Source organism: Lepus europaeus, chromosome 3, assembly GCF_033115175.1.
Source record: "Lepus europaeus isolate LE1 chromosome 3, mLepTim1.pri, whole genome shotgun sequence".
Lineage (NCBI taxonomy): Eukaryota > Metazoa > Chordata > Mammalia > Lagomorpha > Leporidae > Lepus > Lepus europaeus.
The window spans coordinates 64,111,011-64,255,189 of NC_084829.1; the positions used below are offsets into that span (position 1 = coordinate 64,111,011).

Sequence of the window (144,179 nt, forward strand, 5' to 3'; positions counted from 1 at the left end):
CCTTGCTATGTTTTGATATTAGCATTTTGAGTATTTCAAATAGAACCTATAAATTCTGATAATTCTTTGATCTTCTCAATGAACTGATAGAATCGAAGTAAATCTTATGGAAGTTTATGTGTTGAAAATGAAGTATTCTGGCAGGGGTCACGGCTCACTTGGCTAATCCTCTGCCTACGGCGCCGGCACCCCGGGTTCTAGTCCCAGTTGGGGCACCGGATTCTGTCCCAGTTGCTCCTCTTCCAGGCCATCTCTCTGCTGTGGCCTGGGAGGGCAGTGGAGGATGGCCCATGTGCTTGGGCCCTGTACCCGCATGGGAGACCAGGAAGGAGCACCTGGCTCCTGGTTTCAGATCAGTGCAGCGCCAGCTGTGGGGGCCATTTGGGGGTGAACCAACGGGAAAAAAAGGAAGACCTTTCTCTCTGTCTCTCTCTCTCTCACTCTCTAAATCGGCCTTTCAAAAAAAAAAAAAAAAAAGAAAATGAAGTATCCAACTTACCTGCAATGCAACAGCTCATTTCTCTCATCAAACAAGGACAATTTTCTAAGATCACAAATGGGAAATAATTAGATACCCACCTTAAGTTCTGATTTGGTTCCCCTAGATTTTGTTTTGTTTCATAGTTTAAATAAAAAAGGTTATACATTTGTCTTCAGTTACCAATATAACAAAGACTTCATTCATTGACGTGACTAAGTTCTCATGACCCTCTGTTTTGGGGGATGTACTGAATGTCTGGCATTGTCACTTGCAAAAGCATGTTGGGTTTGATGGACTTTTGTTGAGCAATAAAGTTTGTGATTCATATTATTTTATCTTTTAATCCAATTTTCATGAATTTTTAAAAGTTCCCTTGTATACTACATTCTGTATTCTGAAATAATTGCTTCTATTTTCCTTCCATTGTTAAGTAAGTTGATTTTAATCTTACTACCAGTACAGTTATTAATTTGTATTTCATTTCCAAATCATCCTTCTGAAATCTTCCGGATTGCGTATTTAGCAGCACTCAGGATGCTTCTTCTTATATCAAAATGTTGAGAATCAAGTCCTGACTCTACTTCTGATTCCAGGTTTTGGCTAATGCACTCCCTGGGAGGCACCGGGTATTAGTCCAAGAACATGCATCATTGCTACCCACATAGAAGTCCATGATTGAGTTCCCACTCCCTGGCTTGGGTGTAGCTCAGGCCACTGTGTCGTGGGCATTTGAGAATGAACCAGAGGCCAATCGATCTCTCTCTCTCTTCTTCCTTTCCCTCACCAAATCCCTTTCCTTTTCCTCTTTCCTCTCTCTTTCCCACTCTTTCCCTTTTCATACTTCATAGAAATTTAAAAAACTAAAATCTACAAGGTACACATCTATTTTTCCAGTTCTCCTACAACAATCTCTGCCAATAGGAGGGCAATGAAGGAAAAATGACAAGTCTGCACAAAATACGGAAGATTTTCTGTTTTCTTGAGGTTGCTCCTACAAATATGAAAAATATCCTTTCTTTCTTTATCTCTCTATAAATGTCTTACATGAGATTATTTTATGTGTCATAAGATTATCCTAACCATACTCGTATATGGCATTTATATTTTCCTTTAACCATATAATAAGTTTGGCTATAACTTTATTCATTCTCTAATTTAATTACTACTTTCTTTTTATGTTTCATAAATAAGACACAATATATTTAACAAATTCCTTATTACTACAATTTCAAGTTTATTTGAGTACTTATTTTATAGGTTTTTTTTGTCCATAAGATGTTTATCTACTGTATAAGATTACTCTGTATCAGATAGCAAGCTGGGCTTTTTATAGATATCATATCTGATATCATGACACAAAACTCTTGATAAAAAATTATTATTTTTCCTTTTTGTTAATGAGAATCTTGAGACTGAGCTTAAATGGATTACTTAAGTTCACAAATTGTTTGGCTTTTTTTTAGTTACATCAAAATTAAAATATTTCGATAAAATTTACATCAAGCAATTCTTACCCTCTGCTTTTTTGTTGCCTGCTTTTTTATTGTTTTATTCTCCAACTTCTTTTTGTCATATTTCAGGGAAAGGCCCACAGTTTTATTTCAGTGTTGACACCTGTATCTCTTTAGGAATATATGGTTCACACAGGAGGATTTCATTTCTACAAATAGACCAGGAGTCTATAATATAATTTCAAACAAATTGGTGGATTTTCTTTGGTGATGGCTAACTCGAGGTTGAACACATAAGTCAGTCCCTACCAAACAGGCTTACCTAGAACTATTTTTGGATTTTCAAAAGAAACTTAAAAGTCAATTTGGGTTTGAACCAGAGAGGATATAAAGCTGGAGATGCTATCATCTTGGGACCATATGTAAACCAAGAATAAAATCAACACATGGAGCACTGCAGAGCTCAGCCCAGAAACAGAAGCAAAATGAACCTCATTCAGATGATGCAGCTAACATCCAGAAATTAATCATTTCCAAGGTCAGTTATGCCTACCGAAAACTCCTGTTTTGCAAAAAGTTATTAACCATCAACTTTTGATTGAGTTGATTCTCTGAGCCAATTAATAAGTTAAATATTTTACTTGATGCAGCAATTTTTTTTTTTTTTTTTTTGGACAGGCAGAGTGGACAATGAGAGAGAGAGAAAGGTCTTCCCTTTTCTGTTGGTTCACCCCCCAGTGGCCGCTGCGGCTGTTGCGCTGCGCTGATCCTAAGCCAGGAGCCAGGTGCCTCTCTTGGTCTCCCATGTGGGTGCAGGGCCCAAGGACTTGGGCCATCCTCCACTGCCCTCCTTGGCCACAGCAGAGAGCTGGACTGGAAGAGAAGCAACCAGGACAGAATCTGGCACCCCGACCGGGATTAGAACCTGGGGTGCCTGGGCCACAGGCAGAGGATTAGCCTATTGAGCCATGGCGCCAGCCCTGATGTAGCAATTTTAACACTTAAAAGAATTACATGAGATGGGTGTTATTGTTGTTTCCACTTACCAGATAAAGAAAATAAGTGCAGAGTTTTTTTTTTTTTTTAATAGAACTTGCAATACATCAGGATCCAGATAATTGGTGGAGTCAAGATTAGCATTCAGTCAATCAGAATGTAGACTCACATTTCTCTCTGCTACTTTATTTAATAATGTATTTTGTAGTTTTTCCCTTAAGTCAGAAATATTCTTACTAACACAGTGAGGAATTATCAGTACCTTTTTAATAATTTATTGCTTGTGATGTTCTATTTCAATGCATCCTTACTTTTATGAGTCCATAAACATAAAAAGAACCTTTGTATAGACTTTCTATTTGGGTCATCTCCATTTTTTTTTGTTACTTTATTCATGATAGACACTATACTGTTTATTGGGACCAAATGGAAGTTAACATAAGACTGAGTCATACTCCTCTTGGCCAGTTGGTTTTATGGATTAACATTCCTCAGTTATAATACAACTATAATGAATAAAGACTCTCCTGGAACCAAATGAGCAAATAAACCATAAGTGGATAATGCAGCCAGTTATGCTTAGGATGTGCTTGGTTCTAAAACATCATTGACTATGGTTCATAGCAATATACTATTCTTTTCTTTTTAAGATTTCATTCATTTATTTGAGAAGAAGAGTTACAGATAATGAGAGGGAGATACATAGAAAAGGTCTTCCAACAGCTGGCTCACTCCCCAAATGGCTGCAATGCCTGGTGCTAAGCTGATCTGAAGCCAGGAGCCAGGAGCCAGGAACTTCCCCCAGGTTTCCCATGTGCGTGCAGGGGCCCAAGTGCTTGGGCCATCTTCTACTGCATTCCCAGGCCTCAGCAGAGAGCTGAATTGGAAGAGGGGCAGCAGGGACTAGAACAGGCACCCTTATGGGATGGGCAAAGGATTAACCTGCTGCACCACAGTACTGAAACCAGTATACTATATATACAATATACTATTCTAAAAAGAGTCATTTCCTTTAACTTTATTCTAATTTCACATTATTTAATAAAGCTTTTTATTTTTTATAAAGTGGATACTATATATTGAGAAACTGCTATTTTTGGTGAAAAATATAATGCAATAGCATTCTTTCATGGTAAACTTCTTAATTATTTTCAAATATATTTATTGTAAAATTTGTAGCATGAACTCTTAAATTATGAAATAATAAAAAGATGTATCTGTATAGAATTCAAGAAAACATTTTCTCATGTGATAATAGTGTAATATAACTGCAATTTACTTTGCAAAAAAGGGATAACATTGTCCTGACACAGTAATAAGACTCCATGCTTTTTGATGAGAACTATAAAAAGTTACAATACTCTGTTCTAAATAGAACCATTTAGAAAACCTGCCACTGCAAAATAGCACAATTTTTCTGTAAAAATTTAAGCTTTGTATATCCCAGGATACTATTATTAGAAACAATAAAATATACTATTGTAAGATCAACTAGGGTTGAGATGACTATATTCTCATAAGTTAAAAAAGACAATCAGTATGATAATTAGAGCATGTTAATTACTCTCTACCAGTAACAAAAAAATGCAAATGATATACAGCAGGAAATTAACAGCAGTTACTGCTCAATATTGCATGACTTTTCCATTAAGAATAATATGAGAAGTTGTTAAATTATAGAAAATGAGAATAATGAGGTTAGAATATTAAAAAGCTTTAGATTTCCGGTCTGGCTGTGGAGGAAATCATTAAGAATGATTCTCAGCAAATGTTACATTCCGTGTAGGTTCAGCAAGCTTGTTGAGTACAATGGGGAAATCTCTGTGTGTGCTTTTGTTTTTACATGATAGAACAAGACTTTGTGTTCTGCCCTAACTAGAAGCAGTTCAGTAACCTTTCTTAAATAATACATTTGCCAAAATCTTCTAACACCATTTTTTTAAAAACTTTGGACTGATGGAACAATGAGCATAATTTGCAAAAGTCCCAGAGCAATCTGAAGATTTGAGGAAAAGTCATTGTAATTATAAATCATTTTTTTAAAAAGGAAAGTGATTCTATGACTAAAATTTAGATAAAATATAAGTATGCAAGACACTAAGGAATGTTAACTTCATCATTACTACAAAGAGACATATAAAATTATTTTTGAAGATTTTAATATGAAAATAAACTGTGTTATAATAGAACACCTAATTCACCATCAGCCCTACATAATTATTCATGTCAAATGTGGTACAAATGAAACAGGAGTAAACATTATAGAGTTTGATATTTAATATATATTTGAAATGCATAATGATTAGTGTTCTAAATTCTGTAAGGAACAATCTGCTCTCAAATAAATTATATTAATTTATTGACGCCACTGATGTATAATTTAGTACACTGGTACTAAATTTTCATGAACTGAAAACTAAAACAATTGTTACAGGAAGAGGGGATAGGATGGAAAAAACCCTGAACATTTTGTGATATTTTAAAAAGAGAGAGAGAGAAACAGAAAGAGAAAGAGAATGAGAGAAAGATACAGAGAGAGAGAGATCTTTTATTCAGTGATTTACTCCCACTAGATGCCTGCAACAGCCAGGCCTGGGGCCAGACCAAAGCCAGAAGTCCAGGACTCAATATGTGTATCCCAGTTTTGTGGAAAAAAAAAAAAGTCATAATCTGCTGCACCTTAGCAGGAAGTTTGAGTTGGAAGCACAGTCAGAATTTGAACCCTGTCCCTCTGAATCAGCATACATCTTTACTATGCCAAATACCCATCCCTAGGTTGCTTTCTTTGGTTTTAGTAATTTTTAACAAATGAGTAGATATGTACATTCATTTTGATTTGTTCTATAGCACATGTACAGGATGTAAAATGTTATGATTGTACTTTGTTTTGGTTGTACTCAGTTCAAGATCTTATTTTTTTTAAGGTTTTATTTATTTATTTATTTGACAAGTATAATTACAGACAGTGAGAGTGAAAGACAGAGAGAAAGGTTTTCCTTCTGTTAGTTCACTCTCCAAATGGCTGTAATGGCAAGAGCTGCATCAATCCAAAGCCAGGAGGCAGGTGCGTCTTCTTGGTTTCCCAGGCAGGTGCAGGGGCCCAAGCACTCTACTGCCTTCCCAGGCCACAGCAGAGAGCTGGACTGGAAGAGGAGCAACTGGGACTAGAACCGGCGCCCATATGGGATGCTGGCGCCACAGGTGGAGGATTAACCTAGTGTGCCACGGCACCAGCCCCAAGATCTTATATCTTAATGTTTTCTAAAATTCCAAAGTGAAATTAATAAGCAGTCACTATATTCCATATCTGTATCTGAGATCATAACTTAAGTAGAGTTTGAAGTTTACCTTTTCATATATCCGGAAACTCTAGTTCCTATATGAAAAGATTTTCCTTTGATCAAACACAGCATATTTTTCTATTAAAGTATCAAGTTATTGACATAATCCTTTCCTTTGTCTTATTTTACTATTTTTGAAAAGAGTTATTTATTTCTATAATTATTTGAAAGGCAGGGTGGCAGAAGGAGTGGGAGAGACAAAGAAAGAAAGAGAGCGCTTCCATCTGTTGTTTCACTCACTAAATGGCTGCAATCCTAGAACTGAGTCTGACTGCAGTTAGGAGCCCAGAACTCCATCTGGATCTCCCTCATAAGTGGCAGGGGCCCAAGGACTTGGGCCATAATCCACTGCTTTCCAAGGCACATTAACAGCAAGGTGACTCAGAAGCAGAGCTGTCGGAACTCAAACCAGCACTGCTGGTGTCATTGTAAGCAGAGGTGTCATTGTAAGCAGCGGCTCCACCTCAATGTCAACTCGTTTTCCTCTTAATTTCTATCGACTTTGACCTGCCCTCATGGTTTCACTTGTGAAAAGGCATTTTTAAAATCATGTACTTAAGTACAAGCATCACTAAAACTATTCCACATCAAGCTTATTGGCATAGATATGTATTGGGTAGCTAAATACAAGATGTTGCTAACTACGCATTAGCATGTGGAACCATCTTTTGCATAACATCATTGCACTCCAGGCAGGCAAATTCTTCCCTTTGAAAATATCTTCAAAACACAATGAAAATGATTATTTCCTGGTAAATATGTTTACTGCCTACAAAATTTTTCTTGTCGCTTCTACCATAGTAATTTTTAAAACATTTTCTCTAAGATTAATATCTTTAAATTTCTATCCCACACTAGCTTTTTCATTATAATATAAGCAAATAAGATCGTGAGGTATTCAAATCCTCAATTTTTTATGCCTTCCACCTTGCTTCATTAAGACCCTGTGATATCATTTCCCTGCACACACAGGAAGCAGGAAAACAACTTTCCTTGGCCAGGAATTGGATAAAAAAGTCATATGAACACTTTTTTATTTGAAAGGCAGAGTTACAAAGAGGCATAGGCAGAGAAAAAGGGTCTTCCATCCACTGGATCTCTCCTCAAATGGCCACAATGTGTGGAGACGGTCCAATCCACAGCCAGGAGCCAGGAGCTTCTTTTGAATCTCCCATAAGGGAACCAGGGCTCAAGTACTTGGCCCATCTTCTGCTGCTTTCCCAGGTGCATTAGCAGGAAGCTGGATACAAACTGGCACCCATATGGGATTCCAGCCCTGCAGATGGCGGCCTTACCTGCTATGTCACAGCCCTAGTTCTGAATACTTTATTAATTGCTGCAAATTCTCCCATATGAATCTCTCTTTCTATAGCCTGCATATACTGTGATAACATCCAAAAATGAGACATATAGAGATCACCAGGAGGTATTCATATTATATAGAAGCCGGCGCTGCGGCTCACTAGGCTAATCCTCTGTCTTGAGGTGCCGGCACACCGGGTTCTAGTCCCGGTTGGGGCGCCGGTTCTGTCCCAGCTGCCCCTCTTCCAGGCCAGCTCTCTGTTGTGGCCCGGGAGTGCAGTGGAGGATGGCCCAAGTGCTTGGACCCTGCACCCGCATGGGAGACCAGGATAAGCACCTGGCTCCTGGCTTTGGATCAGCATGGTGCGCCAGCCGCAGCGCGCTGGCCACGGTGGCCATTGGAGGGTGAACCAACGGCAAAGGAAGACCTTTCTCTCTGTCTCTCTCTCTCACTGTCCACTCAGCCTGTCAAAAAAAAATAAAATTAAAAAAAAAAACATATTATATTGAACATGGTGTTGTAATAATAGGGAGAGAGTCCATGATCTCATGTACACTCAAAAGGTGCACTTCAAATGAAAAATTGATGTAAAAGGAGCAAACATGCAACAAAAACAAGAAAAATCATATGCTTAAAACCCATTTTTCATAATCTATAATTAAGTCTAAGAAATGGTTCTATTATGTTGACAGGAAAATGTCAGATATTGAAGTTTGAATATATACATATGTACATTCAAATGATGCAAGTTTTAAGAGGATATAAAACATTCAAAAAAGTGAATGATAAAATGAATTTCATTAATGATAAGGGTTTTGTTCCTGTTTTATTAGTCCAAATCTGATCTTTCTGTCTCACGGTGCTATCACTCAAATTACTAACATAAAAAGTCATCTTTATATAACAGTTTGCTGAGCTTTTTCACATACATCTTAACTATTAATTTCTTTAAGATGCTACAAGGACCACAACTCTTTATGTATTACATGGGAGAAAATGATTGAACTTAAGAGACTGTTCTATTCTACTGGACTGTCTCTAAAAATATTATTATTCCAGTCCCTGGATTATTTCCACCACAATACAGAATTTGCATAAAGGCAATATCTGACTTTTTACTTAATCGGGAAATAAAAATCCATCTATGCTGTGCTAGTTATATGGGATACTGTGAAGGGCAAACACAATAAAAAAAATCAGGCTTTCATCCTGCTCATATTTTTTTATTTTATTGTTATCATTTTTTGCTTGGGAATACCAGGTAGCAACATTATAAAAGTGACCAAGAGTAACATAGATGTAGAGTATTGTGCATTAGTTTACTTTTCATAGGGTTACATTGATAAAGGCTCATTTGTCTTCACTCCCATCTTAAACACAACCCTAAGTTCATAGGCAATTTTTACTATTTCTTACATAGGGCACTTTTCATCTCTCCATTTGTCAGCAAGAAAATCTCAATATATTTACTTCTGTTCACATAGATGTTTCTCATTTGTCTTTAAAGGCATAATATATTGACCATATTATCTAAGAATTCACTGTTAGCTTTCCCAATCTAATTGCCCATTGTATTTCCTGATTTCCAAAATTTATGATTATTTTGGAAATGCTATGCTTTACATCTTATCTTCTTACTTGTTTACTTTATATTTTACCATGTAATATTGTAAAATGAAAAGCCATATTTGTTCACAGTATTGGCGCAGTGTCTGGCACTAGACAGGCACTTAGTAAATATTGATTATCCAGTTGAATGCTACTAGAATTCAAAGGTGTTATTTATTATAGTTAATGCCTCAATCAGGCAATTATGACTGTAACCTTTCTCCTTTTTTCAACAGAAAATTTCATACCAAGTGCAGGCTTTTTGAAACACAATCTCTTGTAAAGGAGATGAATTTATCATTGTAAAGGAACCCCAAAGCATTTTAATACTAAGTCATATTGTATAAATGGAGATCTTCATCACAAACTATTCAATAAGTTTGTATCTTGGAAGCCATTGACATAGCCCATGTTATTTGTAAATTATGAAAGAGAAGGGGAATAATATGCATCAAAACAATAAGAAAGCTTACCACCTTACTTGAAAATGGGAAAAATATGAAAATAAATTTGTTCCAAAATATAATAGAAGTAAATAATTGCGTGAAACCATGATCATACCTCATTAGAGGATTCTGATGTAAAATAAAATGAGATGCAACTACATAGCAATCAAAATATGAACCAATGAAAGTAACAAACAATTCTGAGGATGTGGAGCAAAGGAGCTCTCATTAATTCCTGGATTTCAAATTGGAAAAGTCACTTTGAATATCAATTTGATTCATTCTTACAAAACTATAAATATTATTATTATGTGATTCAACAGTCCTACACTTTGGTATTTATCCAAATAAGTTGCAAACTCAGAGGTTCGCTGAAAACTCATGTTGTAGTAGTTATCATGCATTTGCTATGACCTTGAGAATCTAATGTATTGGTAAATTTATTAAATAAAAATAAAAACAGGAAGTTCGAGCCAGTAAGAAAAGAGATTGACACACAGATGATCATAAGCTCTGTTATTTTTCCAAAACACAGAAGTAATCACCAGGTCCTTCTGTGAGTAGATAAACTAATCAAACATGAAGCAACCTGACAGCAGAATGTTACTCAGCACTCAATTAGCTAATAAGTCATGGAATAATGTGACAAAATCTTAAATGTATATTGCTGTATGCAATAGGCTGACATGAAAATGCCGCATACTATATAAATCTATCTACATGAAATTTAAAAAACATCACAATGATAGTGACAGTAAAAAAAATATATGTGATTTTTAGATGTTGGTGGGAGATGAAAAGATGGAGCACAAGGAATTTTTTAGGGCAGTGAAACTATTCGTTTTTTTTTTTTTTTTTTTTTTTTTTTTTTGGACAGGCAGAATGGACAGTGAGAGAGAGAGAGGCAGAGAGAAAGGTCTTCCTTTGCCGTTGGTTCACCCTCCAATGGCCGCCGCGACCAGTGCACTGTGGACAGCGCACTGCGCTGATCCGAAGCCAGGAGCCATGTGCTTCTCCTGGTCTCCCACGGGGTGCAGGGCCCAAGCACTTGGGCCATCCTCCACTGCACTCCCGGGCCACAGCAGAGAGCTGGACAGAAAGAGGAACAACCGGGACAGAATCCGGTGCCCCGAATGGGACTAGAACCCAGTATGCCAGCGCTGCAGGTGGAGGATTAGCCTATTGAGCCGCAGTGCCAGCCGTTATTCTGTATTTTTAATGGCAGACACATGTGAATAAACATTTGCTAAAATCTATCCAATGGACAACACCTAGAGTAAATGGAGGATTTGGGGAAATTATGGTACTCCAGTGTGGGTTTATCCATCCATTTTAAAAATATACCACTCTGATATGGGATATGGAAGACAGGGAAGCTCTACATGTGCTATGGGTGGAAGTATACGGGGATTATTTGTATTTTACTCTCAATTTTGTTGTAAATCTGAAATTTCTCTAAAAATATTATATTGAAATCTAAATAATCCTAAGAAGAACAAAAAAATATAAAATATAATAAAAGTCAAGTGATTTTTCAACTAAATGAAAAATGCACCACCATCAAACAAGTTTGGTGTATTCAAATTAGAGATTTTTAAAAAAGATCACCAAAAATTTTTTGAAACTTACATTTTTAAAAAAACAGTGGATTCACACATCATACAAAAATGAAAGCTTTAGTATTTCTCTTCTCATTTTGGTGCTTTCTGTTATGATTATCCACTATAAAATAACTTCAGTTTACCTAAATGTTGACAATAGAGAAAATACTTTTCTTTATATTCAGAATATGTAAAGTCAATCAAACCAAGAAAAAAGAATTCAGTGAAAGTAGGCAGAAGAATTTGAACAGACACTTTGCAAAAAGTATAAGCATTATTAAAAAGATGATCAATACCCATGATGGAAATATAAATTTAAGTCAAAGTGTTAACCTACTTCGCACTCTCAAAAATGAACAAAATTTTAAAAATCAAGATTTACTGAGGATTTTGAACAACTGCATATACACATTGCTTATGGGAATGAAAATGGCTATAACTTGTTTGGAAAACACTTTGGCCATTTTTCAGGAATTATACATTTACCTGTCAGTGGGAACTAGGCACTTTTCTAGCTTATGGATTATATTGAGGGAAAAAAATCAAAGCATATTTCTCTTATGCAATTTATAACTTATAATGGGAGTGAAGAGTTCATATACACAAAGAATGAATGAATGGAGTATGTAAAAAGAAAATGACATAGAAATTATTCTTGCATTTTTATCATAGTGTAAAAATATAAATCCATGTAAAAGAATGTTATTATCTTTGTTTTAATAATAGCAAAATTGGGCCAGCACTGTGGCATAGCGGGTAAAGCTGCTGCCTGCAGTGCCAGGATCCCATATAGGTGCTGGTTCAAAACCCAGCTGCTCCACTTCCAATCCAGCTCTCTGCTATGCCCTGGGAAGGCAGTGGAAAATGGCCCAAGTTCTTGGGCCCCTGCACCCGCGTGGGAGACCTGGAAGAAGCTCCAGGATCCTTGCTTCGGATCGGCCCTCTCCAGTCTTTGCGGCCAAATGGGGAGTGAACCAGTGGATGGAAGACCTCTCTCTTTATCTCTCTCTCCCTTTCTCTTTGCCGCTCCATCGCTCTCTGTGTAACTCTTTCAAATAAATAATAAATAAATAAATCTTTCAAAAATAATAGCCAAAATTAAAAATAATATAGATCAGGGGCTGTCACTATAGCGTAGCGAGTAACACCTTTGCCTGCAGTGCCAGCTACCCATGTGGGTGCCGGTTCGAGTTCTGGCTGCTCCTCTTTCCATCCAGCTCTCTGCTGTGGCCTGGGAAAGCAGTAGAAGATGGCCCAAGTTCTTGGGCTTCTACACCCATGTGGGAGATCTGGAAGAAGCTCTTGGCTCCTACCTGCAGATAGGAGCAGCTCCAGCTGGTGTAGCCATCTGTGGAGACAATTATCAGATGGAAGACCTCTCTCTCTCTATCTCTGCCTCTCTGTAACTCTGTCTTTCAAATAAATATATGGACCTTTAAAAAATAATATGGTCTGAGTGCTTAGGCCCCTGCAACCCATGTGGGAGACCTGCAGGAAGCTCTGGACTCCTGGCTTTGGCCTGGCCTATCCCTGGCCTTTGCAGCCATTAGGGGAATGAACTAGTGGATAGAAGATATCTTTCTCCCTCTCCCTTCTCTCTCTCCCTCTACTTCTGTAACTTTTTCAAATATATAAATAAATATTTTGTTAAAAAAGAACATTAATCAACAATTGACACTTAGAATATTAAAATGAATATGTATACACATATGTATATGTAAACATTCACATATATAGAAAACAAACATATACATACATATATAGCATATCAATATATAAAAAGAGTTCATTTTTAACATTTATAAAGTTCTAAGTAAACCTAAACTAAGACAGAGTGTTAGACATGACAGTGATGTTTGAGTACAATACTGACTTGGAGAAACAAAGAAATGTTGATGAATAAATTACATATATTGTTTAAAATAACTCTTTTTTTATTCTAAGTTCTTTTTTTTAACTTTTATTTAATGAATATAAATTTCCAAATTACAGCTTATGGATTACAATGGTTCCGCGCCCCCCCATAACTTCCCTCCCACCTGCAACCCTCGCCTTTCCCGCCCCTCTCCCCTTCCATTCACATCAAGATATTCTAACTTCTTATTCCTTAATTTGAAAAACATAGTAACATGTGTGAAAAGAGTGTCCATATGTGTGTGCTGAGTTGGCAAAAAAAAAGTATCTCCCTCTTTGTATCACATATGATTAGAAAATAAACTGAAAAAAAATAAATATAATAAAAAAGAAAAAAGAAAAAAAAAGAAAAGAAACTGGCACCTGCTAGATGTTGTTTATTTATTTGTTAAAAAGATGAAATGAGAAATAGCTACTATCTGTAAACATTTCAACATATTAGAAAGAATCCAGACCCATAATTACTCTCTTGCAAACAGAATACTGTTTCTAGACACACTCATTTAACCAGAGTGAAGTAAATTGAGCTGCCCCTAAAATTTCTTCTTGTCCTGCTTTCCATCACAATCTCCTAAAGTGTTGGATTCTTATTTCTAAAATCATGGATTAGCACTTCAAAAGATAGAATGATAGATAGATAGAATGATAGATAGATAGATAGATAGATAGATAGACAGATATAGATATAGATGTTCTTTAATTATCGCCTCAATCATATCATGCCTTTTATTTTGATGGCAGCTTATTAATATTGTTTCATGGAATATGACATCAACTTTAACTCCTAATACCATTCTAACTACTCTCATAATTTGAAGCTTCTGATTTCTCAAACCTGTTCTATCATCTTACAGATTCCATTATTGTACTTTGTTCTGTATATATGTGTAAGTATATTATATACACACACAAGGTGTACACTCTTACATATAGGTAGATTTTCATATGTGCATGTGACCATGTCATAAATCTACAAAAAATGCAGTGGAAACAAAAATTTATTTTGATGTAGAATTACTTGGGACTTCTGCATTGTTTTATCCATAATAGGCACCTTTTGAAGACTTTTTGAAGACACTATTAATGTGCATATATATTATATGCACATCATATATATGATATAATATATATGCACATTATATAATATTATATTATATGTGCCCATGTGTATAATAAAATATATATTATATATAATATATTATATATACATTTCATATTTATGTGCCATTAGGCTCATGCTGAAACTTTCCCTTTCATTTTTTACTGTCACAAACTTTTCTTCTCTATTGGCTAATTGAAATCTCACATATCTTTAAGTTTCACCTCCAATTGGAATATTTTTGGTGCTCCTGTCAATAAAAGCTCATCTCTTTTTCCTCTATGTCACATAGAGCCTTTAAAAGAATATCCATAGAGGCCGGCGCCATGGCTCACTAGCCTAATCCTCTGCCTTGCGGCGCCGGCACACCAGGTTCTAGTCCCGGTCGGGGCACCAGATTCTGTCCCAGTTGCCCCTCTTCTAGGCCAGCTCTCTGCTGTGGCCAGGGAGTGCAGTGGAGGATGGCCCAAGTGCTTGGGCCCTGCACCCCATGGGAGACCAGGAGAAGCACCTGGCTCCTGCCATCGGATCAGCGTGGTGCGCCGGCCGCAGCACACAGGCCCTGGCGGCCATTGGAGGGTGGACCAATGGCAAAGAAAGACCTGTCTCTGTCTCTCTCTCTCTCACTGTCCACTCTGCCTGTCAAAAAAAAAAAAAAAAAAAAAAAGAATATCCATAGAATGGCATCACAACCCTACTAGAATTATAGCTTTGATGTTGACTATACCCTGAGATCTATAAAGTTTGTGACCTTGTAAGTGTTCATGAATTTTGTTTATATATAGCTAAATCAATTACTTTTTTATATTTGTTCCATGACATATGCATTGGAATATTTTTCTATATTTTTTGAAACTATGGAAACCTCAGTGTTATCCCAGCCTATTACTGTCTCTGTAATAGCTGAGAAGCTGATGTAGACATCAGAATTGTAATCAATATTTCTGGTGATTATTTGACACACAACATATTTAAAATCCTAGACAAGGGGCTCAGGTTGTGGAGCAGCAGGTTAGTCTGCTGCCGGCAAACCTGGCATCCCATATGGGCACCAGTAAGTATCCTGGTGGCTCCAATTCCAATCCAGCTCCCTGCCAATGCACCTGAAAAGGCAGCAGAGCATGGCTCACCTGCTTTGGCCCCTGCATCTATATGGCAAACCCAGATGGAGCTGTAGATTTCTGGCTCAGGCATGGCCCAGCCCTTGCTGTTTTAGCCATTTGGGGAGTGAAACAGCAAATAGAAGACCTCTTTCTCCTCCACTGTCTGTAGCTTTGCCTTTCAAATAGACAAATGTTTTTTAAAAACCACTAGGCAAGCCAATATCACATTACCTAGCTGATAACCATGTTGTATCATCTCTTAAAAAATTAAAATTTATTTTATTTAATTGAAAAGGAGAGGGAGGGAGAGAAAGAGATAGAGATAGAGATAGAGATAGAGATAGAGATAGAGATAGAGATAGAGAGAGAGAGAGAGAGAGAGACTGAGACTGCTGGTTCAGTCTTCAAATGGCCATAACAATTAGCACTGGGCCAGGCTATAGTCTAGAGATGGGAATTGAACCTAGTTCTCCCACAAAGGTGCAAAGGCCCCATTAATTGTGCCATCACTTATTACCCCTCAGAATGCACATTACTTAGAATTTGGAATAGGGAACAAAGCCATATGTTGAAATCAAGCCCTCAGTTTTAGGATGTAGTTGTCCCAAACAGCATCTTAAAGGCTATGTCACATAGTACCACTACACAATCATTTTATTAACTTTTAAATCACACTTAATACAAACAGAAAAAAATATTGTTTGAATTGTATTTAAAATTTTAGTAAACAATACTTATAACATTTAGTATGTAACAGGTGCTTTTCTAATTAGTGTGTATGGAATCTCACCATAACAATGTAAAGTGATATAATGTTATTATTTTATAAGTGAAGAAAATAAGGCCGGCGCCACTGTTCACTTGGCTAATCCTCCGCCTGTGTCCCTGGCACCCCAGGTTCTATTCCCGGTTGCTCCTTTTCCAGTTCTGCTCTCTGCTGTGGCCTGGGAAGGCAGTGGAGGATGGCCCAAATGCTTGGGCCCTGCACCTGCATGGGAGACCAGGAGGAAGCACCTGGCTCCTAGCTTTGGATTGGTGCAGTGCCGGGCTTAGTGGCCATTTGGGGGGTAAACCAATGGAAAAATGAAGACCTTTCTCTCTGTCTCCCTCTCTCACTGTCTAGCTCTGCCTGTCCAAAAAAAAAAAAAAAAGAAAAAGAAAAAAGAAAAATGAAATCAGAAATCATAATAACTGAAATTTTTATCAAAGTTGCCAGGAAGCATACAAAACTCGAAGTATCAGTTGGTCACATAAAAGACACACACACACACAAACATACACACACACACCCTGTTTAGTCATTTCGTGAATTCACAAATGAAAAGCAATACTTCTTTGCAATAGAAAACACACCGATACATATGCAATCCAACCTGCTAGTTTGTAAATTAGATGTTTCATGTAATCAATTTTCATAAAAGACCAAACAGAGGAAAAATCTGAGAAAATTGATATTTGTTTGGATTTGGCTCAAAGTACGTGTCACCCTTAATAGCTTCTATATTCATAAGCTAGAAAAAATTCCAAAAAAAAGTGGCCTTAGTCATACAAAAAGCAATTAATTTAGAACACTAAGTTGTAAACTTCATGCAAGATAGATTTCAATGTTTGATTCTGGCTATGTAAAATACTAAATTTCTATAGAAAGCATGTACACAGCAATAACCATACTATTAAGGTGTTTGAATAAAGAATTTAATTCAAAGGCTGCTTTTTACTACTGCTTGGTAATTATTTGTTGATAACAATATAGTTAACTGGCTTGGAGATGTTTTTACCACATTCTAAAGGCGAGGCTCCTGTCACGAAAGCTTTGTAACTACTAGAACACAGATTTTATTTAGAGATGGAATATATCAAGACTTAGAAAGTTATTTGCCAAGCTGGCCACACAGTTTTCATATCCATATCCTGGAGGGTTAAAACATGTTCTTTTGGGGCCAGTGCTGTGGTGTAGTGGGTAAAGCCACCACCTGCAGTGCCGGCATCCCAAATGGGTGCTGGTTTTAGTCCAGTCTGCCCCACTTCAATCCAGCTCTCTGCTATGGCCTAGAAAAGCAATATAAGAAGACCCAAGTCCTTGGGCCCCTGCACTCATGTTGGAGACTTGGAAGAAGCTTCTGGCTCCTGGCTTCAGGTTGGCACAACTCCAGCCATTACAGCCACCTGGGGAGTTAACCAGCAGATGGAAGACCTCTCTCTCTTACTCTTTCTCTCTCTCTCTGTCTCTGCCTCTGTAACTCTGCTTTTCAAATAAATAAATAAATCTTAAAAAACAGACTAGCATCTTAACTTCAATTCAGATATGAAGACTAGCCTCATTCATTCGTTCATTAAATAGACTTTAATTAAAGAACTTCTCTATGCAGGCACCACTCTGGGTGCTGTTTGTAGTCTTGAATTACACTTTCAGAGTCTGTGCTCTTAAAGGCAGTTATTCCTGGGAGTAATCATTGAGATATAATAACATAATTAAAATCAAACCTTGCTGTCTGGCAGAGACATAACAAAGAACTCATTAGATACATAAAGCAAGCTAACAGGCAAGGTCTATCACATTGAAACTCCATGAAAGAAGACAATTTTCTGTCTCTGACCTTCCAATGTTAAGGCTGGCACACAGATTCAGAAGCAGAAGGAAGCCTGAATTCTCAGAGGACTGAAAAAAAAAAGGTCAGTTTTGTTTGAACTCTGTGGTCAAAGAAATACAGCCATCTCCCCCTGTGAAATATTTTATCATACTAGTTTTCTTAATACCAGGCAGGTTGGAGAAAAGGAAATGTCAGCACTAGAAAAGTTACTGCGGAATAAGGGATGAACAGTGTGAATTCACATTTTCTCTATAGCCAATGAACATTTCCTTTGTAATTGAAGGAAACAAATGAAGATGGATACAAGTTACACCTTTCAGAAGCCAATCTAATGTTAATTAAAGTCAACAAAATTTGTTGTCTGTTGATGATATCCATTATCCAGTAAAAGGAGATAAGTGTGTGAACAGTGAGTCATCAAAGTATAGTCAAAGAACAAACTTTGAAAAAGAAAACCCAAGTGAAAATGTTGATAACCTTTGACATATGTTTGGACATAGGCATTATTGGAACCAGCAAAAACTATGTACAATAGTTTATTAATTTGAATTTGATATAGACTTTTAGCCTCATAAAAGTATATCTTTACATCAGATAATTCACAGTACAAATATGAGGAGAAAGTATATAAACATAAAGAAGTTTACTTTAATTCTCTTAATTGAGGATGGAGACTTAAAATCAAGAATAGTTCTTCCAACCATGAACAACAAATATTTTCTAATTTTTGTGTCCTTGATGATTTCTTTCATCAGTATTTCACAAATTTCACTGTATCTATCTTTCACTAATTTGGTTAAGTTAATTTATAAATATTTAAAATGTTTATGTATTATAAATAGAGTGTCTTAATTTTTCTTTCATTAAGATTATTATTTATGTATAAAATGCAATTTTGATATTGATTTTGTATCCTGGAATTTCACTGAATTGTTTTATCAGTTCTAACAGTTTTTTGGTTAGGTTTAGCTTTTTCCATGTATAAAATTATGTCATCTTCACACATGGATATCTTTATTTTTTCCTACCTAATTTTAGATTCCATTTATTTTATTCTCTTCTCCAACTGCTCTTGCCAATACTTACAATAGTATATCAAATAGAGTGGTGAAAGTGGACAACTTGTCTTGTTCACAATCTGATGAGAAAGCTGAAAATATTTTTCCTTAATTGTGATACTGATTATTGCTTCTTAATATACAGCCTCAACAATTCCCATGCATGATATTTCTGTACTTGATTTAGTGAAAGTTTTTTTTTTTTTTATGAAGGGATATTGACTCTCATCAAATGTCTTTTCTGCCTCCTTAAAATGTCCATACTACTTAAACAATCTACTGGTTCAACATAGTGCCTATCAAAATGCCAACGATACTTTTGCAGAATTAGGAAAAGCAATAATAAGATGAATGTAAATCACAAGACAGAATAGTCAAAGCAACTCTGAGAAAAAAGATGACTAGGCTGTAGGCATCACATTACCTAATTTAAAAGCAATTAAAACAATGTGGTAATGACATAAAAACTGGCAAATAGATCAATGGGACAGAGTGAAGAGCCTGGATTTTTACCCACATACATGCAGCAAACTGATTTTTGACAAAGATGCCAAGAAAATACACAGGAGAAAGGATAGTCTTTTCAATAAATGGTATCAACAAAACTGGATATACATATACGAAAGAATGAATTTGGCTCCCTATTCTCACTTTATACAAAAATCAACTCATGAGTGAAAGACCTAAACTTAAGACCTAACTATGAAGCTCCTAGAAGACGACAGGAGAAACTCTTTTAAAAAATGGTGTAGGCTATGATTTTTAATAAGACTCCAAATGTGCAAGAAAAAAAAAAAAAGCCAAACTAGAATAATGGGATTGTGTCAAACTCAGGGACTCAGGAACTTCTTCACAGCAAAGGAAATAATCAACAGAGTAAAGCGACATCAGACATAATCATGGATAATATATTCAAGCTACATCTATGTCAAAGGTTAAACATCCAGTATATATCAGCAATTCAAATGAATCCATGAAAAAAAAAAGCCAGTTAAGAAATAGGTAAAGGACCTCAACAACAATTCTTAAATAAGAAATAAAAATGATCCATAAATATCTTTAAAAAGTTCTCTATATCACTAGCTATCAAGGAATTACAAATGAAAACCACAATGAGATATCACTTCATTCTTATCAGAATAGATATTGTAAAAGTACACAAAGTAACAAATGCTGGCAAAGTATACAGAAAAAGGAACATTTTTGTCGTTGGTCTAGATTACTACAGTTCTTATGGAGAATAACATGGAGATTTATTTGAAAGCTTGAAATGAAACAGCCATATGATCCAGTAATTCTACTGCCTGTATATATCCAAAAAACATGAAATCATTGCTTCACAGAGTTGCCTGCTCCACCATGTGTGCTGTGTACTGTTCACAAAAGCCAACATACCGAATCTACCAAAGTGTCCAGCATCAGATTAACAGAGAAATTGCGATGCCATTATCGACTCAGCCATAAAAAAATGAAAACCTGTCATTTGCAGCTAATGAGTGTGATTGAGGACATCATGTTAAGTGAAATAACACAGAAAGGCAAATACTGCACATTCTTCCTCATATGTGGGTGCTAACAAAAAAAATACCTCAATCTGAACATGGATTGATTATCATCAGTTGAAATGGATGGGGGACAGAGAGGGAGTTTAGATAAATAAGGAAACAAGGAGAGTTGGGTGTGTTTAATTAATTATGATTAATTTATCATAATACTATGAAGTGTTTGCAACCCAGAAGCGGTTTATTAATTTAGAAAATATAGTAAGGAAAGATGTTAATAGAGGAAGTTGAGTGTGGGGTATATAACTCTTTGTACCATTTCACATTCTTTTGTTGCAAATTTAAAACTATTCTGAAATCAAGGTTTATTTATGAAAGAAAAAAAGCAAAAAAGGATGAGAACTGCCAAGTATTTTTTCTGAGAAACAATGAAGATGTTTAGAATTCGGGAATGGGGAAAAATATGTATGGCTTGCAGAATAAAACAAGAAGTAGGTGTGAATTTGCTCAACTTCAAAATGTTATCCTAAACAAAGAAAGAAGACTTTTCTAGAAAAGATGGCACAAGATCTCTAGGACAAGAATTATTTCTAGCTACAAGAGACATGAACTACAGCTCTTCTGCTGACTTCAGGCAACAAATCCCATTTGGATAGTGCATTCAATATTGATGAATATGTTTTTCTTTCATTGAATAGCCTGCCTGCAATGTATATGTGGATCCTTAGTTAAGAAGAACCATTAAAAATTGAACTTGGAATCTAGGTCATAGTCAGATGAATCAATCATACACAGGGAAACAGAAACGTCTCTAGTTTACAAGGAAAAATATATAATTCTGTCTAATGAGTCATAAGATCTCTAGGTGATTTTACAAATTGGTCAAGTGGATAAGCATGAATATATATTTTTCTACTCCTTAAGTTTCAAGGCAATCACTATACAGCCTGAAGAAAAAAAGCTAAGTTGTTGTTTCATCCCTTTGCTGCAAATAACACACTCACAGATTCAGATATAAATAAGAAGGAACTAGAGAGAGATAGATGAAAGTAATTGGTATAGGAGCTGTCAGCGTGAGCTTCTGAGACTGCTTAACAAATCTGACTATTAAAGGAACTTGCATCAGAAAGCAGGTGACTTCTGAGATACAAGCTCTCAGTTTTTACAGGAGTGCAGCTTCTACTTGATGAAAATAAGATATAGATCTTGAGCAGGATTGGAGAGAGAATAATCTTTTATAGTTACCAATCTATTCCAAAGTTAATGTTGAAAACAAAAGGTAGAAAACAAAGTTCTTAACACAATTTTGAGTTAAAATGATAGAGGTGATGACAAGGGCAGAAACCTGAGCTAGGGAAAAGGAACAGCTATAAAGCTGCTGCCCAATGAACCACCACCATAAAATGATTTTGATTTAAGATTGAGGAAAGCTCACAGAACTAAAGACGATATGCTTTACAGGAGACGAAGTGAACAAAATAAAACTATGTAATTTTACAGTGCATTGTTATAATTTCTATGAGCATTGTTGAAAAACAATGTTGGTAAAAACATGATAGTGGGGCAGGTGCTATAGCTCAGAAGGTTAAACTGCCACCTGCAGCGCAGGCATCCCGCCCACGTGGGATGAAATGTCCAGGGCTAGGAAGGGCTGAATTCAAGAGCCAGCAACTGCATATGGGTCTTTCATCTTTGGCTACTCTCCTAGGCACATTAGCAGGAAGTTGGATAAGAACCAGAGTAACCAGGTCTTGAATTGACTCTGATATGGGATCTAGCATCACAAGCATTGGTTTAACATGCTGCACCAAAATGGCACCCCTTGTAACAATTTCAAAAGGGATAGCATATTTTTAGATTATTTAGATTATTATTTACATAAATTACTTTTGATTATAAAAATAAATTTAGGATCAGTAAAATTTCTTTAGATTAAAAATACAGATTAGGAGCCAGTGTTATAGCATAGCATGTAAAGCCACCACCTGAAGTGCCAGCATCCTGTATGGACACTGGTTCGAGTCCCGGCCACTCCATTTCCAATCCAGCTCTCTGCTATGGCCTGGGAAAGCAGTGGAAGACGGCTCAAGTCGCTGGGCCCCTGTACCTGTGTGGAAGACCCAGAAGGAGCTCCTGGCTCCTGGCTTCAGATTGGCAAAGCTCCAGCCATTGCGTCCAATTGCGGAGTGAACCAGCAGATGGAAGACTTTTCTCTCTCTCTCTGGCTCTCCTTCTCTCTCTCTGTAACTTTGACTTTCAAATAAATAAATAAATCTTTAAAAAAATACAGATTAAATACAGAATAACAGTTTTAAGAAATTTCAAAAATTTGATTCATGTGCATTATATTTTAGTTTATCCCCTATGTTTTAAAAATATTTACATATTGATCTGAAATACAAAGTTTTTTTTCCTTTTTTTTTATTTTTTTATTTTTTATTTTTTATTTAGTGAATATAAATTTCCAAAGTACAGCTTATGGATTACAAAGTCTCCCCCCCCACAACTCCTCCCCCCGCAACCCTCCCCTTTCCCACTCACTCTCCCCTTCCATTCCCATCAAGATTCATTTTCAATTCTCTTTATATATAGAAAATCAGTTTAGTATATATATATATAGATTTCAACAGTTTGCCCTCCCATAGCAACACAAAGTGAAAAAAATACTGTTGGAGTACTAGTTATAGCATTAAATAACAGTGTACATCACATTAATGACTGAAATTCTGCAAAATATTAAAAAAAAGATTGATTATTTTTCTATGTAATTTCCAACTTAAAAAACCAAGTTTTTTTTTTTTTTCATTTTCAATTATCTTTATATACAGGAGATCGCTTCAGTATATACTAAGTAAAGATTTCATCAGTTTGCACCCACACATAACCACAAAGTGTAAGAATATTGTTTCAGTACTAGCTATATCATTACTTCACCTTCAACAACCTATTAAGGACAGATCCCACATGGGACGTAAGTACACAGTGACTCCTGATGTTGTTTTGACAATTTAACACTCTTGTTTATGGCGTCAGTAATCTCCCTAGGCTCTAGCCATGAGTTGCCGAGGCTATGGAAGCCTTTAGGGTTTGCCGTCTTCGATCCCATTCCAACAAGACCATAGTCAAAGTGGAAGTTCTTTCCTCCCTTCAGAGAAAGGCACCTCCTACGTTGATGGCCCCGTTCTTTCCACTGGGATCACACTCGCTGAGATCCTTCATTTAGGTCTTCTTCTTCTTCTTCATATTTTTTTTTCCCCAGCGTGTCTTGGCTTTCCATGCCTAAAATACTCTCATAGGTTCTTCAGCCAGATCCAATTACCTTAAGGGCTGATTCTGAGGCCAGAGTAAAATTTAGGACATCTGTCATTCAAAACAAACAATCCACTTAAGAGATGGGCCAAAGACCTCAACAGACATCTTTCCAAAGAGGAAACCCAAATGGCCAACAGACACATGAAAAAATGTTCAAGATCACTAGCAATCAGGGAAATGCAAATCAAAACCACAATGAGGTTTCACCTCACCCCAGTGAGAATGGCCCACATTCAGAAATCAACCAACAATAGATGCTAGGGAGGATGTGGGGAAAAAGGGACACTAACCCACTGTTGGTGGGAATGTAAACTGGTTAAGCCACTATGGAAGTCAATCTGGAGATTCCTCAGAAACCTGAACATAACCCTACCAATTCAACCCAGCCATCCCACTCCTTGGAATTTACCCAAAAGAAATGAAATTGGCAAACAAAAAAGCCATCTGCACATTAAAGTTTATTGCAGCTCAATTCACAATAGCTAAGACCTGGAACCAACCCAAATGCACATTAACAGTAGACTGGATAAAGAAACTATGGGACATGTACTCTATGGAATACTATACAGCAGTCAAAAACAATGAAACCCAGTCATTTGCAATAAGATGGAGCAATCTGGAAAGCATCATGCTAAGTGAATTAAACCAGTCCCAAATATCATTTGTTTCCCGTGATCAGCGACAACTAACTGAGCACCAAAGGGTAACCTGTGGAAGTGTAATGGACACTATGAGAAATAGTGTCTTGATCAGCTATGGTGCTGACTGTCGATGTACAATGTAACACTTTATCCATTTTAATATTTTTCTTTGTAAACTCTGTAATTAACACACAATTATTCTGAGGTGTCTAAATCTTAACTGAAAAGCGATCCTGGTTAAATATAAGAATGAGAAAAGGAGAGGGAGGAGATGTATAATAGGGGACATGCTCAGTTGGATTTGCCCCAAATGATGGAGTTAGAAAAGTGCCAGGGGATTCCAATATAATCCCATCAAGGTGGCATGTACCAATGCCATCTCACCAGCCCAGGTGATCAATTTCAGTTCACAACTGATCACACTGATAGGCCTAAGAGTCAAAGGGATCACACAAGCAATATTAATGTCTGCTAATACTAACTAATTAAAAAAAAAAAAAGGAGAGAAGGATCCAACATGGGAAGGAGGAGACACAGCAGACGCATAGAATGGCAGATGAAATACAAAGTTACAGAGAGCAGAAGAGAGACATTGAGAGAGAGAGAGAGAGAGAGAGAGAGAGATCGTCCATTCACTGGTTCAGTCGACAAAAGGACTTAACTTCTTGTGGCTGGGCCAGGATGAAGCCAGGAGCCATCAGATTTATCCTGGGGGTCACACATGGATGGCAGGTACCCAAGGACTTGGGCTGTCTTCTGTTGCTTTCTCAGGAGTGTGAGTAGAGGAATGGATATGAAGTGAAGCAGCCGGGACTGGAAAGGGGGACCCCATATGGTATAACAGCATTGCAGGTGGCAGCCTAATCCTCTGCACCACAGCACCAACCTCCTTCCCGTAATTTTGGATCACATTTGTAATTTTTAAATATTATTTGAATTAATTTTGTATATTATTAAATATTTATAAATAACAATAATCAAAGGAATTTGCATAAGCATACTTAGCTTAATAGATTGAATATAATTATGATTGCAGTAAGTTGAAATATAGAATTTATCTCCTTCTTTGCTTTTCTACCTTTTCCAGGAGATGTATTCATATTTTTGAATTTTATGTGAGTTTTCTCATCATTCTAATTATAATATATAATTATATATTATCTAAATATAATATACATAATATATGATATAACCATAAATGACATATTGATTTGTTTTTCATTTTATGAATCTTATGTAAGAGGTTAGTAAGATTAGTACTGTGTATTTATTTTTCAACTTGTATTTATCCAAATATGTATTTGAGATTCATCTGTGTTTCTGTATATACTTAACAGTTCACTGTCACTTGGTAGTTATGGTTTGCATAAACCAGAATATATGAGTTCTAATGATGGACAGGTAGATTTCCAAATTCTGATACATAAACATTAGTCTAAGAAAATTAAGTCTAACTGTACCAAACATTAACAAATATTTGCCAGTTAATAATATTAACATTAATTTTATCATGACAAGTTTTTAAAACAGAAATGCCTTCTAGAGTACATACATAAGGTTTTCTAGGGTAGTTGTTTTGCAGAAATTTGCCATGTCATGTTCATCTTTATTAGGTAATGTTAAATTTGTTTTCAAACTAATTTTGCTAATTTACATCAGCATAGGGTTTTTTAACATTTTTATTTACTTGAGGAGCAAAGAATTGGGTGAAGAGTGAGAGAGAAAGGGAAAGACAAAGAGAGCTCACATTTGTTGTTTCACTCCTCAAATGCCCACAAAGGCTGGAAAGGTGAAAACTGGCTGGGGTGTAAATCAGGAACTATGAACACAATCCAGATCTTCCACTTTAGTGGCAAAAACCCAATTCCTTGAGCCATGACCCCGACCTCCAGGGCTCTACATTAATAGGAAGCTGGATTTAGGATCCAGAATCAGTAGTACTACAAAGTGGGTTGTGTTCATCTTAAGTATTGGGCTAAACATAACCCACTCTGGAAACATTACCAAAGACATATTTCATTTCACACTTTGATCTTCTAATTTGGTATGGATATAATTCTGCAATTATTTAAAATTATTCTATTATTTTTTTTTGACAGGCAGAGTGGACTGTGAGAGAGAGAGAGAGAAAGGTCTTCCTTTGCCATTGGTTCACCCTCCAATGGCTGCCGGGGCGTGCTCGCTGTGGCCGGCGCACCACGTTGATCCGAAGCTGGGAGCCAGGTGTTTGCTTCTGATCTCCCAAGGGGTGCAGGGCCCAAGTACTTGGGCCATCCTCCACTGCACTCCCTGGCCACAGCAGAGAGCTGGCCTGGAAGAGGGGCAACCGGGACAGAATCAGGCGCCCCAACCGGGACTAGAACCCGGTGTGCCAGTGCCACAAGGTGGAGGATTAGCCTATTGATCCGCGGCGCCAGCCAAAATTATTCTATTAATTTTAAGGTGAAAATATTTACGTATTTTGAGTCATTAATTTTTTCAGTCTTGTTTACCTCTCCCATTTTTCTATATTTAAAACTTTTTATTGTTTCAAGAATGTTTTCTACCAAATTCCAAATATTAAAGCTATCTTCTAGTTTATTTTTTTCCTTTAAACATTCTATCAGTATATTGATTCTATTTTTTTCTTTTTACTTACTGTGTATTTTTTCAATTTTCATGTATACTATTTTATGCATCTATTTTCTGTGCCTCTATTCTTTACCACATATGTTTTATTTTGTGCATTTTAGAAAATACTTCCCTTCCAAGAGTGTGGTCTTGCTTATTCAAATTCAGACACAGTGTTTGAAAGACACCTACAACATTTCTTATTTTTTGACTTTGCATTACTTCTGGGTTACTTCAGCAGAATGGCAGAGTAAGGACCACTGAGAATCCACTCTTCAACAGTGGAAAACAGCTCTGATAAACTTGTCAAAACAGCATTGTTCAGGACTCTGAAAATTAATCAAAGATGTACAAATCAAAGATTTGTAACAATATATTTTTTCAACAAGAAATGTGTGTCATTGTAAGAATAGTGAGTTTTATAGCAATTAAAATATCATTTTACTCAACCAAACCTATGGTGGTCTTTTAGATGAAACAGCCGACAAGGAAAACTAGAAACATACAAGCCATGAAAACCAAAAACCCAGCAATTATTGCAGGGAACAAATGGGGTTGGTCCTCCATAAATTACCTGTTTCCAGAGTCCGGCCATTAACTGACAGTTTCCTAGAAAACCTTTGCAGAATTTATTTTTACTTGACCTTTCTTAGAATGTACTCAGTATGGTCAGTTATTTCTCTTATTATTTTTGAAAACATGAAGTAGCAATTATTTAACCTTGTAACTGGGTGAAGTTCTGATAAATGTTAGAGAAAAGAATAAAAGAAACCAAACAACAACAGCAAAATGAATATCTAGGGAAAGTAAATGGCTACGGATGTCTTCATAAAAATACAAAAAATTTTCTGGTAATCTAGAAAATTGTATTAACTCCTTTGAGTATATGTAGTAGTGAACAGAGAAGTGCCACTCATTGATCTGGTGAACACATTCTTTTCTATTCCCATCAGAAAAGGGGATTAGGACCAGTTCACATTCACATTTCATAAAAATAAGATGTATTTACAGTTTTTAGTCAGTTCTATTTTAATTATCTACATTTTGACTTGTCATGGACAGATCTAGAGTGTCTGCACATTTCTTAGAATATCATACCAATCCATGATATTGCAGATGTTAGGTTTATTGGGTAGGATGACCAAGAGGTGGGTAGTTTGCTGGAGGCCTTTATAAGGCATGCTGCTCCAAAGGATGTAAAATAAACTCTATGAAGAAAGAGCCATGAACCTGGAACTCAATAAAATTGTGGGGTACAGTGTGTGCTGAGATGTCTTTTCCAGGGTATATGAAGAATTTATACCTCCTACCTCCCTCCCCAAAAATATCACAATGATTGTTTGTGCATTTTGATTTCTGTAGGCAATATAATACACATCAAGAATAATTCTCTGGATCACATGGTCGTGGTTACTGTCAAAGTGTGTCTACTTTGAATAGTGCCCAAGTCAGGGAAGGAAATGCTCTACTCTGAAGTAAAATTGGGCTATTATAAAAGCATCTCTTAAACTTGGTGTTGTATGTATTGTTAGTGAGGAACAATGAAGCACTGTGTAAGTGTGTGGCAAGTTTCAGTGAAAAAATTATAGTGTGGGTCCCCAATTTATGTAACATGATTTTGCCTCTCTAGGAGAAAATTGATAGACATTAAAGAAAAAAATCCTGGAAATGTTCTGAGATTCAGTATAGACAAAAATGCCTGATCATAGGACACCAAGTGATCATCCAAATGGTACTATAAATTATGAGATAAATAATGCCAAATCCATTGATTCATAGGATCAGGGAGGATAGTAGCAACCCATGCTAAGATAGAGAGGTACATCAAGGATCAAACACAAGTAAGACCAGAGGGCAAATGTAAATTGCACAACCAGAAAGTCCAGAGGCTTAGGTGATTCTACACTGTTGTTCCAGTATTCTCTCTGCTCATACATTCAGCCATATTAGAGATTCTGTATCACCATTGAGTCAAGAATAAAACATTTGAATTATGAATTAGTTGGCTCATGTTATGAATACTTTCAAGAGCCAGATGATTGCTGTATTAAAATCTCAATAAGGAGTGATGTGGAAAGACACTGACAAAGGGAAATCCTCCAGAACTTTAGGTGATGAATATCATCTATACTGTAATATATGGACTCGTGTACAAAGATAAATACGTAGATGTGTTGTCTAGACTCTGGACTGGGAATTAATGGAAAATACAGATCAACAAAGTCTAAAGTAAAAATGTGGAAAAATACATGCAGGTAGGCAAAAGTGACAGAGCAGTGAGCATGTATCACAGAATGGAAACTCGTCAACCTAGTTATCCAAGGATCAGGCCAGTTGACAACAGATTGTCTCTACTTTGTTTGTATTTGGACTTTTGAAGAAAGTGGTTATAATAGCAGACATGAGAGATAAGCATGGTTGAAAAAAATCACAATTTTTATTTTCAAAGTTATGATTTCTAATGCTTGAGACAGTGTTTGGTGCAGTAGTTTAAGCCACTGCTTGCAACACTGGAATTCTATTTCAGATCAAGTGACAGCTTCACTACTTTTCATCTTGCTTGCTGCTAATGCACCTGCAAAGGCAACAGAAAATGCCCAATGTATTTGTGCCCTGCCACATACATGAAAGACTGGGATGGAATTCCTAGCTCCAGGGTTCAACCTGGCCCAGAACCTGCAATTGCAACTATTTGGGGAGTGATCCAGTAAATGGAAGGTCCCTCCCTCTCTTTGTCTCTCTAGCTTTCCATCTCTCTGTGTAACTCTGCCTTCCTAAAAAATAAATTAATTGTTCTTAAAAAATATATCTACTACTGCTTTCAGATCTCTATCCTACAAGCAACAGACACCAACATTATTCCCATGATGTCCCTCAACATCTCGAGGAGATCAGTTCGCCCACAGGTTACAAGATCTCCAATCAGAGCAGTAGTTTGCTTTCAGAGAATTTGGAAATCTTCTTGGGGTTAAATCTGTCTTTTCTCACACAAGTTATCACCAAACTCCAAGGTTTCAAAAATAATTAAACCATCAAAATGGGATCCTACTTAACTTTGTTTTAGATTAGCAAATCAACTTTATAGCAATGGAGATGCAGTACAAATTTGAAATTTGTTAGAAATTTAGTTGTGTAATTTCTGCACAACCCAGTATTTACAAGCCAGACATGGCTTTGGAGAGTTCTACAGAAGGCGAAGCTGAAGCTCTAGCTCAGAAGCAAACATACTTCCAGTGCATGACACTAACCTAGAGGATGCAGTTTATTCAGTAAATCAGAAACTTCTGGATAGTGGTGTTTTTTAGGAGGAAGTATAAAACTGAAGACAAAGCTGTTCAGGGTTCTCTGGTAAAGTGCAATCAGTAAGAGATCTACCATTTATCTGGATGAATTCATTGTCCAGGTCAGCTCTTCCTGTCTTGTGACTGTCATTCCCAAATCACTCCATATTTATGTCTTCTGAGAATCTTGTGTTTTCAACTCTGCATTATTTCTACCAAAGGGTGTAATTGTGTTTCTCTCATTCTCTTAAGATCCTTAAAAACCCAAACTTTGTGCAGGAAATATAAATAGAGATTATTAGACCCAGAATGACCCAGAATTAGCAGAACAGGAATGGGTCCAAATATAAATATTATACATAATTTGAAAAGTAGTTAACAAGACAGTTGCTTGCTTGACATTTTATTTAGTCACTTGCTGAATATTGAAGAAATCTAGGTATCACAAAAGTCTAAATTTAATCATTAAAGTTGCTATATTTTGAACATCTACTACAATGTCACTATTATATTTAAAAATATACCAACTATGTCCAAAAATATGTACATATTAAATTTGAAATTAGTCTATTTTATTTGAAAGGCAGAGATAAAGAGAAAAAGAGAGAGAGAGAGAGAGAAACAGAGAAACACCACCAAATTGCCACCCACCAGTTCACTCCTCAAATACAGGGCTGGGCCAGGCCAAACCTGATAACTACATTGTCAATCCAGGTCTCCTGTATGGGAGGCACTGACTCAACTACTTGAGCTATCACCTGCTACTTCCCAGTTTGTGTATTAGTAGAAAGCTGGAATTGGAAGCTGAGTAGGGACTCAAACCTAGGAAACTCTGATATGGGATATAGGTAGCTCAAATGGCATCTTAACCACCAAGACAAATGCCTGCCTCTTCATACTAATTTTAAAATAATCTTCAAATAACGTCAATAGTAAATATTCTACTTACTAAGTAGCTCAGTGAAAAGCAACCTCATTAAAATTTAGGGTCTTATTTTTCTAGAACCTATCAAAGGCAATGCAATTTAAGTATAATAATTAAATGTCGCTATTTAACTTTGTAAATCGTATCTGAATTGGTTTTGGTTTTCCAGAGCTTTTATGTGGTCTGAAATGTAATATTTTCTTTTAGAGTCTATTAGTTTAATTGACAAAGGAAATATGTATATATCTATAGTTATATCATCTATATCTATATCTATATTTCTTTTTTGTTTCAATAGTTTACTGCACAGGTTCTTTTCATGTTCCAAAGATTATTCCATTTATATTGAATTGACTTGTTCAAAATAAATCATTCATAAGAACAACTTTATTTCTTTTTCAGGTAATAAAGTAGGAATTTTGCAAAGAAGGCAAAAACAATTTTTTTCCTGGTTCCTTAAATTCAGATGATAGACTCCTTGTCTGTCTCTATAACAGAATCTTTGATTTAAAAAGGAAATTTTATTTGGTGTAGTGCTAAACATTAGAATAAGATCTTACAGGGTTTCCATGGTAACATGCATGCATCACCTGTCTTGCTCACAGTTGAAAGCTGTTCCCTGATATCTTTCATATGTGTTTGTATTTTAAAGCTTATATAATTTGGGCTAAATTTTGGAAACATTATCAAATTCAGATTACACTAAATCTAATAATTAAATCAATTGATTGGCAAACATATTTGCACATCTAAGAATCTATCTATGAACTCATAGCAATAAGTGTGAAAAAACTTTGCAGTTGGTATCACTTCTGTTTAGCATTAGTAAAACTTTTCAGACTTTGTAGTGTTCTTCCATTTAATCCAGTCATTTTACTCTAAATTCTCCCACATACAGTTAGAAACAATGGGATCTGTAGGAAAAGCTCGCTTACAAGTGAATCAAAGTAATTTTGTTACTCTTGATACGGCTGATAATACTTCAATCAACAACCACTACTACTACTATAAATACATACTTAATGAATGCTTAATTGTGTGATTCACAATGTAAATCATTCAACATATTTATCATTAAAATAATCCTTTATGACAAAGAAAAAAATTAAGATTTCTGCTTCATGCTACACTGGGAATCTAGAATTCAAAACAAGATCAGTTTCAAAAAGGATATTTTCAAGTTTCTGTTACACTTCCTTTACAGAAAGATTCTTAGGTAAACTTTTGGGAAAACAAAACATAAGAATTGAGTTAGTCATTAGGAATTGAAGAGTCCTCAACAATGCTATTATAAAATTAAGGCAAAAAGAAAACACCATATGCAATTTAAGAAACCGCACCCTAGGTATTTCATTAGAACCTATCAATGATGAATATTGTGATAAAGCTGTATAAAAGTAGGAATGAGTGTTGCTCGTAAAGTTTAAGACCCCTCATCATATACTGAAGTGCCTGGGTTTGACTTCTGGCTCCAGCTGCCAATCACAATTTGTCACCAGCTGCAGGATCTGTGAGGCAGCAGTTGATGGCTCAAGTGATTGGGTCTCTGAAACACTCATGGGAGACCTGGATTGGGTTCCTGACTGTTACCTCTGGACCTGCCCAGCCTCAGCAATTGAGGGCATTTGAAGAGTGAATCAGAATTTGGGGGCGTCATAGAATTTGGGAATATCTCTTTCTCTCTCCCTCTCCCTCTCCCTCTCCCTCTCCCTCTCCCTATCTCTCTCTCTCTCTCTCTCTCTCTCTCTCTCTCTCTCTCTCTCTCTCTCCCCCATCTTTCCCTATCAAATACATAAAATATAAAATAGGGATCAAATAGTATACTGAGAACTTTTTCAGTGTTGCATTACATTATTCTAGTATCTCCTTGGGAAACAAACAAACAAACAAAAAACCCTAAAACTTATGTCTACCATTCAAAAAGTGCATGTGTCAGAAAGCCATTTTCATACCAAAACTTAACATTTCAAGTTACAAAAGACTTCTTTCCCTACTTCATTTCCCTTTGAAAGACTATCTTCTCTCATACAAATCTCGTGCAGCAGATGCTGCACTGTTCTGTCCAATCACTTTTTAAGGACAAACTCATCTCCTAGCTGGTAGGAAATTTGGCTGCTGAAGTGATTATAGCTCAGACTATCAGTTGGAATTGCATTTGTCAAAGGGATCTACATATCTTACAGTTAACATTCCTGCAAGTAGTCCACTAGCACCCACTAACACAGGAATTCAAAGGCCAGCAGCCTTTCCTCAACTTGGGAAAAACTAGCTCAAAAGCACCCTGTATAACTGACTAAGGCCTCCTGTGCAGTCACAGGATTAGTGACATTCTTCTTCCCAATGTGGTTGCCTTCCATTCCTGAAAATTAGATCTCACCGGAAGGCTTCTGTTTAACTTCTGTCTGCAATATTTTATCTCTAAGTTATTATAGTTATGAATCTGGAAATGTCTTAATTCTCTCCTGAAAGTATTAAAGTATTAAATGCTATTATATTAACTCATGTCCATTTCTTTAGTTACAGAGGAGACTCCCCCCAACCCTGTCTTTTTCACAGACTTTAATGTCCCTGGAACAAATCATGGTACTAAAAATGAGTTCAAATTATTTTTTCCTATTCATTTCATGTCTTTTATTTTAGAATTTTTCATCCTGAAATGTGTTCCTAGTTATTTTAACTCAGATATTAACTTTCTAAGAAGAATAAATATTTGCATTTCCTTCCAAATTACCATAGGATCACGTACCAAGAAAACAGGGATGACCTGAACATATAAATGAATATGCAGTATTAATGTTTCATCTAAAATTCTCTTACATCATGTATTTTCATGGAATCTATTGTCCTAATTTATCTTTTTTTCAGGTAGCTTTAGTATTAAGTTCTTATTATTCAAAACAATTTGGGTGAAAAAATTCAACTGCCCTAGAGTTGCATTTGTCATGTTATAAATAACCAACTAATGATACCAAGCAATGCATTCCAAATTGTGAACTTTTACACCACAGTCTTACTTGAAACAATTTGATAGGTACTATTTCAGAGGTTCATGCAGCATCTATATGATCTTATATAACTGATCCCACATATCCCAGTTTTCACAATGAATTTTTATCTTGTAGTTTTCTTTTTTTTTTTTTTTTTGACAGGCAGAGTGGATAGTAAGAGAGAGAGAGAGAGAGAGAGAGAGAGAGAGAGAGAGAGAAAGGTCTTCCTTTACTATTGGTTCACCCTCCAATGGCCGCCGCAGCTGGCGTGCTGTGGCCTGCGCACCGCGCTAATCTGAAGTAAGGAGCCAGGTGCTTCTCCTGGTCTCCCATGTAGCTGCAGGGCCCACGGACCTGGGCCATCCTCCACTGCACTCCTGGGCCACAGCAGAGAGCTGGCCTGGAAGAGGGGCAACTGGGACAAAATCCAGCGCCCTGACAGACTAGAACCCAGTGTGCTGGCGCCGCAGGCAGAGGATTAGCCTATTGAGCCATGGTACTGGCCTCATTGTAGTTTTCTACACATCTTTAATTGGTTTCCAAACATACTGGTGCTAAATCTACAGGACTCTATTCATGCACAGATTTAGTACAAGTAGTACAGGAATTTCTAACTCCAAACATTTTTTGAGAAGTCTAAAACATCACCTAGGCTAAATCATACCATGCCTGATTTCTTGTTCTGTGCAAATTGCATTGTGACTATGGAGAAGGTCCCTAGACTGATACACTTGTGAATGATTTTGTAGAGAGAACCCAGTATGCTTTAAAGTGTCAAAAAGTATTTTGACAGAATTTTTAATGGGGATTTTACTTTGAGTTGATACATGACTAAAAACTTACATTGCATAAACCTTTAACTCACCCCAAATATTTAAGATTAAATTAGTTGCTGCAGATTTGTTTGTTGATCATCATAATCCTAGTCTCGCAATCAGCATCTTCATTTGGGCAGTGTAAATAGACTACCAGAAGATTCTCTCTTGTCACATTCTACCATCATTTACTCACCACACTCCTGGCCTCTTCAGAAAAAGACATATTATCCCACTCTGTATACAGTTAGCAATCTAGAAATTCTTCACAAAATGTCATTGTCTCATCTCGCAATCACTTCATTTCCACTGGTTCATGGCAGCTGGAATGCAGCTTGTTTCTGCAGATTTTATTAAACTTCCATATGGCAGTGTTTTCCTCTACCAAGACATTTCTGGGTAAAAACTGTGCTTGTATATTATACTGCTGAGTGATCAAGCCCATGACTGTGCATTATCCCCCAACGACTTTATCTGCAAAGCTACCTCATGGTGTATTCAAAGGTCAGAGACACGGATAGTGATAATTCACTGATGTTCACTTAATAAGTTATTTTTGCATAAAACTATAAAGTTAAGTATATATATACATATATATGTATATATATATATATATATATATATAATGTTTTATTAAGGGAGGCGTAGACATGGGGACTTCTTCGCCTCTTCCTCACATTTGTCTTCTTCCCTCGATCAGATTCCCTCTCACTTCTTCCTGGCTCTTTCTCTCGCTCCTCTCCCCAAAACTCTATTTCCCCTCTTGCACCTTCCTTATTAGCTTTGTCCTAAACACCTTCAAATTCTTAGCTTCATTCTCTTTCCACCTTGTACGTGCATTACGAATTTCACAAAGGCTCATGTTGTTCATTATATCCTCTGACAGCAAACACTTGGCAACTGAGCTATCTTTTTCCAGATCCTTAGGAACCACAATTGCAAAGACAGTTTTGCTTATTTATCGAATCCCAATCTGATGCTTCTGTTTTGATTTCTGCTAGAAAATTTAAGATATTTTTGCTGCTTACTAAAAGGTCAGTGGGACTGAGGGAGTAGGTCAATTTATCAAAAAATATGACACAGATGTACAAGAATGTGGGCACTTCAGCATGGGCTGTCAGTAGACATAAATAAAAAACAAAATATTTATATATTGCTTATTTAATAATAAGATTGTTTTCTGGTGATGCCATTAAGTTTTTGAAAACAATAATAGAATATTTTAAAGTTCTATGCATTTATTGGTTCTTGATTCCTTGGGTAATTAATTGCTTATACCAATCCTACTGTTTTGCTATTTAAGAATTCATTTATTTCCAACTAACCATGACTGTACTTCTGGTTATTAGTATTATTTTAAGATACATAATTAACAAAGAATTTATGTATTTAAGGTGTATAGCATGAATTTATATGTGTATATATCATATAACAATTATTAAAATACAATTATATATCACCACCCATGCTCATCTCTTAACTGAAAATGTTACCTCTTGATCAACACTTCACTGTATCCCCTCATCACTACCATTCTGCACTTTGCTTTCATAAGTTGGCATTTGTTATATTCACATACAGATGGGCTAATCAGAATTTGCCTTTTCTGCATGTGGACTATTTCACATAGCCTAATGTTCTCCCAGTTCATTAACATAGTCAAAACAGCAGGATTTCCTTTATTCATGGCTGAATGACGTTGTTCTGTGTTTGTGTGTGTTTGTGTGTGTGTGAGCTACTATTCCTTCATCCAAGAACACTTAGATGCTTCCATATCTAATGATGTAATGAACATGGGCATGAGATTAGCTCTTAAACTTACTAATTTCATTGACTATGGGTATATATTTGAGGGTGTGATTGTTGGATCAAATAAGAGAAACATTTTCAATTTTTTGTTGGAACTACTACACTGGTTTTCATAGTAGCTATACCATATTAACAATCTCACCAATAGTGTACAAGGATTCTATTTCTCCACACCTGACCAATATTTATGTTTTATCTTATTAGTAGAAATTGTTCTGACAAGTGTGAGTTTATATCTCAATGTGTTTTTAATTTTCATATCTATGGTAATTAATGATGTTGAACATGTGGTCATTTATCTATTAGTCATTTGCATATCATATTTGGAAAGTGACTAACCATATCCCTTGCCTGTTATTTGCCTTTTTGAAAATTTATATAAGGTAAACAAATTTCATAAATTTCATTCATACAGATTTAGAAGCATAGTGATACTACTCTCCCTCCAGCCCCACTCCCACCTTCCCTCTTCCTTTTTTTTTTTCTTTCAATTTTTACAAGGACATACTTTCAGATTATTTTACAATCATAAGCTTAATACTCCACCAAGTAAAGAATTCAACAAATAGTAAAAAGAAAAAAATACTATTCCTCAACTCTAGAGATAAGGCTAAACATTGCACAAAATATTCATAATGTAAAACAATATATTACTCACTGTCAGTTAAAATAATTTTAATTTTGAATTATTCATATTTTTAATTTATTTGACAGGTAGAGTTGTTTACAGTGAGAGAGAAAGATTTTCCTTCCATTGCTTCACTCCCCAAATGGCTGCTACGGCTGGTGCTACGCTGATCCGAAGCCAGGAGCCAGGTGCTTCTCCTGGTCTCCCGTGCGGGTGCAGGGTCCAAGCACCTGGGCCATCCTCCACTGCCCTCCTGGGCCACAGCAGAGAGCTGGACTGGAAGAGGAGCAACCAGGACTAGAACCTAGTGCCCATATGGGATGCTGGTGCTACAGGAGGAGGATTAACCTAGTGAGCCATAGAGCCGGTCCAACTTATTCATATTTTAAAACAATGATTTTTCACTGTCAATTAAATTGTAATTAACAAAAAACAAATTAACTTATTTAAGAGGTACAAAGATGAAATTTTCTAAGGTATGTGGAGTGCCTCTCACATAATTAAATAATTAAATGTTAACTGTGATCAGTTAGTGTTCAGGTAGCAGTCATGTTAAACTGTGTAGTGATGTAGAAACAGCATCATGAGAAGTAAGATAAATTTGCTACTACTTTCTAATGCAGGCAAAAAAAGGGTTAAAATAAAGTTACTGTTTAAATACTTTACAATTTGGACAAATATATAAATAATATTCCAAAAGAAGCAGAGTTTGGCAAAATTTTATCCTAAATCTATATTGAAAATACTTCCAGATGCTCTAGAACTATTCTTATACGTAAAAAAAGAAAATTGGGGACTTTTGATGCTTGTATACAAATTCAAATATGCAACATCAACATTTTACATTTATTCATTAAAAACATGTTATAAACTATCATTTCTAACATATAATTTGATTATTCTTCAAGTCATAGCATTAGATTTTATTCAGTAATCCCAGAGATATCTCCTAAAACCTCATTCAGATGGTAACCCAATATTAGCATTTTAATATATTTAACATAATAGCTTGAGACTACACTATGCCATAGATAAATCAGACTTAATGATATATATTTTTTTAAACTTTTATTTAATGAATATAAATTTCCAAAGTACAGCTTATGGATTACAATGGCTTACCCCCCCATAACTTCCCTCCCACCCGCAACCCTCCCCTTTCCCGCTCCATTCACATCAAGATTCATTTTCAATTCTCTTTATATACAGAAGATCAGTCTAGTATATATTAAGTAAAGATTTCAACAGTTTGCCTTCACATAGCAACACCAAGTGAAAAATACTGTTGGAGTACTAGTTATAGCATTAAATCACAATGTACAGCACATTAAGTACAGAGATCCTACATGATATTTTTTTAAGAATTGATTAATTTTCTATGCAATTTCCAATTTAACACCAAGTTTTTTTTTTTTTCATTTTCAATTATCTTTATATACCGAAGATCGATTCAGTATATACTAAGTAAAGCTATATTTCATGTTCCTAGGTATACAGGGGGCAAGTGCTTAGGGGTAGCAAGTTAATCAAATACTGTCAAATTATATTCATTCCTGCATGAACTAAAATTATTCCAGTGACTTTTATTGATTATATTCTAACTATGTAAATTACCACTGTATCTGAAATATTTTTACTTACTTATTAACAGTTTTTAATAAATCAAAATGCTGAATCCAGCTTGAATATCAAACAAAAACTAAACTTTTGAATTTCTGAAAAGATGTTTCTTGGTTACTTTTACTTTATTTTATTCTTTCTACTTGAAAGTAAATAACACTATAATAACAAAAAAGGAATTAAATAAACATGAAAAGGTAAACATACCAAATAAAACCACCTGGAATATAGAAAATAAATCTCGACTGTTAATAAACAGGAAAAAACATTTTTTGCAAGCTATTATATTTAAAGGAATTCATCTCTCTGTATTCCTTCTAAGCTCATGAATAATTGGGAAGCAACATAGAAGCATTGTGTGATGCAAAGTCAGGAGGATAAGGATGCTCTGTGGGATAGAGTTCAATTACAGAGAAGCAGCAAGGAGCTTGGTGGAGAGGCGTAGGTGAAAGATAAAGATTCCAGACAGCTAAGCTCAGAGGTTGGTGTAAAGGGCATCAGAAGGAGTTAAAATGTCATTGCTCCAAGAAGTGGATTACCTAATGCCTAGGTAATAAAGAACATCCTTTAATTTAGACAGAAGTTACAGCAGTGGAAGGAACTGTGAGCAACTATCTATCCTACATTAAAATATATGTGTGTAATATATTTTATATTTAAAATATTTTAAAATATTTTAAAACATTTAAAAATATCTCTCATGTATTAAAATATATGTGAGTATATATGTGATAGAAGGTATATACGTTAATATAATGATATATCTATATAGATATAGTTATTGATAAATTTTTCTTTAAAATTTTTTTGACAGGCAGAGTTAGACAGTGAGAGAGAGAGACAGAGATTGGTTCACCCCCCAAATGGCCGCTACAGCCAGCACGCTGTGCCGATCCAGAGCCAGGAACCAGGTGCTTACTCCTGGTCTCCCATGTGGGTGCAGGGCCCAAGCACTCCAAATCCTCCACTGCCCTCCTGGGCCACAGCAGAGAGCTAGACTGGAAGAGGAGCAACCGGGACTAGAACCCAGGGTGCCAGGTTCCTCTTCAGGTGGAGGATTAGGCTAGTGTGCCGCTGTGCAAGCCAAAATTATTATTTTTTTAATTAAACTTTTATTTAATGAATATAAATTTCCAAAGTACAGCTTATGGGTTACAATGGCTTCCCCCTCCCAAAACTTCCCTCCCACCCACAACCCTCCCCTTTCCCGCTCCCTCTCCCCTTCCAATCACATCATGATTCATTTTCAATTCTCTTTATATACAAAAGATCAGTTTAGTATATATTAGGTAACGATTTCAACAGTTTGCCCCCATATAGCAACACAAAGTGAAAAAAAAAATACTGTTGGAGTACTAGTTATAGCATTAAATAAGAGTGTACAGCACATTAGAGACAGAGATCCTACATAATATTTTTTTTTAAAAATTAATTAATTTTCTATGCCATTTCCAATTTAACACCAGGTTTTTTTTTTTTTTCATTTCCAATTCTCTTTATATACAGAAGATCGATTCAGTATATAATTAGTAAAGATCTCATCAGTTTGTATCCACGCAGAAACACAAAGTGTCAAAATACTGTTTCAGTACTAGTTATAGCATCACTTCACATTGGACAACACATTAAGGACAGATCCCACATGAGAAGTAAGTACACAGTGACTCCTGTTGTTGACTTAATAATTTGACACTCTTGTTTATGGTGTCAGTAATCTCCCTAGGCTAGTCATGAGTTGCCAAGGCTATGGAAGCCTTTTGAGTTCGATGACTCTGATCTTATTTAGATAAGGCCATAGTCAAAGTGAAGTTCTCTCCTCCCTTCAGAGAAAGGTACCTCCTTCTTTGATGGCCCCATTCTTTCTGCTGGGATCTTACTCGCAGAGATCTTTCATTTAGGGTTTTTTTTTGTTTGTTTGTTTTTTGTTTTTTTTTGTTTTTGTTTTTTTTCCCAGAGTGTCTTGGCTTTCCATGCCTACAGTACTCTCATGGGCTCTTGAGCCAGATCCGAATGCCTTAAGGGCTGATTCTGAGGCCAGAGTGCTATTTAGGACATCTGCCATTCTATGAGTATGCTGTGTATCCCGCTTCCCATGTTGGATTGTTCTCTCCCTTTTTTATTCTATCAGTTAGTATTAGCAGATACTAGTCTTGTTTGTGTGATCCCTATGACTCTTTTTTTTTTCTTTTTTTATTTTTATTTATTTATTTATTTTGACAGGCAGAGTGGACAGTGAGAGATAGACAGAGAGAAAGGTCTTCCTTTTTGCCGTTGGTTCACCCTCCAATGGCTGCTGCGGCTGGCGCATCTCACTGATCTGAATCCAGGAGCCAGGTGCTTCTCCTGGTCTCCCATGGGGTGCAGGGCCCAAGCACTTGGGCCATCCTCCACTGCACTCCCTGGCCACAGCAGAGAGCTGGCCTGGAAGAGGGGCAACCGGGACAGGATCAGTGCCCCGACCGGGACTAGAACCCGGTGTGCCGGCGCTGCAAGGCGGAGGATTAGCCTAGTGAGCCGCGGCGCCAGCAATCCCTTTGACTCTTAGACCTATCAGTGTGATCAATTGTGAACTGAAATTGAATCATAGTATTTTCAAAAGCAGAATTAGTTAAGTCAGAAATTCCCTTATTCTCTTATGAAAATTTCTCATAGCTTCATTAACCCATTTGTTAATCAGATAACTGGGAGTTATCTTTGTGTGTGAGCCCAAAATGATGCTAGTTACAATTTCTGTGTTTTAGAAAATGTGTGAAAATTTGATGAATTGCAAAGAAGGTGTATGCATATTGCATTATCAATTCAAGGAAAATAAATAATTATAATTTGATTGTTATGACTGCTATTATTTTTTAAAGATTTATTTTATTTATTTGAAAGTGTTGCAGGGAGAGGTAGAGACAGGGAGAGAGGTCTTCCATCGCTGGCTCACTCCCCAGATGGCCACAACAGCCAGAACTGCACCAATCGGAAGCCAGGAGCTAGGAGTTTCTTCCCGTCTCCCACATGGATGCAGGGGCCCAAGGACTTGGGCCATCTTCTACTGCTTTCCCAGGCCATAGCAAAGAGCTGGATTGGAAGAGGAGCAGCCGGGACTTGAACCAGTGCCCATAAGGGATGCCAGCGCTTCAGGCCAGGGCTTTAACCTGCTGCGCCACTGCGACTGCTATTAGTTTTATTATATTTCTTCTATTAATTCTGTTGCTGCCATAGTCCTAATTTTGTTTTTAATTCTATTTTATTTTTTGGCAATGAGAATGTAATACGTACATGCCTTTTCTACTTTAAAAATAGTGTTAGGGATATATCATAGGAATTAATATGACAATTATTGGCAAAAAAATCAGAATGTGAGAAAGCACAAAATGAATTTAAAATGTATTAAAAATAAAGTCTTACTAGAAATAAAGGAAAAGTCAGAGGCAAACTCAAGTAATTTGTGGCTTATAAAAGAAATCTTGAAGGGAGATTCATCTATTAATAATTATGAAAAGAAGCTTAATAAAAAGGGAAACTAGTCACAGCCTAAAAGATAAGTGCTTTATCAAAGGGGTTTATATTTATTTATGAAAGCTCAACCAAATCATAGTTACTCCACAAATTCACCAATATTTTTTGGAAATTTTCTACATCTCAATAAAATCAATTTCTCAGCTTACACATATTTTCTTATGCTCTTATTCTAATTCTAAAATAAATCAGGGTTTTTTTTTTTTTAAATAACAATCACATCTTCAATTTCCCTGTCCAGTTGGCCAAAACTTTTACTAAGCTTTGAAGTTGAAATAAATTTTTAAAATGATACAGCAAACAGCAAAAATAAATCATTTAATGTCCTGTAAGAGATTATAAATATCTCTTTGCTATTTGACAAAAGTGCAATGAACATAGCAACACCAGCATACCATATGGATGGTAGTTTATATCTTGGCTGCTCCACTTCTGATCCAGCGACTTGCAAATGCACCTGGGAGAGCAGCAGGTGATGGACCAGATATCTAGGCCCTTGCCACTGAAGTGAGAGGCCCAGGTAAAGTTCCTGATTCCTGACTCCCATCTCACCCAGCTCTGCCTTTTACAGCTTTCAAGGGGGAGTGAAGGAGCAAATGGAAAACCTCTCTCTCTCTCTCTCTCCCACCCCGTTTCTTTCTGTAACTCTTCAAATAAATAATTCCTTTTAAAAAATAACGTTTTCACTGTAAAAGTACTGGATTATCCTACATGAATTATGTCAATAAAATATCTGTATTTAAGGAGCAATACGAAATATTGATACATCTAACTTTAGGATCAATAAGGTTTTTATATTATTTTATTTTTCAATGGTAATTTGATACCCACTTAACAACAATCAATTTTTTTTAGTATTCTCTACTTGTATAGTATATCTATATATTTCTTTTTTAAAGACTTATTTTATTTATTTAAATATATATACATATATATATATATATACATATAAATATATATATATATATGCACAGGGAGAGAGAGAGAGAGAGAGAGAGAGAGAGAGATCTTCCATCCACTGCTTCACTCCCCAAATGGCTGCAGTGACAGAGCTGAGCAGATTGGAAGCCAGGAGCCAGGAGCCAGGAGCTCCTTCCAGGTCTCCCATGTCAGTGCAGGGGCCCAAGGACTTGAACCATGCTCTGCTGCTTTCAGAGGCCATAACAGAGAGCTGGATTGGAAGTGGAGCAGTGGGACTAGAACTAGCACGTATATGGGATGCTGGAGTTGCAAGCTAGGGCTTTCACACACTGTACCACTTGATTTTGAACTTTAATTATCTTATTTTTATATCTTTCTTCTTTAAGTATTTATCTCCTATCATAATTTTAAATGCTCTGTATTATTGTTTTCATTTCCCATTATTAAATTTATCATTTTATCCCCATTCATAGATAATTATTTATTAATTATGGGTTTCAAATTTTACATTATGGTGCTAATATTTGCTTTATTTTATTTATTATTTAAACTTTTATTTAATGAATATAAATTTCCAAAGTACAGCTTATGGATTACAATGGCTTACCCCCCCATAACTTCCCTCCCACCCGCAACCCTCCCCTTTCCTGCTCCCTCTCCCCTTCCATTCACATCAAGATTCATTTTCAATTCTCTTTATATACAGAAGATCAGTCTAGTATATATTAAGTAAAGGTTTCAACAGTTTGCCTTCACATAGCCACACCAAGTGAAAAATACTATTGGAGTACTAGTTATAGCATTAAATCACAATGTACAGCACATTAAGGACAGAGATCCTACATGATATTTTTTTAAGAATTGATTAATTTTCTATGCAATTTCCAATTTAACACCAAGTTTGTTTTTTTTTTCATTTTCAATTATCTTTATATACCGAAGATCGATTCAGTATATACTAAGTAAAGATTTCATCAATTTGCACCCACACAGAAACACAAAGTGTAAAAATACTAATATTTGCTTTCTTTTAAAGAGATTTTATTGTATCAATTTCTGTTGTTTTTAAATTTTATTGTCCACAGTTAGATTTTATTTATTTTTAAATGTATTTCAAATCTTATGGTATTCTTTTGAACATTTTAATTTATTCTTATTTTATGGTTTATGTTAATTAATCCCTCTTTTTCCTTGAATGTTTAATTTTGTATGATTTGATCTTAGTTTTAAAAATTTGAAGAATATCTATTGTCTGGGAAATTATCAAAGACAGTCTGAAATTCAAATAACATCCATTAATATTCTAAGAAAAGCTTTATTTTTTCCTCTGAGAAATACTAGGATAATTCAAAAAGTCTATGGAAAATGGAATTAAATAAGTTTATTTGTAGTCAAAATACCAAAATCCATGTCTAGTTTTTAATTTTCCTTTTTTAAAAGATTTTTTTTATGAAAAGCTGGAGTTATAGAGAGATAGAAACAGGCAGAGAGAGAGATTTTCCATCCGCTTGGTCACTCCCCAAATGGCTACAACAGCCCAGGCTAGGTGTGGTCCAAACCAAGAACCAGGCACTGACTCAAGGTTTCCCGCATGGATTCATGGCCCAAGTACTTGGGCCATCTTCTGCTACTTTCCCAGACTCATTAGGAGGGAGCTGGATTGGAAGTAGAGCAGTGAGGGACTTGAATTGATGCCCAAATGGGATGCTGATGCTGCAGTTGCTCACTATGCTACAGTGCCAGCTCCCCAGTTTTTTTTTTTAATATTTTTTCACAAATTATTTCTAAAACCCCCCAAAAATGGTTTTCAAATAAGTTTTGTACCAACATATTCTTACCTTTTAATTTCATTTTTCTCTGAACATTTTCAAGTGCTTTTGTTTTATCCTAAAATATAATATATAAGGATAATGGGGCAAATGTGCAGAGAACAATTTTAGTAAGATAAAATATATGGGCTACCTTGGAATATCACGGTAACAAGCCTGGATTTTATCTTAGTTGTCATGTTTAACATTGGAAAGTTCTTTAAAACTGAATCACATATCTGCTTTCTATATATTTTTTTTCTTTCTGTAAACATATTTTCACTGTTGAAGACACTGAAGAAGAAAAAATTTAACAATAATGTATATGTTTAGGTGGTGCAATATGACATTTCAAAGTCTAGAGAAATTCTATAATCCTTATTTTTTTATTTGGGGTGGAGAGAGAGAGAGAGAGAGAGAGAGAGAGAGAATATCTTCCATTCCCTGATTTACTTTCCAAAATCCTGCAACAACCAGGATTTTGCCAGGTGGAAGCCAGGAACACCATTATCAGTCCAGGTCTTCTATGTTGGTGGTAGGTATTCAAATGTTTGAGCCATTGCCTATTGCATTGCAGGGGGGAACATGGATTGAAAGTGGAGAAGCTAGTACACAAGCTAAGTACTCTAGCATGGGATATGGTTGTTCAAGCAGTGCCCTAAACCCTGCACCAAGTGACTGCCCCAATATGACATTTTCATACATGTATACAACACATTCTAATCAAATCAGTGTAATTAACAATTCCCCTCTTTGTCATTACTTTATGATGAGCATCTTGGAATTTCTCTCTTCTATTTTACCTAAAAATATATATTAGGTTATTGTGTGTTGTAATCATCCCACTATGCTATGTAGCATGAGAGTGCTTTTCCTTCCATTGAACTCTGATGTGTTGCTAGTTCTCCAGCTCCCTCTATTTCCCCTAACACCCCCAACACCTCTATAGTCTTTGGTAATTATAATATATATATATATATATATACATACATATGTATATACATATATATATATATATATTCAGGATTACAAGGATGTTGGGACAACAAATGATTATTAGAACTAGGATAAAATTTTAGAGTAGAGCAAATCAAGTGTGTAATTGTAAATGGTGTTCATATTGAATATAGGGAGAGAAATGAATGTTCATGTCTTGATTAGAGCCTCAACAATTGAAAGAATAATGGTGAACTTCTCAGTTGAGTCAAATTTTGGAAGAAGCAAGTTTGAGACAGAAAGTGGTTTATTCCTGAATGGGCAACATTTGCAGTATTTATTAGACATCCAAATGGAGCCATTATAAAATGCTGGGTAAACATGGCTAGACTCGAAGACCAAGATGTTGCTATCAGAGTAATCAATATGATACTTAAAATCATAAAAGTTAGGAATGTAGTTCAAAAATAACACATGGGGCTGGTGCCATGGCTCACTTTGTTAACCCTCCTGCTGTGGAGCAGACATCCCATATGGGAGCCAGGTTCTAGTCCCGGTTGTTCCTCTTCCAGTCCAGCTCTCTGCTGTGGCCCGGGAGGGCAGTGGAGGATGGCCCAAGTGCTTGAGCCCTTGCATCCACATGGGAGACCAGGAAGAGGCTCCTGGCTCCTGACTTCGGATCAGCACAGTGCCAGCCGTAGCGGCCATTTGGGGAGTAAACCATCGGAAGGAAGACCTTTCTCTCTGTCTCTCTCACTGTCTAAAATTCTACCTGTCAAATAAATTTAAAAAAAGAAGAAGAACACATAAATTACTCCAATATTTAGAGAAAAGGGTAACAGCTTACTTACTTTTAAGAAACAATGAAATAGGATAATCTACAGAATAAAGCCTACATTACAATGGCCAAAAGGTCAACATAATAAAAAATTGCTTAAATATCAATTAAAATGAAGATAGGCTTGTCTATCAGTTTGCAAAATTAAGATCTTATGATATAATGGTATATTACAGAAGTGTAGAGTTTCAGGGTCTGGATAAAAAAACAAATCTCACATTAAAACATAGATACTAAATATAAATAATTGTGTGTACATGCACACACACATATGTATATATCTTTAAAAAAGAATACTTCTATATGGAAAACATGGTAAATGATGCCCTCCTCCTTCCCTCCCTCCATCTATTCCTTCCTTTGAAAGCCTCCCTATAATTGTCGCACATCAAAAGTCTACAAAAACTGTAAGTAATTATGGTTTTTTTGTTCCTTTACAAAGTAAATAACAACAGCTATTTCACAACGTTGTTCATTTCCTTGACTATTATTCCACTATTTTTATTAACAGTTATTTTTAGTTCCCTTTTTGCAAATGAAGTATTTACAAAACAGTTTCTTTGAATGAATTATACACATTTGGATTCACCATATTTTTCTTGTCTTGATAATGAGATAATTACATTAGATGGCCTTTTTCCTGCCTGAGAATTTAAAATACCTCTAAGAGGTTGCATATTTAGAGCTTTAAGGAAGTCATCAAGGCATCAGAAACTGTGCTCTGAGAAGGATTAATTCGAATCATATTTAATTAATGGAAGATTTTATAGTCATATTTTGCACAGATAAAATTGAATTACAATATGGCAGAACTTAGCAGATTTCTGCAAGTTCTGATTGAGAGTAACCTTGAAATTTTGACTCTACGATATGCATTCAATGTTAATTATTCAAGAAAAAATTCACTTAATTAAATTTGGAATTAATTTCATTATAAAGCAACCACTCTGCATAAAAAGGTTATACTTAATTCAAAATTTAAATTTATAGTTAACATATGGCAACCTAGGAAACATAATTGATCCGCAAATCAAATATTTTTGAAAGTATATACAATCATTTATAACACTAAGTAAGTGTTGATTAAGACTTTAGTCATATTGGAAGAATATATTGCTACATATATTTATGTATAGTTATCAAAGAAATGTTTATGCACAAAACTTAAAGATCCACATTCAATTCAACCTCCGACTTTTCTGTTACTAAGTTCAAGATTTCTCAATAATTCTGTGTGTGTTAAATATTGTTAAATATATTTAGAAGGTAAAATAAATTCCAAAAAGCATTTACCTTGAATTTCTTTTGAAATTTGTTGAATGTTTGGAAAATATCTCACAATAATCTGAAAAAAATAACATTATTATTATTGCAAAACAATGGATCATCCAGGAAATTTTATTCCCAAAAGGCACTACAAAACACACCAAACCCTGGAGTTAAAGGAAAATTATATTGTAGGGTGAAGGAAACCCAACAGGCTGGGGGGAGAGGGTGAGAGTTGGTGCAGGGAGAGGGTTTGAGAGAGAGAGGTCAAGAGAGCACGTATGCGGAAAGCAGGTCCTGTTAGTCTTGCAGAAGAAAGGAAAGTGAGAGCAGCAAATCCTGTTGGGTGAGGATGGAGCTATCACTTATGGTTGTGCCATTTTGTAACATGTCTTCTAGCAAGCTGGGCTTAGGACTGAAGCTTACTGTGCAAGACGGCAGTGGGGGCCAGCGCCTAAGATGGTGCCCAGGGCTTAACATGGCACCACTGATAAGACAGCACCATTTTACTAACACCAATAACTTCCAAGGTTCCTCCTTAACTATGTTACTTATGTTGACGTCATGCAGAATTTTATCATTTTTCTAAAACTTACTCTTTCTGCTTCCCTCATGTTCAATTCTATAATCATATCTATATACATACATACATACACACACACACACACATATATATATCTTTCTATCTGTGTATAATCTATCTGGATCAGTATCTCTGTCCATATAGTGTTTGTGAATGGTTCTAGGAATTCTTAGAAGTGTTATTACATTCAATCAGTTATTAAATGTAAGAATATATATATAGGCTGACATTGTGGCATAGCAATAAACCCACTGCCTGCAATGCCAGCATCCCCTATGAGGGCCAATTTGAGACCTGGCTGCTCCAGTTCCATTCCAGATCCCTGCTAGTGTGCCTAGGAAGGCAGTGGAAGCTAGCCCAGGACCCAGGGCTCCTGTATCCGTGTGGGAGACCTAGAAGTTCTTGGCTCTTGGTTTTGTTCCAGCCCATCCCTGGTTATTGCGGCCATTTGGGGAGAGAACCAGCAGATGGAAAATATCTCTCTTTCCTCCCTTTCCCCATAACAGTGCATTTCAATAAATAGAATACATCTTAAAATGAATAAATATATAAAATCAATTTCATAAAAATTCAATGGATTAAATTATTTCATGCTTAGACATAGAAAAATAAAGAGTAATACTGAATGGGTCTCTGAAAATAGTAACAAGTAGGAAATCCTTTTCAATTTTCATTTATATTTCAGTCCTTGCCACTAGAATAGATTAATGATGTGTTAATTCCTGTCTTTTATTAAATTTTGTCACAAGAAATGAAGCATTGGAATTTTTATGCCCTAAAGTTTTTAACAGTTAATGATCCTGATTCTCCCCATGCAAAATCAACTGCTAGAACAAATGTAAGATACATACAGCTCAAATGACTAAAATACTACAGTATTTGTAAGATCCATTGGCTCAATTCCCTAGTGTTCCCGTCTGCAGTCATGTTTTCTAGTGCAATCTTTTTTTACCTTGTCTGTGGTCAATGCATTTTTGCCTGCTTAAAGGTATTCACAATGATTCATTTAATCAGTCATGTTCAATGATTCTTTCAGCATTATAGAACTAATATAGTAGCCATATGATCAGTGTTACCATTCAAGGGAACTCCTGAAATTTTAAAATCTACCAATAATTTTTTGTTGAAACAGAGTTAAATCAATCACACCACTCTGTGGACTATTTTATCAAGTAATTAAGTATATATTTCTAGTTAGCATTGTTTACTCACAAAGAAAATCGGACAATTAACTGATACAGATATAAACCAAAGACCTACATGAATATAGCTACAGGCAATTTATTCAACACCAACTTATGTACTATACTATATTATTACATAACTTATTGTTAAAACATTTGGCCTCCCATTCACCTTCAAATAAACATTTCTGACAAAATTGCTATTGGTGCAAAAAAGATTAAATAACACTAAAATTTTTAAAAGCAGTTTACCATAATATTTATACTTACTTTGTCATTTGGTATATCAATGTTCTTTCAATATTATTTGTTCTGGAAATACAAGATCTAACATGCATAAGATGACATTCTAACTTATTTATGATTTTATGTTTGAGTCTACCCTTATTGTCTGAATAGATGAATATGTGTTAGTTGATTGTAATTATTAAATTAATTCAAGTGTACCAAGAATTTAAAATAAAGCCAGCATTATTGAAATTTTTCCACAATCAGGTCTATTGAAATAATCAACCAAGACTTTAATAACTTTTTATTTGCTCAATTTTTCAGGATTGCAGTGTGCACATATCAAAGTTTATCAAATAGTTGCTTTATCCTTCCCTACACTTTAGCTCTAACTTCACTCAGTAGAATTGTAGTAATCTCCAAGACTTAAATTTTCAATACATTGCTTAACATCCTAAACTCTTTTTATTTGCCAATTAATCTTTTCTAATTAGGGTACTATATATATAGTATATATATATAAATATAGTATATATATAGTACACATACTATATATCTATAAATATAGTATATCTATAAATATAGTATATATATAAATATATATAAATATAGTATATATACTATATACTATATATACTATATATACTATACTATATATGCTATATATATTTTTCATACTCTCATTTAAATAAATTTTCATATCACTTTTATTAATTTATATTTAAATTATATTTTATATTTTAATCAACCTATTTAGGAACCAAATAGACTGCCACATTCAAAATGAAGTCCAGTAATATCTCAGGCAATACTTCAGAGAACTTATACAATAAAATCATTCAAGATAATTCATAAATATTGCATACCAGTAATACTCATCAAAATATACTTTATAGAGAATAGGTCATGAACATTATAAAAAGTCTAGATTGGTTTCATTTTTAACTCTGCCACATGTATTATTTATCACGTTAGAAAGTTACTTATAAACAAGCAGTCCTGAAACGTCTTAAAAGTTGTCGACTCCCTTTTTTATGTGACAGAAATCAAGACAGCATCTCCTCCAGTAATGAAAATCATGCAGCAGATTTCATAACAAGTGAATGAGAAACACTTGCATTTTGTCCTTCTACCTCATGTGAAATTTCTTCTAACATCTTTGTTAGGGAAAAGTATTCTTTTTTTTTTCCAAAGAAAATGTGCTTCTATTAATAACTTATATGAAATTAAGATAAGGATGTCTGTTATACAAGGCCAGGTTAATGCCTATATTGATAACCAGACACCTTAATATTTGTACTGCCACTAATGTTTCTTCTTAGACATTTTTTTCTGCTTGATTTATTTTCTCTATAGGCATAATAGTTTTGTAATTTACCTTTTAAAGATATTTTAAACTAAATATTGCTTTAAAATATTAGATATGTAATTGTACAATAGTTAGTAACCCTGTTAAATATGGAAAGGATATGGATAGGTTAGAACTACTTTGATATCCCTGGTGATGGTGTTGCAAGGGTCTCTATTTCTTGTTGCTTTGATTTGTGTCTCATGATCATGAATAATTAGAAATATGGAGAAAGAAGAGTGTGTAAAGCAGAAATAGTTTATCAAAAGAAGCTGAGAAAGCTCCCAGCAGCCAGGAAGAATCCCTGAAGAAGGGACCCATTGAGGCTGGTTTTCCAAGGGGTTTTATAGACTCTAAAAGGGAAAGTCCTCATGATTACTACAGGAAAAGCCCTGAAAAGTGACTGTTTTGGTCAGTTAATTGAGTAAAAGAAGTCTCCAAACACACAAATCCTTTCCAGAAGTTGATTGTTTGACTTTTCTTAGTCCCTCGAAAACTCATCTCCAGAATGTCAAAGCCTTCTCTCCCCCCAACCCAGTTCCTAGAGACTTAGCTGGCACTCTATCAATTCCATCGCTGAAGAGCTAAACCTAACTGCTGTTAGGGAAAGCGGAGGAGGGCAAAGATCACTCCTCTGGCTACTTTGATTGAGTTGGACATGGGTTAAATTGGGAAAACATTGAGTATCACTCCTCCAGAGTCCTGTCCAGGGATCCTTTTGAGAAAACTTCCATCCATGGTTGAATCTACTGGACCATCTGGAGTTTGATAACATATGGAAAATAAGAGAAAATCCATATAAGGAAGTTTAATATACAGGGACCAAACATAAATAGTATCACAATAAATGCAAAGAAGATCTCAAAAGGGATAAATACATGTCCAATGTTAGCGAGTCCTAAATAAGACAAGAGGCACTATAGCCAACTGGGCCTGCCTGTTTTCTAAAGTTATCTATGATATTATATTTTAGAACCTGCAGATTTTCTTCCCCCGGATAGGAGGTATTTATCAAAAGGTAATGTTTCATTGTTTTATTTATTTACATGCATCTCATAAATACAACATTAAGAACATAGAAGAACATAGAAGAACCCAAGAGTGATACATTTTTTGCAATCACTTAGACTTAATTATTGCTTAGAAGACATAAGAATATCCTCCACTTAATATACTGAAACAAAATTATTCTTTGAGATCAAGTTTTACTATTAAGACTCGTATTACAACTCTTTGAAGACCAAGGTCCTGTAGGGGAAGTTAGTGCACAGTGACTCTTGCTGCTAATTTAACAATTATGTATGCTAACAGTGATCACCTGAGGCTATTGATGTGAGTTGCCTAGACCATGGCAGCCTTCTGAATCCACAAACTCCATCATTATTTAGACAAGGCCGTAAACAAAGTGGGAGTTCTCTGCTCCCTTCAGAGAAAAGTACATCCTTCTTTGATTGCTGCTTCTTTCCTCTGGGGTCTCCCCCACATAGAGGCCCTTCATATAGGACATTTTTTGTCACATTGCCTTGGTGTTCCATGCATGAAATGCTCTCATGGGCTTTTCAGCCATGACCAGAATGCCTTAAGGGCTGAATCTGATGTCAGAGTGATTGTCATTCTATGAGTCTGCTGTATGGACTGCTTCCCATGTTGGAGCATTCACTTCTTTTTTAGTCTATCTATTATGATAACCAAACATTTAATCCTATCTATATGATCACTTTAACACTTAAAATACCAATTTTTATCCCCCAAATTAAGGAAATTTGGAGTCACATGGAAAGTTTTAAAACTGTAACCCTAGCAGTAAGTCCATAGGAATGTATGCAGAACTGTACAGCTTTATATTTACAAGCTTCATACACTTCATAACTGTAACTTTAGGAACATGGTGATTCTTCCCACCATGCCAGAAAAATGAAGAGCTGTTTAAAAAAAAAAACATAAACAAAATTGATACATCATTGGCCCAACTAACCAAAAGAGAGAGAGAGAGAAAGAGAGAGAGAGAGAGAGAGAAGATCCAAATTAGAGATGAAGAAGGAAATATAACAATAGTCACCACAGAAATAAAAAAAATCATCAGAAATCACTACAAGGAGCTGTATGCTAACAAACTGGGAAACCAAGAAGAAATGGATAAGTCCTTGGACACATACAACATACCTAAACTGAGCCATGAAGACACAGAAAACTAAACAGATGCATAATCAAGATGGAAATTGTATCAGTAATAAAGACCCTATCAACAAAGAAAAGCCCTGGACTGGATAGCTTCACTACTGAATTTTACCAGAAATTTAAGGAAGAACTAACATGTGTCATTAATTATAATGTACTTGTTCTGCCTTGTTTGGCCATGAGGATGTCTAGTGACTTATGATTTTGTGAAGCTGTTGAAACCAATGATTTGACAAGGGTTGTTAAATTGCGATGGGTCTTATCGAGATATCACATCTCTGTTGAACCATAATAATAGGATTTAAGATAGATCTCTCTAAGTTGGGGATACTGACAAACCAAAAGAGTCCTCTATGAATGGGATATCCTATGATGGAGCTTTTAAAGAGGGATTTGGCATGGACATGTTCCCCCAAATAAAAAGGATTTGTGTAAGTCCTCACTGTGTTACATACAGCCATCAGGGTTAAAGTCATGGTATCACACTGTTCAGGGGGGTGAGCAGGTGAACAATGAGATGAAAAGAACTAGCATCCTGAGTAAAGAGGCTTTTCCCAAAATAAATTCCACTAGATGACAGAATTGAGGGATGAAAGCTGGGGAGGAGTATGTGTAACGTATATATCTACCTCTTTATTTTTTATTTTTTTCATAACTTATATATTTAGTTTTCTTTTCTTTTTTTTAACTTTTATTAAATGAATATAAATTTCCAAAGTACAGCTTATGGATTACAATGGCTCCACCCCCCCATAACTTCCCTCCTACCCACAACCCTCCCCTTTCCCGCTCCCTCTCCCCTTCCATTCACATCAAGATTCATTTTCAATTCTCTTTATATACAGAAGATCAGTTTAGTATATATTAAGTAAAGATTTCAACAGTTTGCACCCACATAGCAACACAAAGTGAAAAAATACTGTTGGAGTACTGGTTATAGCATTAAATCACAATGTACAGCACATTAAGGACAGAGATCCTACATGATATTTTTAAAAATTGATTAATTTTCTATGCAATTTCCAATTTAACACCAAGTTTTTTTTTTCCATTTTCAATTATCTTTATATACAGATTGATTCAGTATATACTAAGTAAAGATTTCATCAGTTTGCACCCACACAGAAACACAAAGTGTAAAAATACTGTTTTAGTACTAGTTATAGCATTACTTCATATTGGACAACACACCAAGGACGTTAAATATCTCTACGATGAAAATTACAAAACCTTAAAGAAGGAAATAGAAGAGGATATCAAAAAATGGAGAAATCTTCCATGCTCATGGATTGGAAGAATCAATATCATCAAAATGTCTATTGTCCCAAAAGCAATTTATACACTCAATGCAATACCAATCAAAATACCAAAGACATTCTTCTCAGATCTGGAAAAAATGATGCTGAAATTCATATGGAGACACAGGAGACCTCGAATAGCCAAAGCAATCTTGTACAACACAAACAAAGCGGGAGGCATCACAATACCAGATTTCAGGACATACTACAGGGCAGTAGTTATCAAAACAGCATGGTACTGGTACAGAAACAGATGGATAGACCAATGGAACAGAATAGAACCACCAGAAATCAATCCAAACATCTAAAGCCAACTTATATTTGATCAAAGATCCAAAACCAATCCCTGGAATAAGGATAGTCTATTCAATAAATGGTGCTGGAAAATTGGATTTCCACGTGCAGAAGCACGAAGCAAGACCCCTATCTTTCACCTTACACAAAAATTCCCTCAACATGGATTAAAGACTTAAACCTATGACCCGACACGATCAAATTATTAGAGAGCATTGGAGAAACCCTGCAAGATATAGGTACAGGAAAAGACATCTTGGAAAATACCCCAGAAGCACAGGCAGTCAAAACCAAAATTAACATTTGGGATTGCATCAAATTGAGAAGTTTCTGTACTTCAAAAGAAACAGGAAAGTGAAGAAGCAACCAACAGAATGGGAAAAATATTTGCAAACTATACTACAGATAAAGGGTTGATAACCAGAATCTACAAAGAAATCAAGAAACTCCACAGCAACAGAACAAACAACCCACTTAAGAGATGGGCCAAGGACCTCAATAGACATTTTCCCAAAGAGGAAATCCAAATGGCCAACAGACTCATGAAAAAATGTTCAAGATCACTAGCAATCAGAGAAATGCAAATCAAAACCACAATGAGGTCTCACCTCACCCCGGTGAGAATGGCTCACATTCAGAAATCTACCAACAATAGATGCTGGAGAGGATGTGGGGAAAAAGGGACACTAACCCACTGTTGGTGGGAATGCAAACTGGTTAAGCCACTATGGAAGTCAGTCTGGAGATTCCTCAGAAACCTGAACATAACCCTACCATACAACCCAGGCATCCCACTCCTTGGAATTTACCCAAAAGAAATTAAATTGGCAAACGAAAAATCCATCTGCACATTAATGTTTATTTTTATTTTTTTAAAAAGAGTTTGAGTTCTTTAGTGACTTGGCAGGAATATTCATGTTCCAAGGAAATGTTAAAATTATCCACCATGATCAAATCTGAAGCTGTTTTGAAAAACCTGTCTTTTATTAGGAAATGAGAGATTTCTGGAATATAATCAGGACACTTTCACTGCAATAGGCATATAAATAATCACGGGATAGTGTCCCTCCTAACTTCATCTAAGGAGAGTGGAGGTCAGTGCTGTGGGGTAGTGGATTAAGTCTCAAATTGTGGTACCAGAATTTCCTATCAATGTCATTTCATGTCCAGGTCACTCCTCTTCCAATACAGCTCTCTCCTTCTGGTTTGGAAAAGCAATGGGGGATGAACTAGGTGCTTGGGCCCCTGAACCCATGTGGGAAACCTGGAAGAAGCTCCTAGCTCCTGGCTTCAGATTGGCTCAGCCCCAGCCATTGCAGCCATCTAGGGAGTGGACCAGTAGATGGAAGACTTCTCCCTCCATCTCTCTCTCTCTCTCTCTCTCTCTCTGTGGTTCTGTCTCTCAAATGGATAAATAAACCTAAAAAAGCGGAAGAGTGATTTGGACAGGCCCTAATTTATGCTGAATCTACTGTGATATACTTAGGTCTTCACAATCCCTTGGGTTGTGTCTCTGGATTATCCTAAATAGTCTTTTGGAATCTGGCAAGTGCAGTTTTTTATTTCATCATGTATGCGGTCATATAGTCCATTAGGAGATCATTAAAAAGGCAAGGACTACAAAACAGCATTTCAAAAGTCTTCAAACCTAACTCTGAGGGGGTATTTCTAATACACACTAAGGCTACGAGGGCCAGCACTGTGGTGCAGTGGGTTAATGCCCTGTCCTGAAGCGCCAGCATCCCATATGGGCACCAGTTCTAGTCCGGCTGCTCCACTTCTGATCCAACTCTCTGCTATGGCCTGGGAAAGCAGTAGAAGATGGCCGAAGCCCTTGGGCCCCTGCACCCACGTGGGAGACCAGGAGAACCTCCTGGCTCCTGGCTTCGGATCAGCACAGCTCCAGCCGTTGCAGTCATCTGTGCAGTGAACCAGCAGATGGAAGACTTTTCCCTCTGTCTCTACCTCTCTCTGTAACTCTCTTTCTAATAAAATAAAATAAATCTTTTAAAAAATACACACTAAGGTTATGTCCAGGAGAGAGATCAAGGGAATGTGAGTTTCCTAAGATAGCCTCTTAATGTGTCTTGAGGATGTCACTAGTCTTTTCTACCTTCTATGATAATTGATGTCTCCAGGCACAATGAAGATGGTGTTTTATACCTAGGACCTGAGAGACTCCCTGACATATTGTCACTCTGAAGGAGGAGTCATTACGACTTTCTAAGCTGTTAAGCAGCACCTTTACTGATGGTGTGTGATAGGAGACCCATTTGCTGAGACGAAGTGCCTTTCTTCTCAAATACCCACATATGCCCGGGGAATTAGATAGGCATACTTGAAATCAATGTAAATAATTATCACTTTATCTTTGATCAGATTAAGAACTCTTCTCAGAGCCACCAGCTTTGCCAACTGAGCACTTATTCTAAGAGGAAGATGAGATTTCGTGATGGTCTCATTTAAGGTGATTGTGTCATATCCATCCTGACCATTTCCTTGCTCAACAAAAAAATTGCCATCTGTAAAGGAAAACCTATCCAGGTCCCCTAATTATGTAACTCTTTGGTCCCATCTATCTGCATAAATCTGTAGAACTACCAGTTCGCACCCATATTTTGAGCTCTCCATTTCCTCTGGAAGAAAATTAATGATGTTAAGAGAGAAGCAAGTCTAGAACTGGATGGAAAGTTCCTCCAACAGTATTGCCCAGTATTTCATAAGGTGATTATTAACCAGAGATTCCTTTTGAGGCTAGCAACCCTGTCACATTATGAAGGGTGTACAATATTGGATATTTTCTCAAGGTTCGTTTGGTAGCTTCAGGGATAAGGAGCATGATAGCTGCAATCATGCAGGGGCAGACTGGCCGCCCTTTTGACACTGGGTCAAATTCTTTGCTAAATACTGTACAGGCTGCTTGCTGATCTGGTCCATTAAGATGGATCAACACCCCTGAAATCAACTTTTTCTCTGTTATTTATAGATTGAAAACTCTCATTGGGAGTCTTAGAGCAGGGGCCTTGAGTAAGGCTCCTGGGGTCTCTGGGCCCCATATCATAATATAGGTCTGCTAGCCAGGTATCTTTTCTCGGTTAGTAAAGGATGGTCTATTTCCCTATATCCAGGGATTCAGTGTCACCTAGAAAGCCTGTAAGCTATCTAAGTGTTTTAGGAAGTTCAAGGTTAGCTTTGGTTTGATTCTGTCTTCTCCCAATGCAGGAGTTCCTTCAGAAAAGTTTAAGTCAATATACTTTATAGTAGTCTGTTAGAGTTGGGCTTTATACTCTAAGACTTTGTAGATTTTTGTCAAAAAATAAAGAAGAGCCTCACTGATCTCTTTGGAACCCTCTTCCATTCAAGTACTGATGAAGCTGCCATCTACAAACTATAGGACAGTACCCTGTTGGTAGTAAAACTCTGACAGTTTTTGGACAAGGCCTGTCCAAACAAAAGGGGACTATCTTAGAACCCCTGTGGGGTTAGTAGAGTGGGTCTTCAAAATCAAACAACATTGGAGTCAGGTTATACAGGTATACAAAAAATATCCTTTAAATATAAAACTGCAAATATTCAATCCCTTCTAGAATTTGGGACAGTAAAGTAGGAACCACCATGTCACCCAGGGAGGGGAATCATGGCCTCATTAATGGGCCTCCATTCTCCATTTAGTGATTGGACCCCTAGTATTGGAATGTTACAGGCACTCTTGCATGACTTTAAATTCCTTTTGACTTTAAGTTGTCTATTGCAGGCCATGAGCGCGGCCATGGTGCGGCCAGGTCAGGCCCGGGGGCTCCGCATGCGCAGCTGCCCCCGGGTGCCCCCGCCCGAGCTGCATGGAATGGCAGCATGGAGCCGAGTAAAATGGCGCCCAGAGAAAGTAAAATGGGCGGAATCCAAAGTTGTTTACCACTAAAACTAATTGGCTGCGCAACATCAGGGGAGGTAACAAAATTAGTAACAAGTGTATAGACATAGGCTAGTCCTACAAAAATCCCCCCGTAAGGTGATTTTTTAAATGATTGGTTGGTCCTTAGCCCTGCCCCAATGACTCTGCAGTTTTGTGCTATAAAAGGTACTGTTACACACAAAGTAAATGAGTCCTTGCTACTAGACTTGGCTCCCCGCTGTGTCCGGGATCGGGAGGCTGGGGAATGGGCAAACAGCGTACTCACCTTTCCTCGGATCCAGTCCATCCTGTACGGGTGGACTAAGACCCTGCAGTCTATTCTGGCTTTTAACCCTTGTCATGTCTCTGGTTTTAAGGTGTATTATTTTTGATGGAGAAAAGAAGAGGTTTCCTTGAGATTAATTCAAACTGGTTGGGCAGTTATCACACCACCAATCTTGTCCTGGGTTGCCCATACCTCTGGAATATCTGTCTCAATTAGAGGAAGGCATAAGGATTACCCTGGAGCCAGGAGGATGCCTGTCCTCAACTGGGCTAAGAGATCTCTTCCTAGAAGGGGTGCTGGACTATCTGGTTTGATCAGGAAGGCACATCTGAAAAACAAGCTGCCCCGGTTACAGCTTAGCGGGGTTGCTTGAGATATTTAAGGGCTTTCCTGAGTCACCTCTCAAGGTCATGTTAAAGGAAAAGCAGAAACCCAAACTTGAAAGGACAGAAAATGTGGCAGTAGTATCTAGGATGAGGTCAACGTCATTCCCTGGTGTCCCTGAGTGCTGATGGTCTGGGTGGCATAAACCTACAAGAATAGCTCTGGGCCCCTTCAGTTCTTTTTGGTCATCCAAAGAAGGAAGTCTAGCCACAGAGGTCTTAGTCTGTGGAAGTAATCAATCTTCCACTGGTACCCACTGAAATTAGGACATGGCTGGAGGAATGTGGACATTACTTCTCTTTTTTGTTTATTTGACAGATAGAGTTAGACAGCGAGAGAGACAGAAAGGTCTTTCTTCCATTGGTTCACTCCCCAAATGGCGGCTATGGCTGGAACTGCACTGATCCAAAGCCAGGAATCAGGTGCTTCTTCCCAGTCTCCCATGTGGGTGCAGGGCCCAATCACTTGAGCCATCCTCTACTGCCTTCCCGGGCCACAGAAGAGAGCTGGACTGGAAGAGGAGCAACCAGGACTAGAACCTAGTGCCCATGTGGGATGCTGGTGCTGCAGGCGGAGGATTAACCAAGTGAGCCATTGGCGCCAGCAAGACATTTCTTCTTGAAGTACCCCACATGAGCACATTCATAACACTTCAGAGACCCCTGGAGACCCATAAGTTGAAAAGGAATGCTTTCATTTCCATTCATCTCCAGAGTCATCCGGTGCCCTTTTAGGGTGCCTCTTCCTGAGGAATAGCCATTTCCTGTAGGATATATCTGGTCCTGGCCTCTGATCAAGGGAGGATTTGAATCACATAAAGTTCATCCTCAAAAGTTCCTAAAGCTTGGAGAACAGCCTGTTTTTCATCCTCATTAGAGTCTGGCTTAGGAGTAACATCATATCTTTCCAGGTGAGATCATAGATTTGGGACAAACTCTATGAGGCCTCAATACTTCTATCAGAGTCACGTGAAAATCGTTCCACGTAATCCTTATTTGCCTAAGAGTCTACAGAGAAAAGGGGACATGGACATGAGGAGGGTTGCTGAACTCTCCAGGTGTCCTGCTGGCTACCATGCAGTCCTGAGTCAGGGCAGAGGGGGAGATGAGGGAACAAAAGCACCATGTGGAAGGATCATTGCAGACTGTGTGCAGGCTCTGTGGCAGTTGTAGAGAGAGAGGCAACTGGGATCTTGAGGGTAACTGCTGTTAAACTTTTGGGTCCACTTTAAAGGGTGGGCAAAGTCTGACATATCACAGTGTAAGAAATGCTTAGAATACATGATCTCAGGCCATTTCTCTGCTCTGTAACAAAAAGGTATAATTGGAAGGTGGTGTTGTAGTTACTACTTCCTTCTAGGAGCCAAGTCTCTCTGTCTTTCACCTTGTTTTTGACATGCCATGGTGCAGGAAAAAAAAAAAAAACTGGTGTTTTCTTCAAGATTTGGAGATCTAAAGAATCACAGTACCTGATGATGCACTCCAAAGGGGTGGATACCGAAGATGGTTTACTGCCCACCTTAAATAACAGGACAAGAATCAAAGGCATCCCTAATTTTCTGCAACTACACATTTGAGATGTCCCTCAAGTTTCTGTGCTATGGGAACATAATGTCCTGAAGCCTACAGTAGGTATTTTTTGGAGAATCAGATTAGATGCTTTTACAGTTACCTCTACCTAAATAATTGGTTCCCTGGGATCATGACCTCATATTGTTGACCTCTGAGTTTCCCCCTGTCTGGTATGCCTGGATATGGGTCATAGTCTCCCTAGCCACAGGCTGTACTAGGCTTTTAAAAACTAAGGTCTATAAATATGGCACAGATGTTTATATCCATGGCTCCACAGGGAGAGTGTGGGGATAGGTCCACCCCGGAACCATGTCTCTGACTCTGGAAAACAAAACATCAAAATTTTATATAAGCTCAACATAAAACCGTCATCTGTTATTACCATACAATGTATTTTACAATCCACTTACCCTGAGCACTTCTAATAAAGTGGTGGGACAGATCTAATCTTAGTTATGCTAATCATTCAAACAATTAAAATAGGCTCAGTTCTCCCAAGCAATTGAGACTCAAAAAAGCACAAAAGAAAACACATGAAATTTCCTCCCAAGATGCATGAAATTCTCATTACCTAGGTCAGTTACAAGAACACAGAAACTGCTTGATTAAAAGGAATAGCACAAGACATCAACGTGCGATTCCATTCTTTAAGGAGTACAGAATCAAATAATCCTGATGAGAAGACTTGAAGAAAAAAGCCCTCAACCAAATGAAAACTGCAGAAAGGGGAGAAAACAAAATCTATTGGTTTGAAAAGGTTAATGAATTAAGACCTCTGACTTAGTGAGGGAAACCTATCTGGCAAGTTATAGCTAGAGGCATCCCCCCTGCCTTCCTGACATCTGAGACTTAACCAGCAGGGATAGTGAACAGGAAGAGAGAGAGTGAGGAGTTTAGAGCTTAGTCCAATATCATAATGGCTAGACTGAGTCTGGATCTAATCAGGGAGACTTCAGGCAACACTGGGGAGCCGCTGCCATCAGTGTTACTCCATTACTCCAAGACCTTACATTCATGCCTTGGATGGATTTTCATAAAACAAACAAACAAAAACAAACAAACAAACAAACAAAAACCTGAGGCAGAATAAAACCAACATTCTTGGTGCCAAAAGGCAGAGGAAAATTAATGAGGTCTGCCCCACCAAGCCAGACTTCTGATTCTTTAAGATTGCCAGCCACGAGGATCACATTTATCTGGCTGAAAGAGTCCCAGTGTTTTTAACCAATAGAGCTGTGGTGGAGAACAATGATCTGGGGGTAAAAAAAAAAAAAAAAGGAGAGATCATCCTTCTGATGATCCTTGATGAGACCACAGGAAATGTTATAGATTTCTCCTTTTGTTGAATTTTTGAGATTTTACAGTTCTTTTTTTTGTTGTTGTTGTTTTGACAGGCAGAGTGGACAGTGAGAGAGACAGAGAGAAAGATCTTCTTTTTCCGTTGGTTCACTTCCCAATGGCTGCTGTGGCCGGCGCACTGCGCTGATTAAAATCAGTTCTTTTATAATACAGTCTTTCTTCACTATGGTGTTCTTTGTCTCAAGTCCACAAAGATTGAGTAGCACAGACAAGGAAGAATCTGTAAAGTGAAGCAAGTTTATTAAACAAAAAGAGAAAACAAAAGTAAAAGAAAATGTTCTTAGCAGACAGGAGGCATCCCTGAAGGAGGGAAACATTGAGGCTAATTGTCTAGTTGTTTTATAAGCTGTAAAAGGGGAAATTCTAATGATTGGTCTGGAAGAGGCACTGAAAAGTCATGGTTTTGATCAGTTATTTGGATGAATGTGAAGTTTCCAGTCACTAAAGTCTTTCATAGAAGCCACAACTTAATATGTTATCCTTCTTAGTATTTTTTTGATTGTTCTACTTAATACTATTGGTTGAATTCTGTAATTAATACACAGTTATTCTTAAGTGTTGAAACTTAACTGAAAAGTGATCCCTGTTAAATATAAGAGTGGGAATAAGAGAGGGGAGAGATGTACAATTTGGGACATGCTCAAGCTGACTTGCGCCAAATGGTAGAGTTAGAAGCATACCAGGGGATTCCAATTCAATTCAATAAAGGTGGCATGCACCAATGCCATCTCACTAGTACAAGTGATCAATTTCAGTTCACAATTGATCATAATGATAGGACTAAGAGTCAAAGGGATCACACAAACAAGACTAGTGTCTGCAAATACTAACCAATACAAATAAAAAGGGAGAGAACGATCCAACATGGGAAGCGAGATACACAGCAGACTCATAGAATGGCAGATGTCCTAAACAGCACTCCGGCCTCAGAATCAGCCCTTAAGGCATTCGGATGCAGCTGAAAAGCCCATGAGAGTATTTCAGGCATGGAAAGCCAAGACACTCTGGCAAAAAAAAAAAAAAAAAAAAAAAAAAAAAAACACGCAACTATATGAAAGATCTCTGCGAGTGAGATCCCAGTGGAAAGAACAGGTCATCAAAGAAGGAGGTACCTTTCTCTGAAGGGAGGAGAGAACTTCCACTTTGACTATGACCTTGTCTAAATATGATCAGAGTCAGTGAACTCAAAAGGCTTCCATAGCCTTGGCAACTCATGACAAGAGCCTAGGGTGATTACTGATGCCATAAACAAGAGTGTCAATTTGTTAAGTCAACAACAGGAGTCACTGTGCACTTACTCCTCATGTAGGATCTCTGTCCTTTATGCGCTGTACATTGAGATTTAATGCTGGTACTAGTACTCAAAGAGTATTTTTCACTTTGTGCTTCTATGTGGGTGCAAACTGTTGAAATCTTTACTTAATATATATTAAACTGATCTTCTGTAATAAAGAGAATTGAAAATGAATCTTGATGTGAATGGAAGGGGAGAGGGAACAGGAAAGGGGAGGGTTGCTGGTGGAAGGAAAGTTATGGCGGGGGAGAAAGCCATTGTAATCCATAAGCTGTACTTTGGAAATTTATATTCATTAATTAAAAGTTTTAAAAAAAGAAGCCAATTGCTTCACTTTTCTCAAGTCCTCTGACACTCATGTCCAGATGCTGGGGAGGACCCCTGGTTGCTATCTCCCTAACTAGAAATCTACCTCTTTATCAATGGCAATAACTGAAAAAGTCACACACCGTTTAACTTACATGCTACCCACCTCAAATTTCTTTAGATAGTCATCTACTCATTAGGGACTCATGAGACTCTCATGACCCATTCTCTACTTTTTTTTTTTTTTTTTTTTTTTTAGACAGGCAGAGTGGACAGTGAGAGAGAGCGATAGAGAGAAAGGTCTTCCTTTGTCGTTGGTTTATCCTCCAATGGCCGCTGCAGCCGGCGCACCATGCTGATCCGAAGCCAGGAGCCAGGTGCTTCTCCTCGTCTCCCATGGGGTATAAGGCCCAAAGACTTGGGCAATCCTCCACTGCACTCCCGGGCCACAGCAGAAAGCTGGGCTGGAAGAGGAGCAACCAGGACAGAATCTGGTGCCCCAACTGGGACTAGAACCCGGTGCGCCGGCACTGCAGGAGGAGTATTAGCCTATTGAGTCATGGCGCCTGCCCCATTCTCTAACTCATGAATATAGTATTGCATATAAGTGACAAAAATTTTAATTCTGTGAATCTTATTGTGCATCTTATTAACTATTTCCTTCACTTTCAATTGTTCTTAAAGTCTCAGAATTACTTAATCTAGTGTTATATATATTCTCCATATGCACTTCTATGAGAATTATAATCATATCCTGCACTTCCCATATTTTCATCTCATGTAATATGACCCAAGTAGTGATAACTATAACTAAATTCCAACTTGGTGATGCAAGACATGAAATAAATGGTGTGAAAAACAAGCATATAATTATATATGTTGGTTCATGTTATGAATGAGAGTAACTTTATATAATATAATTGTTAACATTTTAGGCTTACCTTAGATTGGAGGGTCAAGGAATGTCTCTGCGTATACCATCCCAAAATTTATAGTCACTAGAAGTGGTTATGAGTATAAGAACAATTTCACATTTGTAACAAGATTTAATATTTCTGATGTCACAAGAATAGCTAGGGAAAGAGTAAACAGGATATCTGTGAGGAGGAGCTAGATTTATCAGATGTTAAAGCATATTATAATTGGCTGTAATTTAAGATTGCATGATAGAGCAATCAATGGACACAAACAGAAAATCTTGAAATAGAGCCAACATCACAAAAATATATAGTATGTTAAAATGATCTTATCTCAAGTCCTTGAGAAAAGATGAACTTTTGGAGATTACTAAATAATTTTCAGAGAATGTTAAAAATCTTCACATGACATACCAGAATAAACTCTAAATGGATAAATGATCTATATCCATCTATAAACATACATACATATATATCTCAACTGGAAGAGAGGAGTGGTGAATTCCTTTGGCCTTTTTCTAAGATTTATTTGAAATTCAGAATTAGAGAAAGAGAAAGAGAAAGAGAAAGAGAAAGAGAAAGAGAAACAGAAACAGAAACAGAAACAGAAACAGAAACAGAAACAGAAACAGAGAGATATCTTCTACCCACTGGTTCACCCCCCAGATGGCTGCAGTGACCCAGTCTGGGCCAGACTGAAGCCAGGAGGCACAACCTCATCCAGGTCTCTCACACTAACGGGCATGGGAAATCTGCTGCTGCTTTCCCAGGCGCATTAACAGGGAACGGGTTCACAACTGGAACAGTCGGGACAGTGCTGCAGAAGGCGGCACCACGGTGGCAGTCCCCATGTTGAATTCTTTATATTCCGGATATAAAAAAAAACTATAACTAACATTCAAATTCAATGAAAATAAATTATTGATTTACTTAATGATCTAAAATTAAAAATTCAATGACTGAAATTTCCAGAAGCAACATCCAATGACAAATAGCAAACTATGTGCAACATGTATCACAAATACATTACTATCTTTCATATAGAAATATTTTTTAAATTGACATTAAAAGTCCAAAAATCTTCTAAGAATGCATGAATGAGCAACCCACAAAAAAAGCTATAAAATGGCCTTCAAACGTGTGAAATGAATTTGAACTTCATTCATATGAGAGAAATAAAATTAAAGAGTATAGTCAAATTGCATATATCACCCATGAGATTTTCAGAACATCAGAAGCTTGACAATTGGCAAGAATGTAGGAAATCAGGCCCTCACTGAGTTTGCCTGAAGTAAACAAAACTTTTACAATTATTTTGGACAAGGACTTGGCAATAGTTAACAAAACCATGCTGCATGTCTGTTCTTTCCATTTAATGTTTTATATTGAGATAATTTTCATATAATCTGAAATTATGCATTTGTAAGACAACAATTCCATTGCATTTAATAAGCTCACAATGTGTACGACCCCTCTTTTATATCTAGTTCCAAATATTTTCAGCACTTTAACAGAAATTTCATAACCATTAAGTAGTAACGTGTTTCTCTCTCCCAGGCCCCTTGCCAGTCTCTAATCTTTCAGTCTCTATTCCTTTACCTATTTCAGGCACGTGGAATCATGCCATGCTTATCCTGTTTTGTCTGGCTTATTTAATTTAATACTTTTTCCCATGTTCATCCATGTTATAGCAAGTCCCAGAATTTCACTGCTTTTTAATGTATGAATAATATTCTGATGTATAGATATACTTTAGTTTGTTTATCCACTCATCTGTTGGTGTCACTTTGTGTTTTTGTTTGTTTGTTTGTTTGTTTTGTTTTGATCTTTGGCTATTGTGAATAGCGCTTTTATGAACAGTGTAAAATAAGTATTACTTTGAGTTCCTGCTTTTAATTCTTTTGTATATAAACTCAGAAGTAAAAGTTTTGAATCTAATGGTAATTCTACTTTGCTAGTTGAGGAAATTGAGCAGAGGTAGAGGCAGAGAGAGAGGTCTTCCGTCTGATGGTTCACTCCCTAATTGACTGCAACGGCTGGAGTTGCGCCTATCTGAAGCCAGGAGCCAGGAGCTTCTTCCGGGTCTCCCACATGGGTGCAGGGGTCCAAGGACTTGAGCCATCTTCTACTGCTTTCCCAGGCCATACCAGAGAGCTGGATCGGAAGTGGAACATCAGGGACTTGAACCGGTACCCATTTGGGAGGCCGGCACCGCAGGTGACGGCTTTACCCTCTATGCCACAGTGCCAGCCCCAGAGGAACTTTGAAAGTAATGCACACAGATTCCAATTTCACCTTACCTCCTTACCACTGCCTATTATTTTACATTGACTAATTTTTCTTTGGAGCCATTTTTGTATGTCTGAAGCATTATCTAATTATGGTTTCATTTACATTTCCCTAATGATTAGAAATGTTCAGCATATTTTTATGGGCTGGTTGTTAATTTTAAGTTAAATCATTAATTAATAAACAGGCAAGTGGCTTGAATATATGAATATAATTTGCAAATATGCTATAACAATATAAAAATACAGATGCCAAATTCAGTAAATTATTATTTCCATTTGAAAAATATTTGAAAGTAGTAATAAGACATTGGGTAATTAGATTATGGTACATACACAATAGCAATATGCGGCTGTAATAATTCAATATCAATGATATGAAATTATTTTCAAAAAACATTCATGGTGTCAGGTAAAAAATTGTAAAAAGGGCTAAATATGAGGAATCTTCAAAAACTTCATGGAAAATGAAAGTATGCATGAATTCCAAAAAAACTTGCACAAAAATAAGCATCTGTATATTCAATTTCCTAAAACTTTTAAAATTACCTCTGGATGCAGGCATAGTTATTTGCCATATAACATGAACAGAAAAGTAACATAGCAGGTGTATATATATATATATATATATACACACACATATATATGCACACACACACACATATATATATCTTTACAAAAGAAATACAGGGGGGATGAAATAGTAGTTTAGTTGGTTATCTACAATAGTTGAGAGATATGTGGTATGAGAAACTTTATTTCTGCTTTGATTATTATGAACATGTTCATATCTATGTTTCAAACAAACATTTTTCTAAATAAATAATATAAAGGAGAGACATGTATATATTAAAGCAAAATTAAATCAATGTGCCCAGATATATTTGAAATTAGTACTGTTACCACATTTCAGAGAAGGAGAGAGAAAGGAAAAAGGAACAGTGTTCACTTAAGGAAATAATATTTGACAATCTACTGCATGTCTTTTATGGGAATGCAAATTACACTCAAATCTTCAATCCCTTCTAGGGATTTGATTTTTTTAAATCTGAAATAATTTTGATATATTATAGGACTGCATTTGTTGATACCATTGAGAGCCAAGATTCTCACTGAGGATGAGAGAAAATTAGAGTGGGAGTGGGCATTAGAAACAGTGGGTAAGGCACCACTTGGAGCTCCCGGATCCCATATCAGAACGCTTGGGTTCAAGTTCCAATTCCACTTCTGGTTTTGGTTTCTTGCTGCTGCATATCTTGGAGGCAGCAGATGATCTCTCAAATACGTGGTTTCTGCCTCTCTTATAGAAGACCTGAATGCAGTTCCAAGCCCTTGGTTTTGGCCTGGCCCAGTCCCAGCTAATATAGGCATTTATGCAGATTGAATGATCTCTCTCTCTCTCTCTCTCTCTCTCCAATTCTTTCTCTTTCTCTCTCTCTCCTCTCTCTCTCTCTTTCTCCCTACCTTCTTTTTTCTCTCCATCCCTAATAAATAAATAAAATTTTAAAAAGTAAGCATGGAATGGAGTAAGAAGGAACAAACCCTGTGGTAGTACATTGAAATCTGAGATATTACAATAAATTCATGGTTTCTAAGGTATGTGTATGCAAATTATTATGTATGCATATATATAGCACATTGCATAAGAACTTTTGTGTAATTTAATGACTACATGTATGTTGCTATAAATGATATATATTTCTATTAATGCATTTTATATACATGTATATGTAGACATTTATTTATAGCTCTGTCCCTGAAAAAGATCAAGATACAAAAACTTCTCAATAAAATGAGTATATCTAATTATATGCAATTGATAAATACCACCACTAATCACTAATAATAAGCAAAGATTCTGAGAAAATGCCCCTTATAAGGTCCATGTGTGTATATCATGAGTCTGGGATGTCTTATAACATAAAATTTTAAAATAATGTTAATTTAAACTAAAAGATATTCCTTCCAAATATAGGACAACTCAAGTAAAAATAACTCCCAACATTAGTGAATTAGAGGAGTTTAAATTATAAATCCATTAGTCTACACAGATAACAAATCAATAAGTAAGTATGATTATACAGCTGAGGAAGATGTAAGAGAGTGCCATATTTGAAAAATCAGCATTTTACAGCCATCATACTGAAAGTGGATCAAACAAGAATCATCAATGTATGCTACATATAGGGGGTATTTATTAGGAGGAGCAAGTTACCTGCACATGTTGAACTGCTTCCCTACAGGCTACTAAGGGGTACAAGAAAAAATAAAAGGTCTGAAAATGATGATGGAATTAGAGAATACATTGAAAAGCTCATTAGAATTAATATGCCAGAAGGAAGTGATGGATATTTTGTGCCTACCTATGTGAAGGACAGAACACAGACAATTTTAGCCCAGCCAGAAATACATAATCTGATTATAATCATGAGGAAAAGTTAAACAAACCCAAACTGAAAAACAGTTCTGTTTTTCAAAATTGATGTGAAAATAACTCTCTTCATAAGTGTTACTTCCATAAATGACAAGCAAATAATGTGAAAATAGTCTGAATTTATAAAATCTTAAGTGATAAGGAAGTTAAAATGCAATACCTGTCTCAATACTAAGTTTCATATTGGAAAGCAAAAAAATGAATTACAAATTGCTTTATAACATCCTTTGCCCAAATTGGAATTTGGATATTAAATCAGATGATATGAATTAATCAATATTAAATTCACTGAATAAATAGCAGTAGTATGGTTTTGTAGAAAAATATTGGTATTCTGAGAAATTTCATACTGATATATTTAGAGAAAAATAATGTATGCAACTTAACCTCATATATTGGGAGAGAGATACAGAATTCCACAGAGACAAAGAGTATAAAACATATAAACATAAACAGTGAATGGCAGTAAGAAGTATATTAGATATCCTTAGCACTATTTCAATTGCTTTCATTTTTATGTTAGAAATTGTGTACAAATAAAAAGTTTAAACAATTAAAACTGATGCATTTGAGACCACTTCTCCTCAACTTTAGGAAAAGTTAAGATGGATGGAACAAAGATGACTGATAGATGAATAACTATTAGAAATATATTTCTAATATACATTAGAAATTTGACATTTTCATCCGTACAAAATTCTGGTAAACCTCTTGCCTAAGCAGAATGTATTAACCTAAGCAATCTGGTATCCCAGCAAACATGAAAAGGAGTTTGAAGAAAAGTTGTTTTAAAGGTAATAAAAATAAATTTCAATAAGAATGTGTTGTGTATTTTAACAGGTTGTTTCTTTTTCCATATATCTGAAGAACAAGAGACTAGAAAGTCTCAGAGTACCATATAAAAATCACCCTAAAATTTTAAAATTGTCTGTAATGTAATGTGAGGGGATAATAAAGATGATTGGTAAAATATTAAACAGGAAGAATATATCTCAGGTGTAAAATAACAACTATAAACTGCTTAAATGCTTAAAGAAGACACAATCAGCGGTATAGTCCCTCATGAAATCCAACACTACTTTGTGAGTTTAATATGTTAAAAGATCTAATCAGTCATTAAGTGACCAAGCACTATCACCATAATTTTACATTCTAAAAACAATCCTCTAACTCCAAAAATGAATTAGCTTCTTTTTTGTAATAAAATTTAAAATAGATAAACAGTATATCCCATACTTTGAAGACAAAAAAATCATAAGCAAAGTTACAGATTTGTTATATGTTATGTAATTTACTATTTACTTTTACACCAGTGTGCTGGCTACACAACAAATATTTATTTCCATTTTATTCATTAAATAGGTGTTAGAAGGTGAGTAGTGTTCTAGAACTGGTAAGGAACAGGTGCACAAGCATTGAAGTAAAAAGACTGAATTACCTCTGCAATGTTTCAGTGTGATTGGAAAACATAGTAATAAACATGAGAGATTAGGCTTGCATGGAATCCAGTGAACACACCACAAAAGGACATTAGAGATACAGAACTGGGACTTTATCCTGATCAGTGTCAGTAAGAATCCACTTATCCACCAAGACTAATTAATCAAGTATTATGTAGTCACCCAGTTCTGAACATTCCATTGCCCTCTTAGAGCTTATATTTAGACTATATTCTGGAGAATACATCAGACAAAAATGGGTAAAAGACAACTGGGAATGGAAAAATAATGGGAGTAAGTAAATTTTATAGTGGCTAAGTAAGAAATACAGCTCATTGGCTCCTCTTAAATATTTAAAGCGCATATCCTTTGTTAAATATCCTGGAGTTAAAGTAGTAAACAGGAGACTTACATCTTTTATACTCTGGTGTCTGATGGTCTGTTGTCGAAAGGGAAAACTTTTGAAAACAAACTGTATTTAACCAGACAGTGCTATACATAGTTTACAGATGTTATCCTTTAATTTCACAAGATTTGCAATGGAAATATTATGTTTCTTATATTATAAACAAGCAAAAAAATACATAGGTTAAATGATTTGCTTACAAATATGATGGAGCCAGGATTTAAACTAAGAAGCATAGTTCCACTCACTGAGCCACTAGAAAGTTTTATTTCTGTAATAAGTAAATACTGACTAGAGAAATAAAAGAGAATGCCACAGGGACACATTACCATAAAGCCAAAATGAGAAACATAATGAATTTCCCTACAGAGACAGGTAGAGCCAGAGAAAGAGAAAGAGAGAGAGGTCTTCATCTGCTGGTTCACTCCTCAAATGACTACAATGGTCAGAGCAGATCAGAAGCCAGGAGCCAGGAGCTTCTTCCGGGTGTCCCACATGGGTTCAGGGGCCCACGGACCTGGGCAATCTTCTACTGCTTTCTCAGGCCATACCAGAGAGCTAGATAAGAAGTGGAGCAGCTAGGACTCAAACTGGTGCCCATATGGGATGCCGGTGCTGCAGGCCTGGGCTTTAACCCATTGTGCCACAGTGCCAGCCCCGGGAATTTTAAAATAATGAATATTACCTTGTTTTGGGAAGAGTGCTTCAGGTTCAGAAAAGAACATATGAAAATGTTACTGATACAGTAGAAACTCAGAAACAATGGACAAGATTTCAAACTCTGTCCTCAAAACCAGCACTAGGAAAAAACTGCAGCCTATGAGTTAAGTTCAGTCTTCTACATGTTTTCGTAAACAAAGTTCCATGAACAGCCAGACACACTCATTGGTTTGTGTATTTTCTGTGACCTTTTTATGCTATAGCATCAGGATCAAGCAGCTGTGACAAAGACCATATGGAGTGTAAACTGTGAACATTTATTACCTAACTGTTTACAGAAAAAGTTTCCTGACCCTTGCTATGCGCAATAGAAAGAAAATCTAGTGTGTTAAACTGAAAATGGACAAGAAAAAATTCCATGGAATGGTATTGTTTTTGCAGTATGGAAAACAGACTGAAGAGCAGGAAATTTAAAAGAATTAAGGTGGCTGAGGGCTGGTGCTATGGCATAGTGGGTAAAGTGACCACCTGCACTGCCGGCATCCCATATGGGCGTTCCTTCAAGTACTGGCTGCTCTACTTCTGATCCAGCTCTCTACTGTGGCCTGGAAAGGCAGTAGAGGATGGCCCAAGTCCTTGGGCCTCTGCACTCTGTTGGAAGACCTGAAAGAAGCAGCTCTTGGGTCCTGGCTTCGGATTGACACAGCTCCCACCATTCTCACCATCTGAGGACTGAACCAGTGGATAGAAGGAGTGAAACAGTATGTATTTGTCTATGTTTTTCTCATTTCACTTAACACAATAACATCTAGTCCCATTCATGTTGTGGTGAATAGCAAGATCTCATGCTTTTTTATGGCTCAGTGATGTTCCAGTGTGTAAATGTACCACATTTCCTTTACTCGTCCATTAGTGCTTAGACATGTAGATTGTTTCCATTTCTTGGCTATTGTGAATACAGCTGCAAAAATGTAGGAATGCCTCACCTATGTTCTTCAAGGTCTTCAATCTTATGTAATTTTGTAATTTTCTATAATGTATCTGTTCTTGCTCCTATTATCTTTTTATTTATTTATTTATTTGACAGGTAGAGTTACAGACAGTGAGAGAGAGAGAGAGACAGAGACAGAGAGAAAGGTCTTCCTTCTGTTGATTCACTCCCCAAATGGCTGCCATGGCTGGCACTGTGCCGATCTGAAGCCAGGAACCAGGTGCTTCCTCCTGGTCTCCCTTGCGGGTGCAGGGGCCCATCCTCCTCTGCCCTCCGGGCCATCCTCCACTGCCCTCCCTGGCCACAGCAGAGAGCTGGACTGGAAGAGGAGCAACCGGGACTAGAACCCAGTGCCCATATGGGATGCTGGCGAGGCAGGAGGAGGATTAACCAAGTGAACCATGGCGCCTGCCCCAGCCTACTATCTTTTTGTTTTCCTGTATCTAATGATGAAATAATTCATATGGTTACTATGTGACTATCAAATCTTAAACCAGATTCCTATCATTATTGAATAATTTCCTATAAAGCACATATCTCTTTTATAATTTGACTTTTTTTTTTATAAACAGACTCCCCCATTGATTAAATTTCCATTTCACATCCTAGGATCCTGTAACAAAAGATTTTTTCCAGTTTAGCTAAAAACAGAAACATTTTTCAATTTAGGCTTCTGGACAGTATTCACTAATTTCCCATGCTAATATTTAAATGTTAGCTCAAATTTTGAAATAACTATTATTCTTTATTCATTTTCACTTATGATATTTTTACTGTGTTTTCAGGGTTTCCTCTATCGTATCTGTATGATGTTTAGTCTTGCTGAGAAAAGATTTTTGGGATAAGAAATTATATGTGCTTCTCATGTACAACAAGAACTTCACAACTAAATCCATGGGTAATATAACATATAAGTAAAAGTTGATGTGTCATTTGTGTAACTCCCTTAAGAAGTCAGAGTCAACCATAAGTATTTAAACATATGTTTGCGTCATTCTGACTTACCTTTTTTATAACCAAGATCAGGTTTTTCCCAAATAGAAATCACATCCAGAAATAGATTCTATTTTCCCAAGTTTTTAGATATAAGATGATCCTTTTGAAGGAAAAGATGATGGAGAGAAGATAAAGAACTTCTTAGGACAAAAATTCACTTTTTTATTCTTTTTATTTTTGACAGGCAGAGTAGATAGTGAAATGGAGAGACAGAGAGAAAGTTTTTCCTTTGCCGTTGGTTCACCCTCCAATGGCTGCCGTGGCCAGTGTGCTGCGCTGATCAGAAAGCAGGAGCCAGGTACTTATCCTGGTCTCCCTTGGGGTGCAGGGCCCAAGCACTTGGGCCATCCTCCACTGCACTCCCGGGCCAAAGCAGAGAGCTGGCCTGGAAGAGGGGCAACCGGGACAGAATCCGGCGCCCCAACCAGGACTAGAACCCGGTATGCCGGCGCCACTAGGCGGAGGATTAACCTGTTGAGCCACGGTGCCAGCCAAAAATTCACTTTTAACATCAAATATCTCCAGTAGGCTGCTTTATTGTTAGTGATAGCTTATAGGAATCTACCACAAGGACATGTTGATAAAGTAAAATAGTGTTAATGCCACACTGTATACTCATTTCAGTCTATCACTTCCTTAATTCTCAACTCATGCCTACTAATCTGTTTTCCATCAATTTAAAAATTTATTTGGTCAAAAGTTTGTTTTTGTCACACCAATTTTCCTTGTTTATATCTATTACCTAATAGAAAGTATTACATCATAAGGGATAAACAAAGCATGGTGTTTAAAAGCATGGCTGTGTACTCAGACTTTAGACATTTTACACATAACTTGTGTTTTCTTGATCAAGTTATTTAATCTCTCAGTGACTCAGCAACACACAGTACAGTACAGTATAACACTAGGGTAAAAGCCTTGCAGAATAAAATTAAATCATATATGTGGAGCACGTAGGAGTGTGCCATGCACATAATACTTCAGAAAATCCAGCTTATTAAAGCAATTATGATTCTGAATATTACTGACTAATTATTTTCTGAAGCACAACTTTTGTACCAATTTTTCAAGGCCCACATTTCTACCTCTTTTCAAAACCTACATAATCTGGTAGTATCCAATATATCAACATGATTTTCTATTTCTTGCCAAAGTAATCCTTTTATTCTAGTGAGATTTAGCTTGTTTCTGTACATATAAATATATATATATTCACAACAAAGTAGTAACTAATATATATGAGAATTTATAGTTTACAAATCTCTTTCTTATATATATTATTTCTTTCAATCCTGTACTATCCCCTTGAGCTAAGCAGCTTTATTCTTATTTTTATTGGAAAAAACCCAGAAGTGTAGGAAAGTCAGATGACTCGGTTAATAGTGCCGTTCAAGCACAGAATTCTGAAAACAAAACTCAGATTTTTTTGTGTGTGTATTCTGTATGCCTTGGCTTATTCTATTTTAATTACTTGGAATCTCTAATCAATATTATTCACATATCCGTCATAACCTGAAAGTTACCATTAAGAATATAATGCTTAATAGATGCTCTTAATTTATAATAGTTTAATCTTTTTATATTTTGTATTTTTATACATAATTGCTATTAATACTGTGAACTTCAGCATATTAACTTCTAAAATGATGAATTACCAGATCAAAATACACTCCAGAAAAGTCAAAGTCAAGTTCAATGTTAATAATATCCTTTTATGTTATGTATTGAATATATGAAAACATTCATATTTGAAAATCAAAATATGAGGGAGAGAAATAATTTTCTTCTGCATAAATTCAAAATACAATTTTTTCCGTTAATTTGAGGTCTACTGATATGGGTCTTTCAGGTTCATTGACTGTACTATAGCAGTGTAGTTTCGCAGTAAATGCACACATTCATGCATACACTTACATATCCACATAAGCACAGATATATATCCACACATTAATATTAAAATATATTGTATATAAAAGAAAATATGCAAATCTTTTCAGTACAAAATGAGTTGATTTTTAACACAATTTTTCAGTGAGGAAACTAAGAAACAGAGATTAACTTCTAAAATGACAAACATTAAATGATAGAGCTAGGATTAAATTCCAGGAATTTGTGTACTGAGTCTTGCGTACTTCAATCCCATCTTATTATTCTGCCTCCCTATAGTTCCTGGCAAATACCGAGTGGCATTACAATTTTGAGCCTTCTCATCTATCAATATCACTTATTCTATATGTACAAAGCATAAAAATACTTTGTTCACTTAGATACTTTGTCAATAGATTAATACAAAAACTGCTTCAAATTAGGTACAATTAGAAAAAATTAAATATGTATTTTATATGTTTTATTGTGTGCATATATAGGCTTTTCTCTAGTGCATATCAGAAAATTGGAAGAGCTAGTCATCGTCATCTGGTACATTCCAGTTGTCCCCCCAATTTGCCTATATTAATCGACAACCCCAGAACCAGTTTCTGGAGGGCTTTTGGGGAAGTTTTGATCCTTTACTCTAAAGCAGAAAAAAAATCACAAAATACTATTTATTTTCAAACTATTTTTCAGATTTCAAGTATATCGGTAAAAATCCAGTCTCCCTCAATCTAAAATGTGAATTGAAATTAAACCTGTTCCTCACAGAGTGACCAATGCTTATAGGTGACATGATTATATGGAATATGTAACACAGAATTAGCACTCAATAGGAAGCTGTCTTTCTAGGCATGGTAAAAATTTAGGTTGCATAAATTTGAAAACAATGTTGCTACAGCTTGTATTATTTGCACATTGTATTTCATATTGTTAATATGAAACATTTTTGTTAAACATGGAGAGGGTGGCAGAAAATTAAAGCTTAAAAAGTAAATTGCTGGTTTGTGTGATCCCTTTGACTCTTAGACCTATCAGAGTGATCAATTGTGAACTGAAATTGATCACTTGGACTAGTGAGATGGCATTGGTACATGCCACCTTGATGGGACTGTATTGGAATCCCCTGGCACATTTCTAACTCCACCATTTGGGGCAAGTCCAATTTGAGTCTGATAGGTCTAAGAGTCAAAGGGATCACACAAACAAGACTAGTGTCTGCTAATACTAACTGATAGAATCATAAAGGGAAAAAACAATCCAACATGGGAAGCGGGATATACAGCAGACTCATAGAATGGTAGATGTTCTAAATAGCTCTCTGGCCTCAGAATCAGCCCTTAAGGCATGCAGATCTGGCTGAAGAGCCCATGAGAGTATTTTAGGCATGGAAAGCCAAGACACTCTGGAAAAAATAAATAAATAAATAAATAAAAATCACCTAAATACCTAAATGAAAGATCTCAGTGAGTGAGATTCCCGTGGAAAGAATGGGCCATCAAAGAAGGAGGTACCTTTCTCTGAAGGGAGGAGAGAACTTCCACTTTGACTATGACCTTGTCTAAAGATCGGAGTTGGTGAACTCAAAAGGCTTCCATAGCCTTGGCAACTCATGATAAGAGCCTAGGGTGATTACTGATGCCATGAACAAGAATGTCAATTGTTAAATCTACAACAGGAGTCACTGTGCACTTACTCCCCATGTAGGATCTCTGTCCTTAATGTGTTGTACTATGTGAATTAATGCTATAACTAGTACTTAAATAGTATTTTTCACTTTGTGTTTCAGTGTGGGTGCTAAATTGATCTTCTGTATATAAAGATAATTGAAAATGAATGTTGATGTGAATGAAATGGGAGAGGGAGCAGGAGATGGGAGGGTTGTGGGTGGGAGGGAAGTTATGGGGGGGTGGAGCCACTGTAATCCATAAGCTGTACTTTGGAAATTTATATTTATTAAATAAAAGTTTAAAAAATATTCTGTCCTTCAAAAAAAAATTAAATTGCTGGATTAAAACGGGGCTTCAGAATTTTGGATACATGGTTAGCACTTTCCTAACAGGATTTGTCACTCTTTGATGGAAAAGGGATTTACCTTTAGAGCAATATGTTTTGTCTGACATATGCTAAATCTTCTATGTCTCTTTTATGCTGATACTTTTTAATATTTTCTTAATTTTAATATTTACTAGCTGGTGCCTTATAAAGCATTCACTGTTAGAATAATTTTATTAGAGTGATTAACAGAATGAGATATATAATAGTATGAAAGTCATATTGATATTATTTCAATAAATTGTAACAAAGTGTAGAAAACTCTAATTACAGACATTTATAATATATTTACTATGAATGTCCATTTTAGAGCTGAAGATTAATGCATTTTTCAATATAATTTCTTGCTTGTAAATTTCGCACTACTATCCTACAAAATAAGAAAAATATATTTCATGGAATAAATTCTTCAACCACTTCAACATTATACATTACCATATTTCAAAAGTAGTACTGAGCTCTTAATAATGAAACCACCTCTGAAAATACATATGAATACATTTTTCTTTTCATCATTTAAAACATTTAAATATTAAATGGTTAATGAATGATAGTTTTAGATAAGAAAACACTTAGGGATAAAAGCATTTATGACTTTTTAATGAGATGAAAACCCAATTTGATTCCAGAAGTAGAAACTGGAAATGTTGAGACACTTTTCATTAGTAAAAAAGAATAATAATGTGTAAAATCATTTGTAGAAATATGATCTGTATACCATTGGGTTGATTCATGAGGGGAAACGCATATCCTTGAAATACACTACTCTTAATGAATTAAAAAACACACAATAAATTTCATCAACAGATTTAAGACAAACATTGAAAGAATTGGCTAATACCTAAGACATTTTGATAATTTCATTTTTGAGACAGTATATTTGATCTTCCTTTGCTCTTTTTGGCTCATTTGACCTATATATAACTTTAAACAGCTCCCTGGCTGACAGGCAGGCTATCTCATCATATGGTAAATGGTAACACACTCCATTACACAGTAACTTTAAAATCATAGCCCCGCTGAGAAGCTGCTCTAAGAGTTTAACTACTCTCATGGCAGATATCAGACAATATCCAGATATATTAGCAAGGGAGACTTTATTGACCACAAAAGGATCTGGGAGGTAGTGAGAATCTTCTTTCAATTTTGTATAAAAACCTCTGGAAGTTCAAATCCTTAATCTATTTTTTTATTGAATGTGTAAGTTAAAAAAATTCAAAACCTCCATATCAGATCAAATTCTGTCCCCAGATTGCATCTTGGTAACACTCCAAGTTTTATTTCTCATTCATATACTAAAGAAATAAAATACTATTTAAAGACTTATATTTATTAAAATACTTTACTTATTTAAATAACTGAATGCAGATTTTTGTTTTTTAAGTATTTTTACTTATTTAAATGCTGACTACAGATGTTTGGGATTAGAAAATATATGTACTTCTCATGTGCAACAAAGACTTCACAATTAAATCATGGGTAAGATAACATATAAAGAAAAACTTGATTTGTCATTTCCATTATACCCTTATAAAGTTAGAGTCAGTCATAAGTATTTAAACAAAAAAGTAGCCATGGGTCCATAAGGACGACGCCTGTGTCAAAATGCCCAAATAATATTTTTTTCATTCACTTTGTTTTTTTTTTTAATTTATTTTTAATTTATTTTTCTTTTATTTTTTAAACTTTTATTTGATGAATATAAATTTCCAATGTACAGCTTATGGATTACAATGGCTTCCCCCTCTCATAACTTCTCTCCCACCCACGACCCTCTCCTCTCCTGTTCCCTCTCCCCTTCCACTAAATCAAGATTCATTTTCAATTCTCTCATATACAGAAGATCAATTTAGTATATATTAAGTAAAGATTTCAACAGTTTGCACCCACACAGAAACACAAAGTGAAACATACTGTTTGAGTACTAGTTATAGCATTAAATCAAAATGTGCAGCACATTAAGGACAGAGATCCACATGAGGAGCAAGTACACAGTGGCTCCTGTTGTTCACCCAACAAATTGACACTCTAGTTTATGATGCCAGTAACCACCCTAGGCTCTCGTCATGAGTTGCCAAGGCTATGGAAGCCATCCAAGTTCACCAACTCTGATCATATTTAGACAAGGTCATAAAAGACAGGGTGAGGATAGTAACCAATGATCCTAAGAGTGGCCTTAACCAGGTCTGAACAATTATACAGCATTAAGTGGGGAAGAGGACCATCAGTACACACAGGTTGGGAGTAGAGCCATTGGAGGTAGAGTAGAGGTTATGATTACAAAGGAATGAGGCCCAGACAGGGTCTACAACAAAGGACAGAGTCATTATTAGAGGAGCTAAGAAAGGTGCTGTCTAAGCAACAATTAAGTTTTCTGATTGAGAGGCAAATAGAACCTGAGAGAAGGGGTTTGATAATAATCTGTTGGGCTTTAGGCCTTGTAAGTTAAGAGGCCCAGACCTACCTATCTCTTCACATGGGGTATATACTAAGGGAGGTGTGAACCTCCTAGGGGAAGGCACTCTGTTGACTTTCATTATTTGGCTGGCCTGGGAGGAGAGCTGGCCAGGTAAATGCAGGGGGCATCTCTAACAAGAAATTTACAGTTCTGCCTGCAATGTTGCTGACCCTACTTGGCCGTCCCCTCAGCTGCAGTGGTCACTTTGGAAGCTGGGCTGAGTGAAGGGCTTTTCAGCTTAGAGCCAATAAGATCTGTGGCTCTGACCTGGGCATCCTTCGACTCCAGGGCAGGTCCATTTCCAGTGATCCAACTCTTGGCAGAGCTGCCAGGGCTCTTCACAAGCTGACTTCTGCTGAAGCCCAGGCTTACCACATTGAAAGTCACTGCAGTAGACTGGCCTGTTGGGTCTCCTTGAGGGCAGATCACTGTACAGATCAGCCATTAATAGGCCTGCCACCCATTGCTTCTGATGCCTAGCTTTCTTTTCCTCCAGGTTTGTGTTAAAGCAGACCAGAGGATGCAAGTCAAGGGAGTGCCCAAGTCCCATCTCTAATCTTCGGTGGCCTGAACTACAAGTCTATAGTCACAGGCGTGTTCTGTAGTAGTTTTTCTAAGGTAGACAATGCCCATGAGGAAAATTATATTCTCACTTAAAAACTTTCTTTCCCTTTAGTCTGAAAGGGAGGTTTTTTCTACTTACTGTTTACTTCGTTGATGGCGAAGTGAATCTAGCTATGAGATTATTATTTAAGTTCTTATTTTGGCTATGCTATTACAGAAAAATGTTAGCCATCTCTTTTATAAGGTCTAAAGACTAAATTGTGCGTCCTACAGATTCCTTTATAATAGAATTAGTTTCCTACCTTGAGGAGAATAGAGAAATGAAAGAACAAGTTTGGCTTAGAATAGAGAAATGAGGGAGCAAGTCCTAGATCGCTTGCTGACAATAGCAATATTACATGAATACTTAGCAAATATTTTCAACCATTAGATAACAACTTAAGAAAACATTTACTAGAAGGTACAATGCCTTCTATAAATTTTAAGAATCATGTATTTGGAAACACCTCTTAAATATCTAACATGGTGTAGTTTGCTTAACCAGTAAACTGAAGCACAACCATATAAAATGTTTTTAGTTTCTTTCTACCAACAAGTATAAAACATATGATGCAGAGATTCAGGTCACACGAATAAAATGTATCTTTGATTAATTTTAGCAGCTTAAATTTATGGACAATCTTATCTATAAGCCAATTAAAATAAAACTCTTAATAAAATTTTCCTATGTGGACATACAATATGTACACACATATAACATCACATAATAGACAAATATAGCAATTTTAATAATAGCTTTTAAAATCTTTAACTCTTTTTGTAGATTGCCAATTGATTTGAATTGCTTTTTGTTTTTAGTAACCTCAGTTAACTATACTTTCTCTCAGTTGGTACTGTTAATACATTATTGGCTTCATCTGTTTACAGAGCCATCCCAAAGTACTGAATACAATAGAAGTGGCTGGACAAAGTCCATAGGAACCTATAGGAGGACAGCTAAACACAGAACCAACAACACTTTAGTTTTATGAGCAGCACATCATATATAACTGTGGATGACAAAAGACTTCAATTTGCCATGTTTAAAATTATAAACTCATCAACCAACAAGAGGGACTTGCTTACTTCACAGTATTTTTGAAAGCACCTGTAGGATTTTACAAGTATTCAACCCTTTAGGCCTCTGGGGCTTTCTCATTAAGATAACTATCATGTCTAGTAACACAAGATCATTAGACTTTTTAATTCTCAAACATTTGTATTAACAGCATTTTCCATTATAGAAACTTAAAATTTAGTACCATGTCACATCGTGACAGTCATTCTAATATAATCCAAATAGCCTGATTAGTTGGTGTCTCTATAAGATGAGAGACATAGGTCCTTCGATTTTTCAGTTGGGCCCAAACTGGAAAAACCAAAGTCCAAGATTTACTGGAAATTTTAGAGTCCAGATGCTTTTAAAGTTTGATTTTTTGAATGCCTGTCAAGAATGCCAAGAAGGCTCAAAATCCAAAATATCTGGTTGAAATAAGATTCCTTAAAATCATGACATAACATAGACCAAATTTGATCATTGTTACAAGGTGATTATTCAAATCTTTGAAAATAAGCACATATTTAAATAACCCATAGCTCTTAATAAAAATTCAGCTGTTTTGAATAATTAGAATTTAACAGACATCAAGAGAACATAATAGATTACTTTAACACATTGCTTTAACAGAGAATCAGATTTGAATTCTATGTCAAAGAGAAATTGAGCTTCCTGTGATCTTTTGCTGTGAGGTTTCCTTCCTTTACCTTCTTTCATATTCATGACCATGTTTCTGTGTTTCTGTGTGTAACACATCTTTAAGTATCTTTTGCAGGGCTGGACAAGTGGCGACAAATTCTTTCAATTTCTGTTTGCTATGAAAAGTCTTAATTTCACCTTCATTCACAAATGAGAGCTTTGCAGGATATAATATTCTGGGCTGGCAGTTTTTCTCTCTTAGTACCTGGGCTACGTCTCACCATTTCCTTCTAGCTTGTAGGGTTTCTGATGGGAAGCCTGCTGTGAGTCTAATTGGAGATCCTCTGAGAGTAATCTGACTTTTCTCTCTTGCACATTTTAGAATCTTTTCTTTATGTTTCACTGTGGTGCGTTTGATTAAAACATATCATGGTGAGGATCTCTTCTGGTCATGTTTATTAGGGGTTTTATAAGCTTCCTGTACTAGGATGCCTCTGTCCTTCTCCAAACCTGGGAAATTTTCTGCTAGTATCTCACTGAAAATGCCTTCTAATCCTTTCTCCCTCTCCATGCCTTCAGGAACTCCCAGAACCCGAATGTTTGGTTTTTTAATAGTACACTGTAGATTCCTGACAATATTTTTTAGATTTCTAATTTTCTCTTCTTTTCTTTGATTTGCCTGTTTCCTTTCCTGTTCTCTGTCTTCTAATTCCGATATTCTCTCTTCTGCTTCACCCATTCTGTTTTTAAGGCTCTCTAATGTGTTTGTCATTTAATCTATTGAATTCTTCATTTCATTATGATTTCTTGTCACTATCACAGTTTCATGTTCTACTAGTTGTTTCATTTCATTTTGATTCCTCCTTAATATTTCATTTTCACGAGAGAGATTTTCTATCTTGTCCATTAAGGATTTCTGTAGTTCAAGAATTTGTTTTTGAGAATTTCTTAATGTTCTTATCAATTTTTTGAGATCTGCTTCTTGCATTTCTTCTATCTCATCATCTTCATAATCTTGAATTGGGGTGTCTTTTTCATTTGGAGGCGTCATAGTGTCTTCCTTGTTCTTGTTACGTCAGTTTTTGCGTTTGTTGTTTAGCATGTTGGAGATATTTGGTTTCTTCACTGTGGTGTTTTTTCTTGTTATATATGGCTCTACATTAAGTGTACTGTCTGCTTTCTGTGGAGCTTAGAGGCTTGAGATGAGTGTGGCCTGAGAGCTCTGTTTGGTTCCTCAGGGTTGAGGGTGTGTCAAAGGTGACACTCCCAGGTTAGGAGTGGTAAATCTCTCTTTCTTTCATTCTTTTTTTTTTTTTTTTTTTGATTCAAAAGGGAAGTAATTCCGCACAGCTGAACACACAGCTGAACCTAATTGGAGGTAGTTAGCAGGCAAATGATATGCCCACAGGAGCCAGAGATCGGAAGCTCTTTCCCAAGGACCACACAGGGAATCTCTGCTGCCCTCAGTGTGGACTCCAATTCTCCTGCAGTCTCCCACTGGGTTGCCAAGTTAGATCCTAATCTCCTGTTATTTCACCACCCTCCCCCCCCAGAGTCAGGTTTTTCTGCTAGGTTCAGGGCTGGTGCAGACCTGAGGTCGCCCTGCTTATGACATGTGGCCAAAATGGCGCCTGCTCTTTGTCTTGCTCACTTTTGAGGGGTGAGTGGAGAGAGAGTAACTCATGTCTGTATCGGTCACTTTTTTTTCCCTCTCTCTCTTCTATTTAGCCTGGTGAACTTTTCCCCAGGGAGTTTCAAGCCTCGTTCCCTCTAGTCTCCTCTTTCCACTTTCCTGCTGCATTCCAGTACTGGTGTGTTGAGTCTGCCGCTGGTGTCCCGAACTTGAGCTCCCACACTCTCTACGCAGGTCCACTGTGAATCACTAGTTCCGGAAGAGTTTCCTCTGCTGTTTCTTCCCCTTCTCTTCCTTGAACCTGCAGTATCTCCAATTTTTTTAAACTGTCTCTTCCCGGACTATCAGTGTGCTCCCTTCCTATTCCACCATCTTGCTGCTCTCCTCCTTCCAAATAATATTTTGAATCATGCAGAGATCACCAGTGATGTGTTATTCCTTATTAGTTACCACATTCATTTAGTATGCCACATCAAAATTATAATTGTGTAGCAATGAAAACGCCTGCAAGAACAGATTTGGGGAAAAATTTATTGTATTAGTTCCTTTCTCATCCCTAGTATTACAAAAAGAAAAAAATACTACTGCAGCCACCAGGATATTGGAATAATTCACTATACATGTGATTATATATCATCATTGGAATTATATAAATAATTTAATTGATTTACATTCTAAACATAACATATTTTAGAGGCATAATTTGGAAATAAATGAGTTAGCTAAATGTGGAACTTTGAATCTGGAGAAAGACAATATAAATAAATGCGTGGATGAGTTGATTTATACAGAAGATTACTCTCAACTAGAACTGATGGTATTCAGTTGAATATCCCAATAATAATATCATTATTATTCTTGTCATTTATTATTACTATTAATAGTACAGAAAAGGAGGCAAGAACTTTCTCCTAGGGTATATTAAGGATTTTCAGCATCTGGGTTTAGTTAAGATTTTTACATATAAAAGTAATAGAAAAAGTGGTCAATTTTGAAAAGTTAGAAAGTTTTGATTGAGAAAATAGCGCCAAATTGCTTTTCTTTCAAGTTGTGCAACTGCCTAGCATGAGTAAGGTGGCCGTTACTCCATTGCATGTTCATATTGGACTGTAAATCACAGGAAATGATAATGAGCAGAGCCACAAAGAGGGAGCAAATAAAAATTGCAGTTGTGTGTCCTTCCAAAGAACAAGTTCCTTCACCTACACAAAAAGGAAAAAAAAAAAAACTAAAATTTTGACAAACTCTCCTAAAAAGTCACAATTTATATATCCTGATTCATTAATTCTCCTCTGAATATTTACCTTATTTTTTCCAATTTGCAATAAACAATAAAACAAAACACAAATAAATAAAATATTACAAAGAAGAGCAGAATTGTGCTTTAGTTTACAATTTAGTTAACCAATATGCAGATATCTAAATAATTGGATAACATAAAATATACGATTTTTTCTAACCTATTACTACCATGAACAACAAAAAGAAAACTATATGCTGATAACTCCTTATTTCTCTTGTTTCCAGTTGTTATGGACACCTTTCTTCTGCCTAATAAAGAGAAGAAAGGTGCATGCTACATGTTTAAATCACCACTAAGATGTGTGCCGCTGTTTTCACTAACACTTTGTAACAGCTACTACTATTCTAAAGCAATAGCAATAGAGTATGTAACATTTATAGCAATTGTATACATTTGTGGACTACACAATTACTTTTCTTTTTTAAAAGATTTTATTTATTTTTATTTATTTATTTGAAAGGCAGAGTTACAGAGAGGCAGAGGGAGAGAGAGAGAGAGAGAGAGAGAGACAGAGAGAGAGGGGTCTTTCATCTACTCCTTTAATCCCCAAATGGCCACAACCGCCAGACCTGAGCCAATCCAAAGCCAGGAGCCAGGAGCTTCTACTGGGCCTCCCACACAGGCGCACCTTGGGCCATCTTCCATTGCTTTTACAAATCACTGCAGAGAGCTGGATTGGAAGAGGAACAGCCAGGACAAGAACTGGTGCCCATATGAGATGCCAGCGTGGCAGGCAGAGGCTTAGCTTTCTATACCACTGCACAGGCCCCCACAAATACTTTTCAATACACGTATAAAATGTGTGCCAATCAAAGCAGCGTAATCATCATTTCCCAGTATCTGGTATTACTTTATCATTGAGGATTGGAACTTCTTTCTTCAATTTGTTAAATTTACAATAGGTCACTGTGAAGCATATTCTTCCCAGTACACTGTGTACACTAGGAACTTATTTCTTCATAGTGACAGTGATTTGGTACCCATTGTAAAAGCCCTTCTATACTCCCTAATCCTCCCGGTCTCTGTTAATCAACCTTTCATATTCAAATTGAATGATTTTTAGCTTCCACATATGAGGAAGAAATGCATTCTTTGCCTTTCTGTATCTGACTTATGTTACCTAACATGCTTTCTATTTCCAACCACCTTGCTATAGATAACAGGATTTCACTTCTTCTTTATGGCTGAATATTCAATTACACAATTATAAAATGTTTTTAAGATTTGTTTAATTGAAAATTAGAATTACAGAGAAAGGAAGACAGAGATAGAGATAATGAGAGAGAGAAATTGAGAGAGAAAGAGATTCCATCTACTGATTCACTCCCCAAATGACCATAATAGCCATGGGCTGAGCCAGGCCAAATCAGAAGCCCATTACATTTGGGTCTCCCATGTGGGTTTCAGAAGGAGCACAAGCACTTGGGACAAACTTCCACTGCTTTTCTAGGTGCATTAACAGGAAGCTGGATCTGAAATGGTGCAGCCTTGACTCAAACCTGCACTCATTAGGGATGCCAGTGTTGTAGGCAGCAGTCTGACCTGCTGTGCCACAACACCAGCCCCAGAGGACATTTTCCTTATTCATGTATCTGATTATGGGCATCTTAGTTGACTCCATTTTTGGCTATTGCAAACAGTGTTGGATTAACTGTGGTGGAGCAGGTATCTTCTTGACAAAATAATTTCACCTCTTTTGGATATACATCTCAAACCGGGATTGTTGGATCATGTGACAGTTCTATATCTAGATTTTAAGAAATCTCCATATTATTTACCATAGTGGCTGGACTAATTAACATTTTCACCAACAGTGTATAGGAAATTTCCTTTCTGCACATGCTCATAAGCATTTGTGACTGTCTTTTTTTATGACAACCATTGTAGAAAGAGTGAAGTGGAATTTTACTGTGGTTGTGATTTGCATTTCTCTGATGGCTGGGCATATTGAACACTTTTTTTCATATATTTGTTAACTATTATATTCCTTCTTTGGAGAACTTTCTATTCGGTCTTTCACATATTTGTTAACTGGATATTTATTTATTTATTTATTTATTTCTAAAGATTTTATTTATTTATTTATTTGAAAGTCAGAGTTACATAGAGAGAGAAGGAGAGGCAGAGACAGAGAGAGATCTACAATGGCCAGTGCTGTGCCGATCCAAAGCCAGGAGCCAGGAGCCAGGAGCTGCGTATCTCACATGGGTGCCAGGACCCAAGGACCTGGACCATCTTCCACTCTTTTCCAGGCCATAGCAGAGAGCTGGATCGGAAGTGGAGCAGCCAGGACTCGAAAAGGCACCTAGATCAGGTGCCGATATTGCAGGCAGCCGCTTCACCCGCTGGCCCCAGGATTGGTTGTTTTTTGCTGTAGCTTTTTGTTGTTGAGCTTTTTTAGTTCTTGCTGTATTGTAGATAATAATCTCTTTTCAGATAAGTATCCTACAGATAGTTTCTGTCATTCTCTTGGATGTCTCTTTACTGTATTGACTATTTCTTTAGCTGTGCAGCAACTTCTGAGTTTGAGATAATCCCATTTGACTAGTTTTACTTTTGTGACCTGCACTTTCGGGGTTTTTTGCAAAAAATCATTGCCTGTAGCGATGTCTTGAATTGTTTTTTTTTAGCATTGTTATAGTTTTGAGTCTAGCATTTAGGTATCTGATTCATTTTGGATTGACTTTTGCATTTGGTAAGCAGTAAGGATCCAGTTTTATTTTTCTCCAAATGTATATCCAGTTTTGCCAGCACCATTTACTGGAAAAGCTATCTTTTCTCCAACATTTGTTCTTGACACTTGTGTAAAAACTCAGTTGACTGAACATACATAGATATATTTATGGGTTCTGTATTCTGTTCCTTTGATCTATGTGTTGTTTTTTTATGACAGAATCATGTTATTTTAATTATTATAGCCATGTAGCAATTTTTTAAATATTTTATTCAATTATTTGAAAATTAGAATTACATATAGAGAGGAGAGACACACACACACACAGAGAGAGGTCTTCCATCAACTAGTTCACTCTACAGTTGGCTGCAATGGCCTGAGCTAGCCTGATACAAAGCCAGGAGCCAGGAGCTGCTTCCAGGTCTCCCATATGGGAACAAGGCCCCAAGGACTTGGGCCATCTTCCACTGCTTTCCCTGGCCATAGCAAAGATCGGAAGTGGAGCAGCCAGGACTTGAACCCTCACCCATAGGGGATGCCGACACTGCAGGTGGTGGCTTTACCTGCTTTGCCACAGTGCGGGCCCTTGTACAGGTAAATTTTAAAGTCAGGTATTGTGATACTTTCAGATTGCCTTTTTTTTTTTTTTTTTTTTTTGCCTAGGATTGCATTGATTATTATGGCTATTTTGTAATTACACATGAATTTTAAGATTTTTTATCTAATATGAAGAATGTTATTGTAATTTTGAGAGGTATTGAATGTGTATCTTGTTTTAGATAGTATGGATATTTTGACAGTCCATGAACAAGCATTATAGTGTTGTATAATTTTCATTGTAAACACCTTTAACTTTTTTGGTTAAATGTATTCCTAGTAGTTAATGTATTTACAAAATTACTATGAATGTTATAGTTTTCTTGAAGTCCATATCAGGATAGTAATTATTGGTGTATAAAATGTTATATTTTGCCCTATGTGACTACACTGATTGGTTTACCTGCTCAAAAATATTTTGGCAGAGTGTTTAAGTTTTTCCATGTACAAAGTCATGTCTTATTCAAAAATGGATGTTTTATTGCTTTACAGCCTTTTGGCTGTGATAAAGTGCAAAAATGGATAGTTTTGCTTCTTTTACAGTTTGATGTATTTTATTTCATTTTCTGACCTAATTCCTCTTGCTAATTCTTTCAAGACTATAATGAAGTGATCAGTATTTGAGAACTCTTTGTATCATTACCTCATGATTTTTGTTTCATAATTTTTAAATTACTCTGTAATAATTTTTAAAAAGATTCCTTAAATTTAAAAAGGAAAAAAACAATTAAATAATAAATCAAATATCTTAATAGATAATGCACCGAAGATATACAGATGGCAAATAAGCACAAGACAGGATACCACACATCACATGTCCCCAGGGAAAGGGCAATAGAAACAGCAGTGAGCTATCATTACACATATATAAAAATAATCCAGCCTAGAAAAACAATAACCCCAAGAGTTGTTGAGCATGTGGAATCATGTTCAGTAATTCTATTGCTTACTGGATCAGAAATGCTATAGTTACTTTGAAAGACAATTTGCTGGTTTCTTGCAAAATAAAACTTATTTAAATGATACAATAAAATATCTCATCTCATTGGCATTTTCCTGATTGAATTGAAAACTAAATTCTCACAAAACTTACATACAAATGTTTATAGCAACTTTATCCATAATTCCTCAAATTTGAATGCAACCAAGATGCACTTCAGTCCATGAAATGATAATTAAACCGTGGTGTTTCCAGATAAGAGGAAATGGTTCTGTTTTTAAACTAAGTGAACTGTTAAGCCATGAAAGTACACGGAGGGACCTAAAACACCTATTTATTAAGTACAAGAAGTCAGTCTAAAATATTGCATTATTTCAACTGTTTGACAATCAGGAAGAGGTAAAAACATAGAAATAGTAAATTGATCTGTAGTTCTCAGTATTAAAGAAGGATGTCAGGATAAGTAGGCAGAGCACAGAGGATATTTATGTTAGTAAAATTATCTGTGTAATATTCCAATGGTGGATAGATATCAGAAATAATTATCCTAACCCATAGAATGTACACCACCAAATATGAACTGTAATGTAATCCGTGGACTTTGGATAAATTTAAAAAATCTATTCACAGTAGCATTAAAATAAACAATATACTTGAAGTACATAGAACCAAAGTAATTAAAGACTTGCATACTGCAAACTACAAAATATAGATTAAATATGGAGAATATAACTAAATGGAAAATTATTCTGTGTTCAATGGTTGGAGGAATTATTATAATAAATGTCCACACTATTGAAAAAAATTAAAGATTAAAAGATCTAAGAATGCTATTCCCATCAAAACTCCAATGGACTATTTTTTTTTTTCTAAACTTCATTTAAAGCCATAAGACACCAAAAGCCAAAGCAATCTTGAAAACAAACAAGAAAGCTGGAAGTATCTCATGTCATGATTGCAGATATATTACAAATCTCCATTAACTAAAACTATCATAATAATAGGCCAGTTAAGCACAATTGAGAGCAGAAAGGGTGGAAACTGTGTGTGTGTGTCTGTGTGTTTGTGTGTGTTTGTGTGTGTATCTTCCTCTTTACAGCTTCCCACTAATGCACACCATGAGAGCTAGCAGTAATGGTGAATTATTTAGGTCCCTGCCACCCACATGGGAGGCCCAGATTGAATTCCAGCTTGCCATAGCTCTAGCTGCTATAGTCATTTGTGCCATGAATCAGAGGATAAGATATCTGCTTGTCCCAACTCTCTTATTGTCCTGTCTCTCCCTCCCCACCCCCCTTCAAAGATATAAAATAACATTTTCCCCAAAAAAATAAATACATAAAAAGATAAGGAATTTAAAAGATACAAAAATACTCACTGGGGATGAGGCAGGCATTTTGGCACAATGGGTTAAGCTGCCCTGGATCACCTGCACCCCATATCACAGTGCCTGTTCAAGTTCCTGCTATTCTGTGCTTCTGATTTAGCTTCCTGCTAATGTGCTTGAGAGGCAGCAACTGATAGTCTAGTGCTTGAGTTCCTGCTACCCATTAGAAAGATATGAATGTAGCTCTTGTCCCCTACCTTCACCCTGGCTTATCCATGGCTATGGCAGACATTTGAGGGGTGAACCAGTGGATAGATGATCTCTTTCTCTCTCTCTCTCTCTCTGTCTCACTCTCTCTCCTCCTCTCATCTCTCCTTCCTTCTTTGTCAGTCTGTCATTTACATGAAATAGAAACATTTTTATAAAACATTTTTAAAAATTAAAGAAAAATATATTTGTCACTGGGGTCAGGTCAACCTCTGAGAGCGCTAACCGATTGTGCCACTGGAGCTCCTAAAATCTCAATGTAATATTTACACCCACATACTGATTACAGAATAATTCCCAATAGTGAAGCTATGGAAACAGCTTAAATGCCCAATAAGGAAAGAATGAGCAACAACAACAGCAAAAAAAAAAAAAAAAAAAAAAAAAAAAAAAAAAAAAAAAATTGAAGTGAGAAAGTCTTCAACAAACTCATATAAAATGTACATTGTGAAAAACTTATGTTTGAGTTTCATTTTGCTTTTAATTATTTATTTTGTGTGTAAGAGATTTTTATATAAACAGAAAAAGAAACAGAGAAAAGAGAGAGGAGGGAAAGAGAGCACTCCCATTCAATGGTTTACTCCCAAAATGACAAGAATTCAGGGACTGGACCTAGGTCAGACCAGGCTCCAGGAATGCAATGGAGGTCTCCCACATGGGTGGCAAGAAAGCCATTACTTGAGTAAACATTGCTGCATGCCGGGGTGCATATTCCTAGGAATCTGGAGTCACAATTGGTTTCATGACTGTTAGGTAACATGCTTGTCCTTGTGCATGGATGTCAAATTTTTTTTTACTTCCCAAAAAATTATCTTTTAATTTCATTTCCCCAAACTTTTTGAAGTATTCCTGGATATGCGATAATGAAATTTTATTAGGCATTAAATAGAAAATCCTGTAACAAGCAACAATATAGATAAACTTTGAAGATATTATGCTCACTGAAACAAGCCCATTGCAGAAGGATCGATAGTTCATGATTCCACTTATCCAAAACTTGCAAAAATATCCAAGTCATAGAAATAGAATACTAGTTGTCAATAAATGGGAGGGGTGAACTGTCGAATGGCTTTAAAGTATCAGGTATACAAGATGAGTATTTTAGTTAGATTTGGTGTACAACATATAGATTTGGTGTACAGAAAACAATGTATTTTGAACATAAAAATGTGTTAAGAGGGGTAAATCTCAATTTAAGTCTTCTTAAATTTGTGTAATCACACAAAATTAATGACAAGAAATGAAACATAGATGCAAAAAAACAGCTTTTGAAGATGATAGATAAATGTCCAAAGTCATCAATTATATTTTATTAATTATATTTAACTGTATATTAAATGTGCTTCAGTAAAATTGTTAATAAAAAATAGCTAACAGAAAAATGAGCAAACATATTATGGCCAAAAGCCACAGTAAATATTAAATTAAAAAATACTATCTAAATATTGAAAGAAGAGTCCAACTAGAGAAGGTATTTGTAATGCATATTGTGAAAATATTTACCATCGAGGATATATGAAAATTCTTGACCTGTCAGTAAGAAAAAGATAAAAATTATGATGAAAGCTGTAAGGGAATAAGAAGGATGTTCATATATTGATTATATTTAAAGATGTCTAGCCTCTATAATAATCATCAAGAAAATTAAAATAAGATACATTTCACAGACAATAGTCTGATTAAGGACTTTAAATCATTCCATCGTAAAGCCATCTACTTAATTCTGCTAAAGTGAGGAGTTTCCCAGGTTTATTTGACCCCAGAACTGGAAAAGAAAATAGTTTAAATTTGTTTGCTAAATGGTAAATTGGGTTTTTGAAAGGGAAAAAATAACTAAGCTTTTTGCAATGCTTATGACTTAGCTGCTTTGTAAAGAACTTTGTCATTGCAGATAAATTACCTCATTAAAACAAGCCTGCATAGGTAAGAAGAGCAGCCTACTTGAAATTAATAGGAAAACTGTAAATTATATTTTTATTATTTTGAAAAATTAGTCACTTTAAAAGGTCCTAAGAGGCCTCACAGAGCATGCTTTGTTTACTTATTTTAACACAAGATGATTTTAATGTAGTTCAGGAAATTTTTAATAAATTTATAAATAGAATGTACCATTTCTCTATTTAATTTATATACTTCTATTTTAAAAAGTTATTGTACAGCCCACAGAAAACTAATTTATATATTTGCATTTATGTAAATCCAGTGTGAGTAAGAAGAACTGGTTGTTCTGTTTTTCTAAGAAATGTCCAACTATGCAGAGTGGCAGTGACTAAAAATAACATCCTGAAGAGAAAGTCAGAGCATCTTGGTCTTGGTTGAAATTACACCAAACACCACTCAACTATAGAAAGAGTTGGAATAATATGTGTTGTCTTTAATAGATTTGCTCTCCAGTTCATTACATAAATATCTCATAAACTCAGACTAGGAATGTCAAAACAATCATCCCCCTAGATACAATATCTGGAATATGTGTCTGAACATAATATATATCTTTTATGTTTAAACGGTGTGCCATTGCTGGTAGATAGCAGGAATATTTCTTAATATGTACAAAATAGGCAAATATAAAGAAAAAAACAAGTCAATAATTGATTGCTTGGGACTTGGGGCTGGTGGGGATGAGGAGAGGATGAATGAGAATAGGAGAAGTGGGACATGGTTGTTAATGGTTATAGAGTTTTTTTTTTTTTTTTTTGGTGGGGGGGTTGGGTGGTGAAATGTTCTATAACTGTTTGAAGTAATGGTAGTACATTTGTGAGAATATTAATAACCTTTAAAAAGGTTCCTTTTAATAGATGAATTGTAAGATATGTGATTTTGTCTCAATAAAGCTGTCAAAAAACTATTTAAAGTGGTGAGTGGTGACATTTGGCCTAACAGTTAAAACACTGCCTAGGAGGCCTGCAAATCATTTTGTAAAGCTTCTATTTCAGTCCAGCCTTTGCTCGCAATTCCAGCTTCATATTAGTGCATACACCAGAAAGCAGAGATTAGGGCCCAAGTGGCCAGGTACCTATCACACATGTGGAAGTCCTGGAATTGGCTTCCCAGCTTCTGGATTAGATTTGTCCAGGATTGGTTGTAACAGAGATTGGGTAGAGTGTGCCAGCAGATGGAAAATCTCTCTCTCTCTCTCTCTCTCTCTCTCTCTCTCTCTCTCTCCCTTAATCCCTTTCAAATACATTTTCTTTCTTTCTTTTTTTTTCTTTAGTTTTTTTTTTTTTTAAGATTTTATTTGTTTATTTGACAGGTAGAATTACAGACAGTGAGAGAGAGAAACAGAGAGAAAGGTCTTCCTTCCATTGGTTCACCCTCCAAATGGCCGCTACAGCCGGAACTACGCTGATCCGAAGCCAGGAGCCAGATGCTTCCTCCTGGTCTCCCGTGCGGGTGCAGGGCCCAAGCACTTGGGCCATTCTCCACTGCCTTCCAGAAAGCTGGACTGAAAGAGGAGCAACTGGGACTAGAACCCGGCACCCATATGGGATGCCGGCGCCGCAGGCGGAGGATTAATCAAGTGAGCCATGGCGCCGGCCCCTCAAATACAATTTCAAAATGTAAAATCCATCAAGAAATTAATGATACAGTAAAGATCTACAGTACTCAAAATCCAAAATCCCAGGAAGTATAAGAATGAAACTAGATGACCCCTTCAAGGACAGATGAAAAATAGTTGAATCCCACTCTCCTGTTAAAGCCTTGCTAAGTGCAGTTGGCAATCTGAAGCGTATGAGTGAACTGGATGTAAATCAGGCTTCACCAGTGCTCCAAGTCTGGTTTTCAGGTTTCCAGGAAAGTTTTAGATCCTAGACTGATGAACACATAAACTATTTCCAAAGACTAATGACTTTGACATTGTAAGAGGAAACAAAAATTAAGTAAATTAATATACAGTTTTAAAAATATACTGATGATTCACACATTTATTTCATATGACTCATGGTATAACTATAACATATATCTCTCAAAAACATTTTAACAACATTATTTGTTAAAGAAAAGCACATTTACCAACATTAAAGTCAAATGAAATATGTTATTGGTTAAATATTTAAAATAACACAGAAATTTTTTTCCTGATACTCATTATGTCTGTAATTATTCAGCCAACTCTTTTTATTTTTTTTTTAACAGGCAGAGTGGACAGTGACAGAGAGAAAGGTCTTCCTTTTCCGTTGGTTCACCCCCCAGTGGCCACTGCGGCTGGCACAGCACGCCCATCCGAAGCCGGGAGCCAGGTGCTTCTTCCTGGTCTCCCATGAGGGTGCAGGGCCCAAGGACCTGAGCCATCCTCCACACTGCACTCCTGGGCCACAGCAAAGAGCTGGACTGGAAGAGGAGCAACCCGGACAGAATCTGGTGCCCCAACTGGGACTAGAACTCAGGGTGCTGGTGCTGCAGGTGGAGGATTAGCCAAGTGAGCCACGGCACCGGCCAGCCAACTCTTTAATAATATATGTAGCAGTACATAATCAGTAAGCTCAGAACAATTTTTGCTAAATGGAAATTTATTATCCAATTTACATACTTCCTACATTGAAACATATAAATAGTTCAACCATAATATTTTCACAAATAATGTATTTTTACCTCCATTCATACATGGAGGTAAATTCATAAATTTATTTCCTCAATAAAACCTTTTTCAAGTGAAAATGTATGAATGATACCTCTTTGTTCCGTTATTGAACACTGTGTCAGTTTGATTCACAGATTCTTAGTCCTTATTGATTTGAATCCACAATTATTGCAAGCCTATTTGAAATCATTCAGAATAAATACTGAATTTTTTAAAAGTTTGTGTTTATTTGTTTGTTTGTTGTTATTTATTTGAAAGACAGAGCATCATGCTTATTTGAAAGATGGAGAAAGAGAAAGAGTCACAGAGATCCACATGCTGGATCACTCTACAGTTGTCTGTAATAGCCAGGACTTGGAGGTCAGTTCCAAGCAAGTCGTCTGGAACTCAATCTGGCTCTCCCAAGTTTGGAAAAGGACCCAAATCTCTTAGCCATCATTTATTGCTTCCCAGTCTGTGCATTAGTGGGCCACTGGAATTAAAACATGGTGGGAATCTGATACAAGCACTTGGATTTGGGATGTGAATGTCACTACTAGCATTTGAACAGCTGTACCTAATGCCTTCCAGATTAAATTTTGTATATCATTTGTTTCCTCATTGTTTTAAAGATTTTATGTTATTTATTTGAGAGGCAGAATTACTGACAGAGAGGGAAAGAGAGAGAAACATTTTCTATCCACTGCTTTATTCCCCAAATGGCTGCATGGGCTGGAGTTGAGAGGATCTGAAGCCAGGAGCTTCTTCAGGATCTCCATCGTGGGCGTGGGGGCCCAAGGACTTGAGCCATCTTCCACTGCTTTCCCAGGCACAATAGGAGGGAGCTAGATCAGAAGTGGAGCAACCGGGATTTGAACAAGCACCCATGGGGGATGCTGGTGCCACAGGTAGAGGCTTAACACACTATGCCACAATGCCAGCCCCAAGCTTTCATCTTTTAAGTTTAATCTGCTCCCTGCTTTTACAGGAAGAATTTTAGTGTTCTATAAATTTTAAGGGCATTTTATGCACACATTCCTTAACAAGAACTTTTTTTTCATAATATACCGCCAGAATTTTATTTTCATTATTTGTGAAAAAAATATATATTTTTTCTTTTTGGTGTTGATTTTAAAAAAAAATATTATTATTACTTGAAAGGCAGACTTACAGAGGGAGAAAAAAAGAGAGAGAGACAGAGAGAGCTCTTCCATCAGCTGGTTCACTCCCTAAACTGGTGCAATAGAGCTCAGCTTATCTGAAGCCAAAGGTCCAAGTACTTGGACCATCTTCCACTGATTTCCCAGGTGTATTAGCAGGGAGCTGGTTTGGATTGGAGCAGCCTGGAAAATATGGGATGCAAGCACCACAGGTGGTGGTTTTACCCACTATGCCACTGTGCTGGCCCTGGTGTTGAAGTCTTAGAACACATATTTACATTCTGTTCTCTAATTAGACATGAACAGACTACAAATATAGCAGAAGTAGGAGTTGTGGTATAGGAGGTAAAGCCGCCACCTGTGACACCAGCATCCCAAGTGTGCACTGGTTTGAGACCCAGCTGCTCCACTTCTGATTCAGCTCTCAGGTAATGGCCTGGGAAAGCCAAGGAGGACAGCACATGTGGTTGAGATCCTGCACACATATGGGAGACCCAGAAGAAGCTCCTCTCTCCTGGCTTTGGCCTGACCGAGCCCCAGCCATTGCAGCCATCTCGGGAGTGAACTTTGCCTTCACCAAATTTCCCCTATTAACATCTTCTACCATTATGATTGTCTCTATTAATAAGCTACACCCAGTTTCCCCTATTTTCAAAATAAAACACTTTCATCACTCCCACACTTCCCAAACTCTAGTAATCAGCATTCTGATTTCAGATTGAGTTTCATTTTGTTTAAAATTTAGCTCCGACATATAAAGGATAACACATGCTAGTCATCTTTCTGTGTTTGGCTTATTTTAGTTAACACGATATCCTTCATTTTGTTGCAAATGACAGGGTTTTATTTTTTAATGCTACAGTATAAACATTGAGTTATAGAATATTTGTACAATGTTTATTTCCCAATATGCCTGTTAGCTATGATTTCAAAATGCTATTCTAAAATCATATAAATTATCAAGAGTAACTTTATGAAGTTATTTTTTCAATCACCAAACTGGGACAGGGAAGAGGTTGCTGTCCTTTTACCACAAATGAAAGACCTCCTTCTGCCAGGAAAACTAATTAGGCACACAGTGTCTGCCTGATTACTTGGCTCAAGCATGACTGCACTGCCTCAAAGGGACCTCTGTGACTGAAGCATTTTTGCCAATATGTGGTTTCATATTTCATTAAAGTGTAAAGAAGAGACATATGGAGTCAAACCTCAAAATAATACATTGTGTTGTTCCCAATCATTATCTGATAAAGGAATTCTTGGATGTGCTTCTAATAAGTGCTTTAAAAACTACACTAGAGTAATCATCCATGAATTCATCTAAACCTTTGTTCTTTCTGTTAGGTTTGGAACGTGAGTGTAATTCTTGAGGATAATATTTACATAAGCATTTCACACACATTGCTTTTAAACAAAGCTTTGAACTGAATCTCACCTATCAACTTAGAAGTGTTTTTGTCTAGTTTCATAGATTTAATCTCTGAGTCAATATAAAGATAATCAATTCTTCTCCATAGACAGGTTGACAGAGCTAAGGAACACAGCAGGTGTCAAGTGCCCAACACAGTGACTGGGAAACTAATCAAATTTAGTTTCACTTGTAGTTGTTTATAATTGTCCTAAAACCAGTTCTTCACACTTGAATTTCTATCCTCTCAATCAGTGTTGTGAAATGTAATTGTTCAATTTATTTCTTCATGTTTTTATAAAGTTCATTTATTAACTAGTCACCTTCTACCTTCTCATTGTTTTCGCTATCTTTTTTTTTTTTTCATCCTCTTGCAAATTTACCCTTACTGGTATAAGAGTTCTTCTGAAAGATAACATCGAAACAGTGTATAATTTTAGTCAGGTCTATCATTTCACTGCTGAATTCCAGTGATTTATCATCTATTTTTTAAGATTTAGTTTATTTATTTGAAAGGGAGTCACTCAAAAGAAATTCCTGTCTCCTTTCCAGGAGCCCCACAGAAATGCCTGCATTCAAGCAGGACCAACTAAGCCTTCTGGATCCAGCTGGGTTTAACAGGGCAGTAGCAACTCCAGAGTCCAGGCCCACAGAGCACTGTGTTGGACAGTAGGGGCAGGAAAGCTGGCCTAAAAATCCTCCTAGGACACTGAAAATAAGGGGGCCCACTACATGAGAACTGAGAATTACCCTCTTCCCCCTGCCTCCTCTCCCTTTACCATTTAAAATTCACAGATTGAAGCTGAGTTCCCATGCACCTGCCCAGTCTGAGTGCAGAGCCTCTGAGTTCCCCACACACTGAGGGCAGATCTCCACAAGTCGGAGGGCACACACAGAGTGAGTCAGTTCTCTAGATGCTGCACAGTCTGTGTGAGTGAATTGGGCTGGCACTGTGACGTCACTGTGAGCTGTGAATCAACCAGTTCACATTGGCACAGGGAAAAACTGGGGAGTAAGGGAAAGGGTTTATTGGGGGAAAACCCAGCAGGCCAGAGGGAAGGGGCGCGGAATGAAAAAGAGAGAGAAGGAGAGCGTGGTTGGGCCATATAGCCACCTATCTTCCAGCAATGGCAGTGGGGGCTAGGGCCTATGATGGTGTCAGGGTGTAGATCATGCCATAGATAAGACTGTGCCATTTTCAAAACACTAGCCATCAGGGAAATGGAAGTAAAAACCACAATGAGGTGTTCTCTTTCTCTAGTTAGAATAGATAATACCCCCCCAAAAAAGACAAAAACAAAAACACACAAAACGCAAATTCTGGTGAAACTGTGTAGAAAGAGATACCCCAATATATGGTTAGTGGGAATTAAAATTAGGGTAACACTTATGGAAAACAATATGGAGATTCCTTAGAAAACTGAAAACAGATTTATCATATGACCCGCAATCCCACTCCTGGAAAAATATCCAAAGGTAATGAAATCAAGATGTGAAAGAGATAGCAACACTCCCATGTTATAGCAGCTCAATTCAAAACACTGAAGATAAAGAGTCAATCTACTTGTCTATCATTTGATGATTGGATGAAGAAAAAAAAGGCATAAAACAAATGAAATCATGACTTTTCAAACAAAATGGATATAATTGGAGTTCTCAATGATAAGTGAAATAAGCCACACAGAGAAAGACAAATGTCAAATATTTTATCTTATTTTGTGAAAGTTAATATATATTATATAAAAACTGTATAGATGTTGTATCATTTGGAATATAGCTATAAGCATTGCTTCAGAAAAACATATCATGTACATGACAATATACGCTGGCTTTTTCACATTATGATCATTGTCATGCACCCCTAAATTTGTGATTTTCATATGTGTATTTTTAAGAAAATAGAGTATATATGTGCATGTATATAAATCTACATTTGGCACAATGTGGCAAAATGCTAATTGTTAAATTTAAAATGAAAATAAGCATAAAAATGTTTTTTTTTCATTTTTGGGGATTTGAGTTTCAAGTTTAAACTGTATCAGTTACATTTTTGCATTTTTTTCAGTGTAAAGCTGACTAAACAGAATTATATGATTATCTGTTTATTAAAAATCATAAAACTTTGTTTCAAACTTTAAACATTTTATCAGGATCAATGAAAGTGATCAGGATGGAATATTTCAGAGAAAGTATATTTTCAGGAAGTTCTGAAATACTACTATTGCTACAGCACAATTCTAAGGACATAAAAAGATATTGTAGGATTTTTAGGGGTTACCTTGTTATCATGGTTGATCTAGCAATAATTTTAGGACTAATTTTATATGGAACAAAGAGCACATAATGTTTTAAGTACAAAATGTATTCATAGCTCAATTCCCCTTGGTTAAGAAGCATCTACTTGCAAAAGGGTTTCCAAGTCATCCATTTCATTGCAAAAGATAGGATTTCATTCCTTTTATAACTGAGCAGTATTCTGTAACCATTATACTTAAGGAAATAAGCCAAAATGAAAAATATCGTAAGTTTTCTTTGATATGTGAGAGTTTATAGAATACAAAAATATGTATAGGAATAAAATGGCCATCTTGTGATTAGACTGTATTTAGACTTTGTTTTACTCCTGTACATCTGTGGTCTTTCTACTCCTTACTTTTTGAATATTATAATTCATGATGTGTTAAACCTGATATTATAGAGGGGATTTAGTTATAGTTTAGCAAAAATTAAAGAAAAAAATAAAGGAAGAAAGAAGGGGGATTGAAGGAGGGAGTGAGAGAAGTATGATTATCTTTTTTTTTTATTTTTTTTAATTTTTTGACAGGCAGAGTGGACAGTGAGAGAGAGAGAGAGACAGAGAGAAAGGTCTTCCTTTTGCCGTTGGTTCACCCTCCAATGGCCGCCGCGGTAGCGCGCTGCGGCCGGCGCACCGCGCTGTTCCGATGGCAGGAGCCAGGTGCTTATCCTGGTCTCCCATGGGGTGCAGAGCCCAAACACTTGGGCCATCCTCCACTGCACTCCCGGGCCACAGCAGAGAGCTGGCCTGGAAGAGGGGCAACCGGGACAGGATCGGTGCCCCGACCGGGACTAGAACCCGGTGTGCCGGCGCCGCAAGGCGGAGGATTAGCCTGTTGAGCCACGGCGCCGGCCTGATTATCTTTTTAGAACTGAAATTATAAAATACATAAAATCTGTTCACTTTTTTTTAAAAGATTTATTTATTTGAAAGTCAGAGTTATACAGAGAGAGAAGGAGTGGCAGAGAGAGAGAGTTCTTCCTTCTGCTGTTTCACTTCCCAGTTGGTTGCATCTGCTGGAGCTGTGCTGACCCAAATCCAGGAGCCAAGAGCTTCTTTTGGGTCTCCCACGTGGGTGCAGAGGCCCAAGGACTTGGGCCATCTTCCTCTGCTTTCCCAGACCATAGCAGAGAGCTGGATCGGAAGTGTAATAGCTAGCTGGGTCTCAAACAGGCGCCTGTATGGGATGCCGGCACTACAGTCAGGGCATTAACCCTCAAATATCCTTATGAGTGCAAAGTTCAGAAATATTTCCATGTGTACTTCCAAACTCAAACTCTATTATAATTTATTTTTGATTATCTGGTTTTTCTTTTCCTGTTGCAGCAATGTCTAAGTAATTTGAGTTATCAAACAGCTATTTCATTTTAATTTCAGAAAATAGCAAATATTTAAAATATGATTGCTATGGGTCACAGTCTGTAGAATAATAGAGTGATTTCCATTGGTTATATAATCCTGTAGTTTTACAATAAAAGAGAATCTTAATGCAAAATAGAAAAAGTAGTACAATCTTCATTTTTCCAACAAAATACATCCAACGAATTTGCCATTTAAGCCATATTTTAAAACAAAAACTATTTAATTATCAATCTTCCCCTAAATTGTTTCTTACATACAATTCTATCATATTCCAGTATACAAATACACTTAAGCTAATTAAAAACAGAGGTGTTACATTGATTGAGAAGTATTGGAGGCATTCTGACCCATGGGAGGTGATAAATTTCAGTACACAACACACCACTTATGTGTGCATCCATGTGGTACAGAATTTTGTGTTACACCTCATTTTGTTTATTATCCTTACTAGCAATTGTTTGGATGTGATAAACAGCTAATTAATTTAATTTTCAGTGAAGATGATATGAGAAAATATTTTTTCTGGTCACCAAGACTGAATTTAATTCTTCAAAATCATTAAAAAATTAGATGCACCTAGTGTGTTTTATGTACTTATCAGAAGAAAGTGTATTTAAACAATATATGGTTGATTATCTTTGAGGCACTAAAGAACTGCAGTAGATTTTATAAATGCATATAATAATTTAAAGTATTTCATAAAAAAGTCTGCCTGTCATTCTGCAGAGATATAATGTGACGGAACCTTGAAAATTATATCATTGGTTCTTATATATGTATCAGTGGTACTATAAAATGGATCATACAATAACTTAAAGAACTCGGGTGCTCAGATCACTATGCCATGAAAATAAAAATAAATTATAAAGATGTAAGATAAACACTCACAGAGGTATTGTGATAGAATGTGTGTGGGTTAAGATGCCGCTTGCAATGCCAGCATCCCATATCAGTATGCCAGTTCAAGCTCCAGCTCCTATACTTCCATTCCATTCCATCTCCCTGGTATTGCACCTGGGAAAGCAGAAGATAGCCCAAGTACTTGGGTCCTTGCCACACATGTGGAAGTCTCAGATAGCATACCAGGTTCCTGCATTGGGTCTGACCCAGTCCTAGATAGTGTAACCATTCGGGCTGTGAATCAGAGGGTGGACGATTTCTCTGTCTTCTCCTCTCTCCATCCCATCATATTCCTTTCAAATAAATAGCTACATCTTTAAAAAATAAATAAATATTCACACACATTTGTTGTACTGGAGCCCACACAAAAAATATCTAAGGCAAAAATATTTAAAATGGTAATGACATTAAAATGGCAGTGACATAAAATCAATATTCAGTGAAGAAAGAGGTACAGAAGCATAAAGAAGCAAATGTTACCTTTGACATGTCTTGGTTACTGTCATGGAAAAGAGTCCCAGAAACCCAGGGTACAGAGGTAGCCCTGGGAGGTTGCTTGCCACAGCTAATGTATGTGCAACTTGCTTGTGAGGAGACTGCTGCTGCATCAGTGGGCACTCATCGCCTCTAAGTATATGCACAGGACGTTTCAATCAGTCTCCTTTTCATGCTCTAGCTGTTTGGGATGTCAGCCTGCATAAGATAAGAACCTGAAGCTACCCTTCTCCTGAGCAAATTAGACCCTGCATTTTTCAATTTGTAGGTGAAATTTGATACAGCATTAGAAAACTAAGTATTGAATTGGTAGTCTATAATTGATTGATGTGAAACATTCATTCCTGCAATTCTTAGAGAGCTATTGGAAATGACACTTTGTTATATAGCATTTCTGAGTCACAAGCAAGAAAGGATGAAGAGAGGAAAGAACAATGGTTTGAAAAATGAGGAAAGAGTAAGTTGTGCCTATGATATAATTTATTTTTAAACCACAACTGACACACTGCCCCTTCTTTTGGTGAAGTCAAATATTAGGAAAATTTCCCTTCTAGCAGTGTCTTATACAGTGAGTATGTGATTATAATGCAAGAAGATGGCAGAGTGGAGGAATGAAAAGCTCAGACTCTTTAACCAGATAGTCTGTAGCGAAATTACAAAACCATAATTCATTAGCTATGGGAGGTTTGATAAAAACAATATAGTGGCTGCACTTCAGTGTCCTCATTTGAAAAATCACAGTGCAGTAATATGCACTTAAATACTAAATTAAATGATACCTGAAAAACGCTTAGAATATGATGAAAATTCAGATTGTGCATACTTTCCTTTGCTGCTCTTTTAGTTTTTCCATATCTTCATAAAACAAATGTTATATGTCTCATATGTATTTCTATATATTTAAATAGTACCTAGAAAAAACATTTAGTTATTATTTTTAAAAATATTAGTTTTTAAATTACATGGTTACTGTCCTGTTACCTTTGTAGATTTTTCTGTTATCTTAGAATACTTTGTAAAAACTCAAAAAAAAACAGTTTCCCTTACATAACCCCTATCTGTAACTACTGCACACACACTTACATACACAAAGGATCTTATTGATCATTTTATATCTTTGATGAGACTTTCTTTTCTATTGCTAATTTAGATGCAACTCTTTCTTAAGTTTTTGTCTTCTTAAAAATCTTAGCAATTATTCTTCCTCAAGATTCAACTTCACCAATAGCTGTTTTTTTCTACAAACTTAAATGAAAGTAAGAATATGATGAAAAACACAAGAGTTGAGGAAAACAATTTGGAAAACAGCAAAACAATTCTGACAGACACAAAATAATTGATAGTTTAGCCGTAACTGGATAGCTAATTTCAGGAAGAATTGTGAAATTTTATAAAAAATTCCCTGGGGGCTTGCACTTTGGTGTAGTGATTTAAGCTGCCCTCTGCATCACAAGCATCCCATATGAGTGCCGGGTTGAGTCCGGGCTGTTCCACATCTGATCCAGCTCCCTGTTAACGTGCCTGGGAAGCAGCAGAATATGGCCCAAGTCCTTGAGCCCTGCACCCACATGGGAGACCTGGAAGAAGCTCCTGGATCCTGGTTCTGGCGTGGCCCAGCCCTTGCCCATGTGGCAATGTGGGGCATAAAATAGCAGATGAAAGACCTCTTTTGCTGTCTCTCCCTCTCTATCTGTAATTCTTAGTTTCAAATAAATAAATAAATCTTCAAAAAAAAAAAAAACAAACTTTCCCTGACTCTTTTATGCTTCTTTGGAGGTATTTGTATTTATCTAATTGTGTTACACAATATACATAATATTAGAAAGTACAAGTGTTATCTTATATGGTAATACATTTTTTATTTTTTTTAATTAAACTTTTATTTAATGAATATAAATTTCCAAAGTACAGCTTATAGGTTACAATGGCTTCCCCCTCCCAAAACTTCCCTCCCACCCGCAACCCTCCCCTTTCCTGCTCCCTCTCCCCTTCCAATCACATCATGATTCATTTTCAATTCTCTTTATATACAGAAGATCAGTTTAGTATATATTAAGTAAAGATTTCAACAGTTTGCCCCCATATAGCAACAAAAAGTGAAAAAAAAAATACTGTTGGAGTACTAGTTATAGCATTAAATAAGAGTGTACAGCACATTAAAGACAGAGATCCTACATAATATTTTTTTAAAAAATTAATTAATTTTCTATGCCATTTCCAATTTAACACCAGGGTGTTTTTTTTTTATTTCCAGTTATCTTTATATACAGAAGATTGATTCAGTATATAATTAGTAAAGATCTCATCAGTTTGTACCCACACAGAAACACAAATTGTAAAAATACTGTTTCAGTACTAGTTATAGCATCACTGCACATTAGATAACACATTAAGGACAGATCCCACATGGGATGTAAGTACACAGTGACTGCTGTTGCTGACTTAACAATTTGACACTCCTGTTCATGGCATCAGTAATCTCCCTAGGCTGTAGTCATGAGTTGCCAGGGCTATGGAAGCCTTTAGAGTTCTCTTACTTTGATCTTATTCTCATAGGGTCATAGTCAAAGTGGAAGTTCTCTCCTCCCTTCAGAGAAAGGTACCTCCTTCTTTGATGGCCCCGTTCTTTCCACTGGGATCTCACTCACAGAGATCTTTCATTTAGGCCTTCTTCTTTTTTTTTTTTTCTTTTCCATGGTATCTTGGCTTTCCATGCCTACAATACTCTCATGGGCTCTTCTGCCAGATCCGAATGCCTTAAGGGCTGATTCTGAGGCCAGAGTGTTGTTTAGGACGCCTGCCATTCTATGAGTCTGCTGTGTATCCCATTTCCCATGTTGGATCGTTCTCTCCCTTTTTGATTCTATCAGTTAGTATTAGCAGACACTTGTCTTGTTTGTGTGATCCCTTTGATTCTTAGACCTATCAGAGCCATCGGTTGTGAACTGAAATTAATCACTTGGACTAGTGAGATGGCATGGTACATGCCACCTGGATGGGATTGTATTGGAATCCCCTGGCACGTTTCTAACTCCATCATTTGGGGCAAGTCTGATTGAGCATATCCCAAATTGTATATCTCCTCCCTCTCTTATTCCAACTCTTACATTTAACAGGGATCACTTTTCAGTTAAAATTTAAACACCTAAGAATAATTGTGTGTTAATTACAGAGTTCAACCACTAGTACTAGAACAACAACAACAACAACAAATACTAAAAAGGATAAAGTATTACATTGTACATCTAGAGTCAGGACAAGAGCTGATCAGGTCATTGTTTCTTATAGTATCCATTTCACTTCAACAGGTTTCCCCTTTGGTGCTCAGTTGTCGCCGATCAGGGAAAACAAATGATATTTGTCTCTTTGGGACTGGCTTAATTCACTCAGCATGATGTTTTCCAGATTCATCCATTTAGTTGCAAATGAATGGGTTTCATTGTTTCTTACTGCTGTATAGTATTCTATGGAGTACATGTCCCATAATTTCTTTATCCACTCTACTGTTGATGGGCATTTGGGTTGGTTCCAGGTCTTAGCTATTGTGAATGGAGCTGCAATAAACATTAATGTGCAGATGGCTTTTTTATTAGCCAAATTAATTTCCTTTGGGTAAATTCCAAGGAGTGGGATGGCTGGGTTGTATGGTAGGGTTATGTTCAGGTTTCTGAGGAATCTCCAGACTGACTTCCATAGTGGCTTAACCAGTTTGCATTCCCACCAACAGTGGGTAAGTGTCCCTTTTTCCCCACATCCTCTCCAGCATCTGTTGTTGGTAGATTTCTGAATGTGAGCCATTCTCACCGGGGTGAGGTGAAACCTCATTGTGGTTTTGATTTGCATTTCTCTGATGGCTAGTGATCTTGAACATTTTTTCATGTGTCTGTTGGCCATTTGGATTTCCTCTTTCGAAAAATGTCTATTGAGGTCCTTGGCCCATCTCTTAAGTGGGTTGTTTGTTCTGTTGTTGTGGATTTTCTTGATTTCTTTGTAGATTCTGGTTATCAACCCTTTATCTGTAGTATAGTTTGCAAATATTTTTTCCCATTCTGTCGGTTGCCTCTTCACTTTCCTGACTGTTTATTTTGAAGTACAGAAACTTCTCAATTTGATGCAATCCCAAATGTTAATTTTGGTTTTGACTGCTGTGCTCCTGGGGTCTTTTCCAAGAAGTCTTTGCCTGTACCTATATCTTGCAGGGTTTCTCCAATGCTCTCTAATAATTTGATGGTTTCGGTTCGTAGATTTAAGTCTTTAATCCATGTTGAGTGAATTTTTGTGTAAGGTGAAAGGTATGGGTCTTGCTTCAAGCTTCTGCACGTGGAAATCCAATTTTCCAAGCACCATTTATTGAATAGGCTGTCCTTATTCCAGGGATTGGTTTTGGATCTTTGATCAAATATAAGTTGGCTGTAGATGTTTGGATTGATTTCTGGTGTTTCTATTCTGTTCCATTGGTCTATCCTTCTGTTTCTGTACCAGTACCATGCTGTTTTGATAACAACCGCCCTGTAGTATGTCCTGAAATCTGGTATTGTGATGCCTCCGGCTTTGTTTTTGTTATACAAGATTGCTTTGGCTATTCGAGGTCTTCTGTGTCTCCATATGAATTTCAGCATCATTTTTTCCAGATCTGAGAAGAATGTCTTTGGTATCTTGATTGGTATTGCATTGAGTGTATAAATTGCTTTTGGGAGAATAGACATTTTGATGATATTGATTCTTCCAATCCATGAGCATGAAAGATTTCTCCATTTTTTGGTATCCGCTTCTATTTCTTTCTTAAGATTTTGTAATTCTCATCGTAGAGATCTTTAACGTCTTTGGTAAGTTTATTCCAAGGTTTTTGATTGTTTTTGTAGCTATTGTGAATGGGATTGATCTTAGAAGTTCTTCTTCAGCCGTGGCATTGCCTGTGTATACAAAGGCTGTTGATTTTTGTGCATTGACTTTATATCCTGCTACTTTGCCAAACTCTTCGATGAGTTCCAGTAGTCTCTTAGTAGAGTTCTTTGGGTCCCCTAAATAAAGAATCATATCATCTGCAAAGAGGGATAGTTTGAGTTCTTCCTTCCCAATTTGTATCCCTATAATTTCTTTTTCTTGCCTAATAGCTCTGGCTAGAACTTCCAGAACTATGTTGCATAGCAGTGGTGAGAGTGCGCATCCCTGTCTGGTACCAGATCTCAGTGGAAATGCTTCCAACTTTTCCCCATTCAATAGGATGTTGGCCGTGGGTTTTTCATATATTGCTTTGATTGTATTGAGGAATGTTCCTTCCATACCCAGTTTGCTTAGAGTTTTCATCATGTTTGGGTGTTGTATTTTATCAAATGCTTTCTCTGCATCTATTGAGAGAATCATATGGTTTTTCTTCTGCAGTCTGTTAATGTAGTTTATTACATTGATTGTTTTGTGAACGTTGAACCATCCCTGCATACCAGGGATAAATCCCACTTGGTCTGGGTGGATGATCTTTCTGATGTGTTGTTGCATTCTATTGGCCAGAATTTTATTGAGGATTTTTGCTTCTGTGTTCATCAGGGATATTGGTCTGTAATTCTCTTTCAATGCTGCATCTTTTTCCGGCTTAGGAATTAAGGTGATGCTGGCTTCATAGAAAGAATTTGGGAGGATTCCCTCTTTTCGATTGTTCTGAATAGTTTGAGAAGAATTGGAGTTAGTTCTTCTCTAAATGTCTGGAAGAACTCAGCAGTGAATCCATCTGGTCCTGGGCTTTTCTTTGTTGGGAGGGCCTTTATTACTGTTTCAATTTCTGACTCAGTTATGGGTCTGTTTAGGTTTTCTATGTCTTCCTGGCTCAATTTAGGGAGGTTGTATGTGTCCAAGAATCTGTCCATTTCTGATAGATTTCCCTGTTTGCTGGCATACAAGTCCTTGTAGTAATTTCTGATGATTGTTTTTATTTCTGTGGTGTCTGTTGTTACGTTTCCCTTTTCATCTCTGATCCTATTGATTTGAGTCCTTTCTTTTCTTTTTTTAGTTAGTTGGGCCAATGGGGTGTCAATTTTGTTTATTTTTTCAAAAAAACAGCTCCTCGTTTGGCTGATTTTTTGTAATGTTTTTTTGGATTCAATCCTGTTGATTTCTTCTCTGATTTTAATTATTTCTCTTCTCCTACTGGGTTTGGGTTTGGTTTGCTGCCGATTTTCTTGATCCTTGAGATGACTTGAAAGCTCATCTATTTGGTGCCTTTCCAATTTCTTGATGTAGGCACCTATTGATATAAACTTTCCTCTTAACACTGCTTTTGTTGTATCCCATAGGTTTTGGTATGTTGTGCTGTTATCCTCATTTACTTCCAGAAAATTTTTGATTTCTCTTTTAATTTCTTCTATGACCCATTGTTCATTCAGGAGCATGTTGTTCAATCTCCATGTGTTTGCCCGTGCTCTAGGGATTCCCGAGTTGCTAATTTCCAATTTCATTCCTTTGTGGTCTGAGAAGCTGCATGGTATGATTCTAATTCTTTTGAATTTGCCAAGACTTGCTTTATGGCCCAGTATGTGGTCAATCCTAGAGAAGGTTCCATGTACTGCTGAGAAGAATGTAAAGTCCTTAGATGTAGGGTGAAATGTTCTGTAGATATCTGTTAGATCCATTTGGGCTATAGTGTCATTTAAATCTGCTGTCTCCTTGTTGATCTTCTGTCCTGTTGATCTGTCTATCTCTGAGAGTGGAGTATTGAAGTCCCCCAGTACTATTGTATTGGGGTCTAAGTCTCCCTTTAAGTCCCTTAACAAGTCTTTTAAATAAGCTGGTGCCCTGTAACTAGGTGCATATACGTTGATAATCGTTATATCTTCCTGTTGAATGGATCCCTTAATCATTATATAGTGCCCCTCTTTGTCTCTCCTAACAGGTTTTGTGGTAATATTTATGTTGTCCGATATTAAGATGGCTACGCCCACTCTTTTTTCATTTCTGTTGGCATGGTATATCTTTTTCCAGCCTTTCACTTTCAGCCTGTATGCATCATTGTTGGAAAGATTAGTTTCTTGTAAGCAGCAAAAAGATGGGTTTTGTTCTTTAACCCAATCAGCCAATCAGTGTCTTTTAACTGGACAGTTCAAGCCATTAACATTCAATGTGACTATTGAGAAGGAGTAAATTTGCCCTGTCATTTGCCAAAGATTTTTTCTAATATATGGTTTGAACTTCCTGTGATCTTTTGCTGTAAGGTTTCCTTCCTTTATCTTCTTTCATATTGGTTACCGCGTTTCTCTGTTTCTGTATGTAAGACATCTTTAAGCATCTTTTGCAGGGCTGGACGAGTGGCGACAAATTCTTTCAGTTTCTGTTTGCTGTGAAAGGTCTTTATTTCACCTTCATTCACAAATGAGAGCTTTGCAGGATATAATATTCTGGGCTGGCAGTTTTTCTCTCTTAGTACCTGGGTTATATCTTGCCATTCTCTCCTAGCTTGTAGGGTTTCTAATGAGAAGTCAGCTGTGAGTCTAATTGGAGTTCCTCTGAGAGTAATCTGGCGTTTCTCTCTTGCACATTTTAGGATCTTTTCTTTTTGTTTCACTGTGGTGAGTTTGATTACGACGTGTCGTGGTGAGGATCTCTTTTGATCATATTTATTAGGGGTTCTATGAGCTTCCTGTACTAGGATGTCTCTGTCCTTCTCCAAACCTGGGAAATTTTCTGCTAGTATCTCACTAAAAAGGCCTTCTAATCCTTTCTCCCTTTCCATGCCTTCAGGAACTCCTAGAACCTGACTGTTGGGTTTTTTAATAGTATCCTGTAGATTCCTGACAGTATTTTTTAGATTTCTGATTTCTTCTTCTTTTCTTTGATTTGCCTGTTTCCTTTCCTGTTCTCTGTCTTCTAATTCCGATATTCTCTCTTCTGCTTCACCCATTCTGTTTTTAAGGCTCTCTAATGTGTTTGCCATTTGATCTATTGAGTTCTTCATTTCATTGTGGTTTTTTGTCACCATCTCAGTTTCCTGTTCTACTAGTTGTTTCATTTCATTTTGATTCCTCCTTAATATTTCATTTTCAGGAGAGAGATTTTCTATCTTGTCCATTAAGGATTTCTGTAGTTCAAGAATTTGTTTTTGAGAACTTCTTAATGTTCTTATCAATTTTTTGAGATCTGCTTCTTGCATTTCCTCTATCTCTTCATCTTCATAATCTTGCATTGGCGTGTCTTGTTCATTTGGAGGCATCATAGTGTCTTCCTTGCTCTTGTTACCTCGGCTTCTATGTTTGTTCTTTGGCATGTTGGAGATAATTTATGTTTTTTTTTGTTTTTGTTTTTGTTTTTTTTTTTGCTGTGGTGTTTTTTTTCTCGTTATACTATGCCTCTAAGTGGGCTGTCTGCTTTGATGGATCCTTAGGGGCTTTGATGGGTGTGGCCAGAGAGCTCTGCTTGATTCTTCAGGTTTAAGGCTGTGCAAAAATTGACTCACCCAGATTGTTCACTCCCTTGCTCCTTACTGGATCGCTCTCTCTCTCTCTCTCTCTCTTTTTTTTTTTTTTTTTTTTTGACTCAGTTGGGAAGTAATCCCAAATGGCTGAGTGAAATTGAGGGTAGTTGAAATCTGGCCTCTGTGAGTATTCATTTGATCTACCCCTGGGACCACACAAAGAGTTTATGCATCCCTCAATGTGTTCTCAAGATTCACCAAATTCCAAAGTTACTGAGTTTGTGGCTGAGCTTTAGATATGTAAAGTGGCTCCTGCTCTTTGTTTTGCTCCTTGAGTGACAAGAGAGGCCTCTGCTTTTCCCCCCCAATGTCTCGGGTTTCTGCTGTCTTTGTCTTACCTCCCTCCCTTTCCCTCGCTGGCGAGATTCTGCAGCTCCTCTCCCGCAGTTGAGTTTCCATGTGGTGGGCTCCCTGTAGGTCCTCTGTGTCACATCCACTAGATCCGGAAGCGTTTCCTCTGCAGTTTTTTTCTTGAGTCTTTTCCTGAGGCTACAGTAATTCCACTTTTATGAAACTTTATTTTCCCAAACTACGGCACACGTCCTCACTATCCGCCATCTTGGCTCCGTCCCCCCATTTTTTTTTTATTTTTTGAAGTACAGATAAGTTCAATATTAATTAGTCCTAATTAGCAGTTAAACAAAAATCTTATTTTGATAGTAGACTCCAAAACCAATATTTTCTTTATACTGCCTTATGGTCTGTGTGAGGAAGCTATCTTGACTTACATATCAAAGACATTTCATTTGGATGATGCAGCATAAATAGATTAATAAAAATAGAATTACTGTGGTTTTCTGATTTATTATTATTAAAAGTTTTATTAAACTTTTATGGACAATGGCTAAAAGTTATTTAATTACATATTTGACTAAGTTCCCACAATTATGTTTCCTGGAGTGCTGATCTGGAGCCTCAAGTACATCTTAGTTCAAGTGTTCATGAGAAGAACATTATTAGTAAGATCCACTACTTTACAAAGTATCTGAAGAGTGTGTCAGTGTGTCACCTCCTTCAATGTTAAAATGACAGGTGAAATTTATGGTCATGACTTCAGCTATAAATGTGAAATTTCTGCTATCCACTTTCTTCAGAGAGATTATAAAAATGTATGTTATTTTTAAACTCTTGTTTAAAAGTGGCAGATTTTTTTTAACTTTTATTTAATAAATATCAATTTCCAAAGTATAACTTTCCCCCTATAACTTCCCTCCCACCCCCAACCCTCCCATCCCCCACTCCCTCTCCCATTCCATTCTCATCAAGATTCATTTTCAATTATCTTTATATACAGAAGATCAATTTAGTATATACTAAGTAAAGATTTCAACAGTTTGCACCCACCACAGAAACACAAAGTGTAAAGTACTGTTTGAGTACTAGTTATACAATTAATTCACATAGTACAACACATTAAGGACAGAGATCCTACATGGGGAGTAAGTGCACAGTGACTCCTGTTGTTGATTTAACAATTGACACTCTTGTTTATGGTGTCAGTAATCACTCGAGGTTCTTGTCTTGAGTTGCCAAGGCTACGGAAGCCTTTTGAGTTTGCCAAGTGGAAATTCTCTCCTCCCTTCAGAGAAAGGTACCTCCTTCTTTGATGGCCCATTCTTTCCACTGGGAACTCACTCATAGAGATCTTTCATTTAGGGTTTTTTGTTTTGTTTTGTTTTGTTTTTGCCAGAGTGTCTTGGCTTTCCATGCCTAAAATACTCTCATGGGCTCTTCAGCTAGATCTGAATGCCTTAAGGGCTGATTCTGAGGCCAGAGTGCTGTTTAGGACATCTGAAAAGTGGCAGATTTTTATAGAATATATTCCGTATGTGCAGTCCATGATCATTCTGCTGCATTTTACAGCATATAATTGGATTCAATAGGCTCATCATGATTATCAGAGGCCTTTACATATGGTAAAATCATTTTGCTTTGGCAGAGCTACTTTTCATATATATTAATTCATATTTACCCATATGTTTCTTTATGAAATCTTTTGTTTAAAAAGTTCAACATAATCTGCATATGTATTGACTTGAAATATATAATGGGAAATATAATCTTATACTATCTTATCAATATATTAGAAGACAGCAATCAGTAGTATATGATGAATTAGCTCTTAATTTAAATATAACAAGCAGTGATGGGTATTTACCTGTCGGGATAAGTTGCCATCAGCATATCCCCACAACCCATATCAGAGTACCTGGTTTTGAGTCTCAGACTCCCTCTAACTGTCAGCTTCCAGCTAATGCACACACCCTTAGAGACACAGTGATGGCTCAAGTAATTGAATTCTTGCTGCCAACATTGGAGATATGAATTGAGTTCTGGATCCTGGCTCTGACTCAACTCAATCTCAGTCATTGTTTGAATTTGGAGAGGGAACCAGTGAAAGACAGCACGTTCTCTCTCTCTCTCTCTCTCTCTCTCTCTCTCTCTCTCTCCCTCTCAATCTGTATGTGTGTGTGTGTCTATGCCTCTCAAATAAATATATAAGTACTTGAAAAACAAAACATTGTATTTTGTGAGTCAGCCCCCATAAAATGCAAATATGAAGCAGTGTGAGGATCTGATAGTAGTATACCCAAGACATAATGATAAACAGATTTTATTATTTTTTAACAAATTTATTTTTCATTTTTGAAGGTAAATCAACAGAAAGAGGTGAAATAGAGAGATCTTCCACCTGCTGTATCATTTTCCAAATGGTTGCAACAGCCAGGTTTGCACCAGGATGAAGGTAGGACCCAGAATCCCAACCCTAGTCTCCAACATGGACGGAGGGCAAGCACAAAGCGCAGTCTATATTTCATCTTCTTCCCAAGCACATTAGCAGTAATTTGAATAGGAAGCAAATCACCTGGCACTCTCACCTCTGCTCTGACATAAAATGCATAGAGTTGTTTGTAATGACTTAACACACTGAGCCACAATACCATCCTCTAGATTTTATTCTTACTCCTCACAATTTGGGCAATGTCAGGATGCATTTGAGTAGTGCTATGGAGTCAATCTGGGATACCATGTTAGGCTTTGTGACAAATTAGTATAGTTGTGATCATCTGTTTATTTACTTTCTTTTTTTTATTTTTTAATATTTGTTTACTGCTAACAATGAATCCAAAGCAAACATGCAGTTTTTTTTTATATACTACAGCAAATCAGGAGATCAAGACACAACTGCCATCATCAAATATTAATCTTCAGACAACAACATCTCCACGAGGTTGGCCTGGAGACACTCAGAGTCTATCAGCTTCTGAGGCGTTCCGAATTTAAGCAGTGTAGGCACTGCCAGTTACTTTCAGCTTTTTTCTGAAGTAATTATTTGGATCCTTCCAAGAAGATCTGTCCCCCACTGGGCAGTAGATAAACACGCATCCCTTTGTGGCAGGCTTCAGTGCCTCCTGAACTACTGGCTCAGCCTTCACGCAGTCAGGGCACCAGCTTTTCCCTTTGTCGTCCTTAGAACCAGAGAAGTAGGCGAAAATGGTTTTGTCCTTGTGCTCCTCCACAGCCCGGTTGAACTCCTGGAAGCCAGAAACACGCACCTCCTCGTGGCCAGCCATCAGGTTAGCGCTTGGCCAGACGTCGCCCAAGTGCCCATCTGTTACTTTCTTAAACACTCATTTCTGTAAAAGTGAAGAGAAGCCAAGCAGTTAATACAGAAACAACATCTTCTGTGTCATAGTTCCCTGATAGTTAGTAATTGGCCATAGCTAATTATACAACAAAAGTCAGCTCTTCTGAGACTGTTTTTGAGGGGGATGGAGGAGAGGAGGGAGAGAGACTCAATTTCTTGACAATGATGGACATGCAAACCTCTATAATTGTCAATGATAATTCCTCTGCTATCAGAAGATGGTATACAGTAGAAAAGAATGAAACAAGAAAAGCAGAGCCAAGTATGAAGAGAGACTTCTCGGGTAGCCCATGAGAGTCTGGTTTCAGTCGAAGCAGATGTCAGGTGCATATCCACTGTATTTTACCCACGCAAGATGAAGCAGAGGAGTGTCACACACTGATAAAATTTGACAATCCTTTATTGCCAATCATTAAGAGCAGGTTCATGCCCTAAAGAACCCTCAACCCAGAAGCTCAAAGAAGCATGGTTTATAAATGCAAAAAATACAAGGGTGGGAGAGGAATGCATAGTGCTTAGGATCAAGTTGACCTAAAGCATATATGAAACTAATGTCAATTACAATCTTGACATTATCAATTACAATCTTGACATTAGTCCAAGTACTGACCGAAGTCATATGTGGAACTTACACAAATTACAATCTTGACATTAGTCTAGGTGAAGCCTATCTATTTTAAGCTTATGCGATCATGCCAGGGGATTTCTATGTTCTAACAAGCATAATGTACTGAGCTGCTGTTGTCTTAGTTTTTAGACTGAAATCTCACAGTGGGAGGTGCTTTTTCTTTTTCAAGATGGAGTCTTGTCTATCTATTAAATGGAGTCCCTACTGTCAAGATGTCACTTCAACTGGAATTATTTTAATTGAGATTTTATTATCTAAAAGAAAAAAAAATCTAATATAAGAAGAAACCTGTGTTTTGTGAAAAGGAGAAACTCAGTTTGTGCATAATGAATACATGAGTATATAAGCATAGAAATATATTAAGGGAGCTAAAAGAAGCAGTTTCTCATAGCGCCTGAAAGAGATTCATCTTAGTCTCAAACTGAGAGTTGTCAGTTCCACTTGGAAAAAAAGCCACAAAATACCTTATATATGCAAAAGCTCATGTCCCAGTAAAAATCCCTGGGCTCTGCAGTCTAAAAAATTTGTTTGAGGGTTTTGAATTTAACATTTACTAGATATATAAATTTTTAAAATTATTTCACTTTAGGGGCCCGTCATTGTGGTACAGCAGCTTAAGATGCCACCTGTAATGCTGGCATCCCACAGGGGTATCCATTGGAGACCCAGCTGCTCCATCGCCAATCCAGCTCCCTGAAGATTCACCTGGGAAAGCAGGGGAAGATGACCCTAGTGCTTGGATTTCTGCACTCACTTGGGAGACCCAGAGGAATATCCAAGCTCCTGACTTCAGCCTGGTTCAGCCCAGACCATTGGGGTCATTTGGGTCATGAGCCAGCAAATGGAAGATATCCCCCCTCCATAACTCTGCCTTTCATAATATAATTATTTCATAAGTCTGCCTTTCATAAAAAAATTAACTCTAAAGATTTTTGTTTTACTCATATGTAAAATGGGATAATAAAAGTAACTCATAATTGAGAGTGATTATTATTTGATAATGAATCTAAAGCACTTATCATGATACCTAAATCTTACTAGTAGTTCAATAACTTTTATTTTTATGATTGTAATAAATACCAAAGTATCAATTTTACTTTATATACTGCAAATTCTGCAAAATTAAAAAAGACTTACTTAATAGAAATCCATTTTTAACAGATTTAACATTTAAAATTAATCATTCAATGAATACTTTCATACTGACGTATTTCTAATTGCTGCAAGTATTTTAAAATTATACATTAAAATTCAAATTTGTTTATTCATTCACTTTATCAACCATTCAACAAACCAATAAACATTGATTGACAGGGAACAAACTACTTAGGCCATCACCTGCTGCCTGCCAAGGTGGATATTATCAGAAATCTGGAATTGGAAAGAGTGCTAAGACTTGATCCTAGACATTCCATTATGGGATGCCAGCATCTCAGATTGCATCTTAACCAGCACATGAAACATAGTCCCCAGGTGACTTTATTTAACGAAAAAGCAGTAGTACTGAATTGGTCATGGCTCAAAGAAAATAACCAAAGGTTATTATATATGTTCATATTGAGAGATATTTATTTTAAGGGCTTGTGTCATGTGACTGTAAGATCTGGCAGTTCCCAAATCCATAGGGTAAGCTAGCAGGCTTGAAATTGATGTAAGATTTTATACTGAATCTTGCATCTGAAATCCATGAGAAGACTGGGAACTCCTGCAGATTTTTGCATATTTGTTTGTCTTTGTTGTCGTTAAAATTTCTGGGTTGGATTTCTTCCTCCAGAAACTTTAGCCATTATTCTCAAAGCTCTCAACTGGTTTGATGAGGACCACCAACATAATAAAACTACAATGTGATTGACTCAAAGCATACTGATTTAAATGTTAATAATATAAAAGTATCCCTTCAGAAAAACATCTGACCAAGCAAGTGATACCTATTCAAGAAATGCAATTTAACCATAATAAGCACTCAACTACTTTATCTACAGAAAAACAAAATAATAAAACATATTTTTAAAGATTTATTTTATTTATTTGAAAGGCAGAGTTATAGGGAGAGGTAGAGACAGAGAGAGAGAGGTATTCCATCCACTGGTTCACTCCCCATATGGCCGAAATGGCCGGAGCTGTGCCGATCCGAAGCCAGGAGCCAGGAGCTTCTTCCGGGTTGCCCACGTAGTGCAGGGGCCCAATGCCTTGGGCCATTTTCTATCGCTTTTCCAGGCCACAGCAGAGAGCTGGATCAGAAGAGGAGCAGCTGGGACTAGAACTGGCACCTTTATGGGATGCTGGTGCTTCAGGCCAGGGCTTTAACCTGCTGCGCCACAGCGCAGGCCCCTAAAATATATTTATTTTACAAATGTCCTGGATAACTTCTCTTCATAGAAAAAAACACTGATTATATTCCATAGAACTCAAGTTGTCTAATCACATATATGAGCATGCATCAACCGCATTGATTCCAGTAAATTGTTGTATATTTATCCTGAATGATGAATGGTCTGGGTGTTTATATATTTTTATTTTTGTATTTCAAAAATAATTTTGTGTTGGTACATTAATGACTGGGTTTCTTTGTTATTCCTCCCATTGAGAAATGCAGTTTTATGGTCTCCCCCCTTTAAAAACTAGGTTGAAAGTTTGAGTGTTTTACTTACCAAAAGCTGGTATAGGCGACCATGCAGCAGTGCCAGGACTTGCCCTGGCATAGGTTAGCAAATTTTGATTTTGCATTTTTCTGGTATCTTTGCTGTCATGTAAGAAAATTGGTCACCCTGGCTACAGAACTCTAAAAACCCACAGGGAGAGAAGTTGGCCTGAGAGTCCCATGATAGCCTTCCCAGAGTCCCTGATAGGCCCAACATTCCAATAATCCCAAACCAAGTGATAGAACATTCTGCATCTTCCAGCCAAGACCAGTACCCAACTAAGGTTACATTATTTGTATTGAAGAAATGCCTATCCATCTAAACTCAATGTTCTAAAGTATTGTGAGAGATGTAAAAATTGATGTTACCCTTTGTCACCTTTTTTGGAATTTGGTATTTAAAAAAAAATACTTATTTTAACTACTTGAGAAGCAAGACTTCCAATTGTTTCAAACAAGAGACCATTAATTTGGCTGCTACTGTCTCCAAAGAAAAGAATCATGACAGGTTCAAAAGGAATAAAATTAATTAATAAAAATAAACTAATTGTTATTTTATTTATAATACAGTGTTTTCTTCAGTTCTATAATCCTCAACTAAAAGTCTGTTACTATCATGCCTCCAACAGCATATTCTAATATTTAAACAAACAACGATAAGCAATATAAATATCAGTCAATCATATCAAACACAATTTAAACTGAAAAACTTTTCTTATGAATTTAATATGTATGTCTTTGTTGGCCAAATGCTCTATTTTACCAAGACCTCATTTTCATTGTGATTTATTGAAAAAAAGTTGTATGATAAATATGGAAAAATATGTTAGAAATTATAACAGGCTAAGATGTTTTAAAATCCACTGAAAATTATTCATAAATAATAAATTTTGTAATTTGTTCTAGTTCTTTCCTCAAATGCCACACATAAAAGTGAACTATTTATCTCTCACACTAAAACTTATTTTATTCCTTGATTCTTTATTGTAATTAATGCCACAATATGAAACAAAACATTTGATTTATGACTATAATTGAGACTCCATATAAGAAATATTATACTTATTACATTCTTTTTTTTTCTTTTTTCTTTTTTTTTTTTTTGACAGGCAGAGTTAGACAGTGAGAGATAAAGAGACAGAGAGAAAGGTCTTCCTTCTGTTGGTTCACACCCTAAGTGGCCGCCACGGCCGGCGTGCTGCGCCGATCCGAAGCCAGGAGCCAAGTGCTTCTTCCTAGTCTCCCATATGGGTGCAGGGGCACACACACTTGGGCCATCCTCCACTACACTCCAGGGCCACAGCAGAGAGCTGGACTGGAAGAAGAGCAACCGGGACAGAATCCGGCCCCCCGGTTGGGACTAGAACCCAGGGTACTGGCGCTGCAGGCGGAGGATTAGCCTAGTGAGCCGCAATGCCGGCCAATACTTGTTACATTCTTTGAGGCCCACGTTCAGATCTGCAAATTGATAAATAAAAATGTATGTATGACCTTTCAGTGTGAATGTGAAAATTAAAATGAGAATACATATATATTTGTATTTATATATAAACTATTATATATGCATTTGCATCTATATAGAGATTGAAAAAGCTTTTCAGGTACATAAGGCTATGTTTATAAAAACTCATCAATTTCTAAGATTAATTTAACTTTTTTTTAAAATATTCATTTATTTATTTGAAAGGCAGAGTTACAGAGAGAGAGAGAGAGGAGGAGACAGAAAGAGAGAGATACAGAGAAAGAGAGAAGGGAAAAGTTATCTCCCATCCGCTGGATCACTCTCCAACTAGCCACAAATGCCAGGGTTTGACAAGGCCAAATACAGGAGCCTGGGACTCCATCTGGGTCATAAGCTCCCAATTACATGGGCCATCTTCAGCTGCTGTCCCAGGCACATTAGCAGGAATCAAGATTGGTAGAGGAACAGCTGGGACTTGAACCAGCACTCACATGGGGTGGTAGCATCACAGGCTGCAGCTTAACTTGCTGTTCCATGATGCTGGCCCCTAAAATATTTCTTATTGCAGGAATTCAACATTAACCTAACTATGAAATTTTGATATTTGGAAACAAGCAATCAATTATTTTTTTGTTCTTTATTCTTCTTTTACTTCCCTTCTCCTTAAATTCTACCTCAGTATTATTTTCTTCTCCCACTTTTTCTAAATGAATATAGGTTGAGAGGATTTTGTAATCTCTGTGTTTTCTCTTCAGTCACCCAAAATATTTTCCAACCACTACACAAACCAGCTGTTGCCAAAGCTTCAAAGACCTGTCCATTTTTCCTTCCAAATTTTATTTATTTTATGGATTGTATTTCTGAAGACACTTTGAAGTATTAACCTAAATTCAGTAATTAATTCTTTCTATTGCCTTTAAGTCAGTAAATTGATAATAATAAGACACTTCTTATTTTTCCTATGAAATATCAGATTGGGTCATTTGTCTCAAGCCACTTCATATTTTGTCTTTGCTTATGACTACAAAGTGAAGCTATCTCCTCCTCTTCTGCATGTCTCTGCAATTATTTGCAAGTGTTAGAGTATTCAGTCATCTTTATTTTTCACTTATTGTCAAGGACTTTGTGTTCATTTTCTTTTGCTGTACAACAAATTAGCACAGCCTTAGTGTCTTGCAATAAAATAAATTTACTCTTTCACTATTTTTGTAGATGAGTTGTTTGGGTCTGGTTTATTGAATTCTCCATGTAGCATCTCAGAAGGTGACAATAAATATGTCAACCGCTCTGTGAACTCATTTGAGGCTCAGGGTCTTCCTCCAAGCCTTTTGACAAGATGCATTTCCTTATGCTGTAGGGTTGCCGTCATGTTTCTGTTAGTTTTCAGTTAAGGAACACTCTCTGCTCCTAGAGTCAACATCATTTCTTGCTATATAACCCCCATTGACAGTTCACAGGATGAATGTTTTCTTCAAGGGCAACAAGAATGTGACTGTATGATTGCTTTTTTTTTTTTTTTTTTCAGGGATCCTTTGGTTAGGTCAGTTCCATCGATGATAAAATTTCATTAATTTATAATCAACTGACTACTAATGAATTAATGGGAATGGTGTCCTGTGATATTTTCAGTACTAGTCTGCATTGAAAGTGAAAGAATATCAGAATGTATGTAGAAAACAGAGTGGGAATCTTAGGGACTGTCTAATTGCTTTTCCTGACACAGACTGCTATTGACATCTGTCGTGATTTTTTCTATATTCACAAGTGTAATTCTTATCTACCTATAATTTTCTAAAACATAGAAAATAAAAGTGAATTGGTGTGATCTTAGACTCCATTGAGTACATTCTTTTCAACATGCATCTATATTCTTTATTCTATGCTAATTAAATATATAGATATTTATATATAAGCACATTAAGATTATATTTACAAAAATGCACATAGTATGAACAATTAAAACTTGAAATATTGCTTTCTATCTATCTTTCAATCAATTAGCTTCTTTTTTAAATTTATTTGACAGGTAGAGTTATAGACAGTGAGAGAGAGAGAGAGAGAAAGGTCTCCCTTCCATTGGTTCACTGCCCAAAAGCCGCTATGGCCAGAGCTGTGCTGATCCGAAGCCAGGAGCCAGGTGCCTCCTCCTGGTCTCCCATGTGGGTGCAGGGGCCCAAGCACATGGGCCATCCTCCACTGCCCTCCTGGGCCACAGCAGAGAGCTGGACTGGAAGAGGAGCAACAGGAACTAGAACCTGGCATGCATATGGGATGCCAGCACCCCAAGGCGGAGGATTAACCAAGTGAGCCATGACGCTGGTCCTGGAATTAGCTTCATATGTCATGAGTTCTTGTATTTTAAAATATGTTCCAGTATATCAGCTAACAATTTTCTCATCACAGTCTTATCCTATACTGTTGCTCCATCAATGGCAAACTAATTTTTACTTTTTACTATATACTATATTTGAAACACTGAAAGCTACTAAGCTCCAAACCTTCTCTGTCTCCCTCCCAAAAGAAAAAAAAAAAAACTTCTATCTAGATAAAATGCAGATCTCAAAATTTCTATTTATAAGCTATCATTTATTTTTCATACCTAAGACATAAAGGCAATAAAGGATGAATCACAAATTAAAAAAATAATTTGTGCTACAAGAATTATGTTGCTTCTTGAATATCCTATGTAGTTTCATCAATTAAGTAGTAAACAACATTGAAAACAAATATAGTATTTTTTTTTATTTTCATCTTATTTATAATGCAGAGGAACAGAATGAGGGGATAGATGGAAACAATTTAAAAATTTAGTAGGACTCTTTTGTGAATGCTGGGGACCCAAGTCCATGAGCCATCTTCTGTTGTCAAGCAGGGTATGAATAGAAGAAAGTTGGAATTAAAAGTGTAGTCAGGTTTTGAACCCATGTATTCTAATATGGATCGTGTCCATCCCAAACTGCATATTAAACACCTGCCTTGAAAAGGTATTTTACAGAGGCTCTTCTTTTTATTTTGTACTAAACTCTATTTTATTCTGCTTTCTCCTTTTATTGAGCTAAAAAGCAATGTACCTTGATTGGTTAGTTAATTATAAAAAGGATATTTCATACTTATTTTCCCCAGAGTTATCGTATCTTGTTTATTATTATTAATATTGTAGGCCTATATGGGGAAATTCCTAATTTTAACACATCCAATAGATAATACACAATTCTTGTTTATTGCTATTCATCAGTAATGTAGTAATAGGTATATTCTTTGAATGGCATTGCAAAGAGAATAATATTTATGATGTACTCTTGAGAGCAGTCAGGAATACATTTAGAATCTGTTAAGATATTCTGTTTATTCTTGTATAACATTATGGAGGCATTTCAGCAAACATCACTATAATTTTATTTCATCCAAATTCTTTTAAAATATTTATTTATTTATTTGAAAGGCAGATTTACAGAGAGAGATAGAGGGAGAGACAGAGAGAAATCTTCCATCTACTGGTTCACTTCCCAGATGGTTGCACTGGGGCTGGGTCAGGCCAAATCCCAGAGCTAGGAGCTTCACACAGGTCTCGCATGTACGTGCAGGGTCCCAAGTACAGGGATCATCCTCCACTGCTTCCCTGTGGATAATTGGAAGCTGGAAAGAAGTAGAGCAGCCTGAAGTTGTATAGATGTCTAAATGGGTCAACAACCCTACAGCAGCTGGCTTAACCCAGTATGCCATTGGCTCCAGCTCCATCACCCAAAATGTTAGTGCCGATGAACTTGCCTATTGCTGAAGAAAAGGTTGAGAATTGATATTTCGAAGCTTGGACAGTTCTTCACATTACTCATTCACCTTTTATTGGTATAAGCAATAATTTTAATCTACAGGAAAATTAGTTCATGATTAAGAAATATACAGTTTTGGGGGCCAGCACTGTGATGCAAAGGGTTAAGCTCTGCCTGCTGCACTGGCATCCCACATGAATATCCAGGCTGCTCCACCTCAATCTAGCTCCCTGCTAGTGTGCCTAGGAGGGCAGTGGAAGATGGTCCAAATATTTGGGCCCCTACACCCACATGAGAGAGCCAGAGAAAGCCCCTGGCTTTGGCTTTGTCTGGCCCTGGCCATTGCTGCCATTTGGGGAGTGAGCCAATGGATGGAAGATTTCTCTTCTTTTCTCCCTCTGTAACTCTGCCTTTCAAATAAATAAATAAATCTAAAAAAAAAAAAAGCACAATCCTGAAATAAAAATCATTGAAATAGCTTCCATCACCCTTTCTCATAAACAACAACAGCAAGGTAATGAAAAAGGCAGAAATGTTCAAGATATATGAGTAGAATTGAGAAGGTTAGGTTCTAATGCTAGCCTTGCTAAGAAGGTACATGATAGCTTATTGTAACCTTTTCTAAAGGCATCACCTCAGGCTTTCCAATTCCTTTTGTTATCACAAGCAGATTTATTACAATGGTCACCTTCATGCTTTCCCCAAAGGAATTAAATGCCTTTGTCTTGCAGAGGTCTGTATTTCTAGATCTAGTTTTATTTCACTCTGAATCTGATTTGTATAAACATCTCATGTGGAATTATTGCAATTATTAGAATTGCTTTGCCTTTTACAAATGTATCATTTTAATATAAATGAAAAGATGCACAAAAAGCGAATTCAGGAATGTTACTAAGATGCCTCTTTTTTTTGCTGCCAATTGATGAAAGTTAAAAACCCTCTACAATCAATGATGGATATGTTTTCAATGGAGATCTCAACAGCTGACAGAGACCTTCACCTGTGAGCTGGCTGCTAGATTTGGTTTGCAAATACAACATGTGATGCAGTCTCTCTTTAAGTCCACAGAAAGAGTAGTTTTGGAGAGTCTTCTGTCAAATCTTGCTAAGTATTAATAGAGACAAATATTACAATAAGTAGAGGCACTAAATTTGTAAGCCCTGTTTGGTTAAACTTTTTAAAAATAATGTTTATGCTCTTCCTACCCAGTGAAGTTATTGGTTCTTACCATATTTTTAGAGAAGTAAAAATAAGTATGGTAAGATGTTTTTAGAGTTTTTGCATTTTCTAAAGTTATGTAATATTTTTGATATTACTATAATACAAGAATATCTTAATTTTCTAATATTTTACTTTCAAGTTTTAACTACATATAAGTAAGACTGATTAGGAAAAAAATTAGGGTTTGAATTGCTATCTTTCTACAAATTTATAAAAGAAGTGGAAATATCTTAATCACTTTCTGTGTTCTCATACTGTTTAAGTAATGGAAATAATCTATTATTTAAACTCAGATGTAAAAGTATCTAGAATTTATCTATTTTTTGAAATTTTTATTTTTCATTTTAATTTATTTTTAAATGGTTGTTTTCTGATAAGAAATTCTATGAAATGAATTTGTAATTTCATATTTTCCTGGGAAATCATTTATATCATTGCTTTTGAAAATTGAATGCATTGGCTGGCTCAGCGGCTCAATAGGCTAATCCTCCCCCTGCGGTGCCGGCACCCCGGGTTCTAGTCCCAGTCAGGGCACCAGATTCTGTCCCAGTTGCCCCTCTTCCAGTCCAGCTCTCTGCTGTGGCCCAGGAGTGCAGTGGAGGATGGCCCAAGTGCTTGGGCCCTGCACCCCATGGGAGACCAGGATAAGCACCTGGCTCCTGGCTTCAGATCAGCGTGGTGTGCCGGCTGCAGCGGCCATTAGAGGGTGAACTGATGGTAAAGGAAGACCTTTCTCTCTGTCTCTCTCTCTCACTGTCTACTCTGCCTGTCAAAAAAAAAAAAAAAAAGAAGAAGAGAAAAGAAAATTGAATCTCATAGAACTCTAAGCATTATCTTAATATTTTACTATTAATATCTCAACATTTTACATTCATCAAATCTTTGTATGTCATGTGACACGTTTGTAAAGTTGTTTTTTTTTTTCATTGTTAGATTTTTCAAGAGCTTTTGGAAAGCATGCTCATTAAATAAATAAACAAATAAATAAATAAAAAGCCTTACTTTTTCCATATTATAAAAAGTGGATTTATTTTTAACTATTTCATCAATGTTCTTCCGATGAGCATTTCTATTTATTTTCTATTTTCATAAGTTAAATATTTTAATTTTTTCCTTTATTAATGATAATAAGATTTTACTTTATACATTTACTTCCTATAGAGATTCTACTTTGTATGATGCATTTTGTCATTGGATATAAATTATTACTACACTCGTTTTCTACATGCCTTTTATACCTGCTTTATCTGGAGTTATGATTTAGTATTTCTTCTAATTTAGTTCTAGTGTTATAGAATTGTTTAAGCTGTTGTTAGCAATTAATATATTTTATTAATCCAAATGTAATTTTAATTTTTCTTCATATTGCCTTAAGTATCATTAAATATTATATTATTTTTCTTTAGAATGCACTGGCAATTGGGCTTGTATTGCATGTGGCCTACAATACGATCAAGTTTGAGAAATATTCTCTACTGTGCATGTTTGTTTACAAGAGAGGGAGACAGAGTCAGAAGAAAAGTGATAGTCTATTTATTTGTGCATTCTTGGGAGGTGTGCAGAGTAAAGAAAAACAGCAGAATTCAATTGAATATTTTAAAAATGAATTCTAATATTTTAATAATCGCACCATAAAATTTTGAACTTCCACAATACCCTTTAAACTTTTAATTTCACAACAGCTCAATACTTTGGACCTATTAATAATTCAATTTTACTGATGAATATAGTGAGACATTGAAAGAAAATTTTGGCACTACTTGGAACAATGATGATACTCCTTCCACTTAGATAGTTTCTTCTTTTTAAAAGGATGAACTTATTTATTGAATGTTCAGAGAGTATTAAGAAAGCGCATGTGCCATTTCCAATTACATGTAAATCACACTAATGGCTCTAAGTTTCTGTTTCAGTAGGATCATGAAAGAGAATATGTCAGTCAGATGAACTGAAACAACTCATAATGGGATCCTGTATCTGGAAATTTTAAGATAGTTCTGGATTTACATATGTTCATTTAAAATTTCAGAAGGTACTAGATCTTGGTGGTTATCACCATTTTTAAATTAGTTAAATAAATGTTCAAAGTTTGTATTTCTTTCCTTTCTGTCTTTTCCTTTCTAAAAATATATTACTAAGGGCCAGTGTTGAGGCATAGAGGGTTAAGCCCCTACCTGCAATGCCAGCATCCCATACAGGCACCTTTTCAAGTCTGGGCTGCTCTACTTCCAGTCCAGCTCCTTGCTAATGGGCCTGGGAAAGCAGTGAAAGATGATCCAAATGTGTTTGTCCTTGCACCCATGTGAGGGCCTCGAAGAAGCTCCAGGCTCCTGGCTTTGGCTTAGCCTAGCCCCACTTATTTTGGCCATTTGGTAGCAGATGAAAGATTCTCTTTCTCTCTCTCTCTTCTCTCTCTCTCTATCTCTCTTTCTCTGTGGTGTGTGTGTGTGTGTGTGTCTCCCTTTCTCTCTGTAACTCTACCTTTCAAATAAATTAAATATTTATATATACATATTCATTACTTAATAGTTTCGTACAAAAAAGAGTGAAGACTTGTTATCTGCAGCAAAATCGATGAAACTGGAGAGCATTATGTTAAGTGAAATAAGCTTGACGCAGAAAACCAACACGGTATGTTCTCCCTCGTGTGGAGGCTGAAAAGTCAATCTGAGACAACATTTTTTTAAGTGTTTTCACTAGTAGAGTATGGGAAAGTGATTAGGTAGTAATTGCACAGGCCTTTATGAGGATTGTCAGTTTCCACTGCCGTCATCTCAGAGCTCAGGGGTGCTACATGTCAGATGTCATATCATGGCACCTTGACATTGCCATGTAGTTTGGTGGTCTCAGCTAGGCAAGGAGAGGATCACTGAAAAGAAAAAGAGAGATGGAGAAACAGAAGAAAGACAGAGAGGCAGGAGAGAGGGAGAGAGACTTGATCAGTCCTTAGTAGTTCCAGCTCTCTGACACTGAAGTCCTCCCAGCTGTGGCCATTGAGCTTCATGGAAGGATGACCCATCAGTGCTCAGTCTTACAAACTATGAAAATAAATCGTTGACTTACATCATTGCATTTGTTTTGCAACAGTAAACAGAATATTGATCTTTTTTTATTTCTAGCTCATGATTTGGAAGATATTAATATCCTGTATTTATTTGTAATTATCACTTTTATTTTAACAAGCATATCCAACATAATTTATATAGTTATCCTTATGTATCAATGCTTTATAAATATAAAATGAGAATATTAGCAACAAATGACAGTATAATTTCATGCCTTCAGACATGTATTTATTTTGATTGTCTTTCCAATTTTCTAATTGAAAGAAATGTACTTACCTTAAAAATTCCTGTGTAAAAACTAACACTTAATTTTATCTTTCAGTCAATTCATTATAATAGGCTTTACATGTTTTATTTATTCATATTATTTTTATTCACATTAGCTATAGTATCATATGAAATCCTCATATCCCTAAAATAGCATTTGTTTATTTTTTTATTTTTTATTTTAACAGGCAGAGTGGACAGTGAGAGAGAGAGAGACAGAGAGAAAGGTCTTCCTTTGCCGTTGGTTCACCCTCCAATGGCGCCGCAGCTGGCGCGCTGCGGCCAGCGCACCACGCTGATCCGAAGGCAGGAGCCAGGTGCTTCTCCTGGTCTCCCATGGGGTGCAGGGCCCAAGGACTTGGGCCATCCTCCACTGCACTCCTGGACCACAGCAGAGAGCTGGCCTGGAAGAGGGGCAACCGGGAGAGAAATCAGGGCCCCGACCGACTGGGACTAGAACCCGGTGTGCTGGCGGCGCCACCAGGCAGAGGGTTAGCCTGTTGAGCCACAGAGCAGGCCTTAAAATAGCGTTTGTGTTCTTATTGACTTGTATATGCACAATAGTCTGAGATTCTAATCTTTTAAGTAAGAATACATTTTGTGTCAGTATCTGTTGGCAGTTAGTGTAAAGAAAGTCATTTGCCAAGTATCTAATTTCATATTTAAGGCAGTTATTTTTAAATGTGGATAAGAAAAAAGAAAAATTACAAGTATGTTTAAATGTAATGAGTTTTTTTGTTATTTTTTCTGTAACTTTTCCTAAGAAATCAGGTCATTGTATTTTAATATTTTCAGTTCTCCATTTATCAGCTCTTTTATTTGGTAATATTATCACATAAGAAGGAATACTTGCCTTAAAGTAACAACCATGATTTTTTTCTTTTTCTTTTTTTGCACATGTTTCACCTATTTACTAACGTTCTCTTAATTCTAAGGCCAAATAAATTTTCTACACTTGTTTTCTATTTAATCACTGCAATTTATGCCATGGAGAAACTGTTGTTCCATGTAGTTTCTAAGTCACTATGTAGAGCTTTCATCTCCATACAACTCTGTAACATATCCTTTGATTTCCTGAAAATACGCATTTTAATTAGACCGAAATTCCTACTTTTTCTTGGAACAATAGTACTTTTTAATAGATATGATAATGTTTGTCTTAGTTCAGGTATACAGAATAAAGCCCATACTTCAGTAATAATGGTTGACAACAAATTCGTGTTGAAATTGATTCTGTCCAAGATTAGTATGAGTCCTAACCCAAATCTCTGAGGAGATAAAGGTGAGAAAAGAATTTTTTTAAAAATATATACTTTAGAGCTTTTTATCACACCAAAGAGAGACTGAACTAAGGAGAGAGAGGAAGGGAGGGAGCTGGAAATGGAAGCAGACTCATCGCTCGCGGCAGGGAGTTTTGCCTTCTGTCTAAGTGTGCTTTTTAGCATCTGGTGTGGTGGCCAGAAGTTAGACTCCTCAGGGTCCCTGGTATTTACCTGGAACATCTGACCTCCTTAAGAGCCAACCATAGCATATTCCCTGATTTTGCCTGGCAGAGCCTTCTGTTCCAAGAGGTCTCCAAGTCCAAGCCAAGAAAAAGCATTGCCAAATGTACTTTCCTCATCTTGGCTTAAAGCAACAGGAACGCTTCCCCAGTGGCATTGCCAAAGCTGAAAATTCATTCCCAATTGCCCCATGGTTCATCTTACTGAATACAAATGGCATTCAGCCAGGATCTGGCCCAGTGTGCCTTCCACATAGGGAGTGAGTCACAGATTTGTCATTATGTTAATATGTTCCCTTACACTGCACTTAGAAAACACTTATTTGATATTTTTAAGATAGAAAGCAAACCCTCAATTTGAAATGGTGATTTCAGTTTCTATATTTGCATTTCATTTGACATGTTAATTGAGGCGTGGTAACATAGGGCTTGAGAATAACTAGTTTGAGGCAAATATTGAGGTTGTCATCTCAACATGCCTATCAATTCCCCATTTACAACAACAACAAAAAAATTCTTCCGGAAATATTAGTTATTCAAAACTTGAAGTCATCTACTAGTTGTAAATTAAAAAATACATAGACATAATATTATCTTTCTACAAATTCTTTCTGATAGAGATACCTGTAATATTAATTCGTAGCACATAAGTTTTTATATTAAAAAAGGTATTAAAAAAATCTCTGGTCTGGCATGTGGCATCGCTGGTAAAGCCGCTGTCTGCTGTGCCAGCATCCCAAATGGATGCTGATTCAAGTCCCGGCTGCTCCACTTCCGACCCAGCTCTCTGCTATGGCCTGGGAAAGCAGTACAACATGACCCAAGTGCTTGGGCTCCTGCACCCTCATGGGGAACCAAGAAGAAGCTCCTGGCTCCTGGTTTCAGATCAGCCAAGCTCCGGCCTTTGCAGCCAGTTGGGGTGGGGACCAGCCGATGGAAGACTTCTCTCTCTCTGCCTCTCCTTCTCTCTCTGTGTATCTCTGACTTTCATAATAAGTAAATAAATCTTTAAAAAAGTCTCACTTAATGTCAGAAAACTTCATTTAATTCTCCAATTAATTTATTCTTTAATTAAATGCATTTAATCAAACTGCACTTAATTCTTCATTATTTCCAATGCTCTGTTAAATCTGACCCCCAAATATCACTGACAAAATGAGTAAATTAGTCACTTTTCTGATTGGCAAGATATAGTCAGTAATACTGTTTTCAAGTGATAGAAATTGATGGAAATATAACTAGAACTTTCTGAAACAGAGAGAAACTCAGCACACACACACACACAAACACACATACACAAATGTATAGCCAAGCACTTATCTGCTTGCAGGAGAGCGGAATCCAAAGGATTAAGTGTGGACTAATTTATACCTGCTGAATAAGCTTTGAAAAGTGCTATAGCCTACAGCTTATAAAGCATGTGATAGTGCAGTGTTAGCTGTCCTTATGAGCAGCATCACTGATCAGTAACACATTATTTCATGTCACCTCTGAAAATTCCTTTGTTTATGTAAAAATCATGTAACAGAATACATCATTGAATTATATAATACATTGGTCACCCATAATGTATCGCATAATGATTGGGCCACCAGGAAGTGAAAGATAATAAGAACTTTTCCTTGTCCTTCAACCTATCTCTTGTACAAAAACTAAAATAGAGTGCTAGTAATACCTAATTAGTAAGGATGACATATATTCAGAAATGAAATTAATACTACATGCTATTGCTATTATCCATATAACATTTATTTTACTTGGAATATATATTGTAAAATTGTTGGCACACGATTTCTCCTTCATTAAAAACAGACTGCTAACAAAGAGACTCATTTGAAACCTGAGATGATGGAAGGTTATAGGGTTTTGGAAGGCTAAAGAAAAATTGAAGTACAGTTTTATGTTTTTAGTAGCTATATCCTTATAGATCAGAAATAATAGCTATGTCTAATGAAAGTTTGCACTGTGTCAACCTTATAAAATGGCGCTTTAATTGGATTGGAACTCTTCCCTGAAGACTTCTGAGGTTCTGGATTTGAATTCAATAAATACTGCCTTTGACATCAGGAACCATCAACTTCAAAAACCTGAATTCCAGCTATCTCACAATCAGACTTGGTTCATGATTTTGTATCCACTTACTGTCAAAAGCTGAGCTGGAGAGAAATGAGTTTCCAGATACCATGATGATTATTTAAAACACGGAGGTGGAGCCAGCACTGTGGCTTAGTGGATAAAGCCGTAGCCTGTAGGGCCGGAATCCCATATGGGTGCCAGTTCGGGTCCTGGATGCTCCACTTCCTCTGCTATGACCTGGGAAAGCAGTAGAAGATGGCCCAAGTCCTTGGGCACCTACACTCACAAGGGAGACCTGGAAGAAGCTCCTGGCTCCTGGTTTCAGATCAGCACAGCTCTGGCTGTTGCAGCCATCTGTGGAGTGAACCAGTGGATGGAAGACTTGTCTCTCTCTCTCTCTCTCTCTCTCTCCCTGCCTCTGCCTCTCTGTAACTCTGGCTTTCAAATAAATAAATAAATCTTTACAAAAACACTGAGGCAAAAATTAAAATAACAATTAAAATTTTACTTACTAACTACAATAGTATTAGCAAGATTACAAAAAGAAGGTATAAGCACACTTAACTGTCCAATTTCCCTTCATAGACATGTACTAGGTAAAATCCAAGAGGATCTGCACAAATGAGTAAAGCTTTTCATTCCCAGGAGAACCTTGAATGAAAGGCCCCCTCCATTTCATGCACCTATACTTATGGGAGGAGCCCCAGGAAGGCTGAGCAGAGAAGTACTGAGTACTGAGTAAGAGTGAAGAAAATAATCAAGTCACTGCTGCCTCCCCCATTGTAAGGTCTTAGTCGAGCTAACTGAAGAAGGCCTAGACAAGGGACCCAGAGGTAGTCATAGCCTCTGAACGAAGGAGACACCTGGGACAGCAATGTAGATATCAACATGCCAGGCCAAGGGAGACACTGCTTCATTTCAACTCTTATTTTGGGATCTTATTTTGAAATCAATATTCTTGGGACCGACCTTGTGGCATAGCCACTGCCTGAGATGCTGGCATCCCATATGGGCTCCAGTTCAAGTTCTGACTGCCCACTGCTCAGTCATCTCTCTGTAATGTAACTAGGAAAGCAGCGGAAGTTGGCCCACGTGCTTGGAACCCTGCCACGCACATGTGCGATGTGAATGAAGCTTCTGGTTCCTGGCTTTGTCCTCGCCCAGCAGAGCTGCTGCTCCTATTTGAGGAATGAACCAGAAGGTGGAAGATTTCTCTCTCTCTCTCTCTCTCTCTCTCTCTCTCTCTCTCTCTCTCTCTTTATATTTCTCTTTCATCTCTCTCTCTTTCTCCCTCTCTCTTTCATATCTCTCTCTTTCACTCTCTCTCTCTCTCTCACTCTTTCATATCTCTCTCATCTCTCTCTCTCTTTCATCTCTCTGTAACTCTGCTATCCAAATAAAAAAAATAAATAAAACTTTAGGAAAGAGTAGATTCTCTGATGTAGTTACAGGCACTCTGCTTTCTGTTATGATTTACGTAGAATACTTTGTGTATATCTTCACACTCAGTCTATGTCTGTCCTTGAATTTAAATTAATCTGTTATAGACAACATTTATTTACATTTTTATCTATTCAGGGACCCTGAACTCCTGGTGGGAGGCCTGGATGGAATTATTGGCTCCTGGCTTCTGCATGGCCAAACCAAACCCATTGTGGCCATCAAGGGAGTGACTAGTGCATGGAAGATCTCTGTCTCTGTAACTATACTTTTGAATACATAAACCTTTAAAACGCAAATTAATATTATTTTATGAAAAATCATACTGGGACAAGTATAGTGGGACATTAGTAGAGACTGCTATACACTAGCTATGCACCGAGATAATGTGGAAAGGATAACTTTGCTCCATGAGGTCTGTCAGGTGACACTTATAACTGTGTAAGATAAAGCTTGAAATGCCATACATAGGATTTTAGCCTGAAGTCAGATGCCTTGTTTACTTCAGGATTAGTCTAAATATAATTTGTATCCCTTTTCAGGGAATATTCAGTATAAATCTTGAAGATTTGATTAATTGGTGTGTACTTCAGTCCTATCTATACATCTGATATGTCAGAAATAAATGTCAATTTTGTATTTTTTAAAATTTATTTTCATCTACTTGAGGCAGATTTGAGTGTGGCACTCTACAATCATGACTCACTCCCTCAATGCTTGCAAAATACAGAGATGAATAAATCATTGAGAGCATTAAGTAATAAGTTCCTTGTACAAATATGTATTTTCCCATCTCATGTAGTCAGTACTGTCTCTTATTATCATATTCAGAAACATTTGAGTGTACACATATGTCTGTATAAAATGCCATGATGTATGTAATACTTTGGATATGTTTCCTATCATCTAGAAAATTAAAATTTTAGACATATGTTTTATAGTTGAATAAAGACAATTTGCCAAGAAAATTTTACAGCTATTTATCTCAGGAAATGTGCAAGAAAAATGAATATCTTATATAAACTATTTTCTATATGCCAAATTTATTCTTCCCAGTGTATAATTTGTATACCAAATGAAGTACAAAAAGTAATGATACATGATTACATCGTGTTTCTTCACGTTAAAATATGAGCTATAATTTAAAAAACAAAACCAATATACTGTAAATAAGAGTTAATTGTAAGTATAAAAACTGTTACATAACAAAATAACATTGTATGTCAGTGAATTTTAAAAAGATTTTAAAAATGTTTTAAAAAAAGGTTTATTTTAAAACCATAATAATATAGGTTATAAATAATGTTAAACTTTTGAGAAATATTTATTTATTTATTTATTTCAAAGGCGGAATTACAGAGGCAAAGAGAGAGAGATAGAGAGAGGGAGGGAAGGAGGGAGAGATCTTTCATCTACTGCTTCACTTCCCAAATGCCTACTATGGCTTGAACAAGAAAATGCATCAAATAAATGAGCTATCAATGCATCTCAAGAACGTAAAAACCAAAAATAATATAAATCAAAATTAGTAGGAAGAAAGAAACGATTAAAATTTTAGAAGTAAACCAAATTTAAACAAAAAATAAAAAATCAGTGCAATTAAGTGCTTGCATTTTGAAAAAATAAACAAAATTCATATACCATTGGCCTAACTAACCAAAAAAAAATAGGGAGAAGACACAAATCAATAAAATCAGAGATGAAAAAGTAAATATAATAATGCATACCACAGAAATAAAAAAAGAATCATCAGAAATTACTACAAACAGCTATATGCCAAAAATTGGAAAATCTAGAAGAAATGAATAGATTCTTGGACATGTACATTCTACCAAAAATGAGTCATGAAGACATAGAAAACGTAAAAAGAACAATAACCAAGAAGGAGATTAAATCATTAAAGACTCTCCCAACTAAGAATTGCCCAGGACCAGATGACTTCACTTCTAAATGCTGCTAGACTTATAATAGTTTTCTACATGATTTTGGTGCTATTCTATTGAATGCACATATATATGACAACAAATAGAAAACAACATGATTCAAAGTAGGAGTGGAAACAAAGATAGTTCAATCATTTATTTGTTATACTTTTGCAATGTTATGAAAGCAGGTTTAAGAAGTATTCATAATTTAGAAATGTGTTACTGGCAGTGTTTTGTAAATTTTGATACTATTACCAAATTTCTAAACAACCCTGTCAAGTTTTTTCAAAGTATGATATATAAGATCTGCAAGGATAGTTCACAGCATAGTTTTAAATAACTTAACCTATTTCTCTTACACTACATATATTCTTCTAGTGTCATCTTCGAAATGACATATTCACATCTTATTGTGACTCTGGCTTTTTTTGTAACATCATAGTTGAGATGGATAGTAAGAAGCCATCACTGCCCACAAATAGTTATTCATGATTTTACAACACACATAAATGATGAGAATCAAAGAATCATATCTTACTATGAACAAACTACGTATATGATCAACTCAATCTAAGCTTTGATAGATTCTAAAAATGTCCATGATCATTTTCAAAGTTTATTTATTGGATTTACTAATTACATATAAATTTATTAAATTTAATTGGTTGAAAGAAAGATACACACACACAAAGAGAGAGAGAGAGAAAGAGAGCGAGGGAAAGAGAGATATATCTTCTATCTAGAGTTTGCACTGCTGGTTTGCTTGAGAGTCTGTCTCCATCAGGGTCCTCCACATCGGGGTCAGGGCCCCACAAATCATCACCCACAGTGCTCAGGGAGTCATTATCTGGAAACTCCACAGAAAGCAGAATATGGATATCAACCCAGCCACTCTAAAATGGAATGTGGGCCTCTCAAGTGATGGTTTAAGCACCTGGCCATATCACCCACCTCTATTCGTGGCCTTTCTAACACTACCTAATTAGAGGGAAAACAAAAGCTGTGAGAATTGAACTGGAAAGTAACAATAGTATTTGCAAATTATAATTAAAATATTTCAACAAAATTCTACAAAAACATTGTGACTAGATGAGCACATAACTAAGATCCATTCAGGTAAGATCCCCCAATTTAAATTTCACTAGTCTTGTGCTAAATTTGCATCGAGAAGCAAATGTGATTTCCTGCTCCTTCATCAGTGTGAAGAAGATAATAATTTTGACTAGAGCAGTTTTCAGTGTTTACAATAATATACCTAAGCAATCCTTTTTTAACAACTGAAGCATGTTGTGTGCTAATTTTACTTTTCTTGTGTCATATAATTTTGATTGCTTCTTTGATTACTTGAATTAATATTTGTTTTAAGTCTATGTTTACTTAGTTTTTACATATTTATCAGGTTATCTATAACATCCTCCTTTAGTTGTTTTGATTTATTTTGAATTCTTTTAAAGCATTATGTTTTTTAAACACTTTTTTGAAAATTGTATCTCCTGGAAAGATCTGCAGTTCTAAAATTTGAACATCTGCTGCAAAGCTCCCTTGCTGAGTTCTCCTTGGCCAAAATGAACTCCCTTCTCTTCTTTTTACTTTGATCCTCTGTTCACTGGATCCCATGGTTTCATCTTTATTAATTTCTTTCCAATTATGTGCTAAGTAGTTCTTTGTATGAAGTAGTTCCAAGAAGCTATACGTGTAGGGAACAAAATATCTGAAGATTGTTTACAAAGAAGACTTTTTAATTATTAATTGATGCATACAGCTTTCTGGATTGTGTGTAGTATTTTTTCTGGGGCATATTTTATCTTTGAATTTTAAAGATAGTTGACCGTGACCTGTTGGCCTCCTGTACTATAAATGAAAAACATTGTGTCTCTCAAACCTACATGTGAGCTTTTCTTCAGGTAATAAAATAAAGCCGTAAGACAGTCACTGGCCACTTGTGGAGAGGCAAGAAACTGTAGGGAAATCTCTTCCACAGCCATGGCTGCAATCAGAGTCAAAGCTGAGATGTGATGCAAAACACAGAAGCAAGTGATGTATGGATGAAAAATAAAGAGCATATCATGAAATTTCAGAATGCTGTAAAAAGTATTCCAAAATGTGCACTTTGAATTGATTTAAATATGTTTATTTTCAGAAAAAAAATTGAAATTCATATAAATGAGAGGTCTTGAAAAGTTTGTGTAAAGTATTTATTACAAAAAAACAAACCCAGGTATGGATTTCAGAAATTTTTTTCACCTAAATAACTTTACCACTTAAGTCCAATTTTTCACCAACTTTTTGTGAAGATAATACAAAGAAATTTACCTTAAAGACAGAATGTAACTTATAGATAGTGTAAACAGTGAGGATGTTCCAGTCTTCTTAATAGCAATGGTGGAGGCTAAGCTAATGACCAGAAATCCTGTGAGTTAGAACACTTGGCTATCTTCTTCAACAAATCCCCTGAAATATAAAAGGCTGAAGCTAATGTACAAATGCTTGATGTTCACTTTTAAGTGAAATATTCTAGAAGACATTGTACATGATTCTCAGAAAATCACAATGATATTGAGATGTGTGTGTTATGACAATGATTACACATTCTTATCTTGAATCTTCTTACATTCTGTTAGCAATTTCCCTGCTCTCTCTTCCCTCTTCCATGAATTATCATCCAAATAAAGTAATTGGAACCAATTCCTTTTTCATGCTTAGCTTTCAGATAGAACGAAACAAGCAAAACAAAAAATAATTGGTTAACTCAGTGTATTTTACTTGAAAATAAATGGGTATTTTTAAATCAAAATGAAATATCAATAATTCTGAAAAACTATTATTTGATTATTTATTTGAAGATTCTGATACTTCTATTTTCTCTCCCTTTAAAAATTAACTTAATTTACAAGGCAAGTCTCACTAACTCATTATTTATTGTCAATCTGCTTTTCCCAATTTTGCCTCCCTTTGATTTCTGTGCCCTCCATTTCTAAATTAATGTATTATTTTAAGAATGAAAGACACATTCAGTTGTAATAAACAAAGAAATCCCATACCTTTAGGCAGTTTCACATAATGGTGATTTCTGAAAAGCTGTGGGTAGTATATTATAACCAACAAGGTATTAGAATTGATATGACCATGTTACAGAATGATATGGAATATCCATTACCACACGGACTCTATGTTGCTGGTATATAACCTACTCACTAACATCTCACTCCAATTCTTTAGCTATTGGAAATTACTAATATATTTTCCACGTCTATTTTTTTCATTTTAATTATCTCATATAGAATTACACAGTACGTACTTTTGATATTGTCTTTTTCTACCCAGTGCAATTTTCTAGATATTTATTCAAATTGTTGTATATTAATGGCATATTTATTCTGGGGTTCTTTTTAAAGCAAAGAATATTTACTTTTTTTTTTTTACTACTAAGAACATAGCTCAGCTTCTAGAGAAATAGATATATACTTTTGTTTTACTATGACAATTTAAGAAGTTAAATGGTGGGGCTGGTGCTGTGGCACAGTGGGTTAAAGCCCTGGCTTGAAGTGCCGACATCCCATATGGACGCTGGTTCAAGTCCAGGCTACTCTTCTTCCAAACCAGCTCTCTGCTATAGCCTGGGAAAGCAGTAGAAGATGGCTCAAGTCCTTGGGCCCCTGTACCCATGTGGGAGACCCGGAGGAAGCTCCTGGCTCCTGGCTTTGGATTGGTGTAGCTCCGGCCATTGCAGCCATCTGGGGAGTGAACCAGCAGATAGAAGACATCTCTTTCTCTCTCTACCTCTCGCTCTAAATAACTCTGTCTTTCAAATAAATAAAATAAGTCTTTTTTTCAAAAAGGAAGTTCAATGGTTACTCCAGCAAAGAACTTTTTGATACAGCCAGTATTTTTCAATCTTTTAGGGGATTTCTCCATATATGATAGAGTGATCTGTTAGTAACATTATTTATTTCTTCATGATTTTCTTAAGAGTTTCTCGATGTTTGCCAGGATCTTAGAGTACTTTTTTAAGGATATTTGACACTGTAATGTTATAAATTCTTGCAATATTAAATGGTGTTATTCTGTGTAGAACAATCTGTAATCTCTTGGTGAAATTGACGCTTCAGAGTAAATCTTGATATTGAAATTAAGACACATTGTTCCTTCATTTCATGTCCTCTTTTTCAATTAAATAACCTCTGCAATTTTTTAGTTGTTATAACAGAATAATATTTTAAGTATAGTACTTTTCATAATTTTACTGTCTATTTGGCATTATGAAGTTATATGTATTAGTGTCATAATTTTTCCTTATTCAATTTTGATTTGTCTTTTTGTACTGTTTTCCGAAGTGTTTGCTATTGCAGCATCTCTGTTTTTCTCCATCAAACTTCCTATTTTGTTTTTAAAGGTGGAATCTTTATTTCAATTTTCTGAAGATCATTTTTATTCCAATTGTGCCTTTTTGCATAAAAATCAAGAGCAGGTTCAGTGATGCTTTTGCTTGCTTAGAATTTATAATAAGAATCTTTCAAACTCCAGTAACCTAAGAAGTTCTCTACTAGATGTAGTAAAATGGAAGTTTGACAATTCCTTCTTGGCAGAATTTAGGAAATTAAAAGACCTCAATACTTTGTCGTGTGAGTTACAAAAAAGTAATAGATTTCTCAATAGCAATCAGAAGTAATCCCATGAACTAAAGAAAACCATACAGGACATGAATGAAAATTCCTATGAAACTGAGGTTTTAAAGTGAAATCAAAATGAAATACTAGAAATGAAGAATTCATTACATAAAAAAAAATGTGGTGGAAAGACTTAACAACAGACTTGATGAGGCAGAAGAAAGGCTACCTGAAATAAAAGACAAATCTTTGGAAATATTTCAGTCAAATAAGAAAAATAATTAGAAACTTAAAAAAAGTGTTGGATAATTATGGGATACTACCAAACATCCTAATATATGGGTCTTAGGAGTTCCTGAAGGTATGAAAAAAGAGAATGGACTATAATACCTGTTTAGTGAAATAATTACAGAAAACTTCTGTAATTTTAGAGAAAGAAAAGGACATCCAGAAAATCAAGAAAGAAACAAAAGAAATAATTGATACTATAGACCCAATGGACCTAACATGTATTCTGAACATTTTACCTCAGAGTTGCAGAATATAAATTCTTCTAATAAGTGCATGTAACTTTCCTAAGATACACTATATGGTAGGCCATGAATCAAGTTTCAACAAATTCAAAAAAATCAAAATCTACCATTCATCTTCTCTGACCAAAATGATGAAGCTGCAAATCACCAACTCAAGAATCTCTAGAACATAAGAGAACTAGAGGAGACTGAATAGCATGTTGCAGAATAAATAGTGGGTAATAGAAGAAACTATAAGTGAAATAAAAAATTTCTGGACTTGAATGAAGACAACAAAACATCACTTCAAAACTTATGGAATACAGAAAAAGCAATGTTAAGAGAGAAGTTTATAGCAGTTGGTACCTTCATCAAGAAAGTCAAAAGTTACCAAATAAATGAGCTATCAGTACATCTCAAGAACCCAGAAAAACAACAACCAAACTAAAAAACTTGTAAGAGAAAAGAAATTTTAAAAAATAGAGATGAAATAGAGAAAATTGAAACAAATATAAAGTATTTTTTAAGTAAACAAAATTGATTAACCATTGGTCCAACACACCAAAAATAAAGCAGAAAATCACAGTCAATAAAATCAGAGATGAAAAACTAAATGTATCAACTGATACCACAAAAAGAAAAACAGTCATCAGGAATTACTAGAAAGAGCTGTATGCCAACAACAACAACAACAAAAAAATTGGAAAATCTAAAAGAAATGGATAGATTTCTTGCAACATATAATATATCAAAATTGAGTCATGAAGACATAGGAAACCTAAACAGATCCATAACCAAGATGGAAATTGAATGTGTAATAAAGACCCTCCCAACAAAGAAAAGCCAAGAACCTGATGGTTTCCCTGATAAATTCTACCAGATATTTAAAGAACTAATTCCAATTCTTCTCAAGCTATTCAAGACAATTAATAGGGAGGGAATCTTCCCAAACTCCTTAAATGAAGCCGCATTACATTAATTCTTAAACAACAGCAAAAGACAGCTATAGACCAATATCCCCAATGAACATAAATGCAAAAATTCACAGCAAAATATTAGCTGATTGAATCCAACACCACATCAGAAAGATCATACACACAGACCAAGTGTGATTTATCCCTGGTATGCAGGGATGGTTCAACATTCACAAACCAATAAATGTGATACACCACATTAACAAACTAAAGAACAAAAGCATCAATAGATGTAGAGAAAGCATTTGATAGACTACAAGATCTTTTCATGGAATGAAATCCTTAAGGAAATTGGGTATACAGAAGGAATACTCCTCAACACAATCAAGGCAATTGATGACAAACCCACCAACAGCATTCTATTGAATGGGGAAAAGCTGGAAGCTTTTTCCTTAAGAATCAGAACCAGACAAGGATATCCACTTTCAATATTGCTATTTAATACAGGTCTCAGAAATTTTAGCATACACATTGGGAAAGAAAAAGAAATCAAAGGGTTATGAACTGGAAATGAGGAAGTCAAATAAACCCTATTTACAGATGACATGATTTTATATATAGGGGATCCAAAAGACTCATCTAAGAGACTATTAGAACTCATAAAAGTCTTTGGTAGACTGATAAGATATTTAAAAAAAGCAGAAAAATCAATAGACTTTGTATACATAGACAATTCCTTGGGTGAGAAAGAACATTTAAGAAAAATCCCATTCACAATAGCTACAAAAGAATTAAACCCGTTGGAATAAATTTCATCAGGGGTTTCAAAGATCTCTACGATGAAAATTACAAAAGAGGAAGGAGATAGAAATTTGAAAAATATTCATTTCTTTTGGATTGCAAGAATGTAGATCATCAGAATGTCCATAATACTGAAAGTAATTACAGATTCAATGCGGTCACAATCAAATACCATCTGTATTCTTCTCAGATAATGAAAAATGATGCTAAAGTTCATATGGAAACACCTGAGACCCCAAATAGCTAAATCAATGCTATAAAAAAAAAGAAAAACAAAGCCAGAGGATTCACAATACCAGATTTCAAGACATACTACAGGGCAGTTATAATCAAAACAGCCTGGTACTGGCATAAAATCAAGCATGTTGACCATTGGAACAGAATAGAAACTCCAGAAATCAATCCACACATTTATAATCAACTTACATTTGACAAAGGAGCTAAAATTAGTTTCTGGAACAAGGACAGTCTCTTAAAAAATGGTGCTGGGGTAACTGGATATCCATATGCAGAAGTATGAAAGTAGGCCCCTACCTAAGCCTTAAACAAAAATCCACTCAAAATGCATCAAAGACCTAAATCTACAACTTGATATAATCAAATTACTAGAGCACATTTGGGAAAATCTACAAGACATAGACATAGGCAAAGATGTCATAAAAAACACCCCAGAAGCACAGGCAATCAAAGCCAAAATTGACAAATGAGATTACATCAGCTAAGAAGCTTCAGCACCACAAAAGATGCACTCAGCAAAGTGAAAAGACAATGACTTAATGAGACAAAATATTGGCAAACTACAAAACTGATCATGGGCTAATATTCACAATCTATAAAAACTCAAGAAATTCAACAACAACAAAACAAACGATTCAGTTTAGAAATGGTCAAAGGATTTGAACAG

At 36.3% G+C, this 144,179-nt stretch overlaps 1 pseudogene; it reads right to left on the reverse strand.

Moving 5' to 3' along the window:
• Window positions 1-115,930: 115,930 nt before the first annotated feature.
• LOC133756944 (thioredoxin domain-containing protein 17-like) lies at window positions 115,931-116,375 on the reverse strand (annotated as a pseudogene).
• Window positions 116,376-144,179: the final 27,804 nt, after the last annotated feature.